Below are 142,438 nucleotides of genomic sequence, written 5' to 3'. Positions count from 1 at the left end.
CAAGACCTCTCTCTGAATCTCTCTGGAATCTGATTGGGGTATGGGGGCCCTCTGGTGTTTCACAGGCAGTGCAAGGTGCCTTGGATGTGTCTCAGGAACCTCGGGTTTGGAATGAGTGCAAAAGAGTGGGGTACGGAGGTGGAAGAGGTTGAATGGCTTGCTCTCCTCTTGCTGCTGTTAGGAGGCCGAGGGAACTCTGAGCTGGCTGAAGCTAGACCAGAGATCTGTAAACCTGTGGACTGGGGCAATGATGCGTCCTAAATAGCCTATGTCTGTGCAGGGAGGGGGCTCCTTCAGATGCTGCTTGGGGGATGTTTCTGCTTGAATGGGCCAGCTAAGGTAAAGCCAAGCTGATGCTTTGCTACCCCAAATCATTTCAGTTCCTTTCAGTGGGGTTTGAAACAGATACAGCTTTCCTTTGACATTATTATTTAAAAAAAAAAAAAAAAAAAACCATTAAAAAAATTATCATCGTCATGAAAAAACCACCACCTCCCTGAGCGTATATGTAACATCTTCTCTCTTCATTGAGTTGCTTTTCCAAGGGAGTCCAGATTGTGGGTGCAGGGAGTGCTGACCAGGCCTCTTGGCTCTGGGCACCCGCCTGACGCTGTTAGGGATGTTCACAGTGCCATTTGGGGGGGGGGGGGGGGGCACCAGACTGGCACGTCATGGCGCTCCAATCCTTGGGTTGCTTGGAGAAATTAACGGCTTCTGTCATTGCGCTGTCTAGTCTCCTGTAACCACGCTGTTTTTGCAGAGAGCGTGTTTTTTTGTTGTTCTTGCAGAGTGCTGGGAATAAATTGCTGGCTCTATGCTCAGAAAAGACACCAGCTATGACCAGCTACAATGCAGCCTGTATTCTCAGAAAATGTATTCAGGAGGGATGATGTCAGCTGCTTTACCACTGGCCGGTCTCTGGCCAGCCTCTTCCCTTGGCCCTTGAGCTTACATCTTAAAGAGATTTGCAGCTCTTCCAGCCCCCTTCGGTGTGGGAAGATGGGAATTTTGCTACTATAGCAATTTTTAGAACTCAAGTCTGCTTGCCCTGCCATGGGATGTTCTAACTTAGCCTAGCCCTTTCAAGTAGAGCTGTCCGGCAGGTGCAGCCCAGAAGCAGCATAGAGCTTGAGTCAGGGTTTGGGCATCGGACCTTGGTGCGGACCTCAGATCCTCCTTCTTCCTTCCCTGTGATTCAGGACAAGTGATTTGGCCTCGCTGAGCCTCAGTTTCCTCTTTAACCTTGGGGCTGTCCTGTGGCTTTCACTGATTTTCATTGAGCACTTAGCAGAGGGCCCTCATGTACTGATCCCTTAGTGAATGGTAGATTGTAGCAATAAATGAGTGGGGGAAACGGGGAAAAAACCCAGGCCTCAGGGCCTGCCAACCCAAGTTCAAATTCCAGCTCGGACCCTTGGGAGCTCTGTTGGGCTGGTTGTTTCATGGCTGAACTTTGGTATGAGGATTAAATGGGATGATGCAGGTAAAGCAGAAGACTCAGTGCTGAGTGAGTAGTAGGACCTCAGTGATGATTCATTCCCGTCTCCTTTTCTTTAATTACCTCTTAGCGTTCATTTTCTTTCACCTTTTTCCTCACCTACCTAGGTTGACTCAAGATTCATCATAGATGGGTTTCCCATCCTTGACTTGAGGATTTGGAACACCAACACCGATTGGGCTATTTGGATCCCTTTTCCTTGTTTATCGTGTGCCAGCAACAAACACGGGTGTGGACTGTGATGTGATTACAGAGCAGCAGACACTGAGCTTGAGAGTGGCTGACTTTGTAAAAAAAAAAAAAAAAAAATCAGCCTCTGTAGGCTCAGCGCTGACTTCGTCAGAGAAAAATCACAGCCGCATTTAGGAGGCTTCATGTCCCTTTGTTTACATTTTTCTCAGATGTACCAAAAAAATAGTCCCTGGGACCAGAGGCAGGATGGAAGTTTCTCTTGTAGATACAAAATAGGAAATACATACCGGTTTTTATTGGTAAGGACAGTGATGTCTTCTCTCGGCTTGCGATACGTACATTGATAGTGACCTCTTGTAAGTAGGATTGAGGGCAGGGCTGTGGCTTCCCAACTGCAGCTCCCGGGCGCCCGCCCCCCCCCCGATTATCCCCCCACTGCACCCATCCGAGGGCCTGGCACGAGATAGGTGCTGCATAAATGCTTGTTGAGCCCGCCCAGGAGCCTGGAGGTATGGGAGGAACACGGTGCCTCAAAAGGTCAGGCTTGGAATCTTGGGTCCAGTAGTTCTGGCTACTTAACAGCATGTCCTGTCATGGAGCTGACCTCCCTGGAATCTTGGGAGAGCTCAATGAGAAACTGAAGGCATGGCATCACGAATGCCTCTTTCATTTCTCCTGCTTTATCAAACACCTACTGTGTGCGAAGCTGTGTTCCAGGCACAGTGGTGAATGAAACAGATGTGGTCCTTGCCTTTGTGAAGCATGCTGGGTTACGGTGGGGGTACAAAGAGGGGAAGTTAGTAAATGAATAACGACACTTTCAGCTGGTGATTACCCCAGGATAATGGGGTAATGAGGGACTAGGGAAGTGGGAGTCACTGAGCTGGGGTTGTCAGCGAGGCCTCTGAGGGGTGACATTGGAGCTAAGGCCCAAAAAACGAATGTGAGCCAGCTACGGGGAGAATCAGAGGAAGAACATGCAGAAGGAACAACGCGGGCAAAGGCCCTGAGACAGAAGTGAGCTTTGTGTGTTTGAGGAACAACAGAAAGGTTTGTGTGGGTGGAACTTGGAAGGGGAGGACAGCTATGAGAGATGAGCAGGGGTAGACCGTGAGAAGCCTTTGGCCTTGGTCAGGAGGTAGAATTTTATCCTAATGGATTTTCATGTGCCTCCTGTGCTCCTTGGGTGTGTGTGTTCTTGAAGCACGGGGCTCCCTTGGGAGGGCAGTGGTTGGGAGAAAGTGGCCTCTCTGTCCCCAGTTCTCCTGCACATCTCACCCCTCACTTCCTGGTTAAGATCCTTGGAGCCTCCCCAAAACTGTGAAGAAGCCAGGTGAGTGGCTCATTGAGAGTGGATGATTTTATTGACCTCACGATCGTTGCCAGGTTTGTGGGCCCTTAGCACTTCCTGAGCTGAACTCAGGTCTGAAGGACTGCTGGGCCTGTCCCTCCTCACTGTAGCTTCCTTCTCAGTCCCATGTGGTCTCCACAGCCAGCAGGAGCCTCCTCCACTTAGCTAGCAGGTGTTTCTGAAGCACGTACCCTGCCCGCCTCTGGTTCTGTGCTTAGTTACCTTACTGAGTAATTCAGTCAGGGTCCTTGCACCCGTGGAGCTTGTGGTCAGGATGGGTGACTGTGAAAATGCACATCCCCCACCTGGCTGGAGCTACTTGCCCACGCTCACCTTACCTTCTTGAAAATGCTTGGCATTTTAGGGGTGCCTGGGTGGCTCAGTCGGTTAGGCGTCCAACTTTGGCTCAGGTCATGATCTCACTGTTCACGAGTTCGAGCCCTGTGTCGGGTCCTGTGTTGACAGCTCAGAACCTGGAGCCTGCTTCAGATTCTGTGTCTCCTTCTCTCTGCCCCTCCCCTGCTTTTGCTCTGTCTCTCTCTCAAGAAAAAAATAAAAGAAAACGCCTGGCATTTTGGCAGGGGTATAGCACCTTCAGATACCAGGAATAGCTGTTCGTGTTTTTCAAGGGCGTATTTTGAGCCAGCCCTCTGTGAAGACCTTTATATACTGATCATCATCCTTACACCGACTCTGAACTCTAGGTACTATGATCAACCCCCACTGTCAGATGAGAAAACAAGCCCAGAGAGGCTGAGCAATTTATCTGACTGGCCCAGAGAAGCAGATCGAGGATTCACACTTAGGCAGTCAGGCTTCTGGATCTGTTCATAGATCAGATCTGTGCTGTGCTGCCTCCTGTGGCCCCGGCAGTACCCTGGATGAATGCAGGTTTGCTCCCAGCATTGTGGCACCGACCATGCTGGTTACTCTGTGTGTGTTCTAACCAGTGGCCCCGCAGACAGCAAGTGTTCAGATTCGGGCGCCTGAGTGGCCCAGCAGTTGAGTCAGTTAACTTGATTTTGGCTCAGGTCATGAGCTTACGGTTCACGAATTCGAGCTTCGAGTCAGAACATGCTTGGGATTCTCTAACCACCGCCACCCCCCCCCCCCCGCGGGCGGCGTGCACATGTGCACTCATTTTCTCTCTCTTAAAATAAATAAATTTAAAAAAAAAGTACAAATTTGGTGTGCCCCAACTCAGAATGTTCTGTCCTGTCCATTGGAACTGTAAACCTCTCCTAAGTATAGGGGAATAAGCTATAGGTATTGGAGAACTGTAAACCTTTCCTAAGGTATCAGGCTGTCAGAGATCCTCCAGGGGGCACCAGCCAGTGTGGTCTTTCTTTAAAGTTGCAGATGTGATCCCGGCCCTCCCTGCCTTGCTTTGAGCTCTTCTGGGGCTTCACATGCCTCTTGGAATAAAATACACAGTTCTTCACACGCTCTGCTCTCTGAGCCTCGAGGCACAGGATCCTGCCCTGCTGGTGCCTGCGGCTTCATCTCTGGTCACTCCCTTCCCTCCCCCTGGCCGCTTCAGCCATCCTGGCCTTCTTTGTGTTCGCCAAGCTCCTTCCTGCCTCAGGAAAGCAGGGAGTGGTGGGTAAGGGCGTCGACCTCGGAGCCCAGCTGCCAGGGCTCTCGTCTCAGCCCTGCCTCTTGGTGGTTCTGTAACTTTGGGCACGTTCTTTACATTTCTCTGTCTTGGCTTTTGCACCTGTAAAACGGGGATCAGAGTAGTAGTGCCTGTGTCTCCTAGGGTGGTTTAAGAAGATGAAGGGCATTAGTGTGCATGAGTGCCTGGCAGCATTAGCTCAGGGCCTTCCTCCCTAGGGACGCCTCTGATGTTACATTCCCCTCCCACCTCTTGGCCTGGCAAACTCCTCATCCTTCAAGTCTAACCTTCATTGCCTGGGGTGGGGGTAGGGAGATATCTATTTATTTATTTAAATTCAAGTTAGTTAACATACAGTGTAGGAGTAGAACCCAGTTAGTGATTCCTCACTTACATATGACACCCAGTGCTCGTCCCAACAAGCGCCCTCCTTAATGCCCATCCCCCATTTAGCCCATCCCCCCCACCCACCTCCCCTCCAGCAACCGTCAGTTTGTTCTCTGTATTGAAGAGTCTCTTATGGTTTGCCTCCCTGTTTTTATTTTTCCTTCCCTTCCCCTATGTTCATCTGTTTTGGTTCTTAAATTCCACATATGAGTGAAATCATAGGATATTTGTCTTTCTCTGACTTATTTCACTTAGCATAATATGCTCTGGTTCCAGGGGGTGGGGGGGATTTTTTAAACTTTCTCCTCCTCCCTACAAAACCATGTTGGGTGCTCCTAATCACATTCTTCATTTATGAGTTCAGCAAAGTCAAGGACCTACCTGTCTTGTTTCTACCACAACTTTGCAACATAGTACGTGTTCAGTTAAATGTGTTGCATGGATGCGCAGAGAGGGGCCCGGGGCTGGTGGTGCCCAGTTGTAGCTCAGGCCAGTTCTGACTTTCGTTTTTGCCTCGGCAGCCACGAGCTGGTACGTGGACCCGTTCGAGGAATGATGTGCTTCTTGTTCTTCCCCTTCCAGAGCATGCCCCTAGTCCAGGTGGGCAACATGTCAGTGCTTTTAGCGATGTCACTGCCTCGAACCCAGAAGCCATGGAGGAGATAAGGTAGCCCCCCCGTCCCTGGATCGGATGGGGAAGCCCAGTTCAATGGATACAAAATACAAGGATGATTTATTTCGGAAGTACGTGCAGTTCCACGAGGGCAAAGTGGATGCCACCCCCAGCAAGCAGCGGCCTGGCAACGATGAGTACCTGCGGGTCGCAGCCTCGACCCTGCTCAGCCTGCACAAGGTGGATCCCTTTTATCGATTCCGGCTGATCCAGTTCTATGAGGTGGTGGAGAGCTCCCTGCGCTCGCTGAGCTCCTCCAGCCTGCGGGCTTTGGCCTGCGCCTTCAGTGTGCTGGAAACGGTCGGTGTCAACCTCTTCCTCTACCCGTGGAAGAAGGAATTCAGAAGCATCAAGGTAAGGTCTGGGGAAGGGCCGTGCATACCGGTCTCCCTTCTTGCCCCTCCCAGTCCGACCTGAGAGGGCTTGTGCCAGGTACATCCCTCCTCTGCCTGCAGACCCGTCCGGTATCTTGCCCACCGCCTTTGGTCCAACAACTAGAAGTACCCCCTTCTGTTCCCCACCTTGCGTGTCTGTCCAGTGTCCTCTCTTTACTGAGTCCCTGCCCCTGGCAACTCCCGTCTGAAGCTGTGAAGTTGGAAAGGCAGGCAGCACCCTGGTTACGCAGGACCTCCAAGCCCAGGGCAAAGGGCTTGAATTTGCCCTAAGTAGGCTGGGAGGCAAGGCAGGCCCGGATCGGGTTTACATTTGGAAAGCATTCTGTTCTATGGGAAGGAAGGAGACCAGTTAGGAGGCTGCTGCAGACGCCGGGGTCCCCTGAGAGGCGGTTCGGACTAAGTGGGAAGAGACAGGAGAGTGGAGGATGGATTTAAGAGAGCGAGAGAATTCTGAATCGTTCCGAAGGCAGCGATGGCTCAGGAGAGTTTCCACAAAGCCAGGCTTTTGTTCTTCAGAAGTCCGCAGAAATCCAGAAAGGAGTATTCTTCCTGCTCATTGGGCCTTCCGCCTCGGCTCTGATCCCCTCTCTTCACCACGTTTGCCCTGTTTCCTCAAATGGTGCAGAGCCGCGGAAGCTCGTATGGGGAGCTCGTGGCTTTGTGTCCTCCCGCTCAAGGCGGTGCCGTGCAGCTCCCCTTGCGCCGCGCGGGGGGCCCGCCTGGCTCTGGTCTGCTGGGGGGGGGGGGGGGGGGGGGGGGGGGGGGGTGACCTTCCCCCCCCCTCCCCCCCCCCCCCCCACACTTGGGTGTGCTCAGACCACGTGTGCCTCAGAGAGCAAATCCCGCCTTTTTCTGTCCCCTTCCTTCTCCTAGACCTACACGGGCCCCTTCGTTTATTATGTCAAGTCGTCGTTGCTGGAAGAGGACATCCGAGCCATTCTGCATTACATGGGCTACGTGCCCGAGTTAGGGACTGCGTACAAACTCAAAGAGCTTGTGGAGACCCTCCAGGTGAAGATGGTCTCCTTTGAGCTCTTTCTGGCCAAGGTGGAGTGTGAGCAGATGCTGGAAATCCACTCACAAGTCAAGGACAAGGGCTACTCCGAGCTAGACGTGGTGAGCGAGCGCAAGAGCAGCGCGGAGGACGTGCGGGGCTGCTCGGAGGCCCTGCGGCGCCGGGCTGAGGGCCGGGAGCACCTGACGGCCTCCATGGCCCGCGTGGCGCTGCAGAAGTCAGCCAGCGAGCGGGCGGCCAAGGACTACTACAAGCCACGGGTGACCAAGCCCTCGAGGTCGGTGGACGCCTATGACAGCTACTGGGAGAGCCGGAAGCCGCCCCTGAAGGCCTCGCTGAGCCTGCGGAAGGAGCCGGTGGCCGCAGACCTGGGCGATGGCCTCAAGGACGAGATCATCCGCCCGTCCCCCTCGCTCCTGGCCATGTCCAGCTCCGCCCACGGAAGCCCGGATGACCTGCCGCCCCCCTCGCCGAACAACGGTCTGGGCCCGCTGCGTGGCACGTACTTCTCCGCTCAGGATGACGTGGATCTGTACACGGACTCGGAGCCGAGGGCCGCGTCCCGGAGGCAGGACGCCCTGCGGCCGGACGTGTGGCTGCTCAGAAATGATGCCCACGCCCCCTACCACAAGCGCTCGCCCCCCGCCAAAGAGTCCGCCCTGTCCAAGTGCCAAAACTGCGGTCTGTCCTGCAGCTCCTCCCTCTGCCAGCGCTGCGACGGCCTGCTTGCCGGTCCCCCGGCCCCCAGGCCCGGCGCCTTCCCCAGCAAGGCCTCTGCCCACGACAGCCTGGCCCACGGGTCGTCTCTGCGGGACAAGTACGCGGGCCAGACTCAGGGCCTCGACCGGCTGCCGCACCTCCACCCAAAACCCAAGCCCTCGGCCACAGCCACCTCCCGCTGTGGCTTCTGTAACCGCCCGGGTGCCGCCAACACCTGCACCCAGTGTTCAAAAGTCTCCTGCGACACCTGTCTCGGCGCCTACCATTATGACCCCTGCTGCAAAAAGAGTGAGCTGCACAAGTTCATGCCCAACAACCAGCTGAACTACAAGTCCACCCAGCTCTCCCATCTCGTGTACAGATAGACTCGACCTTGCACCCCCCTGCTCCAAGGGCTACACCACGGACTTTCTGGGTTCCCCCAGGGAAGAAGTGTTCACGTATTGATCTCGGAAGCAGAGGCCTGCATTTGACCGTGTAGGTGTCAGGGGATCGTGGGGTCGCCCGCACCACGTGCGTTCACCTGGCGACCCAGATATTTCCTTTGATGGCTGCTTTGTCACCTGACAAGGGAGAGGGTGGCACTTCCGTTCAGATTCATTTTTGCTAATCTCTCCACTCCCTATTCCATTGTTTGTTTTTGAAGATTTCTGTCTCTGAGACTCTTGCCACACCCACCCCTCCCACTGCAAAGCCAACTTGGACTGGGAAGGGCCCTCCAGGTCCCCTCCAAACGCCCACCTGGAGCGCCGAGCTAGAGGCCTGTTGGCTTGTGAAATGAGCCCTCCTGCCACACCGGGCCTCTTCCAGTGGCTCATCCCTTGGCCACCCCCTTCCCGGACACAAGGATCCCCTCCTGGACTCCCCGCCCCTGACTTCCACCCGTCTGGGTTTCAAAGGTGGACTGAGTCCGGTATTCACCGAACGGCCTCCTGTTGCCACCACAGCTCAATTCAGCCCGTGGCGTTTGTGCACTTTGCTCCGACGCACTGAAGCGTGGACCGTCCACGGCAGGATGGACTTCTCCCCCTTTCTGTTGTTTGCACATGCCCCTCTTACTGTACTGTAAATAGATATTTTTGAGATTTATTTTTAAATAAATATTCAACTTGCCGTGTGTTTCACAGTGGTTAAAACATTGATCATGTAGCTATTTATACAAATGGCCTGGGTTCTTTAGTCTTCCAAGGGAGGGTCTCCTCCCCTTCCGTGTTGTATCCTACACACACCACAGCCCAAGGGTAGAGCAGAGAGTGTGGGGGCAGAGGAGGAACAGACGATGTCCCAGAATTGGTGGCGAGCCACTGTCTTCCCTCCAATAAATCTCTATTTACCTACCTCCAGCATACACTTAGGGGGCTAGTGCGGGCCGGGAGTTCTGTGCACCTGCGGACTGTGATACCCTAGTGACCCTTCAGGAACCTCACCCTGCGGACCTACAGCCTGGTCTTTGCCATTTGCCGCGTGTGAACCTGCACTCCGAACTTCTTGAGTCTCCTTTGAGAAGGAACGTCATTTGGGATCTCCCCGCCCCTCCATCTCAGCCTTCTTCACCTGTTTCCAGGACTCCTCTGCCACGTCAGTGATCTTTTTGCACTAAAAGTGGGCCCGAGTCAGCGTGTGCCCATCAGACGGACGTCTCCTGAGATGCTCAGCTGAGCCTAAGCGCTTCCAAACCTGAAGGCCCCTTAAACTCCTCCTGTGAATGACCCCTGGATGTTGCTTTTGGGGTGCAGAGCAGGAATGGGGCAAGAGTTTGAAACTAAAAACCGCTTCCTTGTGAACTAACATTTTAGCCATACGTGTTTGTGATGTACAGAATATAGGAATTTACGTGCAGTGGGTTTTCTGATAGAAAGGAGGTGTTCGGCTCTCGAACACATTTAGCTCTGGCTGAATCCTGAGGCCACTGTGAATTTGCTGATGTTCTTCCAATGCAGTGGAGTGATTTTAAGGTTTTCCAAATCTTCTGTGGCTCTTTTTTATATATCTAGTAGAGCACATGTAGATACTCAATGTGTATATACAGCTGAGTTTCAACACCTTTATTACTAAGACCAGCCCATTCTGGGGTCATCATCTTTGATGTTCTTCCTTCCCACGTTTCAGAAGTGTCGATGCCTGTTTTACTCCTGAGAGCTCTAGTTTTCTAGTTTTCTGTTCCCAAGATCGCTCCAGCACTACAGGAACTTTTAAGCAACTGTGAGGCCAGGTAGCTTCTACTGGTGGGCAGGAGCAGGAGTGTCCACCTCGTCCTGGGAGAGAAAGTCCGGCACACATGTCATCATGGAGATACCGTGTTTATAGACTGGAATAGGAGATCTCTGACCGTGTCCTTGGCGTGTACCTTACTGTATGAGGTTGCTGTGATTGAGATGGGTAAATACATGCTAATTTAAAAAGACAGATGTTTTGCGATTGATTTCTATCAAGAGTTGAAATGTTGAGAGATGACTCAAAAAAATAATAAAGTGTCTTCCATTATTAAACAAAGTGTTTGGAGTTTTATGTCCCTCCCTCCCTGCTGCTTTTGAAGCTTGGGCTGCTTGGATGGTTTGTTTGTTTTGCTCAAGCTGTATCCTCTGATGACAGGACTCTCATTTTCTCTCCCACAAAACTGGTAACTTGATGAGAGCCCCGCTTTCGAGTGCTTACTCTGTGAGCCAGGTGCTTTGCATGCTGACTCTTCACATGCGTGATTCCACAGAATAGTCTCCGTCATCCTGTAAACTAGGTAGTGTTACGATCCCCACCTGTAAGGTGGGGAAACTGAGGTGTGCCAAGTTCAGCCATGTTTCTTAGGAGTGGGACTACATACTCCAGGAGAAATGATTGTTGGTGGTGACTGACAGGCATTAAATAACATTGAAGGAGGGGCGCCTGGGTGGCGCAGTCGGTTGAGCGTCCGACTTCAGCCAGGTCACGATCTCGCGGTCCGTGAGTTCGAGCCCCGCGTCAGGCTCTGGGCTGATGGCTCGGAGCCTGGAGCCTGTTTCCAATTCTGTGTCTCCCTCTCTCTCTGCCCCTCCCCCATTCATGCTCTGTCTCTCTCTGTCCCAAAAATAAATAAATGTTAAAAAAAAAAAAATTAAATAAATAAATAAATAAATAAATAACATTGAAGGACATTATGAAAAAAAGTAATTACGTTTTTCTTTCAATCCGTTTAAATGCCTTAAGGAGAAAGTCCATTTAATGCTAGCTTGTCTTTACCAAAGAGGAAGCAGGTGTTAGGCTCGGAGCCTTAGGCAGAGTCTTAGCTAGGTGTTCCGTTACCTTCTGTCTGGAGCAGGCCGTACTGCTTTTCCATCTACAGCAATGACAAGAGATCACTTTAAAAATCAACTTAAGTGTTTTTCAAAAGGAGGGTTTGCAAGACACATGGCAAAGATCTTGAGGGTGGTAGAAGAGCAGCTGTGATTTGGGACATCCTGGCTTAAATTTTTTTTTTTAATGTTTGTTTATTTTTGAGGGGGGGAGGGGCAGAGAGAGAGGGAGACACAGAATCCGAAGCAGGTTCCAGGCTCTGAGCTGTCAGCACAGAGCCCGATGTGGGGCTCGAACCCACGAACCGTGAGATCATGACCTGAGACGAAGTTGGACACTTAGCTGACTGAGCCACCCAGGCACCCTGGGACATCCTGGCTTTTGGTAGCAGCAGGGTCTCTGCATGACGGTGACCACTGCCGGGTCGGCCCCTACAAGGCCCCTCAGCGGTCAGAGAATAGCAGGTTTCTCCATTTCGTGCGCCGGTGAACAAATAATCCAGGCCTCGGGCCAGACCGAGGCCCAAGAGCTGGGTTGGGTTTTAGCTGCAGCCCAGGAAATGGCACCGCCAGGAAGAGCGGCTTCCTAGAGATGCGCACCTAGCCTGGGAGAGCGGAGGAAGCCAGACACTTGCTGCTGCGCCCGGAGCAGAGTGGTGGCTTCAGAGCAGATTGCTTAATCTGTGTATGTAAACAACAAGCATGTTTAACATCATCGTGCCCGCCCGCTGCCCAGTAGCCCTGCTGCCCGCTTCGAGCACCGATCTGTGGCACCCCGCCCGCCCGATTACCAGTCTCAGAGAGAGAGAGAAGAGCTGTGGCAGACGCTTTGAGTTGAACCCCTGTCTCCTCCCACCCTTTCTCCCTTGGTAACAGAAGCCCCGATTTTTAGGCACATGGCCATCCAGGGTAAAGACTGCCTTCCCCAGCCGCTCCTGCAGCCAGGCGTGGTCATGTGGCCGTGTCTGGGCAGTGGGACGGAGAAGTGGTTCGTGTGGCTTCTCAGACATGTCTTTGAAGGATCTTTTCTTCTTCCCACCCAAGCCTCCTTCCTGGTTGGAATGGAGCGGCCCAGTGAGACTCTGAGGCGGAAGCCAAGTGATGAGAGAGGGGCGGTTGGGAGCGGCTGGGTCCCTGATGCTTAAGAAGCCGCCATCATAGCCAGCCTGCCCTGCCTACCTCCAGAGTTTTTATGTAAGAGAGGAATGAGCCATTATCTTGCTTAAACGCCACCCCCCTCCCCCGGCCCATATTCTCATTTAAGAAACCATCTTATTTACAAAAGAGGTACAAATGAACCCAGCTTCCATGATTTAACAGCTACCAACTTGTGGCCAACCTGGTTTCCTTTTTACCTGTCCATCCACTTCCCTCCTAAATTCCTTTGAAGGAAATTCCAGACATCTGCTTCAGTGGAATATTTCAGTATGTGTCTCTAAAAGACAAGGGACTTTTAAAACACCATACCATTATCACATCTAAATTTTTATAATTCTTTAATAGCGATAGGCAGTCAATGTTCTGATGTCCAGTTGTATAAATTCATATTAAAAAAATTGTTTTTTAACGTTTATTCATCTTTGAGAGACAGAGAGAGACGGAGCATGAGCGGGGAAGGGGCAGAGAGAGGGAGACCCAGAATCCGAAGCAGGCTCCAGGCTCCGAGCTGTCAGCACAGAGCCCGACGCGGGGCTCGAACTCACGAACTGTAAGATCATGACCTGAGCCGAAGTTGGACGCTTGACCGACTGAGCCACCCAGGTGCCCCTAAATTCATATTTTAAAAACAGTTTGTATCAGGGCTCAAATAAGGTCTCCACATTGCATTTCGTGGATAGACCTTTAAATCACCGTTACCCTCAAAGCTGTTCCTGTAGAGTATAGGGACCCTATCTTTCTCTTTTTTTTCCTTGAAATGTTTTTGTCAAGCTGGATTTTTAGTCCTTTAGAGTTCGCTAGAGTCTGCACTTTGCCGATTGCAGCTCCCACTGTTGTTTAACATGTTCCTCTGTTCTCTCCATCTCCAGAGTAGTTGGCTCTTTTTTTTTCTCTCTTCCTTACTGTTTATTTGCTGCACATTGCACAAAAGTAAAAAAATAAACATTTCTTATGGCTATGGAGCGGGGCTGCAGGTCCATAAATAAGGGATTGAAAGGAAATAACTTAAGGAAGGATGAGGCCTGGTGCATACAGAAGGTCTGGGTTCCGGACGGGCTGGGATCGGGTCCAGGTTTTCAGACGCACAGGTCTCCACCGGTGACACACTTCAGGTCCCGTGTGAGAAGGCGGAAGAGGTTGAACGTGACGGAGGCCTCGAGGCATCCCCGGGACTCCTCTGGGGCCCTCTGGAGCCGGTGCAGCCAGTGGTGCAGGCGGCCACGGGGTCTGGGTCCTGCCGTGGGCTGAGCCCGGACACAGGCCTGGAGCTCGGAGTGGATGTGGCGCAGCACACGAAGGGGCTGGTCCAGGACGACGCCCAGGGATGAGTCGGTCATGTTCCCCAGGACCTTCAGCGTCAAGTCTAGTTCAGCCTCCAAGGCCGCAGGGCGCTCCCAGGCCTGCAGTCGAATCAGGTCCCTGGTCCTGGGGAAGAGGCGAGAGCCACAGCTCCAGTTCTTCAGCGGGAGTGACTCTTCTAAGGCGTCCCTGGCCTTCTTGAAGGCTTCTAGCTCCCTCGGCGACAGAGATGGGAACTTGCCCACGTGGCAGCCCCTCCTGGTTGCGGGGGGCCTGGAAGTGGGGACAGGGCCCGCGCTGGTCAAGCCCAGCACCGCGGTCACCAGCACCACAACCCAAGCTGGAGCCATGGCCCGATCTCGACTGCTTCCCCGGCCGCATGGCTCCGCTTTTAGCCAGGCTCGCTGGGCAATCCCAGCTGATGTATGTAAAGTGAAAAGGCAAGTGGAAATTGGAATCTCCACTGGGCCTGAAAAGGCCTAAGCAGGCGGAGCTAGTCGCTGAAGCAGGTGAGCACGTGGGTGCGGGTGAGGCCGCCTGAGCCACAGAGAAAGGGCATCCGACGAGTCCCTTCCCTGGACTTGTGCCGAGAAGGAAAGAGAAACTGAAATTCCCTCGTAGGAGAACGCCTTGTTTCTGAGAAGTCCAGTGTCTGGACAACCGCATTTAGGACTCTCTGGGGCAGCCTTCAGCTGACTGTGGGGAGCCCCTTACCGAGGCCGAGGCAGGTGCCGGGGCGAGGAGTGTGGGCGAGGGTGCCTGAGCAGCAGAAGTGGCTTCCCTTTGAAGGCAGTCTTCGTTTGCTGTGGTCCCATTTGTGTACTTTTGCTTCTGTTACCCGTGCTTTTGGTGTCACATCCAGGAAATCATTGCCAGATTCACTGTCATGAAACTTTTCGCTGTGTTTTCTTCTAGGAGTTTTATAGTTTTAGATCTCACATTTAGGCCTTTAATCCGTTTTGAGTTAAGTTTTATATGTGGCGTAAGGTAAGGTCTAACTTCAGTCTTTTGCGTTTGGATCTCCAGTTTCCCCACCACCATTTGTTGAGACTGTCCTTGCCCTATTGTATGTTCTTGGTACCCTTGTTGAAGCTCATTTGATCATACATGCGAGGGTTTATTGGGCTCTATTCTGTTCCATTGGTCTTTAAGTCTATCTTTATGCCAGTACTACAGTTTTTTTTTTTTAATTTTTTTCAGTGTTTATTTATTTTTGAGAGACAGAGACAGAGTGTGAACGGGGGAGGGGCAGAGAGAGAAGGAGACACAGAATCCGAAGCAGGCTCCAGGCTCCGAGCTGGCAGCACAGAGCCCAACGCGGGGCTTGAATGCACTGCAAGATCATGACCTGAGCCGAAGTCAGACACTTAACCGAACTGAGCCCCCCAGGCGCCCCCCAGTACTACAGTATTTTGATTACTGTAGCTTTGTATATAATATGTTTTGAAATCAGGAAGACTGTTTCAACTATTCAGGGTACCCCCTTGAGATCCAGTATAATTTTTTTTTTTTTTTTGCCTTTTTAAACTGTGGGAAAAAAAGCAAAAGAAGAACAATATTTCATGACATGTGGAAATTACATGAAGTTAAAGTTTCAATGTCCATAAATAAAGCTTTGTTGGAACCTAGCCATGCTCATATCTGTGGCTGCTTTCAGGTTACAGCAGCAGAGTTGAACAGTTGTGTGGCCCTCAAAGCTGGAAATATTTGTTATCAGTCCCTTTATAGAAAATGTTCCCTGACCTATGGTCTGAAAGTCCAAGGCCAGTGGTCCCAGACCCAGCTGCTACTCTGGGAGAATCATGGATGATCTGGTTGGTGCGTGATGGCCCCACTCTCTACTTTCTTCTCCAGCTCACAATACAGATAAATAATATTTCATTTTCTTCCAACATCTTCATATCAGCTCTGTGGTCATACTGTGACAAGCCTGTGACAAGTTGTGAAAAGCAATTTCTCAGGGAAGAGGAGGAGTTCCCCTCCCCCCACCAGCTTTTTCTTTTTAAATTTTATTATTTTTTAAAATTTACATCCAAGTTAGTTAGCATATAGTGCAACAATGATTTCAGGAGTAGATTCCTTAGTGCCCCTCACCCATTTAGCCCATCCCCTCTCCCATAACCCCTCCAGTAACCCTCTGTTCTCCATATTTAAGAGTCTCATGTTTTGTTCCCCTCCGTTTTTATATTATTTTTGCTTCCCTTCCCTTATGTTCATCTGTTCTGTGTCTTAAAGTCCTCGTATGAGTGAAGTCATAGGATATTTGTCTTTCTCTGACTAATTTCACTTAGCATAATACCCTCTAGTTCCATCCATGTAGTTGCAAAAGATTTCATTTTTTTTTACTGCTGAGTAATACTCCATTTTGTGTGTGTGTGTGTGTGTGTGTGTGTGTGTGTGTGTGTATACACACACACCACATCTTCTTTATCCATCCATCCATCCATCGATGGCCATTTGGGCTCTTTCCATAATTTGGTTATTGCTGAAAGTGCTGCTATAAACATTGGGGTGCATGTTTCCTTTGAAAACAGCACACCTGTATCCCTTGGATAAATGCCTAGTAGTGCAATTGCTGGGTCATAGGGTAGTTCTATTTTTAGTTTTTTGAGAACCTCCACACTGTTTTCCAGAGTGGCTGCACCAGCTTGCATTCCCAAGATCCAGTATAAATTTTAGGACCATTTTTTTCTAGCTCTGCAAAAATGCCATTGGGATTTTCACAGGGATTGCATGGAACCAGTAGGTTGCTTTGGGTAGTATGGACACTGTTATAATATGAAGTCTTCCAACCCATGAACACAAAATATCTTTCCATTTATTTGTGTCTTCTTTAATTCCTTCCAGTAACGTTTTATAGTTTTCAGGGTACAAATCTTTCACTTCCTTGCTTGAGTTTATTCCTAATGATTGTATTCTTTTTGATGCTGTGAATGGGATTGTTTTTATAATTTCATTTTCAGATTTCTCATTGTGTATGTATAGAAGGCAACTGATTTTTTTTTTTTTTATGTGCTAGTTTTGTATCCTGCAACTTGGTTGAATTCATTTATTCAAACAGGTTTCGTGTGTGTGTGTGTGTGTGTGTGTGTGGGTGTGTGTGTGAAATCTTTAGGGTTTTCTACATAGAAGATCTTGTTATCTGAGAATAGATGCAATTTTATTTGTTTCTTTCCAATTGGGATGCCTTTTATTTCTTTTTCTTACCTAATTGCTCTGGCTGACTTCCAGCACTGTGTTGAACTCAAGTGGCAAGAGTAGGCATCCTTGTCTTGTTCCTGATATTAGAGGAAAAGCTTTCTGTCTTTTACCATTGGGTATGATGTTCACTGGGACACATAGGTTTTCTTTTTTTTTTTTAATTAAAACAATTTTTTAATGTTTATATTTGAGAGAGAGAGAGTGCGAGCAGGGGAGGGGCAGAGAGAAAGGGAGACACAGAACCTGAAGCAGGCTCCAGACTCTGAGCAGTCAGCACAGAGCCCGAAGCAGGGCTCGAACTCACAAACTGTGAGATCATGACCTGAGCTAAAGTCGGATGCTGAACCGACTAAACCACCCAGGCGACCCAGACACATAGGTTTTCATATGTAGCCTTTATTATGTTGAGGCAATTTCTTACTATTCCTACTTTGTTGAGTAGTTTTATCATGAAAGTGTTTTAAATTTTGTTAAATGCTTTTTCTCTGCATCGACTGAGGTGACTTTTTTTGTCTTCCATTCTATTAATGTGGCATATCTCATGGTAGTTGACTTTTGAGGCTTGCTCAGATTTGGTGTGAGTTTTGGGGATGTTGTATTCTTTCATCAGGAGGCACATGATGTTGAATTCTCTCCCTTTGGGAGAGTAACAGCCATTAGGACTGTTTAGTCCTCAGACCAGTCATTTCATTGGAAGTTGCAAAATGTAGATATTCCCATGCTAGTATCCCTTCTTTGTTTGGCAACTGGGATACTTCTATAAAAAGAAACTTCCTTGTGGTGGTGTGAATCTACATGTGTGATAAAATTGTATAGAACTAAATACACACACTCTCACACTAGTGCATGTAAAACTGGTACAGTGTGAACAAGATGTGTGGCTTGCTCCAATGTTAGTTTTCTCATTGTGATACTGTTCTGTAGTTGTGCAAGATGTCACCACTGAGGAAACTGGGTGCAGGGTACTTGGACCTTTTAGTATTATTGTTTCACAACTTCCTGCAAATTTATGATTATTTTTTTAAAAAGAAAATGAAACTTCTTTCAGCCAGTATTTGACTACCAGTAGTCTAGTTTAAGCGAGATCAACGCTTAATTATTTGCCTTTATTACCATTTTTTTTTTTAACATTTATTTATTCTTGAGACAGAGAGAGAGAGAGAGAGAGAGCATGAACAGGGGAGGGTCAGAGGAAGAGGGAGACACAGAATCTAAAACAGGCTCCAGGCTCTGAGCTGTCAGCACAGAGCCCGACGCAGGGCTCAAACCCACAGACCGTGAGATCGTGACCTGAGCCGAAGTCGGACGCTCAACCGACTGAGCCACCCAGGCGCCCCAATTATTACCATTTTTTTAGTAAGCTTAAGGCCCAGCGTGGAGCTTGAAGTGATGACCCTGAGATCAAAAGTCAAGTCATGGGCCAGCCAAGTGCCCCTCTTTGCCTTATTTTTACTTAATGAGCTGATGCCTTAGAATCCCCCAACAGTGACTGATTTTTTTAAAGTATGAACTCACTGATTTCAGTATGTTTTAAATATTTCAGTCCTATACATTATTGTTATTGGTGCTCAGATGCCTGTGTTTGGCCAGTAGGGACCTCTTCCAGTCCTTCCTGAATCCTTTTGACTTGACCCTGAAACCTTTGATTGCTTCCACTCTCTGGTAGGACAGGGTGCTCCAAGTTCATCTTGCACATTTCCTCCCCAGGTGCTGGAATCACGTTTCTCCAGAGAGGGGTCCTGTCACTGTGAAGTGACATTTGGAGACCACGGTCTGAGAGCTAGGGATGCTCACTGCCACTGGGATAGTCATTGCTTCTTGGTCTTTTTTATGAGCAGAGTTTACATTCTTTCCAGAACAAAATATGTCATAAGACCACACTTCTACTTTAAATTAAAATTCAGGACTATAGGATTTTTACTTAACCTCATCAGTCTGTTTTCCCCATGCTAAGAATCCTGGTTCTCAGGGACTCCAGGAAAGCCATCACGGATTTGAATTTCGCCACCTATGACGAGACCTAATGTTGACTGAGAGGAGGGAGTCATGGTGTGGGGTGGCCCCTTGGAGCGAGTCTCAGTTACACACCCCTCCCCTCTACTGAGTGGGGCATGACAGAGGCTCTGGTTTGCAACTTCACAGGTAGGGTTCACTCCTGGCTGCCCATGGTTCCATTAGTAAATGAGACATCAGAGATAGGTGAAGCCGGAGTGGGGGGAATGCGGTTCAAATGCAGTTCTGTACCTTCCCTGCCCCAGATGAGCCCCTGCTCCCAGTGTCAACCTTCCCAGCCTTTACACTTTCACCACACTTGCCCACATCCTTAAGCACCTCATGTCACATCGTTTCGCGTGGCTTTCTACGTGCTCGTCGTACTGTCCTCGCCAGCAGCTCGCTGTCCCCTCTTCCCACTGTTCTGAGATTTATCTGTGCTGATACGTTCATGCTAGTTTCACTTGTTCATCCATCCTTTTTCACCGCTGCACAGAATACCTTGCGTGACTGCCACAGCTTATCCTGGAGAGAAACATTTAGCTTGTTTCTAATTGTGTGCTATCGCAAATATTCTTACAGGTGTCTCCCGGGGCAAGAGTGTGTAAGAATTTCTCTAGGGCAGGCTTTTCTGTAAATGGCTGGGAAGTGAATATTTTCAGCTTTGGGAGCCAAGAGGCCAAAAAAAAAAAAAAAAAAAAAAAAAAAGTTAACGTCAGTACTTATGTAACGAGAGAGAAAAAATTTCCATAATTTTTTAAAAACTGAATTTTATGCCCATCGTGGGGCCTGAACTCATGGTCCTGAGATCCAGAGTCGCATGCTCTACCTACCGACTGAGCCAGCCAGGTGCCCCTCCATGAATTTTTTTAATATTGACTTATTCTTGAAAGAACGAGAGCCAGAGTGTGAGTGGGAGAGAGGCAGAGAGAGAGGGAGGCACAGAATCTGAAGCAGGCTCCAGGCTCCGAGCTGTCAGCATAGAGCCCGACGCGGGGCTCAAACCCACGAACCGCGAGATCATGACCTGAGCCGATGTCGGCCGCTTAACCGACTGAGCCACCCAGGCACCCCCATGAAAAAAAATTTTTTAATGCTTATTTATTTTTGAGCGAGAAAGAGAGACAGAGTGCAAGCGGGGAGAAGGGGCAGAGAGAGAGGGAGACACAGAATCCAAAGGAGGCTCCAGGCTCTGAGCTGTCAGCACGGAGCCTGACACGGGGCTCGAACCCACGAACAGCAAGGTCATGACCTGAGCCGAAGTTGGATGCTCAACCGACTGAGCCTCCCAGGCATCCCCCAGCCCATGAATTTTTAACTAAAAAATGCAAAGCTTTATTGTATGGGTATTGAAATTTGAATTTCCTATCATTTTCATATCATGGAATACTCTTGTGAATTTTTTTTCAACTACTTGAAGATGTTCAAAACCATTCTTTTTTTTTTTTTTAATTTTTTTTTTTCAACGTTTATTTATTTTTGGGACAGAGAGAGACAGAGCATGAACGGGGGAGGGGCAGAGAGAGAGGAAGACACAGAATCGGAAACAGGCTCCAGGCTCTGAGCCATCAGCCCAGAGCCCGATGCGGGGCTCGAACTCCCGGACCGCGAGATCGTGACCTGGCTGAAGTCGGACGCTTAACCGACTGCGCCACCCAGGCGCCCCTGTTCAAAACCATTCTTGACTCTCTGGTGAAGTGCCTGGGATCAGGACAGGCCATCCCGCCTGCTTTCACTACTACATGGTTTGTGTCTGCGCCTGTTGCCATAAGCAGCTTTGGAGGCCTTTTGGAAGGGTGGGGGGGGTAAAAACAAACGGAAGCTCCAGGCTTCCCACAGGTTAACACCACCACCTTCCACAGAGTCTCCTCCAGCTGTGTGTGTGGATCGAGACCCTGGAGGACGGACCCGCGTGTTCCTGGTTTCACCGCCCGGCAGAGGCCCGCGGGGGCTGATCTGCTGTCCCAGGCGCCAGGAGACCGGCAGCCCAGGGAGCCCTGGGGAGGATGGGTCCCTAGCCCCCGCGGGGAGGAGCAGCCGTGGGCCGGCGGGAGGCTAGGCCTCCGGGGTCCTCGCTAAGGGCCGGGGGCAGGAATCAGGCCAGGGTCTGCGACACGTCTGCTGCTGGCCCCCGAGTTTGGTAGGTGGTGACACAGCTGAGTCCCATGTATTTGCGAAGCCACCTGAACACGAACACAGAAACTGGCTCTGATTCAGCAGCATTCGTTTTTATTTCTAAATAAGTATCCAGTGACATTACTGTTTGCCATCCGCTTCTGAATTCTTTAAAGAGTCCAGTGAGGTGAAGCAGGGGCTCTGGCAGAGCAGCTACAGGCGCCCCCATCTCTGACCTTCCCCACCCCCCCATCCCCCATCTCGACAGGAGCAGCAAATCCTTTCTCAGGAACCAGGACCTGACAGATACCTCTTACGACTTACGTGGCATGGGGTAGGACGAAGGATAAGCCTGACCTTCACCAAGGTCTCAAAACAAATAAAAAAGCAGCACTGTAAACATTCCTTCGTTTTTACAGAGAAAGTTACTCAAAAGAATTCAAACTTCTGATTAACCTTGAGAACAACTCGAGCTTGGCACAGGCTGTGCTGGAGAAAACATTAAAGCCTCGGGTGAGCCACCAACCTCAAAGCCCCGAAGCGAGTGACAAGCCTTCCCGGGCCTGTAGCGGGAAGGCTCCTCAGAGCAGGGCCGGGGCTTCGAGAAGGGAGCGCCAAGAACGTGCTGACGTGGCTCTTCCACGTGGCTGCCAGGCTCCTGGGAGCACAGGCCCTCGAAGGTGACGGGTGACCTTCCCCTCCTGAGCAACCGTCTGCACGTTCCCCGTCCGGTCACGCGGCCCAGGCTCCTGCAGCTGCTCCTGAGGGCACGTGGTGCTCTCACCCCAAGTCGGGCCCGTCCGTCCGCGCAGAGCCACCTGGGGGACCGACTCGCCGGTGAGAGAGGCCAAGTACGTTTTCTCCCTCCGGGACCACGTGGGCTGGGGCGGGAAAGCGAAAAAATGGGGTGGGCAGTGGGATGGGACGGCCCAGGGGAAACATAAAGTCATCCTTCTTCTGTCACGTGGCCAACAGCAACAGAAGCTCTTGAATGTCTGACTCCATCTGCGTGAGAAATCGCAGGAACCCAAACGGAAGGCAGGGTGGCTACTTGGCTCTGTTTAAGGCTTTCCTCTCACAGGGATGTTTGCATTTCAGACGTATCGCCTAGGGCTTTGGAGACGGAGTTCCTGGTACAGCAGCTTCTTAATGATTCTGGCTGCTGTTTCGGGAACGGTTCAGATTTGGTTTCCTACACGTCAACCAGCAGGAGAAACAGGGGTACGTGTTCTGGAGGGAATAGGGGAGGATCAGGGTGCCTTTTTTCTCTCTCTCTCTCTCTCTTTTTTGCATTTAAAGTCCTAATTAATGGCAGATCATTGATGCTGATTCCTCCTTGCACTTGAATCAGGGACCAGTTCTAAGGCCTGCACCTTTGACATCCGTAACTCGGACAAGGAGAAGCTGGCCGCCACCCTGCCCCACGCTCAGTCTCCCCACCAAAGCAGAAGTGGGATCCCGGCTGTGGCCACCCCGCTGAGGACTCTGCCAAATGTGCAGGCCCCTGTGGGAATGTGGAACCGAGACCCCCCGAGGCCAGAGGCCAAGTCTGTAGCTCTGACATAGGTTCCGAGGGGAGGAGGAGCCCCACTCACGAATCTCTCCACATTCCATGGCACACAAAGGAATCTGCAGGCAAACCAGGACCCCCTCTAGGCTGACTTAGGGTCCTCTGGGATCACCGACATTATGGGCCAGGCCCTGCCCCTTGGCCTTATATCAGCCAAGGCCTGGCCAGCATTTCCACTGTGAAGAGAGGTAGCTGGCCTGGGTGTGGGAGGTTTGTGCTTCTGGTTCAGCTGCTGGGCTGAGTGAGCACCACACTGTGGAACTGTGCCACCTTCCCCCTGCCTGGCCCTGGTTTAGCCTAGCCCAAAACGTGATCTCTGGGGGACCTAGGGCAAGCCGCCTCCTTTCCCTGTAACACCCATACCACAAGCTTTGGGGTACGGTCGTTCCCAGGAGTCCTACAACGACAGGCCATGTGACTTATTTCAAGAGTTCAAAATCACTAGGCCTGCTGTGGAGGGGGGAGGCGCTTTTGGGGGGGGGGTGCTTGCTGCCACATGGCTCCCCAAGGCAAGCACGTCTTCTAGTTCACTGGCTAACTAGCTGACTGGCCAGCTTCCCCAGAGGCCCTCACTGACTTTACAGCCTTCACCTCACCCTAAAGTGTGACCTTGTCTACGTGCTGTGGCTTCCCTGTCCCACGGCTTAGACCCAGAACGAAGTAAATTTGTGGGAAATGGGAGTTATGCTGGATTTTTTTTTTAATCGACTAGGCATTTATTGCCCCCAATAGAATTATTAGGTATGCTAAAGGTAGCCAACAGCACATTTCTGATTCTCAGGCAAAGACACTTTTAAAAACCCACCAGGAAAACCCATCTCCATGAGCTCTGCGTGTGGCAAAGGCAAAGGGCACAGCCTGCCAAACCTCCCTGAGCCAGCGGGGGGCAGAAGACCCATCACAGGAGACCCAAGCTGGTGCTGGTAACTGCCAGGAAAGGTGCCCCCTGCCCACTGAGCCAGGCCCTGGGGACTTTCCACCCTGGGGACCCTTCTCTACTTCAGTGTCGTTTTCAGGTCTCAGCTAAAAGTGGGAGGCCAGATGGGACCTCGTGACAAGGGGCAGTCTGAATCGAGGAGATCCTGTTTTCACTGCTATTATCTATGAACTCACAGCCCCCTCCCCACTAAATTTTCTGGTAACCTATTGAGTTTGCAATGCCAGTTGCACTTCTGAGATCACACCATGAATTTCAAGGAAGAAAGATTACTTCTGGGTTTGGGAATGAGAGAACACTCTAGTAGGGGATCCCTGCCCACCTCCCTCCAGGGGTGGACAAGGTCCCCTCCCTCTTTGACCTCTTCTTTTACTTTTCCCCTAAAAGCAAGTAGGACACGATGGAGGCCAGAATTATGATGGCATTACTCCTCCAGTGAAGGTATGAGGTGGAGTAAAATGCTCCTGTTTGGCTTAAATTAAGGGGTTAGAGTAGGAGGTTACAAAAAGAGAAATGGCCGTGTTTTAACCCTATCAAGTACGGATTTACTCTTAATGCGCAAAAAGGAAACCATATGCTTCCAGCCTGACAGGCCTCACTCTTTCGGGAAAGGGGAAGGGGTCTGGGCAGGGGCCTGGCCTGGTGGGCTGGGCAGCAGAGACCTGGAGAGTTCAGTCCTTGCTAACGTCCAGAGCCCTGCCGCCTGAGGCAGAAGAGATGGAAACATACGTGCTGCCAGCCCAGGGTCCGTGCTGGCCCACGGTGTCCCCACAGAGAACCAAGGACCGCACATGATGAAGTAAACCATGCCAGAGGGTGCCGAGTCCCAAGGCAGGGACCCCTGAGCCACATAGGGGATCTGCCACTGGCCCACAGATGGGTGAAGGCTAGCAGGTGTGAGGCGCGGATGTGTAAGTCGGTGACCACTTCATCTGGACATGATGGGCAGCTCCCCCTGCTAGACGGCCCAGGGGCCGGGACCACGGGGACAGGGCAGGGTGTGTGCACGTGGGCGAGTCCTGGGTGAGGGTAGCAGGGAGGAGCACAGGGGGCTGCTGCTCTGGCCCCTGCTCCAGCTCTTGGGCGAGCTGGGACCCAAGATGGAAAAGAACTGGGAGAGGGAAGGAAGGTGGTAGCAGGTAAACGGTGGGCAGACTGCGTGGAGCCCAGGAAATGGGGCCTATGGACAATAAGGTCCACCGAGTGAGGGAGGTAACTGCTAGGCTCTCACTACTTCGTCAAAGTGCATGAATTTAAACTCAATTAGAAGACAGCAGATGCCGGCCTGCATAAGCCCTGTAACGCTAGCCTCTCCCTCCAGAGGGCGCTCTGACCCCACAGACTAGGCTTCCTCACCCCAAAACCCAAGCTTCCAATGGGGCTTTCGAGAAGGGCCCATGTGCCCCTGCTCCATACCGGCGTGAACATTCACCGTATTCCCAGAGAAGGGCAGCTACCGCCTGCCACACAGGGAGACAGCCCGCGAGGGGCCAATCGTAGGTAACGAAGTTTGTCACTCGGTTTTTCTTTCTCAAGGAGTGCAAGCAACATCACAGAGGGGAGTGTGACATTTTCCAGATTTCGGAGCCCAGCACTTAGGTCAGAATTGCTGCTGCTGAGGCCGGAGGCACCTCGATGACCAAGGGGAAACGGCTGGCTCCTCGCCCCGGTAGAACAGACACCCATCCCGGCCTCAGCAGGTGCTCCTGGGACGAAGGCCGTGGCTGGGAACGGCGGAAGCTGCGAGCCGGCGCTCCCCGGCCGCCCCGGTCACGGCCGGGCTCCGCAGCGCCATTTCTCTCCTCACGCGCCGCAGCTTGGCAGAGGACTACTCGCCCTGGGTGCAGAAGAGAAGGAGAATTTACCTGGACACGTGGTCCCTCTGATCTGCGAGCTGAGAAGCAACATGGCGAGTAGAGGTCCGGCTCAGTTGAGGCCTGGGGGGATGACTGTTTCCGAAGCAGACAGCTGGCTCCAAGGGCCGGGGACGCCTGGTTTAAGAGGACCGTGGCCTTTGCTTCACCCCGCCTCCATCTGCCCTGAGGAGGCCGCCCGATGCAAGCAGCACCGGGGGCCTTCGCGGAGTGTCTGTCCCGGGAGCCGTGGGGGGGGCCCGACCGGGCGCCCTGCTCCATCACAGCAGCTCCTGCTCGTCGTCTTCAGAGCCAGAGGGGCCCTGGCGCACCTCCTCGTACCACTTGTTGGTGAGGGTTTTCATCTGGATACGTCCGTGGTGGAGGTCCTGGGGCAGAAGACACAGCCAAGCCCTCATCAGTGGGTCTGGGTCAGGTCAGGGTTAGGGCTGAGGAAGGTGGTGGGGGGGGAGGGGCTGCTTTATACCTCAGGGAGGCAGGGTACGTGGCCACGGGCAATTTCAAAGTCTTAACCGACTAACTGAAGCTGGGATTTTTCTCTGTAGGGGTAAGATTAACAGGGGGTGTCACCCAGAAGCCGGAGTAGGCGGCAGGATGGCGTGATGTTAAAAAACATGGCTTCTGGAATCAGACACACTTGGGCTCTGCTTCCACCTCTGCCATGTATTAGCTGTGTGACCCCGGGTGGTTAGGTCACCTCTCTAGGCCTCAGTCTCCCCAGTGTCTAGTCAAAGAGCAGCTGCAGCCATGACACAAGATGTCGGGAGGATGAAACGCAGCTACAATGATTAACATCTGGCACAACACCCGGCTCGGCAAGAGCTCCCTCGCTGACTGACGGCGATCATGACCGCCGGCGAGGGAAAATGGCTCAGAAACAAGGTGGGGCCGGATGGCAGTTTCGGCAAAGCAGGCCCAGGCTGGTCCCCAGGAGACTGTGTCACTGTCACCCAGAGGACAGCTGTGCCCAGGGGGATGGAACAAGAGCCCTAAATCAATGCCTGAGGCCCCGCATGTTCGAAATTTTCAGCTCAGACACAGTAGCCGATCAATGTCCTGAGTCTATCACCCAGGAAAACCAAACTGTTGACGAGTCTATTATTAAACTAGCGCTAAAAATGGCAGTGAAGGAAAAACAGCAGATGCTGAGTTCCACAGCGCATCCAGCTGCCGGCCTGGGGAGGGGGCCGAGTAGGGGGGAGCTGGCCCGGCCGGCTCCCCGCTGCCCACCCGCTCCTGGCCACGGCAGGTCCTGAGGGAGGAAGGGGAGGGACCCTCAGCTGGGGGGCGCGGGCCAGTGTCCCACCTCCTGAGTTAGCCGCCGCGTGAAAAAGGGGTTCAGGTACTTGGCGTCCAGCCACACGAAGCCTTTGAGGTCCTGCCGCCTGATGTAGTGGGCTTCGTACTCCTCCTCTGTGAGCTCTGACAAGTGCTCCGACTCGATGGTGTTGCCCTGCGGGGGGAGGGGAGGGAGTCTGGGGGTCATCAGCGGGCGTCTTCCTGGGGGACCCCACACACCACCCGGCCCATCCAGCGGCCCTTCACTTCCGGCCACCAGCGTCCCCAGCCCTAACTGTGCTTTCGCATCAGTGCGGGGTGTCTGTGGCCAGCAAAGCGCCTCCTGGGAGCCCACGGGGAGGCGGGAAGGTTTGTGAAAACACGATGGATACCCAGGGATGAACCAGAATTATGAATAAACCAGAATGTATGTGTGGGCCGGGGTTTGGTCTGTAAGCTTTCCAGGGTGATTCTAATGTGCAGGCAGGACTGGGAACTGCCACCTAGGTTATTTCATTCCCAGAAAACGGAACAAGGGAGGCTCTTTTGTCATTTCTGCCCATAGCTGCACCAGCTGTGGTTCTGCCCTGGGCCGGCGTCTCCTGGTCAGCGTGGGGGGCGGGGAACGGTCCTGGTGGGAACTGGAGGGCAATGAGAACGAGTAGCGTGGCAGGGCCGGTCTGGAGGGGGAGGCGGTGTCAGGTCACTGGATCTAGGTCAGCACCGCTCCAGGCCCCAGGCCCAGGACAGGCCCACCCTCCGCAGGGATGACCAAAGGCCACCAGAGTATGAACGTGGCATCTGCTGCTCTGCTGGAGGAGTGGCTCTGAAGCCACAGCCACGTGGCCTGCGCTGGCGGGCCTGGGCGGTGGTGCGGGTGCAGGAGGGGGGAGGGGCGGGGAGGGCATGTGGATGCTGTGAGGCGGTCGGTGGTTCTCAAACTCCGGCCGCATCAGCATCACCGGGAGGGCTTGGGAATCCACAAAACGCTGGGCCCCCCAGGCTCCCCCTCGGAATTCTGGTTCTGCGTGCGTGCGTGCGTGCGTGTGTGCGTGCGTAGGTGCTCAGGTCCTCAAATCGTGTCTCGTTCCCCCCTTTCCCAGCTGCGGTGGAGACCAAGCCCCTGCCCCCGACCCGGCCCACGCGGCACTCACCATCTTCTCTGTCTTGCTGAGGTTGACGTCCTTCTTGTTCCTGCGGCGCGCCTTGGCGTCCTCGATGTCCATGAGGCGGATGAGGGGCATGGTGCTGCCGCCCAGCAGCAGGATGGTGAAGAGCACGATGATGATGGTGGTGGTGCCGATGAGCTGCCGCTTCTCCATGGGCTCCAGGTCCAGGTGCAGGCTCAGCGCGTAGGGGATGGCCCCCCGCAGGCCTGGGGGCAGGGAAGGGGGTCAGAGGAGACGCACAGGGAGGAGGGAGCTGCGTCACCGACCGGGCGCCCTGGCAATCCGGGGACGGCCCCGTTTCAGGCCGGCCGCACATTCTAACGCACCCCACTGCCGAGTGCGAGGTCCTCCCGTGAGGCTCAGGGGTGTGAGGAGAGCAGGCTGCAGAGAAGTGGGACCTGAGCTCATGCCACTCCCACTTCACAAGGTGGCCAAGCAGCTCACAGGAGGTGACCTGTCCGGGCCACGAAGCCCCAGATGTGCATGCGTGAGAATCCTCCAGCCTAGGGCTCACACTCCCCGTGTGTGTGCCAGGCCCTGTGCTAAGGGCTCTGCGCACACAATCTCGCTGGGCCTTCACAGGAGAGCCAGTAAAGCTGATCCTCCATTTCTTCACGATAGATAGATAGATAGATAGATATGGAACTGAGACTGAGAAAGACATGTCCTCCCGGGGCCACACAAAGAAGGCAACAGCAGCCCCTGGTTTCTGAAGATGCTGCCCTTGCACAGCTCCTGACAGGCTCGGGGCTGCTCTGCTGCTGGCCAGAGGCTGCTGGGAACTGCTTCGTGAACTCTTCCCTTCTTCCTTCCTGGTGTGGTCCCCCGCAAGGCTGCTAGCTGGGCTGAAGGGCTACACTGAGCTGGAAAACAGCACTTCCTGGGAAAATTCCTGGCTTGCCTGGTGCCAGAGAGGGGAGGTCCCAGGGAGGGGAGACCTCAGACAAGGACCCGTGAGCTGGTGAGCGCCAGAAGAAGGGGGAATGGGGGGGGGGCACACAGTGAAGGATCTGGTCCGGACACGGAGGCTGGAGCATCACAGCATGATGGGGGTGTGACCACAGGAGCAGTGTAGACCCAAGATGGGGACACAGCAGGGGGATGGCATTAAGAGAGACATGGAGAGTGGAAGCAACAGGCCACAGGGGCGAGCGGGAGGTGGGGTGGCCGAGGAAGGGAAGGGCACGGACGATGGTGGGGCGTCCTAGGAGTGGTCTAGGCACAGGGTCTGGAGTCTAGCTCCTGGATTTACCCCCTAATGCGCTGCTTTCCCCCAGGCCTCTCAGGTTAAAGCGAGAGACTCAACTCAACCTCTCAACCTGTCACACGGGACTAAAAACAGGGCCTGCCAGGTGGGTGGCCTGAGGATAAAATGTCTTGGAACAGGACAGGTGTAGACACAGCAAACACTGAGTTAGCCACACGTTTGTTGTAATACACATTATTGTTTTCCATGGAAAGGGGATGCTGGAAAAGAAGCAGGATGGGCAGAAAGGTAAGTTCAGTCCTAGACAATGAGATCGCAGGGTCTCCATAGCACTGAAGGAGGATTTAGACACAGGAGTCAGGATCTAAGAGCAAACAGCTCTGGGAGTATGGGAACTGCCGCAGGATGAGTGAGCTTGTGGGAACACAAGAGCAGCAGCAGGTCTGCGGCTGAGTCCTGAGGAAGCCAATACTGAGGGGTCTATAAAGGAGGAGAGGGCAACTGTGGAGACCCCAAAGGGAAAAGAGGGCAACCAGGAGCATGGCCCGGAGGCCCAGGGAAGAGGGTCTCCGGGCAGAAAGCAGGTCGGTGGGAAGAAGGAGCTCAAAGCCATGGAGCTGGGCTGGACCAGGGCTACCCAGTGCCCACCAGGTCTGGCTGCAGAAGGTCGCTGGTGACCTGGGCAAGGCCAAGTTCAGCCCCGTGAACAGGGGGTGACAGAGTGAAGAAAACAGGTGAGGACAGCCCGCTTAAAGAGGTCTGGCTGCGATGGGAGACGGGAAGCAGCTGGAGGGGGTGTGTGGGAGGGATCTGGGTTGAAGTTGCTGGGTTTTTGGAGGCAAAGAGAAGAATCTTCAAGAGTTTCAATGATGATGCTTCAGTAGAGACAGAGGTTGAGGATCCAGCAAAGAGAGGGTGAAAATCTGTGGGGAAGGGGCTCAGAAAAATCGCTGGGGTCAACAGCCCTCACTGTTTAAAGCAGCACGCCCCGTGCCACAGAGGTCTCTTAGCCTGCGCCCCTCTCCCACAAAGCTCACGTAACATGTAAAATATCTGATACAACATCTCTTAGATGTTCTTTGAAATCAACTAACTACTTTACAAAAACTTTTTTCTCACTGGCAAGAAAGATTGAGAAAAAAGTTTCTCTTGCTCTGCATACATACATACCTCGCACAGACACACATAAATATTTTAAACAAGGCCTTTTGAAAGAGGAGAGAAATCTGTGAGGAATTATAGAGAACGCTGTTGAGTAGAGAACAGCTTATAAGGCATGTTGCTATACCCCGACCCAAGTGGAATATTTAAATTATATTATTTAAATAAGAAAGTACAAAGAGCTGGACATATTGCTCAAAAACAAATTTAAAGATGCCTAAGGAGCCAGTTCATTAGGTACCAAATAGGAAATCATTCCCATCCTTTAAAAGGTGGAGGAATCTGCACAGAAACTAAAATGTTCCAATCGACTCTCAGAACTCAGTGACTAAATTAAAAAAATATCCAAACCCAGCCTGTACTGGCAAAAAAGTTTAAACAGACCTTTTGTATTTTGAGCCCTTCGTTACTTGCAGGCAGGTGAGAGCTGTGCCTCGCATCTCCCCCCGGGCGGCCCTGTCTGTCCAGAGGAGCAGGGACAGAGAGACAGGAAATACTGGCTCTGCCTCCTGTCGTCCCCCGACTCCAGTCAAGGCCTTTGCCCTCGAGCCTGAGCCTCCTCACGTGTGGGGGAGATGTGCACTCTACCCATTTACTCATGGCACCGAGGCTGTGAGGGGTCCTGTCTGCAAGGGACTCGCCCGGGGCCTGGGTTACAGTAGGTGCTTGTTTAGCGGGAGCTCGTATGGTTTCTGCCTTCTGAGGCCTGCTCATCGTCAAAGGGCTCTCTCTACACGACGTGTGCCTTTATACGACGTGTTTTGCTTCCACTGTTCATTCAGCGTTGGACTTACCACTAAACCACATGATGAACATCATCTTCGGTGTGATTTTATGATCGCGGAAGAAATTCAGGAGGTAGGAAAGAGGGAAAATGTTCACCGCTCTGGCAAACAGTACAAGTACCTGTGAATAACAACCAACTAAGTCTCAGAAACCTCTGGTCTTCCGAGTTCAAGCTTGTTGAAGCTAACACAGATCTTGTGACACACCCGTAATAAACACAGCCTTCCCCTTGGCCATGAGAGACATGAATGACAGTGCTAGGCAGAGAGCCAGCTGGGGCGTGCTGGGAAAGGAGAGCACTTTGTACGTCATGTTTCCGTCGCCAGAAAGAGACGACTGACAAGGCATCCAAGCCGGCTTCGGTTATGAGAGCAGAACCAAACTGAATGGCAAGAGGCCAGGCCAAACCGTCCAGAGATTAATTTAGGGGCAATCTCACTCCTCCCAAGGTGCTCCGCCACGGGACGGGCCTGCGCTAATCGTTCCCAATGGGCTAGCTCTGGAGGGACAGACAAGGTGCTCCTCACCCTCCCGTGGGTGCCCCACTCCTCAGGGAAATGAGGGATCACTGAGAAGGGCCCACGTGATGCTTCTCGTAAATGCTGCTCTCCAAGCAAAAGGAATGTGTAGGTATGTTCTAGAAGGAGGTCACGCACACCCTGTCTGGTCAGTTGCTTGCCATGGCTTTTGGCTCCTAACCATCTCCAAAGTCAGTCTTAACAAAATACAGCTTTCGATAAGGTTTAAATCTTGTCTGAGTGGATACCTAGCACTACTGTTAATTTGCTCTCTTTGTTTTCATGTTGGTTCTCACTAAACTAACTTAAAATAACATACATACGATACACATGTGTACATTCGGTAGACTCTAAGTTTATTCTTTTAACAAGCACAAACTGAGCCTGCTTTGGACTGTGTGCCTCGGATGGCCGAGTTAATAACAATGGCTCCCAATCACGTAACATTTCTATGTCAGACACTGTGCTAAGCATTTTCTATGCATTCTATCTTGTTCAGTTCAGATCCCTGCAATATGCTTATGAAGCAGGTATTACCGTCTCCATTTCAGGAGTAAGCGGAGACAGAGAAGTTAAGTAACAGGTCCAAGCTGACCCAGGCAGGACGTTGTGGAGCCATGTCCCAAACCTGGTCAGCCCCGACAGCCCGTGCCCTTGACCACTGAGTAAGCGGAAGGTGACCCGTCTGAATAGCACGGGGAAGCCTCCGGCAGCGGTGGGGGAGCCCCAGCTCCCCCTCCGGAGCACCTTCCCTTTTTCCCTTTGCTCGCAGCCCACGGCCGAGAGAGCCATCTCGGTTTCACCCAATGAAATCTGATCTTTCATTCCCGCACGTGGGTTTCGGGTTTGACCACATGTGGCCCCTTTTACCCAGGGACCACACTGAAGGCTGCTAGACTTTCTGTAAATGGCTCTTGCTGCTGTTCTCTTTGTCCTGAAACCTGAGTTCGGAGGACAGATAACAGTGACAAAAGCAAAGGGCTCTTGCTGCAAGGAGAAACACTTTTCCTCAGGGTTCTTTAGCTTCTCTGTGCCTCAGTTTCCCCCCATGCCAAACAGGTAGGCCTCACTGGTTTGCACACGGTAGGTGAAAGTGCTAAAAAAAGCCTGCCTCTCAACAGCTGGGTTTTGTTAAGTGGCATTGGTAATAAAAGCTAACCGAAGATGAATTATGACGATTCAGCAACAAGGTGTGTTCTCACATGTCTTAAATTAACAGTGGATCTAAAAGGACAACAAAGATGAAATTAGGGATTACAGTAGGAATCAGCAGGCGGGCCTATGGGAGGTGAGCTCACACCAAGGGAAGGCGGGCCTGGGAGCGCCAGGCTAAATGCCCACATGTTAGAAGCCATTCGTGTCACTTCCATCAGACGCCCGAGGGAGCTGGACCTTTGTTTTAAATGCTAAACATTTCTTCTCCCCCACTCCATTCTCCAAAAGATTTTATTCTACTGTGAGCTTTTCTTTTCCCTTTTTAAAGGTATATTTTAATTTGTCTCCTCCTGCCGCCTCGAATCCACTGATAAGTTTCCCAAACCTTCTGAATGGTAAGAATCACCTGGGACGACTGTTCTGGGTGAACCTCCGGGGAGGTAAGGGCCTGGTAATCTTTACTTCATACAAGTGTCCAAGGTCACGTTCCAAAATGGACACATTGGAAGAAAATTACAGTAATGAGTAAATATATGCGTTATAAATTATCCAGAAAAAGCAGAAAAGAAAATCATGCCCAATTCTATAACCACTGTGAACATTGAGCTCTATCTTTTAACATGGTTTTTGTTTCTATGCATGATGTTTTTACATGGTTATGATCAATTATGTGTTCCAATTCTGAGATCTGCTTTTACCACCAGAGAAAACAGATAAACTTTTACTTTTTAGACAAGACCATAAATTCAAGGCCGTTTGAAATTTAAAAAGAAGTAAAAATTCATTCCCAGGGATATTCATTCACTTAATTCCATCCCTTTTCCTGTTATTGTATGTTTGTGATTTTTTAACAAAAGAAACTTTAAACAGAAGAGTGTCTATGTAGCTGTTGACCTTGAACAGTTAACAGTTACATAAATGAATCCAGAACATGTGGTTATTGATCTACAAATAAGTAATTAAATAAAAAACAAGGAAAATACTTACTATGCACCAGATGACAAAGGAAATTTCAAACTTGTGAGGGAAACTAAAAATGGACAGGCCAAGAAATGCAAACACACATGTTTCTGAAACAAACCAAAGAATGGATTATTCAGCCCCAACTATTTTCTTCTAACACAGTACTAAATTGTTAAGCAAGCAAACATTTCACGGCGAGTGAGAGCCCACTGTAACACTCTGCTTATTCTCTGGAAAATCCTGCAGCCGAGATCCTGGTGGAACGTGTGCCTGGCGTCTTCCGTTCTTCCCTCTCACACACACAACCCGTGCTTGTTCAGAATCTCCCCAGGCAGTGGGTCCACTGTCAAACGCATGCAAATCAATACTCTCCCACCCGGGAAGATGATGAACACACGAACCTGTCTATTTGTCGAACACTGTGATTAGCAAGGATCACGACTACAGCAGAGCGGCAAAAATTCAGAGCAAATGGCCGCAGACACCACATAACTAATGTGGAAAGGGCCCTCTGCTGACTTCCTTGCTGGGGCGGACTAAGCTAAATGCTCGACTTCATGTAGTTAATGCCGCCACAGGGTTGGGAAGATGGCTTACGCCCGCAGGGTCTGCAGCAAGGGGGGTATTTCCAACTCTTGGCTTCACCCCACGAGTCAGAAAGAGCCTGACACCTACTGTCTGTGCAAGCAGGCACTTGTGTATCCCAAGAAAAAGCATCGTATGAATTTCCAGCACTAGTCTCCCTGCTCAACTTGTGATGTCCCCCAGAATAGTCTAATAATCAGGGAGACAAAGACTGCACTTTAAAATAGCTGAACATCCTACAACAGAGGCTGTTTTAAAACATTTCAGCCATGTTTTTCCTCCAAACGTGTCTCTTTTTAAAGCAAGTGCACAAGCTGCTCCCACCCTTCTCCCTGAATTTTCTTCTTATCTAATAAACATTTTTGTGATCTTTCCAAATAAGCTCATTTAGAACTTACTCAGATCTATGTTACGCTTTTCCCTGGCAGCACACATTCCATTATGTCGGTATGTCATGGCTCATTTCACAAAGCCTCCACCAATAGATACTTAAGCTGTTTCTGTTTCTGCTGTTACCAGTTATGACAAATGTCCAGGCTAAATTCCTGATGGGAGCATTGCTGGGTCAAAGAGCATACGGCTCTGAAACCCAGCCTGATGCTGTAATGATTCTCCACAGAAGATGGCATCAGTGCCCACACATGTCAGTGGGGCCTGTGTTCCATATGCCCACGGTGGAAGTGGGTATTAGCAAACTAAAGATATGCCAGTCCGGTGGGTACAAAATAGATGGGTGTTTTGCTTTATATTACTTGAATTGTGAGAGTCAGGCTCAGCGTCCCTGGCTAGGACTTTGTGAGTCGGACGTTGTGGAAAAAAGACCCCCCCGGACCAGGAAGAGACAGACCTGGATTCCAGAATCAATTCTTAACCGCGGGCAGGTCATCTGACCTCTGGGCATGTGAACCCCCTGGGCTGCAGAAGGAAGCCTCTGCACGGCCTGGCCCTGCCTCCCAGCACATGACGGTGTGGCGCCTGTGCTCGGAAATGAGACGAACCCCGCCGCAGTGCCAGGCAGATGCTGGCGATGATGCCAGGGCCCTGCCACCCGGGAAGCCGGAGGGGAGGGACCGTGTGAGCGTGTGTCCTTTGCTGCCGGCTCTTAACTAGGGAGGAGGCAGGGAGGTACAGAGTATGGGGGAGCAAGAGCTCACATTGAAACTGTTTGACAGAAACAGTCCTCATAGCAGGCCCCGCCCGACAGTGAGAGCATCAGTGTACGAGCTCCTGGATCGTGTCCTTCAAGCCGCTCTAGCGGAAAAGGGGCCTGTGGACAGGTTGGGGAAATGCTCTAACTATACTCCCCACCCCCCTCCTCAGTAACTCAAGATGCTCCTGCAGCTCACAAGCTGAAACTGTATTTTCCCCAGGATTTTCCAGACTCTTGTCGGACTGGGAAGTCTTTTCCCACCTAACCCTCACCAATGCCAGTGCCAAGGAACACATTTTTGGGACTGTCACTTTAAAACATTACAAACATATGCGTCTCATTATTTTTAGTCTTAAAATTGTAGGCCATCAAATGTTCCAGAAAGTTCTCAGGACTTAGGTTTACATTATGGAATCTGAAAGCCAGGGTAACAAACAAAAGATAAGGGAGTGCAGTATGTGGCTCTGAGGAATTCTGTCGTCTCTCCTGAGAGGGAGAATCTGAGGCCTCCCGCAGGGTGTGGCAGAGCAGTGAGCTGTGGGCAGGCCTGCGCAGAACCACACAGAGCAGAACTCACCGCACAGGAAGGCCACGGTCCGCAGGGTTTGCTGCATGAGGATCTGGGTGACCGGGGACAGGTTATGGTGCGTGTAGTGGGACATCACGATGCCCGAGAACAGGATGGCCATGATGCCTAGCGAGGGAGCAAGAGGCAAAGCAGACATGAGGAGAGCAGAAAAGCACCTGCTACGTGATACGCAAATAATATCACACTTTTCTACAAGTCACTGGACCCTCTGGGATTACGTGTTTTCAGAAAAAAAAAAAAAAAAAAGGCAAAAAATAGAATAGCTGGGGCCTCCCAGAGGTTGTAGAGAAATGCTAAAGGCCCCCCTCCCTGGCAGCTTCCTTCCCGAGGCTGGGTGACCTCAGGCCAAGCTTCTTCCCCTCTCCAAGCCCCAGTCTTCTCATCTGGACAGTGGGATTAACACCACCCACTCATGGAGCTGTCAGAGGGGAATGGGGACAAGCCACGTACAGTGCCCATCACAGGACCAGGGCTGAACAGGCGTGAGCTGTCTGCATCACCCATGGAGAGAAGGGGTGCAGGTGAACCACTCTTGGGGAAGAAAGGGAGCATGAGAATGGATGTGGAGAATGGGTGGATTTTTATTTAATTTTTAATTTTCCCATAATCACCAGGAGTTACTCCTAAAATATAAACAGAGAAGAATGACAATAAAAGGCTATGTGTCTTTTTTTTTTTTAATTTTTTTTTCTTTTTTTTTTTTTTTTTTAATTTTTTTTAACGTTTATTTATTTTTTTGGGACAGAGAGAGACAGAGCATGAACGGGGGAGGGGCAGAGAGAGAGGGAGACACAGAATCAGAAATAGGCTCCAGGCTCTGAGCCATCAGCCCAGAGCCCGACGCGGGGCTCGAACTCACGGACCGCGAGATCGTGACCTGGCTGAAGTCGGACGCTTAACCGACTGCGCCACCCAGGCGCCCCAATGTGTCTTTTCTTAAAAAAAAAAAAACATTTTTTTTGAACATTTATTCATTTTTGACAGAGACAGAGTGTGAGTGGGAGAGGGGCAGAGAGCGAGAGAGAGACACAGAATCCGAAGCAGGCTCCAGGCTCCAAGCTGTCAGTCCAGAGCCCGACACGGGCTCGAACACATGAACCGTGCGATCATGATCTGAGCTGAAGTTGGACGCTCAGCCAACTGAGCCACCCAGGCGCCCCTCTGTCCTTTGTCTAAAGCTCCACAAGAGAGTCCACCCCTTCTACTGGTCACTCAGGACTGATCTCTGCATCTGCCCACTGCCCCTAACTACTCCCAAAGCTCTGTGCTTGGGTTACCTCTCAGTGCTGCCCTCTGCCTCAGCAGCAGAAAGGGGGTCTCGTCTTCATGTAAGGAAGCTGAGACTTTTACAAAGGCATTAAATAAGGTGCCCAAATATATGAATTACAAGTCAAAATTTATACGCAAAATTTTAACTCACTCCTGCCACTCTGCAGACAGACAGGGATTACTGGCTGACTCTCCATTTGGAAAAGGGTGATCACAGAACTGCATCGGAGACATTTCAAGGGCTCAGCCTGTGGTCTAAACAATACCCTCCAAATACAGGCAGGCCCCCTCTGCGTGCGGCACACCAGGCATTGCTGGCCTGAGGGAGAGCCGAGGCAGAGCCAGGTTATCTCCCAGTCCTCTTGGGAAACAGCAAATTCCTTTGCTCTTTCATTCTTTCCTACAGAGGAGGCTGGGCAGGAAAATTCCAGCAATGTTTCCCATAAGGCACACCTGGCAAGATGGGACAGGGAAAGGAGAGGACGGGCACCGAGAGGACTCTGCAGGTCAAGAGTCGCTCTGAGCCACTGCTCCGCTAGATAAAACACACACAAGAAAGCCTCCGGCTCTTTTCCCAGTCCGCTCCTGCAGGTGACCTTCCAGACTGCTGACCCTTTCTGACGCTGCAACAAAATACAGGGAAGGCAAAGCAACGAGAAAAAGGGGAGAGACCAGAGGCTGGGTGTGGGACTCCACTGAACAGCTGAGAGACTGCCCACGCCTGTTCAGCCCTGGTTCTGTGACGGGCACTGGACGCGGCTTGTCCTCACTAGCCCCTGATGGATCCATGAGTGGGTGCTGTCAGTCCCAATGTCCAGATGAGAAAACTGAGGCTCAATCACGAACAGAGGCACAGACACACTTCAGTTTTTACGGACCTGAGCCTTAGCATCACAGTCCAGTGGCAAAAAGTTTCTAGCTTCTGGGCTTCCAAGGGGTTTTGTTTCGCCAGTCTGCTTCGAGAAGGGTTATCAACTCACTGGCAAAGCTGAGACCTTGCAGTGCTCACCTTGAAGTAAAGGTCAGCCCCAGAGGAGCCTGAGTCCCGTATGGGTTGTGACACGAGTGGCCTTCCACCGGCATTGTTGTCCCACCCACAGAGGTCATCACCACCCGGTGGAGTCCCAACATTAAATGACAACTCCAAGAAAGCCAAAGGCTCTGGGAAGTCAGACGTGACAGCAGAATGTGGGAGCTGCCTTGGGACTGAATGCTAGCTCCCGCTGCCAGAGCCCCAGGGACCTTTCCTGCCCACCCTCGGGCCCGCCCTGCTTCAGCGCTCTGCAGCAAGGGGACAAGCATAGCCCAGAAGGGGTCTGGCTGGCTTGCTCAGTCTGGTGCCCTAGGCCAGGGTTTGGAAACAGAATCTCTAGAGGCCAGACAATAAAAATAAAAATAAAAAAAGGGTGACCAGCACGTGGGCGAAGAAGACACAAGCCCACCTACAAGGTTCTGATGGCAGCCCTGTGGGTGGGGGGCCTAAGCGCTGACGAGTCTCCCTTCTGGCTTTTTGAGAAATGCCAGAAATCTGTTTCTTATGGGAAATCTCCCAGCTTCTAATGACGACAACCAACTCAAATATTAACAACTTTTCCGTATAGATAAACAAACCCCACCTGGAGGCTGAATTTGGACCATATGAAAATGAGCCCTCTGTCCAACGCAAGAGTGAACAGCCAGCCACCGCCGTTACCCCAGGCTAGTCTGAGGTGGGGACATCTCTCGAGTTCTGGGGAAAGGGAAGAGTCAGCGTCAGCAGAGGGTGCAAAAGCCCAAGGGGCAGCTCAAGTGTCTGCCCTGAGTGCTCCCTAAGCGCAGGTAGCTTTTCCGCCACCCAGACCACCTTCACCCCCTGCAGGTGCCCTCCACACATGCTGTAAAAACACCACAGGGAAAATGGCGCAAATGGGCTCACTTACAGAGACAAAGGGCCTGGGTATTTTAAAAAATGCCCTTGGGGCGCCTGGGTGGCTAGGTCAGTTGAGCATTGACTTTGGCTCAGGTCATAATCTCGCGGTCTGTGAGTTCGAGCCCTGCATCGGGCTCTGCGCTGACAGCTCAGATTCTGTGTCTCCCTCTCTCTTTGCCCCTGCCCTGCTCACGCTGTCTCTCTCTCTCAAAAATAAACATTAAAAAAAAAAAATGCCCTGGAAGAATTTCTGACACGTGTACTTCTTCTAGAAGGCAAAATCATTTAGGGATGTAAATAACAGTGCAGTAAAAAGGTCAGCTTCTTGGAAGGAAGGAAAGGGGGAGGGAGGGAGAGGGGAAATCTATTTCTAGTCTCAGTTAAACTCACTATTTTAAACATAATGAAGCATGGCGATGAATAGAGATTCAAGTCCAAAGGCAGAAGGTGAAACGTGTCATGTGGTACGACTTCCAGTGTACCGTGCCTTACTGTAGGTAAAATATGATGAACTTCCTGAAGTCTGGATCAGACCATAGTCAGTTTTCTTTGCTAATTACCTCAAAATAAACATAGTTTGCTTTAAAACATCCAGACTCCGAGGTACAGAGTAAAACAAGAGAATCTCCATTCACATCACCTCGCCTAGAGAGGTAACTACTGTTAACAGTTCCCTATACAGATTGCCAGTTCTTTTCCTATGCCATTATAAAGCTTATCTATCTTTAAAAAGCAATAAATAGGATTGCATTAGGTACACGGCATGTTATCACCAGCAGAGGGATCTTTAAAAGGCCTCCCGACACTGACCTGCCTTTGCACATATAACAGAATCCCAACTCCTTCTCGGGCCTAAGAACCCCGTGGGCTGGGGTCCTTACCCCTGTGCCTCAGCCTGCTGTACTTCCTGCTCTTCCTGGAGGGCGTCAAGTTCCCTCATGTTGATCTGGGACACTTAGCACTGCTCAGCATTCCTGCCCCAGACCCTTCCTTGGCTGACTCCCTTCTCACCATGCAGGTCTTAGCTTGGGTGCCACCTGTTTGAGGAGACCTTCCTGATCCCCTAAGGCATGATGTGTCTGCCCCCCCACGCCACTATTACATGGCTCTGATTTCTCTCCTTCCTGTCACTTCTCACTACCTGAAGTTACCGTATGGGTTTACGAAAGAACGGTCTTTCTTCTGCTCTTGTCTTGCTGACTACTGCATCCCCAGTACCAAGGACAGTTCTCGGCACAGGATAGGCATTTAATAAATATTTGTAGAAAGGATGAATACACGGTGTTCCAATTTTCTTTCTTAAAATTTAACAATACATCTTGGAGTTCTTTCTGTGGCAGCACAAATAGGTCAAATTCATTTATTCAGCGGCTGCACAGGATTCCATTTTGAGAACAGACCCAAACTTCCTTAATTTCCTGTGACTGGTGAACATTTGGTTGCTTCCAACACACAAATGTTCTCTCTCACAGGTAGTGCTGCAAAGGAATTCCCTGGATATGAGGGCTGCACAACACATTCCACCTTTGGCCCACATCTTCCCAACCTTTTGCAGAACGTGTTACGTCCTGGTCAATTTTGCAAGCTCATCCTTCAACCCCAAAAGTTCCATCCTCTGTGACCCATCATGACAGAGTGTCACTCTGCCCCAATCCCCCTCCCTCAGCCCACAGTTGGTTAAACTGACAAAGGTGGGGGTCTATTCATCCTTCAGTCCTTAGAGGGTAAAGTGGCCCTCAAAACTGGCCTAAATGAATAGAATAACTAACACTGATAGAATTAAAACAAAGATTCTGAGAATAGCTAACACTAACTCATAATTAGGGGGACTGTTTAATTGGCTGTTGAAACCAGGATATTTTTGAGAGTGATTAATTTACATGTTAGGGCCACCAGGATGTGCGGTCACCCTACTAATAACACACACTGATGCCCTCGGTCAGGATTTTTCCTTGCATCGCTCCCTTTAATCCTCACCACAAGCCTCGGGGTGGCCCCATTTCATGAAGAGGAAGTGGATGCTCAGAGCGGTTACATGGGCCGTGTGAGGTTACACAGCTAACGAGAGGCGGGGCTGGGATTCATACCCAGGTCTGCCCGGTGTCCTTAACCGCTGTGTTCCAAACACGTGATTTAGGTGTGTGATTTGGAGGCAGCATCCTGCTCCGTGTTCTTGGCAACTGCTCGCTCAAGCCTTTGTGACAGGGAAAGCACAGCGTGGAAAGGAAGGAGGGACAGCAAACGTCACCTTTCCTGATGTACTCCTTTTCCGACGGACTAGAAGGTCCTCACAACACGTCGGGGCCATCCTAGCCTTCTCTGAAAACCCTGTGTGACAGATATCCCGAAGACTAATGTGGGCACGGCCAGGCCAACTGTCGAGAGGTGGCCGTGTGTGCTCTTGGCTTGCACGTGCTGTCTTCGGCCCTACTGGCGTGTGCAGCCAAGGTCCTCAAAGAAACAAAACCCTAGTCACAGAACTCATACTGCCTCTCTGGAAACAAGAAACACACTCCTCTGTTTTAATCACAAATTCCAAACAGAGGCATGAAATTTATCTTTGCCAGCACGTACTCAATGTTCATCTCAAAGGGGCGGGGAGCAATTTAGAAAAACAGAGTAAAAATAGCCAGGCTACAGCCAATGACTCACAGGTAATGTTTATGTAAGTGGCAAAATTCAGGAAAGAGAAGAGAAGGAACTTGATGGCAGATACTGAGACAAAATTATCCAAGAGAACTGGCCTGGGCACAAGTCAAATTAAAAACAAACAAACAAAAAAAACCCCATGAGGTTTACAAAGAGTTCTCCATTGAAAATGGCCAGAGTCCTCTCTGCGTCCTCCTTGGCAAGATCTGCTCACAGAGTTCCCACGTGTCATTCCAGAGAGTGATCTGTGGGGAGAATTCTGCTCAACAGTCATTAAAAACCACTGGGGCCTTCCACTTTGCCCATGAAGAAATAACTGCTGTGAAAACTGCCGTCCTGCCATAAACAACTAGAAGACCTGATAAAAGATAGGAAACGAAACTGTCTTCTGGCATTGGGCACCGCAGGGTAGGACTGTCAGAAGGGAAACATTACTGACAGGGAAACAAACAAAGTGGCCATTCCTGCTCCAGGCCCCAGCCCACTTTACTGCCCTGACATAGTTTCCAGGCTGAGGCTCGGGGAGGGGAACTCCAAGTTGAGCCCAGCACAGTCAGTGTAGCTGAGAAGAGGGGGACCCAAAGCAGCCAGGATACCCGAGAGGAGGGGCTGCACAGAAAGAGAGCTCCAGAGAACTGCAAGAGTGGCCCCCTGAATCCTGGACTGTTAAAAGCAATAGGCCAACAAACCTGAAGGAGACATAAGGCTGGCAAGTTTGCGTTCCTGCAGGCCAGAGTGGGGTGGCCTTGAAATACATGAGACAGGAGGCAGAGTCCTCAGAAGGGCACTGCATTACTTCCTAGTGCTAGTCTGGACCTGCTGACAAAGTTTAAAAGTAAACTTCAAAAGGATTATATGGATTCCAAGAAACTTAGAGACACGGCAGAAGAAAATCCAGAACTCTATGAAGAATACGAGAAAATCTAGTAGTCAACGACATAATAAAGTTTACAATGACCGGCATTCAATACAAAATTAATAGGCAAGCAAAGAGCAGGAAAATATGACTTAGAGGCAGAAGAAAAGTTAACTGACAGAAAGAGTCCTAGAATGGACAGAGAGGATGGAACTGGCAAACAAGGACATTACAGCAGCTCTTATAAATGTACTCCACGGGGCGCCTGGTGGCTCAGTCAGTTAAGCGTCCAACTTCGGCTCAGGTCATGATCTCGCGGTTCATGAGTTCGAGCCTCACGTTGGGCTCTGTGCTAATAGCTTGGAGCCTGAAACCTTCTTCAGACTCTGTGTCTCCCTCTCTCTCTGCCCCTCCTCCACTCACACTCTGTCTCTCTCTCTCTCTCAAAAATAAACATTAAAAATTTTTTAAATAAATAAATGTATTCCATATACTCAAGAATGTAGAGACAATCGTGAACGTGAGGAGAGAAATCAATGATATAAAAATGACCCAAAGGGAACTTCTGTAAGATGAATAACACAATATTTGAAATGAAAGATACACTGGACGGGACCGACAGGATAATGGGCAGGCAGAAGATCCAAACCGCAGAGACACAGAAACAGAAACTGGCCGAAGCAAAGTAAAGCTTAGAAAGAAAAAAAGAAAAAGATTGAAAAAAATTAGAAAAGCAAAGTGTATTCTGGGATGATAGCATGTTGTCTATCATAATTTAAGTAACTGGGCTCCCAACAGGGGAAGAGGTGGGAGAACAGAAGGAAGTCATTTAAAGAAATGGGTAAAAATTTACCAAATTTGGTGAAGAGCTATAACCTCATAAACTATAAACCCATGAAGCTCCATGAACCCCAAGCAGAATAGAAAGAGAATTACTCCAAAACACATCAGAATCAAGTTGCCGCACACATATCTGAATGGCTAAAGTTTTAAACATTAGAGTGAGTGTTGATGAGGACGTGAAACAACTGGAACTCTCTCTTAACATTCTGGTGGGGATGCCAAATGGTCCCATCGTTCTGGAAAACACTTGGCAGTCTCTAATAACATAAAATATATACTTACTATATGACCCAGCGACCCCACCCTTAGGTAGTTATCCAAGATATTTGAAAATAGGCACAAATATTCATAGCTATAAAATCTGAAAAAACCCAAATGTCCTTCAAATGGCGAATGGATAAAATGTGGTGCTGTAAGAATGTATATATAAACTACTGATACATGCCAAAGCATGGATGTCTCTCAGCATTATGATGACTGAAAGAAAGGAGACACAAAAGTCTACGTACTACATGATTTCATTTGTACGGCATTCTAGAAAAGGCAACACTGTAATGATAGAATATAGCACATCAGTGGGCACCAGGGTCTAGGGCCAGGCTAGAGGATTCACTGCCCTTGGCAGGCTGACCCCATCCTTTGAGTGAAGGCCCCTCAGAGGCCTTGTTCTGGGAAAGCAGCAGCACTGGAAGTGATATTCTGGTCTCCACTACAGGATGGTGGGTGAAGAGAAAGTGTGACCATGACACTGAGCCCCTGAATCCAGCCAGGTCTAAATTCAGAGGTGTCCTTACAGGGCCGGTAAATCCCCTTTATTGCTTAAGCTCTTCTGAGTTGTGACTGTCTCTTGGGATTGAAAGTGACCCCACTGACATAACCTCTTTCACCAGGCAGGACCGCCGTCAACCCCAGCATTTCATGTTTCTGTCACTTACCCGAGAGCGAGATTCCTTCAGCGAGCCCATAAGGAAGATAAGCAAAGATGATCATCATGCCAAACTCCAAGGAAGGCGTTTTCCTCAAGTCAATATGCTTTAGCACGTAAATAACAGTTGTCAAGGAAAAAGAACCAAGGGACAGTTGACGGGAGATGTAGAAAAGTCACAAAACCGCTGCCTTCCAAATACATACGGTAAACAACGAACACAAAAGAGTTTGGGACATTCCAAGGTAACACATGAAAACCTGTCATTATGGATTTTTTTTTTCTTCTTTGCAGGGAGACAGTTGTTTTACGAAAGGGAAGCTGACAAAACACTAAGAGCTGTAAATTCCTAAGACAAATGGTGGGGGAAAAATTAAAACCAACCTAAGTCAACGTGTTTAAAAAATGCTGACTCGGAAGGCTGGCAGTATGCTGGGGCTGTGGGGGCAGAGCTGGGGCCGCAGCCAGACTGAGGACAGCCCACAATGGCAGGTCCCTTCCTTTCACCCCTCCTCCAACGTCAGAGGAGACCGCTAACGGGGTGCCCAGAACTCCAGGGTAAAAGGCCCCGCAGAAGGACCCTCCTTCCTATTCCTGGAGACTTCTAAACCTACGCCCTTGTGGAAGGAGAATCTTCTCTGTATTCAAATACAGCCCACGTGCCTATGCTGGGCTCACAGCACCCATCTACTTGGCTCCATCACAGCCGATGATTCCCCGCCCCCCTGGCCCCCGAGAGGAATATGGAGGAAAACGCTGAACTAGAAAAAGTTCTCCTTTCCATCCCGTTTATTGGTACAATATGAGACGCTGTCAGCCAACAATAGAGCCTTTAGACTTCTGGACAAAGGAGGTGAAGGCAAAATTCAACAGGACGGCAGACAAGCATGGCTGTCCAGGCAGGGGTGGCTCTCCCGGCCATCTGTGGAACAAACTGCTCGTGGACGAGGGCCAGGCGGCCAACTCCCTGAGACACAGGCTTAGGCTCCCACAGAAATGGTCTGGTGCCTGTTCCTATTTTAAACAGGACAAATTTTCTACAGCAATGAAGGTGTCATTGGCCTTAACGAGCCTTTTCCTCCTCCGGCTGGAAAAGCTTATGGGCTGTTAAACAATGCAATCAGTGCGAATAACTTGGATGGAGCTCATTTTAAAAGTCTCTTTTCTGGTCTTCCAGATAAACACTTTCAGTGGGGTAAAGACTTAGTCAAGCTGGTATTTTCAGAGGAAATTAATTTCCAGTTCTCTGAATGTGAAAAGTGAGGCAGTAGAAACTGAAAATCTTCTGAACTGAGAAGCTCCCCTGAAATCAGATCCAACTGAGATCTGACGCTTTGAACAGTGACGTCCTAAATCTTAACATGTTAAATCTAAAAATCCTTGAGTTTCAATTAAAGTGATCCTCAAACCCAAACTAAATAAAGATCCTTCTTCAAACTCAACCTTAAGACTAAAACTGACCCCCGGCCTCCATAAGGAAGGGGAGAAAATGGCTGAATGTAGATGAATGTAATTAAGAAAATCTTCTCGGACACGTGTGCTCATCATATTAAAAGGATATTAGTGCAGAGATTAAGCCAGTGAGGGTGCCGAGTGCTGCTGAGCCAAAGAACATTTTGAGGAAGTAGCCAAGGGCTTGTAAAAATGTTTGCCACCCACTGACATCTGACATATTTTTCCTTGTTAAACCTTCAGCTGTGCTAGGAAATAAAAGAAAAACAGGAAGAAGTTAAAATGTTATAGACAAAGTTATTAGAAGTTAACTAAAACTCAAAACTTGATTCTTGCTTAGGCGCTTATTCGCTCATTCCATCATTGGGTTGGGTCACTTATTTGTTCGCCTACTTTGTTGCAGGCATGGTGTTAGTTTCAGGGGGTTCAGAGATGAGAGAGCAGAGTCCCTGCCCTGGAAGGGCTCCTTCAGTCTGGTGAGGAAGACAAACAAGACGGGAACAAATGACCACTCGGGGAAGGGCACAGGGTGCAGAAACACAGGGTGGGCATCTAACTCAGCCTGGTGGTGGTCAAGGAAGGTTCCTCATGATACGTGAGCCAGGTTTAGAGTTAGAAAAGTGCCCGGGGCCGGGGGAACAGCATGTGCAGAGGCAAGGAGCCCAAGAATGCACAGCACATTCCGGAAGCTTCAATTTCATAGATTAGCAGGGACAGAACACAGAAACGGGACAGGGGCGGGGGTGCCAGTGCAGAGAACAGTGGCAAGAGAAAAGGCAAGACCAGCAGCCATGGCGGACGTGTGAAAGGCTTTTGATGAACTAAGCTAAGGAGATGGTAGTTTATCCCAAAGGCACTAGGGAGCCATGGGCAGTGTTTCCAGTCTGGTGGTGGTGGGGGGGATCCTGGGGGGAGGGATCCTGCTGGGGGGGGATCATTGAAGCCATGGCAGGAAATCAGATGAGAATGGGGCGACCTGGGAGGGCGCCTGGGTGGCTCAGTGGGTTAACTGTCCGACTCCTGGTTTCAGCTCAGGTCATGATCTCACGGTTCATGAGTTCGAGCCCCGCATCAGGCTCTGCGCTAACCGCTTGGGATTCTCTCTCCCTCTCTCTCTGTCCCTCTCTTGCTCAGGCTCTTTCTCTCTCTCTCTCAAAATAAATAAATAAACTTAAACTTAAATTACAAAAAAAAAAAAAAAAAAAAAAGTGTCACTGGGTACAGGCTGAGAGAGTGGATTTAGGAGGCATTAGGGAGAATTAAAAGAACTTTCCTTTTAGGCTAATAGAACAAAGTAAAATGTCAGAAGCCATTCAATTCAATGAACGGTTTTCTCCCCAAAGGGAAAACCATTATACCATTACAACGAAGTTATTCTGTCATTAAAGACCCTCCTCCTAACGGATTCTACCCTTAGACTACTCTCAAGCCCATCCACTTCTCTCCTTCCGTCCCTTACCATCCTCTGTTCCGGGCCTTGTGCTCCATCACTCTGTCCAAACATCCTTGTCTTCCTAAGGGACCGACCCATTCTCCACTCACTGGCCTGGATGATCCCTTTAAAATACACAATCTGATCGGGTTACTGGCCGGTTCAAACCCAGCAACAGTTTCCTGCTGCTTTTCAGGAGGAAGGCCAGTCTGTCTATGCATGAGGTGACTCCTCTGCCCTCATGACCCCATCTCCTCATTCAGAAAGGACCCCACTGTCATGGGCACCTCTCTGTAGGTCATCTTTCACTGTTCCCTGCCCCCAGCTAACTCCCCAGTTTGTTCCTCAGAACCGAGGGCCAATGTCACTCCCTCAGGGCCAGCCGCCCTGACCCCTTCACATATTACAGGCTCTCCTGGTCCCTTACTTCTTCACAGCAAGTGCCAAAGTCATGAGTCATTCATGAAGCCCATGCCTGCATCCATCTCGTTCACTGCCACATATCCAGGGCCTAAGGCAGAGCCTAGTATACAAAGACACTCAGTAAATTTCTGCTGAATCCGTAAACAAAACAAAGAATTGTCAATAGAAATACTCAGTTTCATGAATCAGTGTTTCATGAATTGCTATCATTTTAAAGTGGGATAATCTCTGATAAAAGGGTAGCTTGGTCAAATAACCTCAGGAAGTTTTCAGTAGTGATTCGCAGCACAGTGTAACATAACAAAGGTTCTGAAAACTCCTGCAAAAAAGCAATCTAACTTTTCTCGCACAAGTTTCCAAAGGGACCTGAATGCACAACTCCCCCACCCCTTTCTTTCCCAGCAGACCACAGGTCAACGCCCCACCTTGGGGAGTGCTGAGAGCCAGCAGGGGTTCTCACCGGGCAAGTGCTCACCCACAGTTCCCAAACGGATCTGCAGGCCACCTGCACACAGTGCCCGGCCCCGACCCCCATATCGTGGCCACGGCTGGTACGCTGGTTGGAGCCTTGCTTTCCGTTCATGCGGAGGCCCCACGGAAGTGACTCACTGGTGAGGTCACACCAAGGGTTGACAGGAGACCCAGGACAGAGGCCAACAATTTCTCAACATAAATGAAATTAGAATTTGGACTCTTTCTGACCTGGCAAATTTCTACATTTTTGTTTTTCAGGTCCTTTTCTCACACTTTGAAGAATACGAGACAAGGCTGCTTCAGGATCCATTCTGTGAGCTTACGCTGCGGCCGGAGAGCGCAAGAAGGTTTCCTCCACAGCAATTATTGTAAGAATAAATCGTCATACTAACAAATCAAAGCTAAAAATAATTTAATTAAAATTAACGAAGGGGCGCCTGGGTGGCTCAGTCGGTTAAGTGTCCGTTTTTGGCTCAGGTCATGGTCTCGTGGCTCGTGGGTTCAAGCCCGGTGTTGGGTTCTGTGCTGACAGCTCAGAGCCTGCAGCCTGCTTCGCATTCTGTGTCTCCCTCTCTCTCTGCGCCTCCCCTGCTCGCACTCTGGTCTTTCTCTCAAAAATAAATAAATATTAAAAAGAAAAAATTTAAAAAACCCCCGAAGAAGCAGAAGATAGCTTTCTGGAACTTTTGAAAGTGAAAACCTCAAAAAAAGGGGTAATTCATTCAGATATTCAGCTGCAAAGACACACGTGTCAGGTCACTTTGAAAGCAATCATCTGTGAAGCCCACTCTGAAACAAGACGTGATTCCACCCTATAACCAAGGAAAGCTGAAGCGGTCCTCTCCTGTACTGCTCCCCGACCCTCCCCTCTCTCTCCTCTTCAACCTGAATATGCCGACCGGCTCACGGACAACTTGGCTGAGAAGCCTCACTCGAACCCCTCAGCATGGCTGTCTGTCTCTCGTACTCAAGGCACTGGGCTCACTTTTCCGTGAGCAGCTTTCCCCCACCTTGGATTGAGCTCCGTCTAGTCCAGCGGGTCTCTGAGTGACGTCTGGCACATGGAGGGCCCTCGCCAGACGCTGGGGGTGGACGGCCGGCCTTGAGCGTGTTCCACCCCGGGCCGGATACCAGCAGTGGTGAGGGGGGGCGGGGGCTGGAAGCTACACACGCTTGTGGCGCACGGAGCCAGTTTTGGGAACTGCCATCACAGGCGATCTTGGCCTTCAAAAAAGCACTTTTCCAGGAAGAAACTTTGGCTAGTTACAGCGACTCCATCATCTCTCATTTTCAAAAGAAAGTATCTTCTCATCTTTACCCTTCTGTCAAAGTCTTTAACAGAAAACCTTTAACCTTTTCTTTCCTCTTGGAAAAGCTCAGAAGAGATCCTCCTTCTGACAGATTTTTAAAAGCAAAATAAATTAGACATAAAGCAGCTGAGTTGAGCTCCCAATGTGTAAAAATAACTCATGATGTCACCTCCAATTTGGACAAAATACTTTATCACGAATGTTCAGTACGTGTAGTCAAGACACGGAACCAAAGTTAAAACCCAAAAGCTAAAAGGCTTTCAGAGTAGATCCTAAACAAGAAAAAAATATTGCCATCAGATTTTTTAAAGGTCTTATCTACAGCATGATGTCTGAGAATTTCCTAATAAAGCCATAGAAATTTTTGCCAAGAGAAATGTGAAAAAGCCAATAATGGGGGAACTTGCTAAACAGATCTCTCTCTCTCTCTGCCCCCTTGCTCACTCGAGCCTTCTCTCTCTAAGACAAAACAAAACAAACTCCCAAAAGCCTAAGTTCTTGGGACCTACCCCAAAACAAATGAATCAGAAGCTGTGAGGGTGGGGCCTGGGAGGGCTCTGGCTAATAAGCACCCCCAGGGGTGCCGACAAGAAGGTGGACTTGAAACCACTGCTGCCAGGTAGGTCCTAGAAGGCAGGCCCTCCTCGAATCAGCCGGGACCTTGACAGTCCTGCCGGGGGTGACAGGGCTTCTCAGGACAGAAGACAGAGAAGCGAGTGAACCCATCACCCAGACGACAAGGACTGCATGGAAATACCTGTCCCTTTGCTACAAGGACCTTCAGTGCCGTCCTTGAAGAAAGGACACTCACTTGGTCAGGACAATGGAGACGGCGTCGTTGAGAATACTCTCTCCAAACACCAGCATGTTGAGCACTGGGTCCACATGAAGCGCATTGAAAATAGCAATAGTGGCCACTGGATCCACAGCAGAAATCAGGGAGCCAAATGCAAAGCTGCAAAGAAGAGAAAAAGAAGGGGTGATTCTGCAATGCTTGTCACATAGTCCACATATAAAACATCCAAGCCAAGACTGCATGTGTCTAACGTACTAATACACACTGGGGCTGAAGTAACTCCAGAAGGTGGTGTATTTTCCCCACTTGTAACATCTGCTGGCTGACACTGTGGGTGGGGCGGTGAAAGGCCCGCTCCACAAGCCTTTGTTAGAAACGGCCTGGTTTTCCACCGAAGTACCAAGACTTTATCTGACCGGTGACAGATAGATGGACATTACAGACATCCCAGCCTAGCTCTTTGTCAGAGCAGCTGGAAGCATGATGGCTCAGGGGGGGCCTCACCCACAGGCCCCACGAACTCCTGGGTGTGACCTCTGCTTCTCCCCTTGCCACCAGGCCACTAGAGTGCCCCCTGTGACCGACCACAGCCTCTACTCAGACTTGCGGCATCTAAGAAAGTGCCGAAGTCGGAGGCAACTCTGCCGTGCCTCGAGGGGATGGGTGGCTGGGCTGGGGGACACCAACACCAGGGCTGCCTCCCTCCGGGCCAGGGGCTTCCCCAACAGTGCCCAGGAAGGTGTAACTACCACCGACAAAGAGGTATTAGTTGCCTGGCATGTTGCAGGCACTGAGGCCGTAATGACAGCAAACCTTCGTGCGGCGCTTGCCGCGTCCCAGGCACTGTTCCGAGCCCTTGACGTCTAGGAACTCAGCGCTCCACACGGCAACCACGTGAGGTGGTACCATTACCACCACGGTTACATAGCGCAGGTGGAGGGACAATGAGGGTAAGCAACTTGCCCGAGGTCAGACAGCTGAGAAGTGGCAAGACCCAGGATCCAAACACGGGCCGCCTGGCCCCAAGTCCGTGCTCCTCACCGAGACGCTGGTTACAGCAACATCCAGAGACTAAGGCCAGTTTGGAAAAATGGCAAGCGTTACACAGGAGATCAGAGTGATCTGGTGGGTGGCAGGGGGTGGGCCACTCACAGCGGATGGTCAGAAAAGGCTTCTCTGAAGAGATGACACTTACTTAAACAAGGGCCTACATGACAGGAAGCAGATGGCCAAGTCAGGATCTGGGGACAGAGACAGCAGCAAGCTCCCTCTGAGGTGGGGGCAAACTTGGCGGCCCGAGAAGCCGGTGAGTGTGGCAGCGGCCCCGTGAGAGGCAGCGGCAGATGTCAGAGGCTGGCAAGTGAGGCAGGGCCCCGTGGGCCTCCCCAGGAGTCTGGATGACTTATCCTCTCTGCCTGTTTCTTTCTACCCTTTGGGAGTCCTTGCAGGCCTTGCGATCCCCTCAATGCCACATGCCGTGCCTGGCTCTTCCTTTCTAGATCAGCAGACAGATTAGGTCTGCCCCCTTCCACCACGTAAGACAAAACAGGGGCTCTCAAGGGGACAGACCCGGAGAGAGATGTAAGCCAGAGACCATCCGCCTCTGTTTCATGCCCTCACCAAGCTCGCAGCCTGGAAGGGAAGGGGGAGCTACTCGCCCAGCGTGGTGGTGGGCCTACCCACGCTCAGCCGCTCTGCACAGTCACGTGAGCCCAGGCTCGGGGTAAGCAGAGCCGGGGGGACGAGCTGCCTGGCTGCCTTGCCAGCCGCAGCCTGCTTTGTAAGTCGGTCATCTGGCATGCTGGTTTCCCGGGCAGCTCCCTGTGTTGAATTAATGCGGACTCGTGCGGGACAGCCTGCTCACCTCAAGGACAGCTGGGTCCCAAGCTGAGGGGCGGACCCCGAAAGACAGTCCCAGTCCAGAGCTCAGTTCGAGACTTGCCCTGTTCTCACCGAGGCTGACACATGTCACCTGCCTCTTGCCCTCACTCAGAGTGCCAAGCAGGTGGGTACTATGTTTTAGTCATGGGTATATTCTCAGGATCTGTACTGAGCACGACCCAGAGGAATTTGTGGAAGGCAGGCGGGAGGGAGGGAAGAGGAAGGCCAGGGAGAGAAGGACAGGCAACACCACCGAACGGCTGCCAACCCGAGGGGCCCTGTTCTGTGGGCAGCCCGGCCTTGAGGCCCTCCTGTTGCAGCCCGGACACAGAGCTGGTCTCTTCCTTTGTCTTTGATTCCCTCTCCTCACCCCGGGGTAAATCGCCATGGGCCTCAGGAAAAACAACTTCTGAAAAGGATACTCTGAAGGAGAGAGGGAGGTGACAGAGGAGGAACCTGGGAGCCTTTGGTGGCTCCTGTGTCGGGTGCCGACTTTGTGCGGCTCGGTTGGTCCCTTTCGTCCATTTCTGAGGACAGTGCGGCCAAGCAGCTATGGTTCTCTGTGCTCAGCATCCACACCCCCGGTTTTGGTAACAAGCACCCCAACTTCCATTTGGGGAGCCACACCTCTCCAACCCTCCACCTGTATAGTTGCGTGGGGCTCTAGGAGTGGGCAGGGGACCCGAGTTTGGTCAGAGAGGGCCATCACCGGGCATTTTACCAGGCCACTGGGAATCAGGTTGGCCCCTTGGGCGGCGATGCTAAAGCGAGGGGGGGGGGGGTGAGCCCAGAGCCACCAGTGCTGCCACGCGGGGCAAGTGTGTCCAAGGATGAAGCCCGTCAGGAGGAACGGACGGAGACACAGTGAGAGAGTCCTGGAGGCTGTCAGGCCAGAAGCCATCACTCCAGGACCCTTCAGTTCTATAAGTCAACAACCTTTTTTGTTTTTTGGTTTTTTGCTAAAACTAGTTGCGTTGGGTGTCAGTTTTGCTAAAAGAGGCCTGGTTGATGTTCTTTGTCACGGTCCCTGTGGGAACCTGAACTGAAGCCAGAGCAGGAGCTAAAAGACCAACTGATGAATGGACAGAGGGATGGACGGATGGAAAGATCTGTGCTAAAGCAAATTCAGTGACACAGTCATCGTAGAACCCAGCTGGTGGTCTTTTGGGCGTGAACTGCACATGCTTTACCTTTTCTGTGTCTTTGGAATTTTCATATACACAGTTGGGGGGCAATGCTTTGCAGAAATCATCTGACACACTCAGCTTGGGCTGGGGATCTGTACTGGGGCAGAGTTTTCCTGGAGTACTGAAGTATGAACAGCCTGATTCATTGAGAGGTCGGACTCTAAGGAGTCATTTCGCTGTGGCGTGACTTGCTGCCTCACCCTCTTTTGTGGCTCGTCCTCTAAAAGGTCAGTAGCTACAAGTTTAACTGAGAAGTGTGTTTTCTTGATTTATTCTATCATCTCAAAAGAGACAGCAACACCAACCAAGCGAAAAGGAAACAGACTGAGGTGAAGGGACTCAGATGTATCTACAAGTGACATCTCTCTCCAGCAGAAACGTCTCTACAATACAATCCTCTGTGTAACAAAGTTATTTTTATGTTTTCTATCGTGCAGAGGTCTGTGGGTCTTATGTTTGACCTAAGTGGTGTTTTGAAAAACTGATTATAAGTTGTCAGCTTTTGGGGCACCTGGGTGGCTCAGTCAGTTGGGTGTCTGACCCTTGGCTTTGGCTTGGGTCAGGATCTCGCAGGTTTGTGAGTTAGTTCGAGCCCCGTGTTGGGCTCGGCACACTGACAGCACGTGGCCTGCTTGGAATTCTCTCTCTCTCCCTCTCTCTTTCTCTCTGCCCCTCTCATGCACACGTGTGTTCTCTCTCTTTCTCTCTCAAAATAAATAAATAAACTTAAAAAAAAGTAAGTTGTTAACATTTAAAAGCTAGGAAATTCCTGGGGTGCCCGGGTGGCTCAGTCGGTTAAGCGTCCGACTTCAGCTCAGGTAATGATCTCACGGTCTGTGAGTTCGAGCCCCGCGTCGGGCCCTGTGCTGACAGCTCGGAGCCTGGAGCCTGCTTCGGATTCTGTGTCTCCCTCTCTCTCTCTGCCCCTCCCCTACTTGTGCTCTGTCTCTCTCTGTCTCAGAAATAAATATTAAAAAAATTAAAAAAAAAAAAGTAGGAAATTCCCTAATTAAAATCTAGAAACCTGGCCTCTTTTGAAAAAAAAAAAAAAAAAAAAAAAAAAAGTTAATATCCAGTAATTCTGTGCCTGCATTCCCACATGGCGATGACCAGGTAGAGCTGAGAAGTGGCTGTCCCTTTCAGACAGGGTGCACACTTCAGATCCCCACCACGGCCACCCCCAGACACCTGGAAGTTCCCTCTGGTAAGTGCTTGGCCAGGCCCTGTGGCTGCAGGTTTGCAACTGCTGGCTAATTTTCCCCAGAGCACTCCCAGTCTGCGGGAAGGTCACTTTCTAACAGGAAAGGAAGTGCCTGCACATCGAGAGAGAATCCCTACCTGGCTTATTCTGCTTGTCTAAGGGACAATTCTTTTACTCCTCTCTCCCTGAACCTCCCAACAAACATCGGTTTAATTCTGTTTCACAAGAATTTATCAAGCATTTCTGTATCTCTAACCAGTTGACCCAGAACACGTTGAAGGACTGAATGCTGTGACATCTTCCTTTGTATGACTAGGTACAGGGCAGTTCTCTTCACTTGCAAAATACTTACAAAATGCGGGGCCTCAGTGCTGCTTTATTTCTAGCTCCTTATAGAATAAGAATGTGATTTTTGCTACTTGTTTATATAACAAGACTATCTTACAACAAAAGCTCCAAAATTTATGTCCCTGGGGGAAGAGGAGATTGCACTGGCTGTTCTCAGAGGCACACTTCCCGCGAAAATGGCTTCGAGATTCTAGTCCCCAAGTTGCTGAAGACTGATGGCTCTGACCGGCCTGACAGGAGAGAGCTGGGGCGGACACCTGAGCCCGGGCTTCCTAGCCCCCAGCCAGGCCACAAAGGCAAGCACTCATGGTGCAGAAACACAGACCAAGGCTGTACATTCGACAGACTTCCCAGCGAGGGGACGAAACCAGGCCTCACTCTGCTTGTGCACTTTCTTAGCACTGGATCTGGTACCATCCAGGAGACAGAGGCCTCGGTTGCTTCTTGCTAAGTTGATGAAGGAAATTCCTGAGCTGGGCTCTTGGCAACTCTGAGTGCTCACTGGAGTAGCTTCAGACTGAGGAAGATATGCACAGTGGAGACCTTGGCCCTGCCTGCTCCCCGCACCCTACCCCATGCCTGGCTTGGTGGGAACCCCAGAGTAAAGATACACACCTCACTCCCCCCTCCATCCCGAATCTATCAAGTGGCCACTGAAAAGACTCAGAAATTAGGTGAAGATGATTCTGGATAATGCAAGATGCAGTGAGTGGTGTTGGGGACAGGGTGCAGTTAACTGACCAGAGATATTCCCTCCAAGGCTTAAAATAAATCAATTATTCCAATCAGCAATGCTCTGACTAGAGATATTCAAAATTCCACAATATGGTTGTGATTAATTTCTGAGCCACAAGTTAATTCAGCAGAAATCATCCTCAAAACAAAAAGAGAGACAGAATAGAGAAATACCGCACCCAGGAATCAAGGTGGAGAAAACTATCCCCAGTTTGAAAAGTAGTCACACGGGGGTGACAGTATGAAAGATTTACCTGTCTGTCATGTTGAGTTTAGAGATTACATCAGCCTGTAAAATAAAACACACAAACACATAGACACACACAAAAAAAAAACCCCTGGAGAACAGCCAAGAAGATTAAAATGTCCATTAGTGCTTTATTAGAAACTAATAAGGACATTAATCTTCAGTCCCCAAACCACTTGAAACATAAAGAAAACTCCTAAGTTTCAGTTTAAGCATGCATTCAATCATTATACAACAAAAGTACAGAAAAGAATGCTACATTTTCAAGCCAAATTAAGTATAGTTTTCTGAAGTTTATTCCCATTTGCTACTAGAAGCTGAGCAATGAAGGTTGCATGACAGACAGATCTATTCTGGTGCCACTGTGGCAGCAGTTCAGGGGACAATCAGATGCAGTGGGCTTTGGCCGACAGCCACCAACAGAAGCAAACACATCTGACACACACGAGAGGCCTGCTGGTCACCCAGATGCCCGACTCTGACCCTCAGTCCACAGAACGGGGGCAGGCAAACTTTGTGCAAGTAACCATAAAAGAAAAGAACTATGACGTGCATACACATGCAGAGTACAAAAGTATACATATTACCTTTCTGGGTAGGTTTGGTTTAAATTAATTCAAATTAATTTGAACTCAAAGTACAGAACATCCAATTGATGACACTGGGAATTGGTTTAGCAATAGTGGAAAATCCGGAGTATACAATTCTATAGGTGGACAGCTTAGAATTGAGTGAACATATTCAGAATCGAGTTTGATTTTTAAAATGCAAATGTTTACTGAGACACAGTATTTAACTTTGATTCCATTTACCTGAGAACACAACTGATACTGTTATAATCTAAAGACCTTGATGGTATATATTCTGCTTTAATTTTAGTATTAGGTCTTAAATTATTGGTTTGCAGGTAAGATCAAATACTTTTGGGTATGATGGAGAAGATCCACTCAATTCCAGACACCAAAGCTCTTCGAGGACACTTAGAAACAATTTCAGCATGCTTTTACTGTGCCTCATATGAGTTTGGATTTCCTTCCAGGACAGTGTTTACCTTGAACATGAAACACAGGCCCCACGAGGTGTCTGTCCCTACCCCATCCCCCTGCACTATCTCTAAGAACGTAAGATTTTCAGGATTTTTCAAAGATGTTTTTCTTACCTGACCCAGAAAATAAATTCCTCCACCTACTACAAAAGCGGAAATTGCCGTACCGAAGACAGCAAACAGGGTGATGGAACCAATATTTTGAAAGAAGTTACCCTGTTTGAAAAAGCAGCAATGAGAGGACTGATTAGGGAAGCCGGTCCAGTCAGTGAAGGCACTCACCCCCCACCCAGCCCTCTGATTCTCTGCAAAGGACACCGCCGCCTACCTGGTTTGGCTGGAGACCTGGCAGTCCTCCCTCACCCCCACGCCTAACGGGGAGCCAGGTGTCATGGTGTGACCTTCCCCGAGTCATTCACATCGATGGGGCCCTCGTGCAAGCCGCCATCACCTCACCCTGGACTGCTGCTAGGAACTGCCCGAACCAGTGGGGCCCCTCCCCCTCTAGCTCTTCAAGGGCTTCCAGAATGAGCTTTGGAAAAGCCAAGCCTGATTATGATGCCTCCACCCTGACCTCCCACTTCCACTCAAAACCCAACCAAAGCCTGGATGGTTCTACCCCCTGTGAAGGCCTCACACCTCCCCTTTGTTCTCTGGGTTCTGGTCACACTGGTAGCTTATGGTTCTTAGAACATATTATGCTTCCTGGGCTTGGACCACTCTTCCTTTCTCCTTGCTTGGTGAACCCGAATCATCTGAAGATCTGAGGACAGCTTGACTCTTCCTGAAGGAGGCCTGCTCTGATCTTTTAGCCAGGGCAAATCCTATCCTATGCTCTCAGTGCACAATGACCCTCTCCTGGTACATGGCCAAAATCTTTTTTTTTTTATTATTATTTTTTTTAATGCTTATTTATTTTTGAGAGAGGGAGAGAGAGAGAGCGAGCAGGGGAGGGACAAAGAGAGAGGAAGACACAGAATCCAGGCTCTGAGTCATCAGCACAGGGCCCGATGGGGGGCTCCAACTCATGAACCATGAGATCATGATCTGAGCCGAAGTCAGACGCCTTAACCAACTGAGCCACCCAGGTGCCCCATGCCCAAAATCTTATATTCATTTATGTAACTATTTGACTGAGGTCTGTCTGTCCCACTAAGCTATAAGCTCAGTGGAGGCGGCAGTGACCTGGTCTGCTGTTATGTAACATAGTTACTGGCATAATGCCCGTCAGATAGAAGATAATTAATAGGTACTGAAGGAATTAACTGTGTTTCACATCTGATCAAAGTCCAAAATTTATACAACTATAATTTTTTAATTAATTAAGAAAAGGTGCCTAATTCTTTTTAAAGATTTTAAAGTAATCTCTATACCCAATGTGGGCTTGAACAGACAACTGTGAGACCAAGAGTTGTGCACTCCACCAACTGAGGCAGCCAGGCGCCTCAGAAAAGGTGAATTATTACAAAGTATGTCAAGATAATACGTTATATGATCAAAAACTCCTGTTTGCTGTCCAGGGCTTGCTATCTATCCATCTGTCTATCTATGTAAAGTTTACTTATTTAAGTAATTTCTACATGCAACGTGAGACTTGAACTCAAGACCCCAAGATCAGGAGTCGTACGCCCCTCTGACTGAGCCAGCCAGGTGCCCCTTAAATAACTTTATTTTACTCTATTAGTAACCTCATCAAATACGACGGATAAAAAATATTTCCATCTATACTTCACAGCATTTAAGAGAATATATTTGCGTCCTGGTAGCATGGTAAATCTTTCAAATTTCCGTAAAATTAAAAAAAATTAAGCTATTTATTAGAATCCTGTGGACTCCACTTAGGAACAATACCGAGGAACCTCGATACCTGATTGTGGGCATAGACGAGGAATCCCATTTTGTACTTAACTGTCAAGCCACAGACAACAGGAACTGCTATTTTAAAGCTCACTTCCAAAGTTATGTCCTCACCTCAACACCAACGGCCCCACCAAGCCTATCTCCTTCAGGAAGCTTTTTTGCTTCTTTTGTTGCAATTTTGATTTGGCTGCCCATAATCTAACATTCAATTATTTTGCCTGGTTTATCAATCTTTAGCACACAAAAAACTTTAAAATATTCAGGGCAAACACAATGATTTGTTTTTTCTAAACCAAAGGCTTTCATCTAGGAGTTTTCTCTGCAAAGAGCTAATTAATTTTTGTTGTTAAAAAATAGGTTAAAATAGATTAAATTAAGTCTTGATCTGTTTATAGGAATCTAATGCTAATATAATTTATGTAGCTGGTTAATATTAATCTGGATATTGAAAATTTACCCAAATTCAAGTTACCACACTAAAAGAACTTCCCTTTGTTACACCGAGCAAATTTATCTGTTTCTCTTTGACATAACTAATGTCCTATTCTTTATATGATATTAATAATTTTAAAGAACCAATAGCTGCCTATCTAATGCATATTAACTGATGGGAATCTTACTGAAATTTTTATTCCAAGTTCAAATTTACATCAACAAATACAGCAATACTAAAAACATTCAAAGTTGACTTCCTATCTTCTTTGGGGAGGACAGAAGTGAACAGAAGTCTCTGAATTCACATTTCTAACTCACATTAGTCCATTTCACATAAACTGTCACATTTCCTGCTGGAAAGCCATCTTCAAACAAATGTCTTTCTAAGAAACTATTATTTTCCTCAAATTTTGAACAAGTTTATCTCCCTCCCTCCAAAAAATTAGAAAATAAAAATTTTATATGCTCTAATATAATATCACAGTGTCATGTTTTTAAGCAAAAATCAACTCAACTTCCTCAGCATTGTTTTTTAAATTAAAAAAAAATTTTATTTAAAAAAATGTTTATTTATTCTGAGAGAGAGAGAGAGAGAGAGAGAGAGAGAGAGAGAGAGAGAGAGAGAATCCCAAGCAGGCTCCGGCTGTCAGCACGGAGCCCGACGCAATCTCATGGCTGACGCCATGACCTGAGTGGAAATCAAGAGTAGGATACTTAACTGACTGAGCCACCCGGGCACTCCCACTTCACATTGTTTTGAAATATTTTCTTTTATCTGCGTATAGTTCTTTTAAGATTTGTTTATAAAATGAAAGTGTGAAAGACACTGACTTTTAATTTCTTCTTGCCTGTTCCTTTTTAAAAAAAAAAATTTTTTTAACGTTTATTTATTTTTGAGACCGAGAAAGAGCATGAACAGGGGAGGGTCAGAGAGAGAGGGAGACACAGAATCTGAAACAGGCACCAGGCTCTGAGCTGTCAGCACAGAGCCTGATGTGGGGCTCGAACTCACAGACCGTGAGATCATGACCTGAGCCGAAGTCGGACGCTCAACTGACTGAGCCCCCCAGGCGCCCCTGGACTGAACAGTTTAAAATATTTATGTTTTAGTATCCAGGTGGAAAACTAAAGATTTAATTAGTATGTTTTAACAAAACTCTCATGACTAAATTTAACTCATTTACTAAGTTATCAGTAATGACAGTGGTCATATTAATAATAGATGATGTTAACAAGGAACACCATCGATTATTTAATGTGGTGGGTCATGCTCTGCATACATTCTTTCATTTTGTGCAAACCTTCAAACAACCCAGGAGGTAGGGTTTGGGGGATTTTTTTTGTTTTTAATTTTGACTCTACCCAAAAGACACCTGTAGGAGGCAGTGCATGATTAGACCTCTGTCTCTCTGGCTCTAAAGTCCAGGCTCTTTTCCTCTGTCCAAGGGTAGGCCAAACTTTCCAACCTTCACAATTTTTAATCACATTCAGAAAATAACTGATGTATTACTAACATTTTAAGTTGAGTCACTTTTTTATTTTAAAACTGAAGTACATTTATTTATTTATTTATTTATTTACTACATTTGAGAGAGAGACAGAGAGACAGAGAGCGAGTAGGGGAGGGACAGAGAGACAGAGACAGAATCTGAAGCAGGCTCCAAGCTCCAAGCCGTCAGCACAGACCCCAACGCGGGGCTTGAACTCACGAACCACGAGATCATGACCAGAGCTGAAGTCGGAAGCCCAACCGACTAAGCCACCCAGGCGCCCCTAAAACTTAAGTACATTTAAAGAGGGGCACCTGGGTGGCTCAGTTAGTTGAGCATCTGACTCTTGGTTTGGCTCAGGTCATGATCTCACAGTGCACAGGATCAAGCCCCACACTGGGCTCTGTGCTGACAGCATGGAGCCTGCTTGGGATTCCCCCCACCCCATCTCTCTCTGCCTCCCCCCTGCTCTCGCACAGGTGTGGGGCGTGCACGCGTGCGCTCTCCCTCTCTGTCTCAAAAATAAATAAATAAACTTAAAACGTCAAGAAAAAGACACCCCTCCCCCACCCCCCACATACACACAAACTGGCTTAAAAGTGAGAAGCTCCCGCCCAGGCAGAATGAGTCCCACTGGAAGCTGGAGGGCAGAGACCAGAAATGCTGGGGCAAGGCGGGGAAGTGGGCAAGGGCCGGTGAGGCCGCTCTCTAGGCTGAGGAGCCAAGAATGAGCACAGTAACCGTGGGACTAGACTAGGTGATGGGTCAGAAGGAGCTGGAGGGCTGGGGAGGGATGAGGCTCCAGTCTGGTAAGGAGAAGCTGGGCCAGGGAGATGGCGGAAAGAAAAGGAGTCCGGGGATAAGGGGATATCAGAGGGGGAGCTAGGGCAGGACACTGAGAGGGGAGACACTGAAGGATGGAGAGGCCGAAGGAGGGACAAAAGCCGCACATGGGAAGCTGAGAATCAAAAGGCTTGGGACACACTGTCCTCTTAACATGCGTCAGTCTGTGTCCAAAAAGAAGAGTCAATATATTGCCCGTGTACACTTAAAAATCACTTTGGCCATCACTTCCTAGGAAAAGTAACCCTCTGTGGAAAATACTAGTTTAATAAGCCACACCGCCTGAAACCATTAAAGCGACCCACTAACTGCTACGCGCGCCCCTCTCCCTCAGGCAGCGCACCCCCGGGGTGCTCACACAGAGCCACCGCTGCTAGGTCAACACCCAAGCTCTTAAGGAGCTGGTCTCACCGACTTGGGCAGCCACCTAGACCAAAAGCACCAGTGCATGCCTGGGCCTTACCTTGTGTAATGAATATCCTGACTCAAATATAATAGGAGGAAGCAGGAGAAGGAAAAACATATTTGGACGAAACATTTCTTCTTCCTGTAAATGTAAAATGGGTATTCTCAGAAGCATGGAATTTATATATTAAGAAATAAAATCCATCAGTGAAGAGCCAAAGTAATTGTCCTCGTAGGCCCTGTGGAAATATTTAATGTTTAAAAAAGAACCTGATGATAGAACCAAGCAGCAGAAGAAACCAAAGACACCACAAAACCTGCACTAATAAATGTAGGACAAGTGATTTTAAAGGTGACCAGCAAAATAAATAAGAATGAAGTGCTTCCAAACACACCCTGTATGCTTTTTATTCTTTACTTAGGAAAGGAAGTTAGTATTAATACAGAAGACATTTCAATGAAAACAGAACGCTTACAAACACAAGTCCACAAACTGAAACCCTCCAGAAAAAAAGTTAACAGTAAGCCTTAGAACAATCCACTTGGAGGAAGACTAAACCCTATACACGTTTAAAATTGCCCTGGCCTTTTCTCTGCCTGTCACAGACAACTGTGCCACTTTCCTAAACCTGGCTGTGATGAAATAATGGCCATCTGATGCCCTTGTGACTGGGGACATGGCTATAAAGTCAGCCCCTTGCTATGCTTCCAGATTCAAATATTAAGTGTCACTATGAAAGGTGTTTCTAGAATATGGCCATCTTGGGAGGAATGACATCATAATTTCATGTTCTATATTAACATCTCTAATTGTTGGTGTATCAGGGGGAAAACCCATATTGGTCTTCAAATCCGAAATGACTACATGTAATACAGAGTCTCCTTAACACTGCAAAATTAGGCCCTTTCTCCTAGGAAAATTTCATGCTACAGTCTTGACAGTCTGATTTCTTGTCAAAATCCCTATTCAGAAGAATGGTTAAGTGTATTCTTACAAATGTACAGCTGTGGCCATAAAGCCTAAAACAACATTCAAAGGCTCAAACTAGAAGCAAATGATGGCTGCTGAAAATGCCTTATTAAGTCTTAAAATAGCTGCCTGTGCAACAAGCTCATGCCTCAGACTGGGACCATGTGAAAAGAAATGGGCCGACCTGTGTTTTGTGGGGCAACCTATTCTCAGGATCTGTGCAGGGGACCACTGTATAGAACCCACCTGCAGTGGGTTGCACAGGGTCCTCCAGCCTTAATTCATGTCTACCTGGAACCCCAGAATGTGACTTTCTTTGCAAAGAGGGTCCTTGCAGATGTAATTAAGGGAAGAATCCAGATGAGATCACACTGGATGGGTGGGCCCTAAACCCAATGAGAGTGTCCTTATAAGAGACAGGAAAGGACACACAGACACAAAGGACAGGTGAAGACAGAGGAGAAAGGGGTTATGTTGCCATAGCCAAGGAATACTTGGGACCACCAGAAGCTACAAAGCCAATGAAGGATTCTCTCCTACCACCTGGATTTGCTCCCAGAGGGAACACGGCCCTGCCAACATCCTGATTTCAGATTTCTGGCCTCTACAACCCAGAATAACTCTCTGGGGTCTTCAGCCAACCAGTTTTGGTCATTTGTTATCGTAGCCACAGGAAATGCATGTACCGGCGTGCAGTGAATAGTGTTACAGAAAGATCGCAGGTTCTTTTTGGCAACTCGTCCCCGCAAATGGTATAAGGTGATTTTAGGTGATACTTGGGCAGTGTATGCCATATACCACTGATCCCCCCAGACTGAGAAAGTCCGCTCTTTTTGATTCATTTTCTGGTCTCAATTAAGTCAAAGACACCACAGTTTGGTGTCATAGGCAGTAAAGCCTCTCTCCAATGTGCTGATCTCCCTTTCTGACAGAACGGGCTTGATCTCAGGGGCTTCAGCAGGCATCTCTACTCCTTTGTTTTTATCATATTTATTTATAAAAATATTGGTTTCCACAGCATTATAATGTTTCCTTTAAGATAAACATATGTAGCACACCAGTATTCACAACATTATTCACAGGAGCCAAAAGGGAGAAACAACCCAACGGTCCATCAACAGATGAATGGATTGACAAAGAGCCGTCTATATTATTCAGCCACAAAAAGGAAGGAAATTCTGACACAAACTACAGTATGAATGAATCTTCAAAACATCACACTAAGTAAAATAAACCAGACACAAAAGGACAAATGTATGATTCCACTTATATAAAGTACCTAGAATCGGTCAATTCATAAAGCCAGAAAGTAGAATAGGGGGCTACGAAAACAACAGAAAATACGAAAAAAAACCAGAAACCAGAACAGACTGTGGGGCGGGGGGACTGGGGAGCTGTTTACTGGGTCGACTTTCTGTCTGGGATGATGAAACAGTTCTGGAAATAGATAATGCGATGAGTATACAACACTGTGAATGGTATTTAACCCCAGTGAAATGTACACTTAAAAATAACTAAAACGCTATTTTACGTTATGTATATATATATAGTTTTAAATGCTTATTTATTATTTTGAGAGGGAGGGAGAGAGAGAGACAGAGAGACAGAGACAGAGAGAGACAGGGAGGGGCAGAGAGAGAGAAAGACTCCCAAGCAGGCTCCAGCTGTCAGCGCAGAGCCTAGGGGGCTTGGGGCTCAATCCCACTAACCAAACTGTGAGAGATCAAGAGTCAGTAGGTTAACCACTTAACATACTGAGCCACTTGGGCACCCCTATGTTATGTATATTTTACCACAACAAAAGCCTTAAAAAAAAAAACTACTACAAGAAAATGTAGGGGCGCCTGGGTGGCGCAGTCGGTTAAGCGTCCGACTTCAGCCAGGTCATGATCTCGCGGTCCGTGACTTCGAGCCCCGCGTCGGGCTCTGGGCTGATGGCTCGGAGCCTGGAGCCTGTTTCCGATTCTGTGTCTCCCTCTCTCTCTGCCCCTCGCCCGTTCATGCTCTGTCTCTCTCTGTCCCAAAAATAAATAAATGTTGAAAAAAAAATTAAAAAAAAGAAAAGAAAATGTGTACACATAAAAAAAGCAAGTTGCTTTCAAGAAATAAATATGTAAGTACACGATAACACAGGCGGAAGGCAGGCCCAGCAGGACAGTCTGGCAAAAGAACTCCACGGAATGAACACCAAGCTCCTTGTTTTTCTTATCTTGCTCCCGGCAGCACCTGGTTTCCAAACAGGTGTCCTGCTTCCTGCTTTGGCTTTCCACAAACACCTGTTCCTCCAGGAAGCCTGCCCCATCTATCAGAGGGCCTGACAGACCCCTTCTCTGAGGTCAAGCCCAGGCTGCCTGGAAGGCCCTTTAGGCACTCCATTACCTTCACTACCCAACTCTGGTTCACTTGCCTGTACTATTAAATATATTACTATTATTTAACTTGAAAAGTAACATCTATTGAACAATAAATTCAACAAAACCGAAGCATATAAAACTCAAAAGTGGAAGACGATCTCCCCCCACCACCTCTGTTCCCACCACTCCGAACAGGGGCCACCATCTCCCAGGCCTCCCTGGCCACACAGCACTTCCGGAAGGGGCAGCTGCTGGATCTCTGCAGGGTGGAATGTGGGCCTGGTGCTAAGAGAGTTTCTGGAGGTGGGTTGGGGGATGGGGCTGGATGGGTGATGGGCATTAAGGAGGCCACTTGCTGGGAGGAGCACTGGGTGTTCTATGTAAGTGATGAATCTCTGGGTTCTACTCCTGAAACCAGTACTACACTGTATGTTAACTAACTTGAATTTAAATAAATGTATTAAACATAAAATAAATTTAAATAACAGATATAAGTTCCAAAAAAAAAAAAAAAAAGTTTCTGCTTCTTCAAGAGAAGCTCGAGATTCAGGTTTCTATGTGAAATTCCCAGTAAGTTATATAGATAGAAAATATTTTAAAATAAAACTAATGCTTTTTAATTGTTTAAAAGTCAATTCCAATTTTGAGCAACTGATTTTAAATCAAACACAATCAAAACACATCAGGCTGTATCTAGGAGTAGGGTTAAGGGTTACAGTCTGTGTCCCCTGCCCTAGAATGAGCCACTTGTGAGGGTGACTCAATTTAAACAGTTGTAGGAGGGCAGAGATGTGATTCACAGTGGGCTCTAGTGAGGCCTGCCCAGTCCCTTCCCCAGCTCAGGGCAGTTCTGTAATAGCAGGAGCTCAACATAGATTTTGAGATTCCATTTAATACATACAATATTTCCTAAGTATTATTTATAACAGTTTCAAATTGTGTGTTAGGTCAGAGTGTGCGACTTGTTTTGCACATTTTACACTCTACAGTTTCACAGGTAAATGAATCCTAGCACCTAGAAGCAGAATCAAAATAGGAAGAGTTTGAATGTGATGAAGTGGAGCCACATAACTCTTTAATCTTTTCAAATGAACCTTATTCCTCTCCTCAAAATCAATTCCGTCACATACTTTTTAATCTCAGTACTTAATATGGATGTACACACATTTAAGTTCGGGTTTCACTTAGTCCTTGTACCACAAGATGATGCTCACGCTCTACCCACTGTGTGAACACGAGGGTATGAACACCCACACCCTGAGGACAGCACAGTATGGCGGAGAACAGAGAACACACAGGGCCAGCGGGGCTGGACAGAAGGCTCAACTACTTTCTAGCTCTGTGATGTTGGACGTGTCTCAACCTCTCTGTGGTCGCTTTCTTTATCTGTAATACCAGAGTGATGACAGAATGTGGTCATCTACATCATGTGGTTGTCATGAGGACAACATGAGCTACAGTGTATAAAGCATACTGTAAACTCTGGTGCTGGACAAATACATTTTATCTTCCACTGTCAGCGGTAACCACTGATAAATGTTTTATGCTAATTAGAGACTTTCCCCCAGAGAGCAGGTTAGTCTAAGGTTATAAAAATGCAAATAAATAACAAAATCTGACACTGAGTGCTCCTTATGTTAACTTGAAACTGTGAGATTTATACTTTTTCAGAAAAGTCCGATGTAATAATATCAACCCTAATCCAACAGAACGTTAAAAAATTCATGGGACAATATAAACTTCCCTCATAGTGAAGCAATGATAAGCCACCGTAACTAACCATCAGTGTTACTAAAATTAAAGATAATCAATAAAAATCGTAAGTTGGGTAAACCTACCTTCCAATTTGCCAATTTTTTAAACTCTATAATTTTTATAACTGCTCCCATGAGAATACCTGGAAGAGAAAATGTAAAGTTGAACATAATTTAAGATATGAGAAAGATTACTCAGGTTTATTATCATCCTAGAGAATCTGATTATTATGTCTTTAAATAGCTTTTATGGATTTCTGCAACTTTTATGTCTGAAAACATAAGAATGGAAATCAGTGTGACGTTCTCAGTCACAAGTTTCTCTCATTTGCATCTCAGGTAAACATACCGTAATGAAGTCAAGGACAATCTAGGGGCGGGGGTGCAGCTGGGGAAACGGAAAGCTTGACAAAACCAGACCCAAGGACAGTCTTTCCGCCTGTCGGTTTGCTACATCCCCCCCCATTTTCAATGTGAAACGACCGAAAGCTTACATGCTAAGTTTGCCTTATGCTGCTTTTCCTACCATTTTCAAAAAAGAATCCCAGATCACTTTCTTAGACTCAGATGGCAGCTCTATGTAGAGCATTTCGTTAGAGATAAAACCCCGATGCTAAAAATAACCTAAAGTAAAAATTCTGTGAAATTCCTGGAACACAACAGACCATCTAAGTTCAGGCGTGTTTCCTTAAGGCTGACAGGCTCATTACTCTCTCATAAAGAACCTACCAAAAATAATTCTCAAAGAAGCATCACGGGTACAATTTAAGATTGCTCTGTTACTCACTAGATAAATGATTTTTAACCCTGTCGACTCCCTAGAATCACCATGGGAGCTTTTTATAAAAAAGACACCTGAGCAGCACTCCAGACCTCCTAAATCACAATCTCTGGTAGAAGCAAGCCTGAAGACCACTGTCCACGCTTAAAGACAAAGACCTAGTTCCCCCTGCAGAGGAAGGAGCTTTTCCACGTCGACAACAGAAAGCTGAAGAAACACACTTTGTGAGGTGGGGCGAGAAGACAATACTAAACAGAGAAGTTTATCGGGAAAAGGAATTGCACTAACACTCATTGCTGTGGGGGAGGGGTTTCAGGTGAAGAGAGGAGATAAGCAACTTTAACTTTATCAGCCTCTCTACTATTTGAACTGGTACATATTATTAAGACAGTAACAAAATTACTTCAAAAGATAGACGAAGACAAAATAGATCTGAGCTGTAAAGGGAGCCAATGAACCTATTTTCAAAACACAAGTTGCCCAATTCAACTTTCCGGGTGGCATGAAAGCACTCATTCTAACCTCTCCAGGGTTCCCCAGCTGCTTTTTATTTCTTATCTTTCCAAATTTTGTATACATTTTAAGGACTTCTTTTTTTAACGTTTGTTTTTGAGAGAGAGACAGAGAGACAGAGAGGCAGAGAGATCCATGCTACAAGGTGGATGAATCTTGAAAACATGCTAAGTGATGGGGCACCTGGGTGGCTCAGTCGGTTGAGCATCCGACTTTGGCTCAGGTCATGATCTCACAGTCCGTGAGTTCAAGCCCCGCGTTGGGCTCTGTGTTGACAGCTCAGAGCCTGGAGCCTGCTTCAGATTCTGTGTCTTCCTCCTTCTGCCCCTCCCTTGCTCACACTCTGTGTCTCCCTCTCTCAAAAATAAACATTTGGGGTGTTTGGGTGGCTCAGTCGGTTGTGTCCAACTTCGGCTCAGGTCATGATCTCACGGTTCGTGGGTTCGAGCCCTGCATCGGGCTCTGTGCTGACAGCTCGGATTCTGTGTCTCCCTCCCTCTGCCCTTTCCTTCCTCGTGCTCTGTCTCTTTCTGTCTGTCAAAAATGAATAAAAGTTAAAAAAAAAAATAAAAAAAAAATGCTAAGTGAAAGAAGCCAGGCACAAAAGACATGTATTTTATGACGCATTTATATGAAATATGCAGGGTAGGCAAATTTATAGAGATAGAAATGATTGTCTTGGGCTGGGGAAGAGGGGCTTGGCGGTGATAGCTAAAGGGAATAGGGTTTCTTTTTGGGGTGATGAAAATGTCTACAATCGATTGTGGCGACGGTTGCACAACTCTGCAAATATACTAAAACCCATTGGAGAGTACATTTTAAATGGGTAACTCATATGTGAATTATATATCTCAATAAACCTGTTACATTAAAAGAGAGGCTACAGATTGTACAAGTCCACTGATACAAAATGTGTGGAATTAGGCAAATCTACAGAGACAGGAAGCAGGACGGAGGTTGCCAGGGTAGGAGGAAAGGAGGAAATGGGAAGTGACTGCTAGTAGGTAGGTAGAGGGTTTCTTTTTGCAGCGATGAAAACGTTCTGTAATTAGACAGCGGTGATGTCGCGCAGCCCTGTGAGCATACTGAAAACACTGAACTGTACACCCTAAAACTGTGAAGTTTACAGTATGTGAATTACATTTTAATTTTTTCAAGAGGGGCACCTGGGTGGCGCAGTCGGTTAAGCGTCCGACTTCAGCCAGATCACGATCTCGCGGTCCGGGAGTTCGAGCCCCGCGTCAGGCCGTCAGGCTCTGGGCTGATGGCTCGGAGCCTGGAGCCTGTTTCCGATTCTGTGTCTCCCTCTCTCTCTGCCCCTCCCCCGTTCATGCTCTGTCTCTCTCTGTCCCAAAAATAAATAAACGTTGAAAAAAAAAATTTAATTTTTTCAAGAGTCACAATTTTTTAAATCAGTCCCCAGATGATCGCGGTCTCCCATCGTGTGCTGCTCACAGCGGACTTGGCAATGAACCTGTCAGTTCACGCCTCTTTGTGGAAGCGTGTTGCCCTAGGGCAGATCCAGAGACGATGCATGGCATAGCACATTTTTATCTCCTGAGAATGTTGCCAAATTGTCCTCCCAAGTGCTGCACCAATTCACACTGGGCACCAGAGCGCTCTCACATTCTCACGAACCCTGGATAATCATCCGAATAACACTGTTGCCAATATGATGGGCGAGAAGTTGCATTGCACTGTTTCACTTTGCATTTGACAGTTAATCTACATTCAGTAATCACTCCTGATTACTGGGGAAGTTGAACCTCTTTTCCTGGTTTCCGATTTCATTTTCAAAGCTAGCGCTTTTCTGCTCTACTAAAACCTCAACTTTCTCTTGCCCTTGTAAATGTATACCAAACTTTAATACCATGGTTCATGCTTTTGTAATTACATATGGAGCAGCTGCATTTGAAAAATAATTATTCATAATTATTATTACATCTATTGATTATAATCATAATTCTATTGCGTAAGCTTGTTTCTATATTATTATTTATGAGGCATTGGAAAGCTTTGTAAAATATGATGTGATATTATCACTACTGTTACTATTACTACTTGAGCAATTCTCTTTAATTTTTTTTTTTTTTTAAATTTTTTTTTCAACGTTTATTTTTATTTTTGGGACAGAGAGAGACAGAGCATGAACGGGGGAGGGGCAGAGAGAGAGGGAGACACAGAATCGGAAACAGGCTCCAGGCTCCGAGCCATCAGCCCAGAGCCTGACGCGGGGCTCGAACTCACGGACCGTGAGATCGTGACCTGGCTGAAGTCGGACGCTTAACCGACTGCGCCACCCAGGCGCCCCTCTTTAATTTTTTTTAATGTTTATGTACTTTTGAGAGGGAGAGAGGGAGGGAGGGAGAGAGAGACACAGAGCATGAGCAGGGGAGGAGCAGAGACAAGGAGACACAGAATCTGAAGCAGGCTCCAGGCTCTGAGGTGTAGGCACAGAGCCTGACACGGGGCTCGAACTCACGAACCGTGAGATCATGACTGAGCTGAAGTCGGATGCTTAACTGACTGAGCTACCCAGGCACCCCTAGGATTTGTCGCTTTAAGTTATTTCTAATCCTCCAGAGAATGCTTCAGGTATGAAGGCTCGGAGTTGAAGTAGCCAGTCTAATGGCTCAGAGCTAGCAAGGGACTTGACATCCTACCAGTTCATGACGCCAAGACACAGGCAGACTACACCTGCCTTTACAACCCGTGAACCCTCACCTCCCTCCCAGGGTGCAATGCTGCTCTACCAGCATCACTGTGCAACGATCCTGATAATTAATGTTACAGGAAAGACATTTAAAATGTTTTAAGGAAGAAAATCAGGTTGCAAAACCTGATCCCAATTCCCTTAAAAAAGATGCACATATATATACATATACATATATATATTTGAACTGGTACATATATATATATACACACACACACATAATATACATGTATGTATATGTGTGTGTATGTGTGTGTATATATATACATATATTTATTTGCCCTGTGTGAAAAAGAAACATACACACCTCCTATGTGCCAGGCACTGTGCTGATGTATAAAATACACATTATTTTAGTTCATCCCCACAATTACCCTGCAAGGCAATAAACCATGATAACACAGATGATAATATTAATAGCAGCAGCTAATAGTTACTGATTACTCAGCAGGCAGGCATTATACTAAGTGATTTCTATGCATTACCATGTTTAATATCTGCAATTCTAGGACGTGAAGGCACTATCACCTGCAGTGTACAGATAAGGAAACTGAGGCTAACGCCCGGCATCACTTACCTAGTAAATAGCAGATACAGAATTGTTTAAAAGTGAATTATTTTATCTTTATTTGACTATATAGCAGACGCACACGGTACAAAATTTTTAAAGGTACCAAAGAGTATTCAGTGAAAACTTGAGTCTCCAGGCTTTTTTTTTTTTCTAGGTTTTTGCTATCACTGCCCTTCCCACCTGAGTAAATACATGATTTCCCACGTGTGCGGGGGCATCCAGAGGAAAAACCCCTGAAAGAGGGATGGGTGGATCAAGGCTACAGGCATTTTTAATTCTCACGCCGCGAGGCCTGCCCAGCTGTCTTCACACAGCCCATCTGTGTGAGCCGCTGAGAAGGCCGAGCTGAGTGCTCACACCTGTCCCCTTCTCCAGAAGAGTGTCGTCAGCTGCCGAGAGGCACCTTATCAGGAAGCTGTGCCCACCCTGCGCCAGTTCACAGCCAATGGCTAACAGGGCGTTAGGAGTCCAGGCCCTTCGCTTTAAAGAGGGACAACCAGTGTGGGTTCTTGCCCCAGAGCCCTCCTACTGAGGCTCAGGCTGGGCTTAAACTGAGATCCCTGCTGGTGTTTGGCTCCTTCTCCTCCCCTAGTCTCGTGTCCTCACAGATTTATTCATGAAGAGCATCCCTCGATAAATTACATGTCCCAACCTCCTGTCTCAAGACTCTGCTTTTAGGCTCCCAACTTAAGACAACTGGTTCCAGGAAGCACACTCGAAGGATGCTCCCCGAGGAGGGAGGTGGATCACTCAGCAGCCGGCTGGCAGTGAGGACCCCGGCACTGGTGGGAAAGCACTGGTAGTCCCTCAGCTGGGGTAGCAGTGCCACTGCTAAGACTCCCTCGTGGTGACTGGGTTGGGACACGGGGTGGGAGGCAGTGGCTCAGGCAGCATGTGTGGTGCTGGACAGGTTATGGGGGACATAATGAGAACAGTGGAACAGTGTGGTTTTGCGGAGGGCCGCCAAGGTTTTTTGTTTTATGTTCTTATTTATTTGTGAAGGAGAGAGACAGAGCAGGAGCGGGGAAGGAGCAGAGAGAGAGGGAGACGCAGAATTCGAAGCAGGCTCCAGGCTCTGAGCTGTCAGCACAGGGCCCGATGAAGGGCTCCCTCACGAGCTGTGGGATCATGACCTGAGCCGAAGTCGGACGCTCAACTGACTGAGCCACCCAGGTGCGCCCCCTGCCCCGCCCCCCCCCCCCAAGGTTTTGAAAAGAGAGAAGGACAGGCTCAGACAATCACCAACTGAGAGCAAAGTGGGAGTCGGAGGGCCTCCTTGGCAACATGTAAGCAGGCCCTCACCTGCTGCAGCTGGAGGGCTTCTAGAGAGAAGATCAGGCATGGGACTTAACTCCAAGAGTGGCAGATCTTGAGAAAGTTGAGCTCAAGAGGGTAAAGCTACGTACGTCCTCTCCTGCCAGGCCCTGCTAAGGAAGATGGGCGACTCTGAGACGTGGCGGAGGGTCATCTGGGGGAGATTTACATGAGCACCTTCAATCTCCAGATTCCTGTGGACCCTCTGGGCCAGCTGAAGTGCCCCCACCTCCCTGCTGGCATAAAGACCTCCTCAGGCTGTTTCAAGATTACACAGAAGTCCAAATAAGGCAGGCACCTTATGTTAGCTCTTGCTCTCTGTCATTAACATAGTCCCAAAGGACCTAGACCATATGGACACTGCCCAGGACAACACCGGGGTCCACTAGACTAGGTGGACAGCATGCTAATCTGACACAACAAGCAAGAAGTGGCAAGTGGATGTCTTGATAAGACACCTAGGCTTCAGATGACAGAAAGTTTCAGGGGACCGCTCATCTGGGAAGGTAGGGGTCAAGTGGTCTGAAACATGACAAGACACTGCCTTCAAGTAAAAGACAAGATTTGCACCTTCCACCTCCCACCACTAAGAAGAAGCGCGATGCTGGGTAGGCCTCCTCCAGGCTTAGAGGCTATATATTCCACACTTGAGAAGACTACTTTGACCCATTTACTGGTTTGTGGGAGGTTGAGCGTTCTGAGTGGGGACCACAAGAAAGGGCCCCGCTGCAGTTCAAGCAGCCTGCCACTTCTGCCATACCGTCTGGCAGACCCCCTGGCACCAGAAGTATCTGGGGTAGAAAGGGATGGTGTGTGACGTCTCGGGCAAGCCTCAATAGGAGGGCTCCTCAGCACAGGTCCCTAGGGTTCTGGAACAAGGTCATGCCATTTGCAGCAGAGAACTACACGGCATTTGAAAAACACGGGAGGAAAAAACCCAAATAGCTCCTGGCATGTTACTGGGCTCTGGTAGAGACAGAGTGTCTGAGCATGGGGCGTCAAGTGCTCATGTGCCCAGAACTGTGCTTCCTAAGTGGCGTTGCCATAACCACCCAGTTATAAGGCTGGGTGGGCCCAGCAGCAGTGTGTTGTAAGGTCCAGGTGTTACATTACAGATCAGGCTTGGCCAGGTCCGGCGGGCACAAGCACGCTGCATGAACAGGTGCCCCGGGCCTCTGCGTCCTCTACAGCTGTGACATCAACACCTCTCCCTCCGTTCCTACATACGGCCTCGCTGGGAGTTCCCCATGACCAGCTTGGTTCATGGGTGACTCAGTCAGCCTCTCACCTTGGCCGCTTCAGTGTTTATGCAACGGGCTCATGAACACAGCAGCTATGATGGCAGAGACGGGAGTTGTGCACAAGTCCAACAGTGTGGACTCCCTCCCACCATGGCTGTTCTAGCTACTGCTGTTGGTGAATGGGTGACTGGACAGCCCACGGACCAACACCCAGCACCTGATGTGGTTCCATCCCTTGTGAAGACCAGCTAGCGGAATGATGGCCACTCGATTGTATCAGACCCCTTCCACCCTGGTAGTTCATTCTGAGATGGACAAGTATGCCGGCGGGTATGTCTTTTGGATCGCACCACTGTCCCAGGGCTCACAAGTGTCTGGTCCACTAAAGCGGGACACTGCCCAACAGCGTGTCAAACCAAGAGACTCACTTTATGGCAAGGGAGGTGCAGCAGTGGGTGTGCGACCATGGACCCCACATGGTCCTACACTAATACGCCACCCCATCCAGAAGCCGCCAGCCAGCCAGAGTGGTAAGAGGGTCTCATAAAGAAGCTGAGGCACCAGCTCAGAGAGGACATCCTACGAAGACTGGAGCTCCCCCCCAGGATGCGACTGACTCCTTAAGCCAATGGCCATTATAGGGCAGTACGTCCCTAAGAGTAAGCGGGGCACAGCACCTGCTTACTGTAGGAGTGGCCCCATTCAACATCACTCTCAGAGACTCACTTGGGAGTAGGGATTCCCACTTGGAGACCTTCTGCTCCCATAGCCTGAAACTATAGGCTCAGGGGGTCGAAAGGTCCTGGCTCCCAGAAGGTGACCTTTCCACCAGGGTTCACACAGTAGGCGTTACAATGGCTGCTGCCTGGTCCCTTGGGGCTCTTTGAGTCAACAGACCAGCAGGCCTAGAAAAGGCTTACCGATACTGGCAGGGATGACTGACCCTGATCATCATGAGGAGACAGGTCTGCTACTATATAATGAGGCAAAAAGGGATACACTTTACTTACATAATCCTCTTTTAACCACAGATGATTTTTTGAAAATACTTTAATATATTTTTAGCACATTTTGTCAGCTGTAATTATAGAACCAAGTTATACTCTGGTAAGGTAAGTTTGAAAATCCAGTCCTTGACTCTGCTACCTACAGTAGTTACCCCAAAGAGACTCTAAAATGAGAATCCATCCCTCAGGGCAGTTTGTTTTCTGGGGGGAGAGGATGTCCAAATGTTTCGTTTTTAAAGCAGCTCACCCTTTCAGAGCAATGTTTTTCCTTTTTCAAGCACAGAGGAGAACATTTATGTGGTACAAGAGGAAATCAGAGAAATCAGCCCCAATGTAGCAACTTTCAGAATACAATTATTTATTATTTTAAAAATTTAGATGATCTATTTTGGTGTAACTGGAAGATTTGAGTATAAAATCTAACCTATGGATGATAAAAGGCTTAGCCAAGAGGAGATGACCATAAAACTAGGTAAGTCAAGGCAGGACTCCAGGAAAAAGGAGGAACTTATTCCACGTCGAGGGCACACATTTAGTTCATGGCAGTAGAACAGCAACAAAATGTGCCAAGAACATAGTCCCCTCTGACCCGTGTATCTAGAAACTGAGTCTGTGCTGGCACTCCTCCCTGCCTCGAGCACAGCCTCGAAAATCCTGAGAGTCTAAAGTGATCATTTTGTCAGTTTGACAACCAATTCTGGCCTCTGCCTCTAAGACAGCTACTCTAATACCAACAAATGAATGCCTGTTTCTTCTCTAATAAAAATCAAAGCACCTCAGATTCGAGGAGTTTCCTGGGAGACACTGTAAGCTATGTCAGCATTAGACTTTAACAGTCTAAAGAGTAACAAAAGCTGTTACAGTTACAGCTAGGATTCTCCCTTTGTCTTAAAATTAAAAAAAAATTTTAAGAACTTAAGTACAATTAGAATGTCATTACTACAGGGGCGCCTGGGTGGCTCCATTGGTTAAGCGTCTGACTTCGGCTCAGATCATGATCTCAGTTTGTGAGTTCGCCCTATGGAGCTCTGTGCTGACAGTTCGGGGCCTGCAGCCTGCTTGGGATTCTGTGTCTCCCTCTCTCTCTGCCCCTCCCCCACTCACACTCTGTCTCTCTCTCTCTGTCTCTTTCTCTCAAAAATAAATGAACATTAAAAAAAAATTTTAAAAATATCATTACTACATCTGCTTTTTCTGGAATTACCTTTAGTTAGTAACTCAGGAATTGAGTGATTTCTCATCACTTTCCACTCAAAACACCCACGGACACAAGGAGCATTATTCTTTTTTTTTTTTTAATGTTTGTTTTAGAGAGAAGGGGGCGCCTGGGTGGCCCACTGGGTTAAGCGTACGACTTCAGCTCAGGTCATGATCTCGCGGTCTGTGGGTTCGAGCCCTGCGTCAAGCTCTGTGCTGACAGCTCAGAACCTGGAGTCTGCTTCGCATTCTGTGTCTCCTCTCTCTCTGCCCCTCCTCCCCCACTCATGCTCTGTCTCTGTCTCAAAAATAAATGGATATTAAAAAAAATTTTTTTTTTCAACGTTTATTTATTTTTGGGACAGAGAGAGACAGAGCATGAACGGGGGAGGGGCAGAGAGAGAGGGAGACACAGAATCGGAAACAGGCTCCAGGCTCTGAGCCATCAGCCCAGAGCCTGACGCGGGGCTCGAACTCACGGACCGCGAGATCGTGACCTGGCTGAAGTTGGACGCTTAACCGACTGCGCCACCCAGGCGCCCCTAAAAAAATTTTTTTTAATGTAAATTAGAGTGCATGCACGAGGGGGAGAAGGGCAGACAGAGGGGGACAGAGGATCTGAAGCAGGCTCTGCACTGACAGCAGAGAGCCTGATGTGGGGCTCAAACTCACGAAGCGTGAGATCATGGCCTGAGCCAAAGGCAGACACTCAACTGAGCCGTCCAGATGCCCCACAAAGAGCACTATTCTCCTACTGAAAAAAAAAAAAAAAAAAAAATTGAAATCCTTTAGTCAGAACAAGAACGAGTCAATAATACTAAAGGCACATAGTTAAGAAAGTTATGACAAGGAAGCACTTTTGTGTATCCTACCAATGATTCAATCAAATCCAGTGTTTCTAATTATCAGTAGTATTCAGGCTAGGCCTTGGCATTTGAAAGGGCAAATTTCCAGCCCTTACTTAACCCCTTCTCTGAACCCTTTCCTCTCTCTGAAATAAAGTATGATTGTGGGAGGGAAAAATCTCCTGTTTCGCTATACGTGACACAGGATAGTGGGCAGTACAATTATTTCCTTTTTATTCCTTGTAAATTTCAGTCCTAAATATAGAGTGAATCAGCACTGACAGAAGTAAATATGTGAACTTTAATGAAAAGACTAGTAAAAAGGAAAGAACACAAAAAATGATACAAATTCAAACCAAGTAAAGTCATCGAATCTACATATGGTTTGGAAGGGAATGAAGCAGAATGAAAATAGCTGAAGTTGTCAATGAAAAGGATTGTTCTTTTTCTGTCTAGCTCTTTGTGCAAAAAAAAAAAAAAAAAATTTTTTTCTAAAGGCCTAAGCTACAAAATTCCCTAAGTACAGAAAGTATCCAAAAGCTCTGAAGAAGGGTCAAGAAAATATTTTTAGAATTTCATGTTGATACCTTTTTTTTAGAAAGAATGAGAAAAGTCTGGAGGCTCATTTGAAATTACAAGACAATAGAAGGGGGGAAATGTGCTTTTAAAGTGTAGATAGTCCTTTTCTATACCAATAGTTTCTTAGGTACTCTGAATGTTTAACTGTAACACGAAAGGCCAATCACGTCTCTCAATGACTGCAGTCTGAAAAGTGACTTTGGGCTAGAAGAGGTAGGCTGGGAGAGTTTATCCCTAAAGAATGAAAACTCTATTTTCTCTGGCAGCTTCATCTAGATTCTTCGTTGGCACAAAAGCTGGAAATTCTTGAAATGGTGGATAGCTCAATATTTTGTTACACTTTGCTCCAGTAAGAGAAAAAAAAGCTTTCCTTCAATTTACATAGCTTTATGAAATATAAAACTATTTTGATAGCTTTGTCAGCATTTCTAAATTCTAACCAAATGTCTTCTAACATAATAAAAAACACCTTCTGGACCCCAGCACTCTTCTTGGAATTACCCTTAGCATTCCAATCACCTGAGTTAACTAACAAAAGTTTTGAAAGCAAGATTTACTTACCATCAACCCTCCCACGACCTGGCCCTACAGGCTACAGTTATTTCTGCTACATCAGTGAAGAAATGAACCCTGTGGATGGAGAGCTTTGGCCAGTCCCCAACACCATTCCACCCTGTGTCCAGAATGGGGAAGCCAGGAGGTCAGAGTTCATCCTACAACCTCTGGTGGAAACGGGGGGGGGGGGAAGAGGAGGCCACTTTTTCCCACTGTGACTGCTCCTGTAAGGGTAGGAGGCCTGAAGCTGGAACGGCTTATCACACGGAGGGAGCCTGCCTGAGGCTGAAGCCGAAACAAAGGGAAGCACTGTTGAGAAGCGGAGAAAAATGGAGTCCAGGAGACTTGATCCACCTGAGTCTGAGGCCAGTGTCACTGGTAGGTTTTTTGGTTCCACAGGCCAATGGGTGTGCAACTCCACCCCTGCCAATTTTTCTTTGAATCAATTTGAACCAATTTTTCCCCTGAATGGAAAGAGCCCTATGTTCGTTAAGATGCTTTTAGCTGCAAGTAAAAGAACACCTGCTTAAAAATGGCTTCAACAACAGATGTTTCTTATTTCATACAACAGGCAGCTCCAGGGCTATCAATTCAACAAAACAATAATGCAGTCAAGAATCTGGGTTTCTCATCTGTCTCCTTGGCAACCCTTAGCATTCTGGCTTTTGTCTTTGAGCCACAGTGATGGCAAGATGTCTCCCAATGCTCCAGGCATCAGATCGTCACACAACTGAATCAAAGGTATGGGAAACTTTTCACCAGAGAGGATAAGGCACACTCCACCTCCACACTCTTCCCCGTGGTCTCACCGGCCAGGATGGGGTTTCACACTGCCTTGCTGCCTTCACCTCATTCAACCAATCAATGAATGGCAAAGGAGAGTGGAATTATCACGATGGCAAAGACCAGTCTTGACTTGGAGGGGCACAACTTCCTTGAGTGCACTGTGGCAAGATACCTGATCAAAATTAGGGTTCTATTTTCAAGGAAGAAGGGGGCAGTGGCCCTTGGGTAGGCAACCGACAGCGTCTGCTATAACTCCTAGTACAAGCACTGGTGTTCACTGACCTACAGTGACCCAAACAGTCAAAGAGTGAAGAACATCGTTTCCATGGCACAATAACTAAACACACATCAGCTATAGTTCTTATTCTAAGAAACTATGAAAGGTGACTGCAAAACTGTACATTCCTTGGAGTGGTGTTTTAAGTCTTTACTGAATGTCCCAGAAGAGGTGTTAGCTGTGTAGGTTATTTTCAGTGTCCTGATAGCAGAAAAGGGATGATCATACCATTCTTAGACACTGAAGGCTTTCTATCTCGTTAGCTAAGGCTGTTAGAATCTGCCGGGATGTGCAGCTCAAGAGCCTGCTAAACAGAGAATAGGAACTCTAAGTAAAACTGTTTTCCAACTCTTGACTGAAGATCAGTACTATCCACTGGTGTTTCTTCCTTAAGATATGGCATCACTGGGGGTTGCAAGGCTCACATGAGGTGGCAATGCAAAAGCTCATAGGCGAGAACTAGGCACCACTTAGAGGGGTAATGTGAAGCCCAGGGAAAACACAGGAGGGGCTGAACCAGCTTAGTAGGAATGCAGATGATGACAGGGGACGGGGAATCAAAGTCTGAACATTCATTTCCAAAGCTAAGCTAAACCATCAATGTATTATAAAAATATTACTCAACCAAACCTGTAAGGCAAAGAAAATTAACTTACAGAGAGCATCGGTGGTGATAAGGGAAAATTAAATCTCATTGGTAGGCAAGTGAAAACTAGTAAAAGCAACACAATATCACAAACTGATAAATGCCTTAGCGGGTCTCCGTGAAACCTTATTTACCATGCCTTAAGCACCCCCAAACACATTTTTGTCTTGATTTTAATACTTCCTGAGAAGTAAGGTCCCTGTTTCTTCCTTCATTAACCATTTCAATTAACTTTCATGTGAGCTCACATCTATTATTACACTGATTCATTCCCTCTAAATAGGAGCTGATTACCTTTTTTTTCCCTTTTTTAATCTTACTGAAGTACAGTTGACATACAGAGGCTAGTTATCTTAACAATTTATTGCCACAGGAAACAAGAAAGACATGCAAGTGAGGTAGAATGGAATACTCCTGAACACCTTAGATCTCATTCTGACATTAGAGTGAGCCATTTCTCCTTCTTAGACCATGAAGTGAGAGTTCCTTCTGGCTGTAAAATTCAGTGACCCTATGAATTAAGTGTCCACTACTGTGCCCCGAGGGTAGTTCTAGAAGCAGAACGGGGGGGGGGGGGGGCTTCTATGTGACCTTTAGGAGGTCATCACTCCTGAGTCACGGTGTCCTCATCTGTAAAATGGGATCATAACACCCTCGTGGCAGGTTGCAGTGAGGATTAAATGAAATCGGGCATGTACCACATCTCATGCTGTTTCTGGCACTAGGAAGGCACTCAAAAAATCGTATTATTACTGCTTTTATGATAGGATCACTGACAAGCACTTACCTAAAGAAACAACAGCAACACTCTCTGGCAAGAAATGTAATCTGTATCGGATCAGTAAATGCACCAATATGATGCAGATAGCTGTGGGAAAAAATAAGACACTGTTAAAACAGCACAATTTCAAATAATAAACACCAAGTTCAAAGCAATGGTTACTTCTGGGGGGGGGGGTGCTGCTGCTAAGGAAAATGGACAGCAGACAATGACATGGGAAACTTCAGTTCTTTTTCCAATCTCTTATTTCTTAACCTGGAAGGAGATTCACAGTGTTTTATAACATTGTCTCCAGAGTTTTTATATGCCTGAACTAGTTTATTTTCCAGTGGTTGCTGAAAGAGCAACGGACATCTAATCTTTTCCCCTAACCGCATAAACCTTATACAATCATGTATTCAAATCTCTAATTCTGAGAAATGGTCTTCAACTTTTTGGAAGTAATCACCTGGAAAATCTGAAATGGGAGGAGGAAGTCAGTGAAATCAATCCCTTTAATCAAATATAACTGCAACAGAATATGTTGCCACAAAGTGTTTTGCCACCATGGGATTGGTTCTCTTTTCACAGAGAATGAAGTGAGAGTATAGTCCACAGAGAACGAAGTCAAAACTGTGGTCTGGTGGGAGAGCATCAGAGACCTAAAGGTGGGGTGCCTGCTCCTCAGCTAGGTACTGGGGCTCCCACTAGTTGAGGGCTCCCCATGGCCAGGCACTGCACTGAGTACTTCTCAAACACAGTCTCATTTAGCCCCCAACACCCCTCTTAATTAGCTATTATGACCATAATCTCCTTTGATTATAGGCACAAAAACAGGCTTCAAGAGGTCATGTCACTGTAGGTGCTGCAGGGTTGAGCCCGATTCCAACCCTGTGCCTTTATGTTTTTGTTTTTGTTTTTAAGTTTTATTTATTTATTTTGAGAGAGAGAGAGCGTGCAAGTGCAGAGGCCCATGCAGGCCTCAAACTCAAGAAACTGTGAGATCATGACCTGAATCGAAATCAAGAGTTGGAGACTTAACTGACTGAGCCCCCCGGGCCCCCCAACCCTGTGCCTTTAGCCATAGGCATCCACCACCTCCCTTCCGCCTGTCTTCATTCCTCAGTCACCAAAACAGGAGTCATGTTTAATTTTGCTCACAGTGGGGCGGTCACGAAAAGAAACAAAAGAATGTAAAACTGAAAGAGAGAAGTATCTCTGGACCCTCCCCCCCATACGAGTATATTTTCACATAAATAATTCCTAAATGTAATTTCACGGCCCAAATGCAAGTGTGCGTATCTCCTTCTTTTATTATGCACCTAGGTGGGATAGCATCTCATCAATCACAGGACTATCTTAACAGTACTAAGTATAACTGTTGCCTTTTTGTAAAAGGAAATGTTTAAACAATCCGCATAGTGGTTAAATGGCCACCCTCAGAGCCTGCACTGACAGACTAGATATTGTTAGGCCCACCAAAAAGCACCAGGTGGCCAGAAAAAGGAAACAGTTGTAAATATAGAAATTTTGTCCTTCTTGCATTCTGTGCTTTCAACTATCAATCTGTGGTGTTACTTTATTATAAATATTTAACCTAGTTAGAAAAATCCTACATTAAATACCAAGAGCAAGAAAAATGTTCTAATGCGTAAGCACAACATGTGACTAGTGAGCAGGCCTACTGTCTAAAAAGGCAGGTACATAAGTGGGCTGAATATAGATCTAGGGAGTTCACTCAGTTTCTGATCTTTCTTTGCACCAAGCTAGATGAAAAAATTAATTGAAAAAGTTTATTCTCGGGGTGCCTGGGTGGCTCAGTCGGTTAAGCCTCCTGACTTTGGCTCAGGTCATGATCTCATGGTTCGTGAGTTTGAGTCCTGTGTTGGGCTCTCTGCCATCAGCACGGAGCCTGCTTCAGATCCTCTGTCCACCCTCCTCTGGCCCTGCCCTACGCACTCTTGCTCTCTCTCAAAAATAAATAAACATAAACCTAAACAAAAAAACTTCAAAGTTTAGGGGCACCTGAGTGGCTCAGTCGGTTAAGCGTCCAACTTCAGCTCAGGTCATGATCTCGCAGTTTGTGAGTTTGAGCCCCGTGTCAGGCTCTGTGCTGACAGCTCAGAGCCTGGAGCCTGCTTTAGGTTCTGTTTCTCTTTCTATGCCCCCCCCCCCCCTTGCTCACGCTCTGTCTCTCTGTCTGTCTCTCACAAAAATAATCATTAAAAATTAAAAAAAAAAAACTTCAAAGTTTAAAAATAAATAGTTTATTCTTGTAAATCAAGCAACAATTTGCCCCTTTAAGACAAAGGGGAAAACCATCTATCAACAGAGAGTGCTACGTAGGAGGTCCAGCAATGCCAGGGAATGGTCTTCAACCATTTAAAAGAATGAGATCTGAAAAGATGGCCCAAAGAATGGATGAAAATATTTGTAAATCATTAATCTGATACAGGTCTAGCAACCAGAATACATATGAACTCTTACAACTCAATAACAAAAAGACAAACAATGAAATTTGAAAATGGACAAAGAACCAGAATAGACATCCCTCCAAACAAACAAACAAATGGCCAATTAGCACATGAAAAGATGCTCAACCTCATTTGTCCTTGGAGAAATGCAAATCAAGACCACAAGATGCAACTTCACACCGACCAATGAGTAAGAGATGGTGATAATTAAAAAATAAAACAAAACACAATGGAAAATAACAAGTGTTGGCAAGGACGCCGAGACACCGGAACTCTAGGCCATTGCTGGTGGGCACGAAATATGGTACGGCCTCTGTGCAAAGTATGAGTTCCTGAGAAAGTTACACATAGAGCAACCATTTAACCCAGCAGCTCCACTCCTGTATGTATGTATGTATCAAAGAGAAATAAAAACAGGGGCGCCTGGGTGGCGCAGTCGGTTAAGCGTCCGACTTCAGCCAGGTCACGATCTCGTGGTCCGTGAGTTCGAGCCCCGCGTCAGGCTGTGGGCTGATGGCTCAGAGCCTGGAGCCTGTTTCCGATTCTGTGTCTCCCTCTCTCTCTGCCCCTCCCCCGTTCATGCTCTGTCTCTCTCTGTCCCAAAAATAAATAAACGTTGAAAAAAAAAATTAAAAAAAAAAATGTTTAAAGAGAAATAAAAACATACATCTACGCAAAAACCTATACACAAATGTCGACAGCAGCCCTATTCACAATAGCCAAAACACAGAAACAATCCAAATGTCTGTCAATTGGCAAATAAACATAATGTGGAATATCTATAAAGGAAATTATTACTCAGCCATAAAAATGAATGTACTTCTAAGATACGCTACGACACGGATGAACCTCGAAGACATGATGCTAAGTGAAAGAAGCCAGACATAAAAGACCACATATTGCATGATTCTAGTTGTGTCTGAAATATTCTGAGTAGGCAAATTCCTAGGGATAGAATGCAAAATAGTGTTTAGTAAAGACCGGGGGTAGGGGAAGATGGGGAGTGATGGCTTTCGATGGATACTGAGTTTCCTTTTGGGGTGATGAAAATGTTCTGAAACTAGATAATGCTGATCGTTGCATCGGCATTGTGAGAGTCCTCGATGATACCAAATCGTACACTTTAGATAAAATGGTATATATTTTATGTTTACTTTAACACACATTCTTCAAAAAAAAGCAGATATAAAAAAATAGAACATAAAAGGATTTCCAAGGCATCTGTGAGATGAAAAAGCAAGTTACTGAATCCTGTTTGTATTAAAACAAACAAAATCCAAGCTCTATGTGCCTTTACAAATGAATGTGCATATGAATGTATATATGTATATACACACACAAGTACATGTTTTCAAGTAACCTTGGAAAAAACAGAGCAAGAGGCAAAGGTTTCTGTGAGGTATGGAGGGTAGGTATACCACAAGTTAATGTTTCTAAACATTCATGCCTGAAGTAATCATTATGGAAACTTCATCAAAACAGGCATATCAATTTTAGTAACTCCATTAAGTTTAATGGAGTTAAATAAAATGCATGTGCATAATGGAGTTATATAAAATGTATGTGCCAAATGATGCTAATTGTTAACTCTAGTAGGTCAATAAAAATGACTCACCATTGTTTCTGCAGAGTCCAAGATCAGCAAGGGTTAAATGTAAGTCAACTGATTTCAAGCTTCTAAAGTCAAAAGTAACTAGAGTTTTGGCATCCTTTCTCAAAAAAGGGGAACACACTGTAATCCTTTGACAAGCTTAAAGGACATAAAAGTTACAATTTCATTTGACTTGACTAAAACAGTAAACAAAAGTGGTTAAATGTGTTCCAGGTTAGGAGTTCCTGAAGTCTAGAATAAATCATGGACCCCAATTTCCCTCAATTCACTACAGTTCATGTACTCAGTGAGTTAGCAAGATACCTATTTAAAAAATTTTTTTCTTTTAATCTTCATTTATTTTTGAGAGAGAGAGGGAGACAGGAGTGCGAGCAGGGGAGGGGCAGAGAGAGAGAGGGAGACACAGAATCTGAAGCAGGCTCCAGGCTCTGAGCTGCCAGCACAGAGTCCGACACGGGGCTCAAACTCACGGACTGTGAGATCATGACCTGAGCTGAAGTTGGAGGCTTAACTCACTGAGCCACCCAGGCGCCCCAGCAAAATACCTATGAACTCCAATTTTTTATCAGATTTATATGTTTGGACATCTAATCAGGAATCAATATACAAGATACATATTTTGTTGATAATATACAAGAGAAAAAATGTCTTCAAATTTATTTAAAAAGAAAGCATTCCACTCTGCTAATGCATGCTGACCCATACATAAAAAATGGAGACACCAATTCCTAGACTGCCAACAGTCTGATTAGGTGAAAACAAAACGCACCTGACACTAGTGTGACTGTGAAGTCCAGGTTTACCATCTGTTTGAAAAGATATCCAAGTAAAATACACAACACTAGTAAATAGTTTAGACCTTTCTGGCCCCAAAGATGTGTTACCACTGTGCTGGGTTTGGCCGGGATTAAAAGCACTATAACCCCCTGTTTTGTGGTCTCAGGCACAAACCAACCTTAAATGCTCCACACCCTGAAAATTACTTTGAAAGTCTGACTTATTCTTTTTATCTTTCCATGAAAAAAGGAGACTACAAACCAAAGTTTTCTTCCTGCTCTGCCTTTTATGTTCTCTGCCATTATGAAGCTGACAACAATGTAAAGAGACTAAGAATACTCGTCCTTCAAGATTATGGATTCAAGTACTAAAGATTTCTTGACCAAGAACTGTTTTTCTTTACATTCAACTACCATCACAGAGCAAAAAGGAGAAGCAAGAGTCCTTGATTGTTGAAGTCATCCGCTAGAAACAGAAACAAAATTCAACTACATTCACAAGGTAAAAAATTATCTGGGCCTATCAGGTCCATACGGGACAATGAATGCCTGTGGTTTGTGTACTTTTTCTGTATTCTATTTAAAAGGTTTTTTAGGACACCTGGGTGGCTCAGTCGGTCGACTTCGATCTCGTGTCCGTGGGTTCAAGCCCTGAGCCGGACTCTGTGCTGACAGCTCAGAGCCTGGAGCCCGCTTCGGATTGTGTGTCTCCCTCTGTCTCTGCCCCTCCCCTGCTCGTACTCTGTCTCTCTCTTTCTCTCAAAAATAAATAAACATAAAAAGTTTATTTTTTAAAGTTTTTTTGGAACCTATGAGAGATAAGGCTGAAACCTCAGGCTGAAAACCTGAGATTTTATTTATTTTTTTAAAGATTTTCCTTTTAAGTAATCTCTACACCCAACGTGGGGCTCGAACTCATGACCCTGAGATCAAGAGTTGAATGCTCTTCTGACTGAGCCAGCCAGGCGCCTCGAGTCCTGGGATTTCAAACAAAATTATTATATTAAAACTATCTGACCATTAACCAGAAAATATAAATATGCCAACTTCACTCTTCAAAATAGAGTGTGGATTTGGGTCAAATTCCAAGCTATTTCTTCCTTAGTCAGCTAGTCCAAAGTGGTTACGTAGTTTCATCTGTTTGGTTTTTTGTTTTTTGTTTTTGTCTAAAACAGTTCTCTACGGTCTCCGGGAGGCATCTAAACTATCACCTATTACCTAAACTTCTTGACTGATGTCTGGCAACCCAAATTTTAATCTCTAGTCTCCCCAAAACCAGGCAAGTCAATCACTTCGTCTCTCTGGACCTAAATTTTCTCACCCGTTACAGGAGGAGGTTGAACAAAATGAGTGAATCTGTTCAAAGAAAAATATTACGTAAGTAAATAACAGCACAGGTGGTACACAGATATGGCAAAAGTCACAACCACAGTTAATGGGAAAGTTAAAGGGGAAGGAAAAAAGTGTGCTAGGGCAAGGGTGTCTGATCTTTTACTCAGCGGCAAAACCTTTAATTAAATAAAATTTACATGGAAACCTGACAGCAAAGTGACAAAATGCTGTCTCTGGTCCCATTTGACTTACCCCGCCTCCATTATCACCACCATCCACACAAGTATACACACTCATGAGCACAGCCTGAAATCCACTATACTAGAAGATGCTCAAGGTTCTTTCTAGGTCAAAACTCCTTCCTTTCTTCCAAATGATATCTAAGACATTATAGAAAGAGCTCTTCAGAATTGCTAAGCTCGGCGATTTTACGAAGAAAAAGGAGTACCCTGTTATGTTATGAACTGATCATCGTCCCTCAGTGTCTGAAGCGCAAAAACCAAATGGAAGGAAGACTTGACGTCAAGTAAATGGTGGCTTAGATAGGGTGGACCTTATGGACAACGCACACAGACACTCAAGATGGCAGACGAGGGTGTCTCCACATTCACCTAGGACGAGGAGGCTGAAGAAAATGGTCATGCCGCTTGACTGTTCCTCCTGCTGAGCCTGCTCCCCCGTTTGCACGGGCAGAATGGGCTTGGCAGGGGTCGGGAGCACCAGTTTCGTAGTGACAACCAAGGTAGTGTGGAGAGTGACATTGAAACCTTCATGAGTTGTATTAGGGAACCTGTTGGACATAAAAAGCAGCAGTATTAGATAAAGGGAAATGGGCCCTGAGTACCAACACATGCGCACGCGCACACACGCAGAAGGGGAATCTGGCAAAGAGGATGATGGATTCACAAGTCTTAGAACCAAACTGATTCTCAGAAAGTTCCTGCCTGCCACAGCAGGAGAGTACCAGTGGCTTCAGGTGCTCTGAACCCAGCCGCTTATGGGACAGAAACAAGGGGGGGAATTAGGGCCAGCGTAGAAATAAAATGCTGCCTGCTCTTTGGCATTTAACAAGGGATTCAAACGGAGGCACACTGGACTGTCATCACATTCCAAGATCCGACATTATTTACATGGCGCCTTTATTTCTCCAGTTTACATTCTTTTCCTTGAATTATAGCTGCAAGTTGACGAAGCCACCTGAATTTACCCAACTGTTGATCTGGTTGGAACACCTCACCCCACTTGACAAAATCCTTCTCAGATTTCCAAAGGCTCAAATGTTACGTCCCCTGTAATACGGCACCTGCCCCGTTTCTCAGTGCTCGCCTTGCTCTGGGGTGGGATTGTTAAATAGGGCAATATTCATATAATAATCATTGCAACTGTGATTATAACAGCTAGTGTTTATTGAGGAATGCTTCATGCCAGAGACTAGGTAACATCACCACCTCTCATTTCATAGGCATACCATGCCTGAGATGGGGACTATTACTTTCCCTTTTTTACGCATGAATAACTGAAACTCAGAGAGGCTGCATAACGTGGCCAATATCTCAGCCAGCCGGCGGCAGAATCAAGCTTTGAGACCAAACTTGAAATCACTGGGGCCCTTCCACCTCTTTTGCCTTGCGCTGCTGAGGCCCAGTTCAGTGTCTGCAATAGAGCACACACTGGGTAAATAAGCTGCCAAGATGAAACGACCACCCGGCTGAAGAGACGTATCTGAAAAGATGTCAGGTGAGGGAGTCAGATTTCAACCATGGGGGTTCCTTCTTAATTTCTACCTACCCTTCCACATAGGTAGGGCATCTGTAACATGCAATAGATTGTGCCCGGCACGTGCGGAGACAGACTAAAGAGTGGTCCTTCCCCCAGAAGTACCTGGAGGACACTGGACGCCTCACACATCTCTATCTCATCTCAGCTAGCCCCTCACTCTTCCTATTCCAGCCATCCTGCCTTTCTTTCTGTCCCTAAAAGACACTAAGCCCTTTCTTGCTTCCAGCCATTTGCACTTGCTTGTTCCCTCTCCTATCCCTCCTTCTTGTCTTTAAAGTTTCAGCTGGCATGTCACGTCTTCCTGCAGGGACGCCCGCCCTAACACTTCCATTTCCTTTTAGAGCGCTGAAATCATCTTGCCTATTGATGGTCTATTCCCACTAAAATGTAAACTACCTGAGGGCGGCTCCTGGTCGGCCTCCTTCACTACTATGTGCCCAGGGCCTGGAATAGAGTAAATGGCCAACAGTTAATGAATGAATGAATGAATCTCGGTGGAGGAGACAGAAGAGAAAAATGACCGTTACAATGGAAGAGGCGACTGGCTAAGTAGGGGGGTAGGGGACTTGCTGGAGGAGGCGGCGGAGCTCTCCCCAATATTCAGAAGACCGAAAAATGGTTAAATGAAATCTGGGTTGCGGTTTCGGCCAGACGGCTTTCGAGGCCTGCCCTGAGCTGTCGATTCCCTGCACGAGGATCTGACCTCCAGGAGGCTTAAGGGCCGGGCTGGGCCCAGGCCCATCCCTCCCGCCCTCCTCGCTGGCGCCGGCATGGTTCGTCCTGGCCAACCGGCACAAGGAGCCCCGCCTTTCAGGGCCGGAGGGCGGCCTGAGGCGCTCGCTGTCACACCCGCCGGGGCCCAGCCCTGCCGCCTCCGCCGCCCGGGAAATGCCCACTCACTCCTCTTCCGCCATCTTCTCCCCCATCCTGCGGAGCCTCCAAGACCACCGAGTTCGGAGCCGGGGGCTAGCAGGGACTGCTTTTGCTTCCGGCTTCCGCTGGAGGCGCGGGCTGGCGGAGGAGCGGAGGGCGGGGCCTCGGCCGCGCGAGGGCGGCCCTTCTGTCCCTTCGTCTCTGTGGCCTGAAGGTGGGAGGACCCTGCCAGGGCACTTTTAGGACGCCTGACTGCCCTGCGTCTGGTGACCTTCTGGCCCCATGAAGTTTTGGCCTTTCTTCATCCCAGGGCGGGGACGTTTTGAGGGAAGCTCCTGTGAGGTCGTTGTGACTCACCCTGAGAGCAAGCACTCTCCATCCAGTGTGGAGGACTGCGTTCCGAAAGTTGAGAAGGAAACGTCTAACCGAGGCTGCGCAGAGGGACCCCAGGGGTACACTTCCCCGATCTGAGCCCCAGTTTTCCTCGCTGTAGAGAGAGGACTAGCCACTTGGGCCTCGCAGAATCGTGCAGTATTCTATCTGTAAACAATTACTGAGTTCTGACTATATGCCTATCATTCAAATAGGTGATGACGATCTGGTCCTGGGTCTTTCATTAATTTGTTCGTGGAGTCGACTGCATGTGCCTAGCGGTGGTCTGTAGGGTTGAGCATATCAGGAAGGAACGAGGCAGGGTTGTAGGGGTAAGAGGGACCCCGTCAGGAGGGGTAAGAGGGCCCTCCTCCTCCTGGTACCTTTGTGTAAGGTCTTTGGATAGGACACCACCTGTGCTGTTGCCACCTCCTTCCAGGTCCAAGACGTCATATCTCATGGCAGCTGTAGTAGCTGCCTGAACCGTAAACTTGTCTCTGGCTCTGCTGTTGTTCCTCACGGCCTTCTGCACCACGGGCTCCAGCGATCCTTGGAAAACATTTTTGAGTTATTTATTTAAACAATCTCTACACCCAACCCCAAGATCAAGAGTTGCCTGCTCCTGGGACTCAGCCAGCCAGACCCTCCCCCCTCCAGTGATCCTTTAAAACTTCAGTCATTTACAGTGGAATGTTACTTGGTGATCATGAAGAAAGAAATCTTGCCATTTGCAACAATGCGGATGGAACTAGGGTGTATTGTGCTCAGCAAAATAAGTCAGGGAAAGACAAATACGTGGTTTCACTCGTATGTGGAATTTAAGAAACAAAACAGATGAACACAGGGGAAGGGAAGGAAGAAAGATAAAAACAGAGAGGGAGGCACACTGTAAGAGACTCTTAAATACAGAGAACAAACTGGGGGTTGCTGAAGGGGAGGTGGGTGGAGGGATGGGCTGAATGGGTGGTGGACATTAAATAGGAGGGCACTTGCTGGGAGGAGCACTGGGTGTTATACGTGAGTGATGAATCACTGAGTCTACTCCTGAAACCAATACTACACGGTATGCTAACTAACTTGAATTTAAATTTTTTTTTCAACGTTTATTTATTTTTGGGACAGAGAGAGAGACAGAGCATGAACGGGGGAGGGGCAGAGAGAGAGGGAGACACAGAATCGGAAATAGGCTCCAGGCTCCAAGCCATCAGCCCAGAGCCTGACGCGGGGCTCGAACTCACGGACCGCGAGATCGCGACCTGGCTGAAATCGGACGCTTAACCGACTGCGCCACCCAGGCGCCCCAAACTAACTTGAATTTAAAGACAAGGGGTGCCTAGGTGGCTCAGTTGGTTGAGTGTCCAACTTCTGCTCAGGTCACGATCTCACGGTTTGCAGGTTCGAGCCCCACGTTGGGCTCTGTGCTGACAGCTCAACACCTGCTTTGGCTTCTGTGTCTCCCTCTCTCTCTTCCCCTCTCTCACTCACACTCTCACTCTCTCAAAAATAAATAAAACATAAAAAATTTTTTTAAATAAATTAAAAGAAAACAAAACACCTCTAGTCATTGCCCTGCTTAAATTGGAACCTCCACTGGCTTCCAATCTGAGTCCAAGGAAAAAAGAGTTAGAAAACTCACAAGACTCAACCCTGCCCCATTTACCCCTCAGAGGTGGATGGACTCACTCCCTCCTGCACATTTTCTTTTTTTTTTTTTTTAATTTTTTTTTTTTTAAGTTTATTTATTTTTGGGACAGAGAGAGACAGAGCATGAACGGGGGGAGGGGCAGAGAGAGAGGGAGACACAGAATCGGAAGCAGGCTCCAGGCTCTGAGCCATCAGCCCAGAGCCCGACGCGGGGCTCAAACTCACGAACCGTGAATCGTGACCTGAGCCGAAGTCGGACACTCAACCGACTGAGCCACCCAGGCACCCCCCTCCTGCACATTTTCCACTGTGGTCACAATGGCTTCTGTGTGAACTGGGAACACACCAGGTACTTACTGGTGTACTTGCTCAGCCCTTTGTCTAGAATACTCCACTTGTGGGTTGTCCCTTGGATGTCACCTTTTCCCAGTTTTAGGCTTTTTGTTTAATGCTTACCTTCCTTATCCTGACTTCGCTGACCACCCTGTTTAAAACCCAAACCCCCTCTCCTTCCCCGAGTTATTTTTCCCCAAAGCATTTTCCTCCACAAGGATGTAAACTTCCTGAGTGCAGAGGTTTTTGTCTGCTCTGTTGTTTCATCTCCAGAACAGCACCTAGCATACAGTAGGTGCTCAATAATAAAGGATCATCAAATAAATAAAGGAGTGAAGAAGTTAACTCTAGATGTGTTAGGAAACAGAAGGGTTTCAAGAAGAGGAGTGCTCTGACCTGACTTTTATCGGGACAACTTTGCCTGCCTGTGGGGAGTTGGGTGGATGACAGGCCTCTGGCCAGCTAGGAGGCTTTTGCACTAACCAGGGTGAGAGTTGATGGTGGTTTGGATTAAGGTGATGTGCTAGAGATGACAGGAAGGATTGGATTCTGGGTACATATTGAAGGCAGGGTTTGCTGAGGGACTGTGGTGTGTAAAAGAAAGCAAGGAGTCAAGGATGACTTCAAGGTTTTGGTCCTGAAGAACTAGGTAGAGAAGAGAGCTGTCTGGCTTACACCCAAAGTCCCTTGCCACTCCAAAACCTCTTAGGGCTGTTGACAAAGCTGAGAGAATATGCTTAGGACCAGCCAACGTTTATTGAGTTCTTCCTGTAGGTGTGGTGCTCAGCTATTGTTTCCTTAATTCTTTTCTTCTTCTTCTTCTTCTTCTTCTTCTTCTTCTTCTTCTTCTTCTTCTTCTTCTTCTTCTCCTTCTCCTTCTCCTTCTCCTTCTCCTTCTTCTCCTTCTTCTCTTCCTCCCCCTCCCCCTCCCCCTCTCCCCTCCTCCTCTCCTCCTTCTTCTTCTTCTTCTTCTTCTTCTTCTTCTTCTTCTTCAAGGCATTTCTATAACCTGAAGCACAGAGAAGTTAAGCCACTTACCTAAAGTCACACAGCTGGAACTGTTGAGGCTGGGATTCAGGCGCAGAGTCTGTGTTTTTGCCACCACAGACTTGTTATTGCCAACACTGCTCTTCCTTGTTGCCCTCTACTGCCTTAATTTTTCTGGTTCTAAGATGGGGCTAACAGTCTATTTCTCTCCTTTAGCACAGAGCCTGGCAGAGAGGAACTGGCCCATAAAAGATGGAGAGTGGGATTGTCTCTGAGCCACACTTAGGGCCTGAGAGCTTGAGGCTGTTATTCCTCTTCCAGCCTCAGAAAACCCCACCTGGCTGGAGCCGGGGCCCTGTGACTGGGGGTGGGGAGATCTTTTTGTATTGAGCTGCTAGCTGTGGGCTACTCAGGATGAAAGAGAATTCCTGAATTCTCTGAGGGCTGCCCCATTCTACCTGCTGTTCCACACACTGTCCTTGCCACATCTTGTTATCAGGGCCACTTCGGGATTTTGTGACCATCCTGGGCCTGCCACCAAGCAGGAGGCCATAAAACACCTGCTCTTAGGCCTGAGGTCAAATCCCAGGCCCTTCTCACCTATTCCTGGGAACTCATCCAAATTTCCCGGTCATTACCCCCAGGAAGGCAAATAAAGCCGTTCAACATGCAGTTCCTAGACTCCTGTGCTGTGCCAGGCTTAAAAGAGGCTGGAACAAGGCATGCAGTCCTGGCTCCCTATCCCAACTGAGGACCCACGGCTCCGTGACCCTGGGACACCACTGCACCCTCAGAACCTCAGGGTCCCATCATGGTTTTTGCCAGAGCCCTTCTTGGGAAGGCTCTTATAGAATTAGAGAGAAAGCTCTTGCCTTAGTTCTCTGTTCTTTCTGTCCTCCCTACCCCCCCAAGCTTCCTCTTTCTTGCCATTCTGGTCTCAGCTTAAAGATCACCTCCTCAGGGAGGACTTCCCTGACCACTCCGTCTAAAGCAGCGGCCAGCAAACTTTTTCTGTCAAGAGCCACACTGTAAATATTTTAGGTTTTGTGGGCATTCAAATCCCTGCTGCTATGAGTCAACTCTGCTGTTGCAGTGGGAAAGGAACCACAGATGATTTAAATATGTGCAGCTTTGTTCCAACAAAACTTTATGGATATCGAAATTTGAATTTCTTGTCATTTTCATAATACTTGTTTTCAACCATTTGAAAATGCGGAAACTATTCTTAGCTCATGAGCCACATGAAAGCAGGTGGCAGGCTGGATTTGCCCCTCCCAGGGTTGCTGACCCCTGATATAAAGTCCTAAACGTCAGTGTTTCTGAGGCACTTATCACTATCAGATATATATATATTTTTTGTCCTTCTTCCTTCCTTCTTTTTTTCTTCCTGAGTTGATCATCTTGTTTCCTCTCTTAGGATATAAGCTCCCTGGCAGGAGATTGTCTCTCTCTTCTGTCTTTCTTCCATTCCTTACCTCTTCTAACATTTCTTGAACCCTTACCCTGCAACACAAATTTATCGTCTTTGTGTTCTGTAGGTTAGAAGTGTTGTAGGGCTGGGGCGCCTGGGTGGCGCAGTCGGTTAAGCGTCCGACTTCAGCCAGGTCACGATCTCGCGGTCCGTGAGTTCGAGCCCCGCGTCGGGCTCTGGGCTGATGGCTCAGAGCCTGGAGCCTGTTTCCGATTCTATGTCTCCCTCTCTCTCTGCCCCTCCCCCATTCATGCTCTGTCTCTCTCTGTCCCAAAAATAAATAAACGTTGAAAAAAAAAAAAAAAAGAAGTGTTGTAGGGCTAAGTTCAACGGGTTGCTAGGGCTGCGTTCCTTCTGGAGGCTGTAGGGGAGAATCTGCTTTTTTGCCTTTTCCAGCTTCTAGAGGCTGCTGGCCCATGGCTTGTGGCCCCTTCCACCGTCTTGATTTTTTTTTTTTTTCTCTTGCACAGTTTCTGTTTCCCCTAGTTATTTTTCCCTATTTGTTTTAGTCTCAGTTTTTCAGTCCAACCACTGCTTTGGTCATCTTCTCTGGCTCTGACTCTCCTTCCTTCTTTCCATTGAGCCCCTCTGGATAATCCAGAATGATCTCCCCATCTCAAGGTCAACTGATTAGCAACCCTAATTCCCCCTTGTCATGTAATATAACATACTGCAGAATCCAGGGGTTAGCGCGTGAGCATCTTTGGGGGGGGGGACTTTATTCTGCTTACCAACACCATGGGGAAAACACAATCTGTGTTGACCTTCCCTTCACGTTTATTATTTAGTATTGTCTCACATAGATTTACATATGAGTTGGTATAATTCTTTAATGCCTGTGAACTTGAATATTTTAATCTGGCCCTGGCCACAGAGCAGGTCACAGGTCCTAGAATTACTAGGCAGCAATGAAACGGTTGGGCTTGTAGAATTCAGTGGTATCAGGTGCAACTTCTGAGAGGGTTTGTGAAAAAATAGAGTCCAGACCTATTACTGACCTACTGGGTCCCAGGTATGGGGCCTGGGACTCTGAATTTCTTTCTGGCTCTCTCCCCTAGCAGACTGTGCTGATGCCTGTTCATAACCTCTTAGAGGCTTCCTCTCAGCACAGCACAAGCCAGCTGTGCCAGGGAGTGAATGCTCCCAGAACAGCCCTCAACCAATGATTGGCACAAGTGGAGGATAAATGTCCCCCCTCTGTCACCCACTGGGTGAGACAAGTCTGAAATGTGCGGGGTTTTTTCTTTTTTTGTTTTCTAAGTTTATTTATGTATTTATTTTCTTAAGTGTATTTATTGGGACACCTGGGTGTCAGTTAAGTCAGCTAAGAATCTTACTCTTGGGGCACCTGGATGGCTCAGTCAGTTAAGTGTCCGACTTTGGCTCAGGTCATGATCTGACAGTCTGTGGGTTCGAGCCCCACGTCGGGCTCTGTGCTGACAGCTCGGAGCCTGGATCCTGCTTCGGATTCTGTGTCTCCCTCTCTCTCTTTCCCCTCCCCCACGGGCACTCTGTCTCCGTCTCTCTCAAAAATGAATAAACATTAAAAAATTAAAAAAAAAAAAGAATCTTGACTCTTGATTTTACCTCAGGACACAATCTCACTGTTCATGAGATCAAGCCTCCTCAGGCTCTGTGCTGACAGCATGGAGCCTGCTTGGGATTCTCTCTCTCTCTCAAAATAAAGAAATAAACTTAAAAAAAATAAAGTTTATTCATATATTTAAGTAATCTCTACACCCACTGTGGGGCTCGAACTCATGACCCCGAGATCAAGAGTTGCACACTCTTCTGACCGAGCCAGCCCAGGCACCCCTGAAATGTGTGTTCTAAGCAGAACTCCCCAGTGGGGTTAAGTGCAAGCTTCCCACAGGGGTGACCTGTTTGACAATACGCCTACATGTATATTTCTTTCTTTCTTTTTGGCTGATATAAACATCCACGATTATTACTTTGTTTTGAAAATCTGCTTTGAGGATATCATGAGTTTTGACCCATGACACTCTCATTATAGTTTCTTCTTCTTTTCTTTCTTTCTTTTTCTTTTTTAAAAAAAAATTTTTTTTAACGTTTATTTATTTTTGAGACAGAGAGAGACAGAGCATGAACGGGGGAGGGGCAGAGAGAGAGGGAGACACAGAATTGGAAACAGGTTCCAGGCTTTGAGCTGTCAGCACAGAGCCCGACACGGGGCTCGAACTCACGGACCACGAGATCATGACCTGAGCCCAAGTTGGCCGCTTAACCTACTGACCCACCCAGGGGCCCCCCTTTTTTTTTTTCTTTTTTTTTTTTTTTTAATGTAAGCTCTCTGCCCTCTTCGTGGGGCTTGAACTTATGACCCCAGGATCATGAGTCACATGCTCTACCGACTGAGCCAGCCAGGCGCCCCCATAGTTTCCCCTTTCTTTCTTTCTTCTTTCTTTCTTTCCTTTTCTTTCTCTCTCTCTCTTTCTTTCGTTCTATATTTTTTTAATGTTTATTTATTTTTGAGAGAGAGACAGAGAGCACGAGCGAGGGAGGGGCAGAGAGGGAGGGAGACAGAGGATCCAAAGGGGGCTTTGCGCTGACAGCAGAGAGCCCGATGAGGGGCTCAAACTCACAAACTATGAGATCATGACCTGAGCTGAAGTTGGATGCGTAATCGACTGAGCCACCCGGGCGCCCCAAATTTCATTATATTTTAGCAGGTGATATAAACTAACATTACTCTGTTTTTATGACTTCACAGAGATTTACTTCCTTGTCTAATTCATGAATAATTTTTTGTAAGGCACAGGGAGAAATAGAAAAGTTAATTTTTTTGTTATTAGAGTTTAAATATTGATGCCCATACAGCAACTCTTATTACTTATATTAAATTCTATATTCATTTTTGGTTTTTAGACCATTGAAAGCATAGGAAATGAAAGAATACCTTTGACAAACATAAGCATTAGCATTCTGCATAATAGGAAATGTCCCAAATAACTTTCTTCCTAATTATATTTTAATCAAAAATACATACCCTGAAAATACAGTTTATAAATGACACTGAACAAGTTAATACCATGTAGATTCCAGGACTCTGAAATCTAGCAATTTAAGAATTTTTATGCTCTCCCCACAGATTTTATACGTATACTATATAATACATTCTATAGGGGCACCTGGGTGGCTCAGTAGGTTAAGCATCCAACTTCAGCTCAGGTCATGATCTCGCAGTCCATGAGTTCGAACCCCACGTCAGGCTGTGTGCTGACAGTTCGGAGCCTGGAACCTGCTTCAATTCTGTGTCTCCCTCTCTCTCTGCCCCTCCCCAGCTCACACTCTGTCTCTCTCTCTCTCTCTCTCTCTCTCAAAAATAAATAAACATTTAAAAAAATTTAAATACATTATATAAAACAATATATAAACCATGTGATATATATCTTATATAATATAGATGATATTATAGATGAGATATATTATATAAAAATATATAACTATATTTTATTTTATAAAATTTTATCTTGTTTATATTATATAAAATAATATATTATATTGTGTAAATATAATATAAAATATATAATTATATGAAATATATTTTTTTATATTACATAAAATAATAATATATTATAATATATCTCATCTACAATCTCACCTATATTATATAAAATATATATTATATAACATATATGTCATTTTAATTCAGATGTAATTGACAGATAACACACCTATATTGACTTCTCTTTCTTGGGTGTCTGAATTCTCCACTCCCATATCTGGGCAAACGAAACTAGGACACTCCCCTCAACAATTGCTTATGGCGATCACACTAGGTAACTGCTGCTGAAGAAGATCCATTATAAAACATCCCCTTGTTTACCGTGTGTGTGCAGGCTCCATTCTTGGCATGGGGAATGGAGAGCTGAGTCAGACCTGGGCCTCTAGGGAAGGAGGAATGAGATTAGCCCTCTGAGACTTGGGAGAAGAGGGCCAACTAAACACGCTTCTACTCTGTTCCTCCTCTAGGCCCCACTAGGTTGGCAATGAAGGGATTCATTTTTTAAAAAGCATAAGCTCTTAAAGCCTGGAGAACAGAGAGAGGAGATGACAGAAAGAATATCTTGGGGAAGAGAAAGCAGATGGTTTAAAGGGCTCCACGGAACTGAGAAAATCCAATTCTTAGGCAGCAGAGGGGAAAGCCATGGTCAGCCTGATTTGCCACCAGCACCACCACCCGGAAAATTCCTCCAAAACAGTCAAGAATTGGTGGCACCAGGTAGCTTTGAAAGTAAAATTGAAAGGGGAGTGGGAGGTGGGCAGAGGAGAAGAGGGTGTGAAATAAAGGAAATTGGCTAAAAAGAAGCAGATTTTTGCATGCTCTCCGCCCCCCCCCCAACCCGGCATTCTAGGTATGTGGGCACCCTTGCTGGCAGAAGACTGAAGGTCTATTCTTTGCAGACAGTAAGACAGAGTGTGTCTGGACTTGTGGACCCCAGCATGCTTTAGGGCAGCGGCACTACAACGAAAGCAGGGGACACTAGTAACCACATAGTAACCTCAGCAACTTCGTGGGGCTGCTGTAACAAATCACCACCAACTGTAGGGTGTCACACAATAACGTATTCTGTCACAGTCCTGGAAGCCAGAAGTCAGACATCAAAGTGTCAGCATGGCTGTGCTCCTTCCAGAGGCTCTAGGAGAGAGTCCATTCCTCGTGGCTTCCAGTTTTTGGTGGCTGTTGGCACTCCTCGGCTTGTGGACATACCTCTTTCTGCCGCATCTTCGCATTGTCTTCTCCTCCACGTTTCTGACCCCCCTCTGCCTCTCTCTTATGAGGATGCCTGTGGTGGTGCTTAGGGCCCACCTGGATAATCCAGGATTATCTCCTCATCTCAAGAGCCTTAATTTAGCTGCAGAGATAGGTAACGTTCACAGGGTCCGGGGATTTGATGTGGAAACCTTTTTGCGGGCCGTTTTCTGGTCTGCATGCTGGGCTATGCTCCGCTCGTCTTTCTCTACATCTGCAGGGCCGGCCCCATTGCTCACATCCAGGGGGGCCTGGCAAATTGGATACGGTGGCCCCACCCACACGACAGAAGAACCAGGCCAGCCAGGCCATTCATTCTGTTCCAGGTAGGAGACTGGGAGAGTCTTCTCCAGAAAATCTGACTAGACTCAGAGGAATCACCTAAAGATGTTTTAACATCGGGGGTCCCCCGCAAAAGCTCCAAGGCAATAGCCCCCTTTCCAACATACACAATAATCAGCTTCTAGGTTCCTTGCACTTAAACATGAGCAGAAAATGAAGACATATCAGACATCAGAGCATGCCCTCTTACATAAAAAATTGAGACTAAAACAAATAAGGAAAAATAACCAGAGGAAACAGAAACAGTGCAAGAGAAAAAAAATCAAAAAAGCAAAAACAACTTTTCAGAGAGCTACCCTGAAGCAAGAACAAGACGCCATAGAAAAGAAATGTTTTGAGAACAAAGAGGGGCCCTTGGGAATGAAAAGCATGACAGTAGACATTTTAAAAATGTAATGAAAGGGTTGGAAGATAAATTTGAGGGTTTGTCCCAGGAAGTAGGACAAAAAGACAAAGACAGAAAATAGGAGAGAAAGGATAAGATGTTTAGGGGACCAGTCTAAAATAATCCCACATTTGGGGCGCCTGGGTGGCGCAGTCGGTTGAGCGTCCGACTTCAGCCAGGTCACGATCTCGCGGTCCGTGAGTTCGAGCCCCGCGTCGGGCTCTGGGCTGATGGCTCAGAGCCTGGAGCCTGTTTCCGATTCTGTGTCTCCCTCTCTCTCTGCCCCTCCCCCGTTCATGCTCTGTCTCTGTCTGTCCCATAAATAAATAAAAACGTTGAAAAAAAAATTAAAAAAAAAAATAATAAAATAAAATAATCCCACATCTGAAAAAATAGGCATTTTATCAAGAAAGAAGAGAGAGAGAGAGAAGGGGAGGAATCACGGATAAAGCAATTCACAAAAATTCTCCAGAACTAAAAGACATGAGTTTTCAGAGTAGAAGTTTACTGAGTGCCCAGTACGTTGGCTAAAAACAAATGCATGGCAAGGACACCATCATGAAATTTCAAAATACCAAGAACAAACTTCCAGGAGAGAGTGGGGGGAAATGGGTCACATTTAAAGCATTGAGAGCAGTGTAACTTTAGACTTCTCAACCAAAATGTAGAAGCAAGTGGATGATGGAGTAGTACCTTCAAAACTCGGAAGGAAAATGATTTCCATCCTAGAATTCCATACCCAGCCAAGCAATCATCAAGAGAACAAAAAGAATAAACACATTTTCAGATGTGGAAAGGTACAACGTTTCAATTTCCCAACACCCTTTCTCAGGGAGCTACAGAAGGCTATGCTACCAAAAGGTGGGGGGAGGGGGGGATCAGACAAGGAGGACACATGACCCCGGAAACAAAACCTGGTACAAGAGAGAAACAAATAGCATTCCCAGAAAATGAAGGGAGATCCAGAATGACAGCTAGGTACCAACAGGTACGAGTCCAGATTCCAACAGGTCTGAAAGCTCCGGAGAGATTTCTTCCACAAGGTCAATGGATACAATTTCTGATGCATTAGAAGGTGTTGAGGGGACACTTGGACCCTGGCAAAGAGTATGGAGTTGAACTGATAACAAATGTTGAGAAAATTAGGTTGGCTTGGGGCGGGAGTAGGGAACGAGACAATGATTAACTCAAGGGAAAATTAAAAAGCTGTGCAGGAAAGCAAAGGACATCTTAGTTTACCGTGGAGCTCAGCTGTGAATGGCATTTACATAGTCACAATTATGTAAATAGTGAATATATTGATCTCACTGAAGTTACCATATAACCGCGTTGAGAGGGCGGGGGTGGGGGGGCGGGTTGGGGGGGGGGGATGGGAAGGGCATGCATATGTGCTGTGGCCAAGTGTGGGGAGGGAAAGAGAGAAGGATCCTCACATCCTATAGTGGGAAAGCAGATTATACCGGAAACTGAAAAAAAAATTAGAAGTGGAAATAGAAACGTGTTATTTAGAGCTATGGAATTAGGTCCCCTAAAAGTGGTCAAAGTGGTTGTCTTCGGGGAGGGGGAAATGGAAGGGGGGAGCCAAGATTTCTGTTTTTAGAAAATGTGACTCTTTGGGGCGCCTAGGTGGCTCAGTCGGTTAAACATCTGACTCTTAATCTCAGCTCTGGTCATGATCTCACAGTTCACGAGTTGGAGCCCTGCATTGGGCTTTGTGCTGATGGCACGGAGCCTGTTTGGGATTCTCTCTCTCCCCCTCTTTCTCTGCCCCTACCCTGCTTAGCCTCTCAAAATAAATAAATAAACTTAAATATTTTTAAGAAAAGAAAATGTGACTCTTCAATTTATGTGACTATATACTTCTGATATAATCAAAATCTAAAACTGAATAATGAGAAAGGACAGGAATAACATATATTAAAATGTTGTTTTAATAATGGTTGTCTCTGAATTGTGGATCTATTCTTTTGCTTATTTGTTATTTTTTAATAGTTTTGTTCTGCAAATGATAATACAGTGTGAAAAAAAATACGAGAGAAGAAAAGATACTTTTAAAAGGGAGAAAGAAAAAAAGCCATGCCCAGGGGCAGCCTGGAAACTAGTGTTTCTATCTGTCACCAGGTTGCAAAGTAGGGGCAGTTGGAAGGATACAAGGGTGAAGGGGTGAGGGGTGAGGGAGGAAGAACGGACAGAGCTTGGTGACTCACAGAATAGCGAGGCGAGGCAGTGTCAAAGACAGAAGTATCAAATAACCGTGGCCTTGACTTCTTGTTTTTAAATAAATATGACAAGCTGGCATATTGCTAATTTATGAAAGCTGACTGGCAGTTACTGAGCGTTTCCAGTCTCGGGCACAGTGTCAAAGGTCTTTGCTTACATTTTCTGCCTCTACGCTTACTCACCTGCTATTTACTTCACACGGCAGTCCAAGAAGTCCTTTTGAAGCATTTATCAGATCAAGTTACTCTCCTGCTCAAACCATTCCTTGGCTCCTCGTTTTACTGAGAACAAAAGCTAAAGTCCTCTTTAGCTGGCCTGCAGGGCCTGGTTTGGTCTACTTCCCGCCCCTGCAGGAGTCTCTGATCCCCCCTTGTACCTTTTCACAGCACCCAATTCACTAGGCTCCAGCTCCGCTCACCTATCTGCCCCTTGAACATGCCAGACTTGTCCCCACCCCAGGACCTTTGCACATACTGATCCTTCATCTACCTTCTTCCGGATATTTTTATCACTGCCTCCTAGTCATAATTCAGGTCCCATCACCAATGTCACTTCTTCAGAAGAGCCTTCAGCAACCACCCTGCCCACTTCCCCAACCGGTTATTATCTCCCTTCCAACATTTTACTCCCGGCCTTGTGGCGCATGTCGAATGCTGTTTCTTTCTTTTTTGAAAACGTTTTAAAAATTATTATTGAGATAGAATTCACGTAATAGAAGCTTCACCATTTAAAAGTATACAATTCAATGGCATTTAGTATATTTATCACTTTGCGCAACCACAAATGTTATCTGATTTCCAAACATTTCCACCACCCCCACAGGAAACCTTGTGACTGATTCTCTCTCCTCCATCCCGTGGCAAGCACTAATCCACTTTCTGTCGCTATGGATTTGCCTGTCTGAACATTTCATAGAGATGGAATCACGCATGTGACATTTTGTGTCTGTCTTCTTTCACTTAGCATAATATTCTGTTTCTTTTAAAAAACTTACCTCCTTATTTATCCCCATTAAACTCTCAGGAGCTTCAATATCTAGACTAGCGCCCAGCACAAGTCATTAAACACGGGTTACACATCTCTTGGATTAGAAATACTGGTTGTGGCAACACCCACCCAGTTTTCTTACCTCATTTGATGAAGACCAAAAGGGAAATTCCTCTCTCTTTCCTAATAGTGAAAAATTAGAAAGTCCCAATTATCCATTAATAGAACAATAAATGGAAATACTGAAAACGGTGACTCATATCATCATCAGGGATGATGTCGGAAGAAGCCTGCCCTCTGCCTTGACAATGTAATGTAGCAGTTAAGGTCACAGGCCTTGAAGCTATAGACACCCGTGTCTAAACCCCAGCTTGGCCACCTACACTTAACCTCTCTGTGTTTCAGCTTCCTCATCTTATCACGTGCTGCGCATCGTTCTAAGCACTTCATCAATATTGGCTCGTTTAACCCAAATGGGGTTAATCCGAGTGCTCACCACAGAGACTTATTATCAGAATAACATGAGTGTATATACAGGGAGCAACTACCAAATGCATTGTAATACTCAGTAAACTTCAGTGATTACTGTTGGACAAAGCATAGCACAAATTCACTTTAGCGTTAAATATGTATCAGCATATTGAAAAAAATCTGTGATATAATTTATAAAATGCTCTGCAATTGTGACCGCTTTTCACTCTCCATGTTTTCCTGTACTGTCTGGAAGTTTTAAAAATAATAACAGTTCAATGCTACTTTTGTAACCAGGAAAAGTTTTTTGGAATGGAAAAAATGGAATTAATTCCATTAGGGAGTGGAGGGCTTAATAAACAACTCTGCCCTCCGGGGCCGAAGTGGTCACCGAATTCTTTGTTTGTTCTCACCTTTGTGTGTTTGAGGACCGTTTTGGCCTGGGAAATTCTGGCTAGAACACGAAGTCACCCGTGTTTGCTCACGTCCTCTCCCTGTGAATCAGGATGCGGCTGTTAAAGGCTGGCCAGTTTGTCCTCCCCAACCGCCGTGCTCTGTGTTGCAGGTGAGGAGGTACTGACCCGCCCAAGCCCTGCTTCATTTGGCCTTTTATTTCATTCAAGTCATCCAACTGGGTTTGGGAAAATGAACATGGCCGAACCAATCAATAGTTTGCCATGCATTTTTTTTTTTTTAACGTTTATTTATTTTTTTGGGACAGAGAGAGACAGAGCATGAACGGGGGAGGGGCAGAGAGAGAGGGAGACACAGAATCGGAAACAGGCTCCAGGCTCTGAGCCATCAGCCCAGAGCCCGACGCGGGGCTCGAACCCACAGACCGCGAGATCGTGACCTGGCTGAAGTCGGACGCTTAACCGACTGCGCCACCCAGGCGCCTCATGAATCAAAGATTGAGGCAGGTCCATATCTATTACCCTGGAAAGATATCTGTGGTCACACAGCTCAGTTAAACAACCAGCCACGGAATATTTATTTAATAAATAGGTATTGAGTAGCCAGCCACTCCGTTCAAGGCACTGGGGACATAGCAATGGCAAACAGAGAAAAATCCCTGCCCCCATACAGCTGACATTCTACCAGAAGGGAGAGACAGTGCACAACTAAACGAGATCAGTTAATCTGGGTAATGAAAACCGCTGTGATGCCAGACAGTGTGATGGAGGCGGGACTGTTTAGCCGGGGCGGTCACAGAAGGTCTCCCTGAGGAGAAGGCATCTGAACTGAAAACGTAGAGTGGGATTCCATTTTTGTAAAAATATTTCTCGTGTGTGTGTGTGTGTGTGTGTGTGTGTGTGTCTGTTTATTAGAGCATCGAGAAAAAGTCTGCAGGGACGCTCATCAGACTGTTTGCACTTTTAACTCCCGTTACTTCTGGAGTTCTACTCCATGCGTTGGCCTGAACAAAGTTCTCAAGACACCAAACTGATTTGGGCAGGCATGCTTCTGGCCTCAGAGGACTATCTCCTTCTCTGATTCTCCACCCTAGCGGGGCTAGGCTGCACTATGAACTCATGGCTGCAAGTAACAGAACCTCAAACTACTTGAAAGGAGAATTGGCTCACTTAAGGAAAAGCCCGGTGGCAAAACTGATTCAGGCATGGCTGGATCTAGGAGCTCAACAGCGTCAACAGGCCTCTGCCTATCTTATCTCCTATCTCTGCTTCCCCTTTTGTTGGTTTTACTCTCGGGCAGCCTCTTACCAAGAGGTGACCAGGATAGTCCCTAGCAGCTCCCAGCTTCTGCTCTGGCTCAGCAATCCTAGAGACAAAAGAGACCACCCTCTTCCCTGGCAAGACCAGCAAACTTCTGGATCCATTTTGGATCACGTGTATTCCCTGAACCCCCACCCCCACCACATTCCTGGGGGATGCAGGAATCCAGGTGAGGATAATGCATCCACTCCCCGAGTCAGAAGGAGGAGTCTCCCTCACTTGAACCACATCTACTGAGGGGGGAAAAGGCCACCCAGATTGCTACTGGGAAGACTGGGAAGGCAACACAACACAACACACACACCAAAAAAAACACAACACAGCAAAAATACGGCATTACCAGCACAGATTGAGCATTAACAATTTGCCACACGATAGTGACGTGGCACAGGAGCTCTTACCATTTCCACTTTTCCAGAATAGAACTGAAGGTCGGCAACTCTTATAAGGCCACGCTAAGAGGCGGAGAAACCGTTTAATTGAAATCTGCCTGTTGCCAGAGCCCCCAATGATGACGATGTTGATAATTACAGTATAAGAACTACTGTTTATTGAGCATCTAGTGTGCTCTAAGCTTTGCAAGCACGATCTCATTTCATTCCCCCTGCCACACTTTGAGGCAGGTTTGATGGACAGTGTGGTTGACCCCTTGACATCCATTCCCGCCTGGCCACAGGCCTGGGCCCAGTTTGAGCCAATCGTAGGAAGTGCATCCCTGTACCCGAGACTGGTTCAAAAATGGGCATGTAACCCCAATCTGGCCAATGAAAAGTGAGAGATGTTTGCCAGGAGCGTTCTCCCTTGCTCTTCCAACAGAGGGTCTGGAAGTAAAACGATTTTGCTACTGGACATGAAAGACTGGGACCCTGATGGCTCATAGTCACCCTGTGATCACAAGGAGAACCAACCTGGGATGAAAGCAGCACTGGTCCGCAGAACAGAGAGATGGAAAGAGCCTGGGTCCTGGATGATAGCACTAGGCTATCTAACCAACTGTCTTTCATTGGCCTAAGCTGAATATCCTTAAGGGGGCTGGCAGGGGGCGGGATAACCTACTCTTGCTAGGACACTGTGAATTTATCAGCTTCTTCTTTCTAGCAAAAGACATTCCAATGGGCTCAGTATGGATTTTTTAAATCTTTATTTCAGGGGCGTTGGGTGGCTCAGTCAGTTAAGCGTCTGACCCTTGATTTCAGCTCAGGTCGTGATCTCACAGTTTATGGGATCGAGCCCCATGTTGGGCTCTGCCTGACAGCCCAGAGCCTGCTTGGGATTCTCTCTCTCCCTCTCTCTCTGTGCCCCTCCCCTGTTTGTGCTCTCTCTCTAAAAATAAATAAATAAAACTTAAAAAAAGAGTGTTCCGTGCATTAAAAAAAAATTAATGATGAAATAAAATTGTCATTTCACAGATGGGGACACTGAGGCTCAGAGAGATCAAGTGAGTTGCCCAAGGTAACACAGCGAGCTGGGCTCTGAGCCAGGATTTGTCTGATTCTGAACTTATCACACAGTAATTTCCAACACGGTAGTAGCTTTCCTTCTGCTGGATGCTTTTTAAGCACCATGACACTGAATCCTCACACTAGCCTGGAAGTAAGTCCTTTAATTATCCCCATTTTGCTGGTCAGAAACCTCTAAAGGGGAGGTAGACTGTTTAGCAGATAAGCTTTGGGATCTGAGGCTTTGCTTTCAGGTTTATGATTCAGAGCCAAGGGCAGACAATGGTCAGGTGGTCGGGGGGTGGGAGTGGGGAGGAAGGAAATCCTGGAGGTTGCAAAATGCTGGGATCTTTTTTCAATCTCACTGGAGTGTTGAGCCAGAGGAATTGGCAAAAAGAGCCTCAGAAGCTCATTTGTCCTCTCTCAGGATTGGCTCTTAGTTAATTTTAAATTAGAAATCAGAACGAATTGGGAATACAGGCACACAATAAGATAACAAAATTCAAAAACCTTACCCATAGTCCAGCTGTATAATTATTGGCCATTATGCTCAATCTTTTCATGCCTCTGTTTCCTCGAAAAAGGGTAGTCAGGAAAGCCTCTCTGAGGAGGTGGTATTTGAACTGAGGCCTGAAGGATGAGATGGAGTTGCCATGGGAACGTGTGCAAAGGCCCTGAGGTGGGAGTGAAGTTGGCCAGCTAAAGGGACAGGATGATGGCCAACGGGGTTCATGAGAAACACGGAGATGAGCGAGTTCAGGGAGGTAAACTAGAGTCAGGTCACAGAGGAGAAAATGGATTGGGAGCCAGGGAGCTCTTCGCGTGTCCAGCACAAACATGATGGGCCAGTAATATAAGCAGAAGTGTTATTAATCACCATCAGACTTCTGGGAAGAAAGGTGGGTGAGAGACTGCCAGTCCAGTCTGGTATATTTTTACCAAGCACCTACCCTGTGCCAGGCAGGCTCTGCCTAGAGTCCTGGACTCCAGGAGCATTTGCTTTGAAGATCAGAAATTCAGGGGCAGCCAAGGCTAAAAAAAGAGGCATTTTTCCAAAGAGGACACCTAACTGGCCAACAAATGGATGGAAAGATCCTCAAGGTCTGTCCAAAGTAGGCAATGCTAGTTCAAATACTTTCTGATGTTTCACAGCCAGAGACAACACTTTGAAAAATCAGAAAATAAAGTGGTTAACAGTTCAGGTTCTGGAACCGGCCTCTCTGGGTTCGTATTGAGCTCTGTCATTCCTAGCTGAGTGATTTGGGGCTAGTCACTCCAACCCTCTGTGCCTCCATTTCTCCATCTATCTTACCTCAAAGTTTCGCGGGAGGGTTCCGTGAGTTCTTTCATGTTAAATGCCGAGAAAGTGCCTGGCACGTAATGAGTGCCATATATGCTGGTGGTATATTATTATTGGTGAGGAAGTGGGGAAATGGGAACTTTCCACACTCTCCAAAATGCAGGTACCCTGCGACCAGCCATCCTCCTTCCAGGTATCCACCCCAGAGGAGCTCCAGCCTATGTGAAAATGGGTGTGGTGGCTTCACCCGTAGTTGGCCCACAGTGGAACCGACTGGATGGACATCAGTGGGTAAATCAACAGCGACATACTCCCATAAAGGAATACCAGTGAGCAGTAAAAATGAATAATCTAGATCTAAATAGGTCTTTACACTGTCGAGTGAGAAATTTTCAGAACTAAAGCCTTAGTCTAGTACTATTTATGTAGTTGTTAAAGCCACAACACAATATTATATATCTATCTATATCCCTATCTCTATCTCTATCTCTATCGATATCGATATTGATAAATATAGCAATAGCAGGGGCCATCCTGAAAGGTTTAACGAGTGGCTTGACCCAGGCACCAACCAATCAGAATGAATGCTGACCGTGCGGACCCTGAGGGGCGGTCCCCGGTTCCCCTCACTCCCAGGGTGGATAAAGACGTGGCTTCTCCATCCCCACCAGGCCACCTCTCCTCTACTGTTCTGACCGTTCTGTTGCTTATCGGCTGTGTGACATCAGGCGAGTTGATTCATCTCCCAGGGCTTCTGCTGTTTCATGTGTACGACGAGAATACTAGTTGAAAAGGCTAACACGTACATAGTTTCCCATGTGCCACTTGGTGTAATCCTCGTGGTAACCCTTTGAGGCAAGTTCTGTTATTACCCCCACGGTGCATAGGTGAAAACTGAGGTGCAGAGAGAGGTCTGAGAAACTCACTCTTGTTCTGTAGAGCCTGGTCTTTAGGATCATTGCAAATAGACACTAAGTGGTACTTGTTAAGTGCTTAGAAAAAGGTCTATCACCGAATAAGTGTTCAATAGATATTAGTTGTTATTATGTCACTGCCCCGCTCATGTGTCTTTGGTAGGTCACCATTGTCCTCAGGAGACAGTTGAACTCAACACGGACTACAAGGTCAGGATCTGTTTTCTTCTCACCCTTCTATCTCCTTCCCCATTTACCCTTGTTCTCTGTCCTCCAGCCACCTGGCCTTCTCTCTATCCCTCCCCAAACCCTCACCTTCTCTGCCACTGGGCCTTTGCACGTGACATTTCCTCTTGCCTAAAACGCTGTACCCTCCTGCTCTTCTTTTACCTGGTTAGCCTCTAAGCACCTTCACAAGTCACATACAATGACACCTCTTTCAGGAGGCCCTGCTGGAATGGATTAAGTCCCCCTGGTCTATGCTCCCATAATTTTCAAAAATTTCCCTGAAGTAATGCTTTCCCCTTCTCGAATTACTTCATCAGTGTTGGTTTCTCCCCGTCAACCGTGAGCTCTTGGAAAGCAGAGAACTTTCCTGACTTCATCACTGTCGTGGACCTACGGCAGGCATTACAGACCTGCCTGCCTACTCTACCCCAATTCCTTTCTAAGGTTGCTTCCTACACAGTAAAGGCTAGAAAGTAACACAAAAACAAACAAACAAACAAACAAACAAACATAAAAATGAAAACTAAATAAACAAAACCAACAACAAAAAACCTTGCCCAGAAGTCCTTGCAATAGGAGTGACTTCTGTGGCCCAGGTTCCCCTGGTGAGCCTTAGAGGCAAAAACAAGCTGTGGGATGCCAAGTGGTGGCATTTTCAGGCAAGCACAGTGCCAGAAGTATCTGGTCTTTCTAGGGAATAGTGGGGGCGGGGGTGCTATCAGCCAATCCTCACCTCCCTAAGTCCTGAGCTGAGGTGGCAGGAGCAGTGGCAACATTTCTGTTGGACGAGTTCAGCAGTGAAGGTGTTTCTCCTGGATCGGGTGCTTCTGCCGGCACTGTTTGTGGTTGTTGAGCATCTAGGGTGCTACCTAAAACCTTTAACAAGTCCTTTTCTCCTAAAGCGGGTTCCAATTGACTCTACCGGCTTCCATTCAGAATGCCTTGCCCAAGCACTCAATAAATACTCATCGAATGAATGAATGAATGAATGGTGACCTCTTAGGAGTCTTCCTGTTCCTATTGCTTTTATGCCCAGAGGTAACGTCACAGGCCCTGGATGCACACTGTTCCTTCAAAGGTCAGGGACAGGAAGACTGCGTAGACTGTCTTATCACTGGCAGGACGGAACAGTGAGGTCTCACAGATTAAAGAGAGTCTGACGAGCAGGCTGGACTGTCTCCCCAGGGTGGGCGGGAGAGCTGGATGGAGCCTCAGAATGAATGCGCTCCGGGAAAGGCTGAAGTGTGGGAAGGAGGGAACAGGCAGGGTGGATCACCGAGCTGTCCCGGGGCCAGCCCAAGTGGGGTTTCTCTTCTTGGGGCCCTTCCTGCTTTGTACACCAGTGGGCCAGTGCACGTGCTGCTTGTCAGCTGAACAGCAGGTTGGAAAAATATAGTTACGACGCAAATATGTTCAAAGAATGCTTGAACCCTGTGTCCGCCAGAGCACTTTTGGCTGTGAGTGACAGAAAACCGATCTTGGGAAGCACTCTGGTTGGGTTCTCACAGAAGCCGATCCGAGTCAAGGATTTGTGTGTAATTTATTTAAGAGATGATCCCAAGGAGGATCCCTGGGGGGGGGGGGGACGCAGGAAATGAGAAAGGGAAGAGGAAGAAGGCAATGTGAAGGAAGTTACTGAGCAGGTAGTCACTCTGGGCGACGGAGGCTCAACCCCACTGTGGAACCCCAGGATTCGGAGTAGAAGAGTCCTCAGAATCTTCCACCTGAGGCTCCAGGGAGTAGGGGTATTTATCCACCAACTCCTGCCAGTCATTGGTTAAGGCTGCTCTCAGGGGAGGGTGAACCCTCCGACCTGTTTGTGCTAAATACATTCTAGACCTGTTTGTGCTAAATGCACGTGGGGACAAAGCCCTCAGACAGAGAGCACAGGGGTTGGGGACTGGCAACCATTAGGTCTTTGAGCCTCACAATGATGAATGCCAAGGGGGGATGTGGGCAGAGGACCAACATCGTCTGCCAGGGTGATGTAAACCAAAACAGAGCCATATGGGCTCCTGGAGAATAACATGTCCAAGGACACGCTGGCTAGATTCAGGTACAGCTAGCTAGATTCAGGGGTTCGTCAGTTATAGGAGCGGAGTCTCTCACTCACTTTGGAGCTGCAGGCCCTCGTCACACCCTTCTAGAACAGCAGAAAGAAAAACAAGGCAATGCCAGTGATTCCAGAACCCGAGGGCTGGCTCATTGGTCCACGTGGGATGCATGCCCATCCCCGAACCAATCCCTGTGGGCACAGGGATGCCGTGTTCATTGGCCAGCTTAGGGCACCTGGCCTCCCTGGAGCCGAGGATGGAGTTCATCCCATATGCCTCCCAGGGACAGGGAGTAGAGAAGGGGGTCCCAGGAAAATCAGGGTGCTGTTACCAGAGGACAGGGACTTGATTCTGAGTAGATAAAACCAAGAGGACAGATGTCGTCCAACACCCCCATCGCACCCTGTGCAGAGATGAGAACCACACTCCCTGCCCAAAGGTCACTCTTTCTGACAGCAGCAACCCTGCTTCTGTCTTAACCTATCTTTTCTCTAGAAGCCAGTGGCTTCTCAATAAACAGCATCTGTTTAACCATAACCCCTTTAGCGCCCTCCCAACCCAGCTGCTTCTCTCAATTCATGCCTTATGTGACTCTGATACCTATGTCCCTGCTTTTGTTAAATGCCTACACCCTCATTTCCTAGGCAGAGAAACTGAGAGGTTAAAAAAATGATGTAAGGGGCGCCTGGGTGGCGCAGTCAGTTAAGCGTCCGACTTCAGCCAGGTCAGGATCTCGCGGTCCGGGAGTTCCAGCCCCGCGTCGGGCTCTGGGCTGATGGCTCAGAGCCTGGAGCCTGTTTCTGATTCTGTGTCTCCCCCTCTCTCTGCCCCTCCCCCGTTCATGCTCTGTCTCTCTCTGTCCCAAAAATAAATAAACGTTGAAAAAAAAAATTTAGAAAAATGATGTAAGGCAGGGGGTGATGAACTTTTTCTGTGAAGAGTCAAATAGTAAATATTTCAGGCTTTGCAGACCACATAAAGCCTCTGTTGTGTATTCCTCTCCTTCTCCTCCTCCTTTCTTCAACCGTTTAAAAAAAAATTAACGTTTATTTATTTTTGAGACAATGCGAGAGACAGAGCATGAGCTCCAGACTCTGAGCTGTCAGCAAAGAGCCCAACACGGGGCTCGAACTCAAGAACTGCGAGATCATGACCTCAGCCGAAGTCGGATGCTCAACCAACTGAGCCACCCAGGCGCCCCTCTTCAACCCTTTAAATATATGACAACCATCCTTAGCTGCAAGGCCAACAGGCCACCGTTTGCCAATCCTAGGTGTAATGGAACGACATAGACTTGGTGGCCCAGAGGGTGGGCCCTGTCACTTTCCAGCCGGGTGATCTAGAGCATCTATTAACTCCCTCAACTATTTTTTAATGTTTACTTATTTTTTTTTTCAGCTCATGTCATTTTTTAAATTTTTTTTATTTATATATGAAATTTATTGTCAAATTGGTTTCCATACAACACCCAGTGCTCATCCCAAAAGGTGCCCTCCTCAATACCCATCACCCACCCTCTCCTCCCTCCCACCCCCCATCAACCCTCAGTTTGCTCTCAGTTCTCAACAGTCTCTTATGCTTTGGCTCTCTCCCACTCTAACCTCTTTTTTTTTTTTTTTCCTTCCCCTCCCCCATGGGTTCCTGTTAAGTTTCTCAGGATCCACATAAGAGTGAAACCATATGGTATCTGTCTTTCTCTGTATGGCTTATTTCACTTAGCATCACACTCTCCAGTTCCATCCACGTTGCTACAAAAGGCCATATTTCATTTTTTCTCATTGCCACGTAGTATTCCATAGTGTATATAAACCACAATTTCTTTATCCATTCATCAGTTGATGGACATTTAGGCTCTTTCCATAATTTGGCTATTGTTGAGAGTGCTGCTATGAACATTGGGGTACAAGTGCCCCTATGCATCAGTACTCCTGTGTCCCTTGGATAAATTCCTAGCAGTGCTATTGCTGGGTCATAGGGCAGGTCTATTTTTAATTTTCTGAGGAACCTCCACACTGCTTTCCAGAGCGGCTGCACCAATTTGCATTCCCACCAACAGTGCAAGAGGGTTCCCGTTTCTCCACATCCTCTCCAGCATCTATAGTCTCCTGATTTGTTCATTTTGGCCACTCTGACTGGCGTGAGGTGATACCTGAGTGTGGTTTTGATTTGTATTTCCCTGATAAGGAGCGACGCTGAACATCTTTTCACGTGCCTGTTGGCCATCCGGATGTCTTCTTTAGAGAAGTGTCTATTCATGTTTTCTGCCCATTTCTTCACTGGGTTATTTGCTTTTCGGGTGTGGAGTTTGGTGAGCTCTTTATAGATTTTGGATACTAGCCCTTTGTCCGATATGTCATTTGCAAATATCTTTTCCCATTCCGTTGGTTGCCTTTTAGTTTTGTTGGTTGTTTCCTTTGCTGTGCAGAAGCTTTTTATCTTCATAAGGTCCCAGTAATTCACTTTTGCTTTTAATTCCCTTGCCTTTGGGGATGTGTCGAGTAAGAGATTGCTACGGCTGAGGTCAGAGAGGTCTTTTCCTGCTTTCTCCTCTAGGGTTTTGATGGTTTCCTGTCTCACATTCAGGTCCTTTATCCATTTTGAGTTTATTTTTGTGAATGGTGTGAGAAAGTGGTCTAGTTTCAACCTTCTGCATGTTGCTGTCCAGTTCTCCCAGCACCATTTGTTAAAGAGACTGTCTTTTTTCCATTGGATGTTCTTTCTTGCTTTGTCAAAGATGAGTTGGCCATACGTTTGCGGGTCTAGTTCTGGGGTTTCTATTCTATTCCATTGGTCTATGTGTCTGTTTTTGTGCCAATTGTTTACTTATTTTGAAAGACAGAGACAAAGTGTGAGCAAGGGAAGGTCAGAGAGAGGGAGACACAGAATCTGAAGCAGGCTCCAGGCTCTGAGCTGTCAGCACAGAGCCCACGTGGGGCTCAGACCCACAAACCACGAGATCATGACCTGAGCCACCCAGGCGCCCCTTAATTTCTTTTTTTAATCTTTCTTGGAACTGTGTGGGTGTCAGTGCTCCAGGGCCAGGAAGGCACGGCTCCACGGGGCGGGACCCCGGGCTTCCTTCACCGTGCCGTTCTTTCATCCCTAAAGAGGCATCCTCATCTACAAGGTCCGGGATGGCTCCCCAATACTATGGCTGTCATCTCAGCCAGAGGGAAGGGGTACAGTGGAAGGAAGAGCATCGACCATTCTTTGGGAAAGGTAGGACCCGGAAGCTGGTCTTGCGGCTGTGTGGGAGAAGAGCTTCCCATTGGCTGTAATTTGATCACGTGGCCCCACCTCACTGCAAAGAAGGCTGGGATATGTGGTGAAGCCGTGGGAAGCCATGTGTCCAGCTAAAAACCCTTTGTTCTGTTGATAGTGGCGAGAAGGCAGGAACGTACTGAGGATCATTTGTAATCTTGACCCAAAGCATCTGACTCAGAGAAACCCTACAAAAGATAACTGTTATTGTTACTGTCCCTTCTTTGAAAAACTCAGTAGGTGTATTTGAAAGATGCTCATCCATGCTGGGCTCCGATACCACCCTGCATTGGACTTTGGAGTCAATATAGTCAAGTTTAAATCTTTATTGTTCTGCCTTTCTAGACTGTATGGCCTTGGAGAAGTTACTTACCTCTCTGAATCCTGGCTTCATCGTCATCTGTCAAGCAAGGATAAAGGTATATTACTCATTCAGGGGCTGGGAAAATCAAATTAAGCTCAAGAACAATGTTCAGCCCAGGTAGAGTGTTCAATAAACGGTCATCTTATCAATAAGAAACATGCATGGTGGGTAAGAAAATGACCTCAGAGATCAGACAGACCCGAGTTCAAATGTAGACTCTTCACTTCGTAGCTGAACAGATTGTTTAAGCTCTCTGTGCCTTAGTCCTCTCATCTGTGAAATGGAAACAATGATGATTGCAGCCACGTAATGGCTTTGAGGCTCCAAGGAATGGCTTGGTGCACTGAAACCAGCCAAGCAAAGTTATTAGGTTCCCACCCCCACTTTGAGCTTGTGGAGGAAGAGGTGAGGTCAAAAGTTTGTTGCTGCAAACATACTGTGGTGCAAAGAAGTAATATACAAAAGAATTATGTGCTGTATGATGCCATTATGGGAAGTTCAAAAGCAGGCAAAAATAATCATTGGTGTTGGAAATCAGGGTCATGGTTTCTGGTGAGGGTGGTGGCAGGGACTGGAAAGGGGCTTCTAAGGGACCAGGAATGTCCTGTTCCTTTGTCTAGGGGCTGTTACCCTAGTGTGTTGCCTTTGTGCAAATGTCACTTAGGTGTGCGTTTTTCTGTGTGTATGTTACATTTCAATAAAGAGTTTCCTCCAGAAAGTATCTGTGGTGTATCAGAAGCCGTTAGTGGGCAACCCTCCTTACCAGCCGCTGCAGTTTCTGTTTCATCCTGAGGTACAGGCGTCAGCTTCCCCGAATACCCAACTTGGCTCCCACCCCTGGAGCCTCTGGCCACAAAATTCCCCTTCCCCCTGTGATGTGGCCTGATTACCACATCCGGGTCCAGTCTGGTGCCAGCCAGCCTGACTGCCCGCATTATCAGCCCCTGCACTGTGGGACAGACTTGTTTAGACAGGGAAATTTCAATAAGTCACTGTGAACAGCAGTGAGATCACTGATCTCACGAGTGGGATTAGTGCTGTCCATTCTTTATTTCATTAATTCAAACCCTTTTTGGGTATCCAATAAGCATGTGGCTGTAGGCACGTTTGTGTTTGGTACAAAGGTGCTTCATTCATTTATTCATCCATGCAATAAATATCAACTGAACCAATAAATATCAACTTACCAGGCACTGTGCTAGGTACTGGGGGCGTCTCTGTGTTGAAGCAGAGGTGGTCCCTGCTCTCTCAGAGCTGATTTGTTAATGAAGGTTTAGATGGTGACCAGAGCTATGGAGAAAAATTAAGCAGAGATGGGGATATGGAAGGCAAGACATAGTCGGGTTGCGGTGGGATTGCAACTTTTGTTCAGGAACGCCTCCTTGAGGAGGTGATGTTTAAGCAAAGACTTGAAGGAGAGAGTATGGGCCATGTGAGGATGTGAAGAAAGAACTTTCTAGCAAGAGAAGAGAGCAGGGAGCTGAAGTCAGAGAAGTTGCAGGGTGCAGATCCCCCGGGTCTTTGTGGGCCAAGGGGAGGATTTCAGCTTTTCCTCTGAGTGAGATGGCAGCTATTAGAGGGATTTCAGCATGGAAGGGATGTGGTCTGATTCTATCTTAACTTCAGCTACTGGTTTGAGAATAAGTTTTTAAGAAAAAAGCAAGGAGACCAATAAGGAGGCTGCTGGAACAATCCCGATGAGAAATGAGAGTGGTTTGGCTCGAAATGGTGTCAGCAGAGAAGTGTTGATACTGGATGTGTTTTGAAGGTGGTACCAAAAAGACTGAGGTTGACGTGGATGTGGAGGTCTTGGCTGAAGACATACATCCAGGATGTCAGTGTTGAGGTGCTATTTCGAGCCAGGAAACAGCAGGAGAAGATGCCTGAGGACTGAGGTGTGGGGCACATCCAACATGATCAAGGTCAGAGACATGAGGAAAAGCAGCAAAGTAGCATGAGCAACCATCGCTAAAAGTATACTTACCCATCGTTGTTAAAATAAAAGCTAACCTCGGAAACGACTGTACCACGATGGGATAGACTCCAAGATAAATCTTTACAAGAAAACAAAACAAACAAAACTAAAGTGGAGGAATGTGTAGATTTATGTGAACAAAAATATACATAATATTTTAAAACCATCCCAGACTGATTCAGGCAAAAATGATCAATGAATGCTTCATCTGAGAGCTCAGAGAAATTTATGAGGAACAAAATATTTCATTGGTGTCCCCTAATCAGATTATGTATCAGTTTTAAGGAGAACTATGCCTTCAAAATCAACGTCAAAACCAACATCATCAAGGAGAGGAGAGGGGCATCATGTCGCTCCACATGTGACTCCCTGAGAAAAATACAAACCACTTAAACCACATTTCAGCCGGGGATGCATAACCTGAATCAAAATGGAACAGACTGTATTTTCCAAAGATGGTCACACCAATATTTATTGCACCCCAAATGCTTTGCTTATAAAGTGACATTGGCATACCTCCTCCAGAAGTGGAGTCCACGTTCCCTGCCCTTGAACCTATGCAGAACACAGTAGTTTCTTCGACTAATAGAAAACAGTCAAAGAGCCAGTGCATGACCTCCAAGACTAGGTCATAAAAGGCAATATGGCTTCCTCCATTCTGTCTCTCTTACTTGGATGCTCGTCTTTTCATCCCAGCCACCGTATTGTGAGGAAGCTCAGGACACACGGAGATGCCCTGTGTGGATGTCCAGACCAACAGCCTAGCTAAACCCCAGCTAGCAGCCAGCATCAACAGACAGGTGAATGAATAAGTCTCATATTATTACAGACTTCACCACCATGCTCTTTCTGAATACAGGATTCTGAATTCCTGTCCTGTAGGAATTTGGGATAATTTGTTACAAAGCAATGTTAAGCAGACTAATCCTCAATGAGGAACATTCTATGCAATACTGGGCTGGTAATCTTCAAAAATGTTAATGTCACAGAAGACAAAGAAAGGCTGAGGAATCATTCCAGATTAGAGAAAACTAAAGAGACATAATAACTAAGTGCAAAACATGGTCTTGAGCTGGATCCTGTCCTAGAGGGAAATAATAATGATGTTAAAGGACATTACTGCAATAGATGACAAAAATGGGAATATGGATCGTAGATTAAAGTGTTGTATCAAAGTAAGTTTCCTGAATTTGGTAACCGTGTTTACTTAGTTACAGAAAATAATATCCTGTTTTAGGAAGTATGTGCTGAAATTTTAAGGGGTAAATGGTGCATAATGTATGTAATCTATTCTCAAATGGTTCAGGAAAATAAATATTAATAATGAATACATATATTCACATGAAGAAAGAGAGGATGATAAAACAAACATGGCAAAATATTTTAAAAATTGGTGAATCGGGGGGAGGGTGCCTGGGTCGCTCAGTCAGTTAAGCAGCCGAGCTCAGGTCATGATCTCACAGTTTGTGAGTTTGAGCCCCACGTCGGGCTCTGGGCTGACAGCTCAGAGCCTGAAGCCTTCTTGGGATTCTGTGTCTCCCTCTCTCTCTGCCCCTCCCCTGCTTGTGCTCTGTTGCTCTCTCTCTCTTTCTCAAAAATACATAAACATTAAAAAAATTTTTTTTAATTAGTGAATCTGGGTAAAGTGTATACTGGAAGTCTTAAAATTATTCTTGTAACATTTCTGTAAATTTGAAACTATTTTTTGCAACCCATAATAGTGGTTGTGTCGGGGGAGGGGAAATGGGTGGGGAAAGGAACAAGGAAGAAGAGAACCCACTTTTCAACCTTTTGTACTTTTTAGAGATATCACCTAGCCAAATAAACCAGTAAAAAGTGAAACATAACACGGGGCGCCTGGGTGGCACAGTCGGTTAAGCGTCTGGCTTCAGCCAGGTCACGATCTCGCGATCTCGCGGGATCTCGCGATCTCGCGGTCCGGGAGTTCAAGCCCCGCGTCAGGCTCTGGGCTGATGGCTCGGAGCCTGGAGCCTGTTTCCGATTCTGTGTCTCCCTCTCTCTCTGCCCCTCCCCCGTTCATGCTCTGTCTCTCTCTGTCCCAAAAATAAATAAAAACGTTGAAAAAAAAATTAAAAAAAAAAGTGAAACATAACAGAAGTTCCTTTATTAGACACTTGTTTTAGGGAGTGTGTGAAGTCAATTACGTGCTTGAGATGATTCCCATTTCTTCCTTTTAATGAGGCCCATTGCTTGGAGGAGGAACCTGAGGCTCAGAGAAGGCAGGTGATTCACCAGAATCAGAAGTTATATAACCCAGGTCAGTCTCATTTCAAAGACCTTGAAGTCAGTCGGGCAGGACCTTTGCCTTTAAGGAGAGGAGATTTCGCAAAAACTTTTTCATTGTTTAAATGAAAGAATAAAGGAAGGAAATAAAAAAGCATATGGCTCTTAGCCCTGTGGGTGTGCATTGTCCATTGTGAAAATCCAGGGTGTAGCTATTTGACCAATTAGTCATTCAACAGACATTTATTGAAAATCATTATTGGGCCCAAAGGCAGGTTTACCACGATTTACCGGTACTGGGAGGTGTTAAGAGTTCTAGAATGTTCTGGGGTCACTGAAGGGCAGCTAGGGTACAGTCAGGAAGCATTTCTCTTAAAATTGCCTAAAGAGATCTCAGAAGAAAGGGTCCTGACTCTCCAAGTGTCCAATAACTCGAGATGAGCTATTTTTTCTTTGTCAATAAATACTTTCTTATTTCATATTTACAGCTTTGTATTCCTTTTCTAAAACTGCATGAACTTCAGAGCCCATCACCACCAAGAGTCAGAGAGGGAGCTTCCAGGGATGGGGTTGAGCAATTACAGAACAATGACAGATACTCTGCTGGGGGAGGTCAAGGCGCCGTGGACACTCTTGAGCCAGTCACCCGTGAAGTTTCAGGGTTGTCTCTTCCTCTGTCTTCACGGTTGCCTTCAAACTCCTACTCGATCGATATTTTTAGTATCTGCTTTCCTGCTGTCCCCCAAAGTGACATGGGTAACTGGAGATGGTTTAGCAGTGCGTGTGTGATAGTAACAGGTAATGTAATGACTGCTCATCGTGTGGGAGGCACCCCTGTAAGCACGTCCCTGAATTCATCTCATTTATACCTCAGAACGGGCCTGTGAGGGACACAGGACTGTTAGCTCCATTTTATAGGTAGTGAGGCATTGAAAGGTTTAGTACTTTGCCAAGGTCACAGAGCTCGCAAGTGGAGGAAGCAGGAGTCAAACCTGGGTTGTGGGTCCTTGATCCCGCAGTACTGTGAGCATCTGTGGCTTGCACCTGCCCAGAACCCCAACCATCTTTTGAGGACCCTCTTGCCCCCACTTCTGACCATGTGGTCTGAGTGGGGCTGACCATACTTTTGACTCTAGGATGGGTAGTGTCACCTAGCCCCAGGCCCTCGGAGCAACAGATTGTCCTGGTCATAGCGAGTAGTTCAAAGGTGATCCCTGCCAGGCCAATGAGAACCCTCCCCCAAACCTTTACTGAAGCTGTGCAGTACTTCCCAGGGTGGCGGGGATGTTTAAGAGTGAGGCAGCCTGGGGTGACCAAGGCCTTCTCTTTGAAAGGAAAGGCAACTGAGGCAGATCTGAGCGTGACAAGGCCCATGGACCTTTCTGGAGCTCCTGGATGTAGCCAAACCTGAAATGTCTGTGAGCTTTTCCGTTCTACCTCTTTCCCCCTTTGTTGGTCAAGTACATAGTAGCAGATACTCAAACAGGGGCCGTGGTCATAACCATAGCCCTTCCTGTCACACTTGTTTCTTTAACAGCTTTATTGAGGTATCATTCGCGTACAACCCAGTTCACCCATGGCAAGTGTACTCTTCAGTGGTTTTTTATATATTCAGAGCTGCACAGCCATCACCCCACAAAGAGCATTTTCATCACCCTAAAGAGAAACCTCGCACCATTATCAGTTGATGTGGGAAACAAAGGCATGAAGGAAATGGCAGATAAAATTAAATTTCCAGCCCATTGACAAATACTAGAGGCGGGCAGAGTAAACCGGAATGATTTGCCAGAGGGAAACACAACCTGAGCTTGACAATGGCTAGGCTTCCTGTAGCCTTGAGTCTTCTTCAGTACATGAAAATCTCTTTGGAAACTTCCCCTGGACTTTACCTCCCCCAACTCCCAAGCATATAACCAGTCTCTCTGCAGGGTCTGGGGCAGCTCTTTCTGCCCACGGATCCTGTCCCCGTGCTTTAATAAAATCACTTTTTGGGGGCGCCTGGGTGGCGCAGTCGGTTAAGCGTCCGACTTCAGCCAGGTCACGATCTCGCGGTCCGTGAGTTCGAGCCCTGCGTCGGGCTCTGGGCTGATGGCTCAGAGCCTGGAGCCTGGAGCCTGTTTCCGAGTCTGTGTCTCCCTCTCTCTGTGCCCCTCGCCCGTTCATGCTCTGTCTCTCTCTGTCCCAAAAATAAATAAATGTTGAAAAAAAAAATCACTTTTTGCACCAAAGACGTCTTCGAGAATTCTTTCTTGGCCGTTGGCTCTGGATCCCACGGACACTCACCATCACCCCAAAACATCATCATCAGTAACTCCCCATTTCCCTTCAACCCCCCAGCCCAGCCCAGCCCAGCCCCAGGCAATCACTAATTTACTTTCCATCTCTCGAGAATTGCCCATTCTAGACATTTCATATAAATGGAATCATAGAATACGTGCTTCTTTGGGTCTTTCCTTCACTTAGCATGTTTTTAGGATCCATCCATGTTATAACATGTATCTCCTATGAATAGACCACTTTATTTATTCATTCATTCATTTATTTATTTATATTACTTTTTTGGATTTTTAAAAATTTATTTTTTAATTTACATCCACGTTAGTTAACATCTAGTACAATAATGATTTCAGGAGTAGATTCCAGTGATTCATCCCCTATGTATAACACCCAGTGCTCATCCCAACAAGTGTCTTCCTTATGATACTTACCCATCTAGCCCATCCCCCCACCCAACACCCAGCCAGCGACCCTCAGTTTGTTCTCTGTATTTAGGAGTCTCTTATGTTTTGTCCCCCTCCCTGTTTTTACATTCTTTTTGCTTCCCTTCCCTTACGTTCATCTGTTTTGTGTCTTCAATTCCACATGAGTGAAGTCATATGATATTTGTCTTTCTCTGACTAATTTTGCTTAGCATAACACCCTCTAGTTCTATCCACGTAGTTGCAAATGGCAAGATTTAATTCTTTTTGATCACCAAGAAATACTCCATTATACACACACACACACACACACACACACACACATATATACACACCACATCTTCTTTATCCATTCATCCATCGATGGACATTTGGGCTCCACACTTTGGCTCTTTGGACATTTCCATACTGTGGTGACTGTTGATAGTGCTGCCATAAATGTTGGGGTGCATGTGCCCCTTCAAAACTCTTGGATAAATACCTAGTAGTGCAATTGCTGGGTCATAGGGTAGTTCTATTTTTAGTTTTTTGAGGAACCTCCTTCCTGTTTTCCAGAGGGGCTGTAGACCACATTTTTTGAAATTCATTCATCAGCTGTTGAACATTTAGGGTTGTTTCTACTTTTGGCTACGATAACACCGCTCTAAAGCTACACGCGCATGTTTTTGCGTGGACATACATTTTCCGTTCTTGGGTTTGCACCTGGGAGTGGGGTTGCTGGGTGCTATGGTCAATAATGCTATGTTTCACCTTTGCAGGAAACGCCAAACTGTTTTCCAGAGGCTGCACCATTTTTCATTCCTCACAGCAGCATATGTTGCTGTATGACTCTGGCAAGTTGTTTCAATTCTCTGGGCTTCGGTTTTCCCATTTCTAAATTGGGGATGCACCGCAGCGAGGATGAAAGAGAGCTCATGCATGTGAGATTTGGGGCAAGTCTCCTCAATCCTGCTCTCATCTGGGAAGTGGAGACAGCCAAAGCGTTTCCCTTATAATGTTCTTCTGAGGAGGAAAGAAGCCTGAGCTGTTAGGGACAGCTCAATGAAAGGTGGTTGCAGGGGCACCTGGGTGGTTCAGTCTGTTGTGCAATTGACTCTTGATTTCGGCTCAGGTCATGATCTCACGGTTCATGGGGTCAAGCTCTGTGTTAGGTTCCATGCTGACAGCCTGGAGCCTCCTTGGGGTTCTCTCTCTCCCTCTCTCTATGCTCCTCCCCTGCTTGTGCTCTCTCTCTCTCTCTCAAAATAAATAAATAAACTTAAAAAAAAAAAGGCGGTTGTAGACCTGCTTATAATGTGATTCTCCTCTTTCCAACTGAACAAAAAATTTGCGTGAACATCTGTGTGCTATGCATCCGGTTTGTGTCGTATGTATTAATCCTCCCTTGATTTTCAAGTTGGAGTTCCTTTGCCTTACGAAACTCTGGAAGAGTTGTTGTCTAATCTGTGACAATCAGCTGACATTCAGGAACCCACAGAGTGGATCAATGGGGCGATGTGGTCTCCTGATGGATGACACATTTTCAAGATATAGAAGCTGTGCCAAACTTGAAGCCGGGGAGTGTGAATATCCCATGACTGAGTCACGGTCCTGGGACTGGGATGGGGGTGGAGAGGTGGAGGGGAGGGGCCCGGCTAAAATTGCAATCCCCCCCCCCCCCAGGCATCCCGTCTTTCTCTCTGACCTCATCACTTCCTCTCCCTCTCCCTCTCCCTCCTCCCACACTAAATCACTCACGATTTCTGGAATAAGCAATGTTCTCCGCAACTTCGTACATGCTGTTCCCTCTACCAGATGCGCCCTTTCTGCTTCTTTTCTCCCTGTCAGCTTAGAAGTCAACTTCTCCTGGAAACTTTCAGTGGTGGGGATCTTTTACCTTGACCTCGCAATGTTGATTTCCTCGGGATCAGAAAACAGCATCTCAATTTCCCATCGGGGAACCACTCCCTCCCCTACACTTATCTATAGGGTTGTGGTATGAGCTCCCCCACCCCCAGCTCTTTGGGTGAGCCTGGCCAATCAGCATATTCCATCCCCCTGGCCCTGGTGATTGGCTCCTGGATGGGCATGTATGCCTGCAACAAAGAACACTTGAGTTGGCTTTGGAATTGCTGCTGGCCATCTTTGCCAACAAGTGCAGAAAGCCTGTCTGAAAGTAGATCCAAAACAGAGGAAACCAGAGCTGAAAGATGGAGAGAGAGAACGAGAGAGATGAAGGAAACAGAGATGTAGATTTTGACATCATTTGAGCCCCTAGATCTAGTCATGTGTGAAGGCAATTGTATGTCACGATTTCTCATAAACCAGTGAATTGCCCTCCCTTTCTTTATTTTTTTTTCCACTTTTTATTTTTTCACTAGTTAGTGGGTATTCTGTCACCTGACGAATACTCTCTGGACCCGAGCACACCCTGGGCTGGAGTGGGTACCCTTTTGGACTTTCACAAGACACCCTTTTTCTCCACTTTCTTTGCACTTATTAGATTGTACTATAACGATCGCTTTGTTTGGCTCTATCTCCCGCTAGACTCACAGAGCAGCTGTACCTTGTTTACTGCTGTATCTCTAGCACCTAGATGGGCCTGGCACATAATAGCATCTCAATAAATTCTATTTTCATTGTTTTTTAAAAAAATTACAAACGAATTCATGATAGCGTACATGCAAACACACACAAAACAATTCAAAACTTTTCTGTGGATCTGCATGGATATGCACAAAAGAAGTCTGGAAAGAGACTACCTGTGAGTCACGGTGTGTGTTACCTTGTCTCACGCTGGTTACAAGGAGAATGTGCTTATGTATCACTTGTTATTAAAAATTAACTAAAAACAAAGCTGAACAAAGGAGTGTGTGCTTTTTGTAATACCAAACGCATACAATTCAAAAGGGTATAAGGAGTTACCTTGCCCCTCTCAATAATATGTGTTGAATAAAGAATAAAGGCATAACTATGGCTGATGCGCAAATTATTGAATAAGAAAACAGTTCTTTTCTAGGCTTCGGTTCAAGGTGACCCTCCCCTTGCCCCCACCCCAGTGAGCCAGCTGGTTTCCCTGAAAGTCTGGGCCTTGAGCCAACGTTTTATTTCTTTCTGGGATGGGCCCCTGTCTGGAAGTCCTTTTGGAGCCTTGGAGAATGACTCACAGGGCTTCACGTGGACAAGGAGTTCCCTAGTGACCAAAGGGTCACCTTCTGTTCCTTAAGTAGGTGGATTCTGGGCAGAGTTTCTGGGGGGGTGGGCTGTCAGGGGAGGGGGGCTCCTGTGTGTCCCTGAGGCCAGTGGCTGGTTGCCGTTCCCCAGGAAACAGCCTCCAGCAGATACTCAGTCCTCATTTGGAACAGTGTAGAGAGTCTGCTGGCCCAGACTGGAGCTCGAGGTCCAGTCTTGCCAATTAACTCGCTGTGGGGCCTTTCCCATCTATAAAATGAGGGAGGTATAAAATGAGGGAGACACTGATGGGTACCTATCTAATAACCATCCTGCCCCTTCTTTCTTGCCTACAGAACCTCAATTTGGAGGTGGGGAACACTGAATGGCCATGTGTTTAAGAGGAAGGCTGGGCCTGTCTCCAGCTAGACTTTTCTGTGTCTGAGTGCACATATACATGTAAATCCTATAGAGCCTAAGTGAATCACGATAATGCCATAACATCTACTTGCCCGTGGTGGGTTTAGGCAGGTAATGACATTTTTCTCACTTTGTATGTGGCTTTGGGCTCGATCTCACTTAAAGTTTTGTGCCTCAGTTTCTTCTTTAAAATGAGAATGGTTCTTACATTCCAGTGTTTGCTGTGGGCCTTAAAAATAACCCAGCTAAGGGGTGCCTGGGTGGCTCAGTCGGTATTGGGTGTCCAACTTCGGCTCAGGTCAGGTCATGACCTCGCGGTTCACGAGTTCGAGCCCTGCCTCAGGCTCTGTGCTGACAGCTCAGAGCCTGGAGCCTGCTTCGGAGTCTGTGTCTCCCTCTCTCTCTGTCCCTCCCCCACTCTCTCTCTCTCTCTCTCAGAAATAAACATTAAAAAAAATAATAACCCAGCTAAAAGGCCCAACATACAGCAGAAGTTAGAGTAACAGTGCTTGGACACACCGTTGGCTTCATTCTCTGTTTGGGGACACCTTTGACTTTTTCATAGGCACTCAATGAGCGACAGTTATTAACTCAGTTTGCTAATCCAGCTAATCCCATTTGGAATATGTATGAGTGATTACATTAGAAGCAGGTTTTGTTTGATAAGCAAGGTAATGTCAACACATTGGGGGTGCATATGAGGAGAAAAACTGTAAGGACGAGGACAGGAGCCGTGACATATTGAGAACTGCTGTTTTCTGGGGGTTGCTGATGTCTGGCTTGTATAGCTGGGAAATACAGAACTGCCCGCTGCATCCCTAAAAGTTCAGAGGCATTGGGTCTGGGTGGGTCTGGGACTTCGGTTAACGAGGCTTTTATCAGTTGGAGAACTTGGTAATCACTGGTTTGGGACATTAACGCTAATCCTTGACTTTGCCCTTTACCGCTTAGGCAAGTCTTCCTGTCTATCCCTTCCTATCCATACCCTGGTTTCTTCATCCGTAAAGTGATGGTTTACCATCACTGAACCTTAGCGTTTGCAGGACAGATGGACAAGGGGTCTCAACTGGGGGTGAATTGGTACCCCAAACGACACGCAGTAATGTCTAGAAACATTGTTGGTTGTCATAATGGGGGGAGGGTGCTCCTGGCATCTGGTGGGTACAGGCCAAGGATGCTGCCGGACATCCTTCAGGGCACAGGATGGCCCCCTACAACAGAGACTTATCCAGCCCTAAGTGTCAATAGTGCCACGGTCAAAAAACTCAGGTTAAATGTATTAATGGGCCATGAAGTTGGAGGCCAGGGAGACCATTCTATTGCCTTAGCATAAACACAGTTGCCCACAACCTAGAGACCTTCTCCGGCTCAGGAAAATAGAGCTAAGTGGGTGTGTGGAGTAGCTCAGAGAACCAAAGAGGGCTCCATTGTTCTGTGTGTGCTGCGCGCGTGTTGGGGTGGGGAGGAGGCGGCTGGTGGCCCTGGTACCAGAATCTGTGTGTGACCCACTGGGAGAAGCCAAGTGGCGGGCAGTGGTCGCCAGAGCCTTCACTGCAAGCTGCGTTTGTGTGACGGGCTTGAGGTTGTTACGTAGATGGTATCTACAGCTCGATGAAAATGACCGTATTTTCTCAGTTGCTTGTGGCTATCCTTCATAGAATAGTCAGGAAACATCCGTGGTTTCTATCAGTGGTCCTCAACCGGCGGTGACTTTGTTTCCTAGGGGACATCTGGCAGTGTCAGGGACATTTGCGATCGTCACGATAGTGGGGGCATCTAGTAGGTGGAGGCCAAACGATGCTGCTCCACATCCCCCAGGGCACAGGACAGGATACCCCCCAATGTCATTTGTCCCCAAATGTCGATAGTGCAGATGTCGAGAAACTCCAGTTTCTCCAGGATCCTGTTGTTATTGGGGTAAAAGCCACCTCCAGGGGCACCTGAGTACTTCAGTCGGTTGGGCTTCTGACTCTTGATTTCGGCTCAGGTCAAAATCTCATTGTTTGTGAGTTCAAGCCCCGCATTGGGCTCTGTGCTGGCAGCACAGAACCTGCTTGGGATTCTGTCTCCTGTCTCCCTCTCTGCCCCTCCCCTGCTTGCTCTCTCCCTCTCTCTCTCCAAAATAACTAACTAAATAAACACTAAAAGCCACCTCCAGCTGTCTGGGGTGGTGGGGGACAGGCTTGGGGAATGGAAGGGATAACTTGTGTTTGGACAAGTTGAGCAGTCCCTGAGATCATTTGGGAGCTAGAGGGAAGAGGACCCTAGAGGTATTTTGCAGAGTGTTTCTTGAGACCACATTACACGCCATGCCCTCTGCCCCCTGCTGAGCACAGGGGCACGTGGGAGGATTTTATCTCAGCTCTGGAGAAATGTCTAGTTAGCTGAATGACAGACACTAAGGATTTTGAGGGGTACACAGGGAAACACCTGGGCCAGGAGTTTGAGTCCTGACTTGGTTTCTGTGAGAAACACCAGCACGTGCCTTCTCTACTCTGATGCTTCATTTTTAGCTCTGCAAGCCCTGGACTCCCAGGGCTGAGATGATCGAAAAACAAGATGGTAGGACGTGGGGATTTGGGGAGCTGGACAGAGGTTCTGGCATCACTGGGGTTCCCAGGAGGCAGGGCACAGCTGGGGGCCGAGGAGGTCCAACAACAACGAGGACAGAGCATAGGCAGAAGCCCTGGCCGTCTTTTAGCCAAAGAGGAGTTGATACAGGGAAAGAGAAGGTTGTTAGGAAGAGGAGACAGTACAGAGCATAAACTTCTCAAACTGGAGTTGGGGTCTCAGGCGACGTGGGATTGACCACAAATCCTGCAGCTGGGTTTTACCATTGACCAGAACCCTTCTTGTCCCCAACTGGGGTGGCCGGTCACTCTGCTCGAACTGCCCATTTCCAATCTCCTGACCTAGCCGCTGTTCTAACACTCCATGTTCGAGGACTTTCTTAGGTCACCAGGGACCAGTTTGCTCTTACATACTTAAAATTATGCAATTGGCAGTTAACGCCAGTGGGAGCAGCTCTCCAACAAGGATTGACAGGCGCTGGTAGCTAAACCTCTTAGCGCTTTCAGCCCTAAAATGGGATAACTCTGAGGCATACGTTCTATGCTGGCTCCCAGAGTTCCCCGATGGGATTAAGCTCCAATTGACTATAGTAGTAACTTGTGTGAAAACACATCCTCCATCGACTGCCTTCTTTTCCCTGTCTCATTCCCTCAAGCTCCAAATGGTGCCACCTGGGATCATCTCCCAAGTAATCTACTTGTACTCGAGATCTTTGTGTCAGGGTCTCCTCGTGCGGGAACCCAAGCTAACGCACGCGACTGTCTCCCCCACTTCCGGGTCTCTGTCTATGCGGTTAAAATGAGACTGACCTCGCGCCTGGGTGGCGCAGTCGGTTAAGCGTCCGACTTCAGCCAGGTCACGATCTCGCGGTCCGTGAGTTCGAGCCCCGCGTCAGGCTCTGGGCTGATGGCTCGGAGCCTGGAGCCTGTTTCCGATTCTGTGTCTCCCTCTCTCTCTGCCCCTCCCCCGTTCATGCTCTGTCTCTCTCTGTCCCAAAAATAAATAAAAACGTTGAAAAAAATAAAATGAGACTGACCCCATCCCCCAACTCCAGGGATGGGCACATGACTCGGAGCTGACCAATCACACCACCATACCTCTTTGGCTACAGTGATTGGTTCAGGGGTCGTCACGTGACCCCCAACCAGGCCAATGACAGCTTCTTCCTGCACTTCTACCGAGACGACTGGGAACAGGAACCTTTTTCTGCTGCGGTCCCCAAACTCTTGGGACGTTAGGTTGGGGGCCGGTGTTCTCTGAGGATGAAGCCGCCTCAGAGGATGCTGGAGCTGAGCTGAGGAAGCGAAATCAGATCCATGTGGCCTTATGTGCATCCCTGGTTCCAGCGCAGTGTGTAATTTGAAGTGCCGTTTATTAGCCTGGTCCATCCTGAGCTCCCCTGCTCCCCACAGGCAGGCCTATTTCCCATAGCTCCTCGGGTTTGCCCTCCCTATCTGGCCCCTCAAACGACAGGGTTTGCAGTCCCTGGGTTTGGCCGGGAAATCGTTCTTGCCTGAGTGTTCTGAGTTGCTTTAGCAACATTGTGGAGCAAGGGGAGTTACCAACGTTCAAGGTGGCGGAATAACCTGTTTGAGAAATCAACTACTTTTCATTTCCTCAACTCCAGAGTCATTGGGAAAGAATGAAAGGTATTTCCCCGACTCTGTGCCAAGAAGGTAGCTGGACTTTGTGATCGAAAGATCTGGGTTTCCTTTTCCCCCCAGTTAGGAAAACAGGCCGTCCTTCCCCAAGGTCCTAGAATCTCAGATTGTGGTGAGCAGGACCACCTACGAGGGGGGCCTTGGAGGACCTCGTTCCAAAGTGGAGTCTCCGGCCCCAGCCCTGGGGGGACTCAGTCATAACCTTTGAGGACCAGACCCGGGAATTTGTCTTTCAAACACGCTTCTCCAAAGGTTAAGAAACTTAGGACTCCTTTATTTAAGTGAAGAAAACCCTTTTGAAACTAGCTTGTGCAAAAGAGGCAGTTTATTGGCTGAAGTAACTGAAAAAGGACTGGCTGAAGTAACCGAAGAGTTCTGGCTTTAGGCCTAGCTGGATTCACGAACTCAGATGAGGTCGCCAGACAGTCTCTTGCCCCATCTCTTGCCTTTTCTCTTCAGTGCGTTGGCTCCGTTCTCAGACTCCACCTGACAAGATGGCGAGTGGGGCTCCAGGCGTGCATTCTGCTGGGTACAAGTCCGGTGGGAAAAGGAGGCTCATTTCCCGAAAACCCTACTGTAGATCCAGCATCCACTCGGACTGGACTAACTTAGGACATGGTCTGTCTCTGAACCGGTCACTGTCACCGAAGGAAGGTGACGTTCCGATTGTCCAGGTCTGGTCACGTGCCTGTTGGGGTGGGGATGGCCCCACCTGGACATAGGGAGAGGAAGTTCCCTGAAGAAGTACTGAGCGGTGTGTGCAAACATGGGGGAATGAATTCTGGACAGGCAAGGCCGGTTGTGGTCAGCGTGGAGTCCCTGGTGTAGGCCATGTATCTTGAGGGCTCTGGGCTTCTTGGCACCCTTGTGGCTCCAAGTTATTCTTTGGTTCAGATCACAAAAGGAGACTATTAGGCTCCTACTCAGGAAATAACCAAAACCATAAAGCAGGCTCTGTTGATTGCTTCTTTTCCCTTCTTCCTGGCCATCAGAACCGAATTTTGCGGGACCAAGGAGCAGCGTGCAAGGCCCAGAGGATGAATTCTGTTTGGTCTAAGCCAGCATGGGAATCCTGTCTCCCTTTGACCTAGTCTTGGGGTGAGCATGGGACCCAATCCTGGCCAGCGAGGCAGCAGGGGTAGTGTACTGAGGGCTTCTGGGTAGGATTCTCCTTTATGTTAAAAGAGACAAGTTTTCTACCCAACCCCTTTTCTTTCATACATATATTCCTCCATTCTTTGGACATGGTTGTACTAGGACGTGACTTTTGGAGCTAGAGCACTTACTTTGAGACTCTAAGGGAATGGCCGAGGGAATCCTCAAGAAACTGACCCGTTGCCCTAATACTGAGATGCCGAAGTTCCCAATCCCAAAGCATTTTACTTACTGACTTACTGTTACCTGAGATAATAAAGATCGACATTTAAGGCTCTCTTAACTGAGTGTCAGGTTACCTGCACCCCAAACGTGTCCTAACGGATCCACCTGCAGACTTTAGAAGTTTAAAGCACAGAAGGCAGAACCAAAAAGGCTGCCACTTCTCTGAGATTGTTCTGGTTCTACAGCCGGTCAGGCTTCTCCCACTTTGCTCTTTGACTCTTTCCTCGTGAAGCTCTTGCAGATGAATAAGCATTAATAATTCATCAGGATCCCACCACTCTGGGCTGAATTCTGCAAACTTCCTTGTTAGTCTGAAGGTTTCCTGAAGCCCTGTGCAGGCATTTACCATGTAGAGGGTAAGACGGGGCTAACCTAGGAGTTTGGCCTCTAACATTGTAATTTTTGTGTTGAATTTTTTTTTTATTTGATAATAATATCAAACCTACAGAAGAGTTGGATGAATAAAAATGGGACAAAGAACACCTAAGAGAAAGCATGAGCAGGAGAGGGGCAGAGAGAGAGGGAGAGAGAAAAATCCCGAGCAGGCTGTGTGACACGGGGTTCGATCCCACCAACTGTGAGACCATGAACTGAGCTGAAATCAAGAGTCAGACGCTTACCCGACTGAGCCACCCAGGCGCTCCTTTTAACGTTTTATTTTTAAGTAATCTCTACGCCCAACGTGGGGCTTGAACTCACGACTCCGAGATTAAGAGTCACGTGCTCCACCAACGGAGCCAGCCAGGCGCCCCTCAACCTTCATACTTTAAAATTATTGATAAAAAAATCTTTTTTTTTTTTTTTAACGTTTATTTATTTTTGAGACAGAGAGAGACAGAGCATGAACAGGGGAGGGGCAGAGAGAGAGGGAGACACAGAATCTGAAACGGGCTCCAGGCTCTGAGCCATCAGCCCAGAGCCTGACGCGGGGCTTGAACTCACGGACCGCGAGATCGTGACCTGGCTGAAGTCGGACACTTAACCGACTGTGCCACCCAGGTGCCCCTAAAAAATCTTTAATCTATCTTTTCTACCATTTGCATTCCAATAATATACAAATTTTACTAATTCCAATAATATACAATTATATACAATAATATACAATTTTGCTAATTGATCCAAAAATGTCCTAAAGTGTTTTTTCTCCTCCAGCACAAGAACCAGTCCGTTTAGGGTCAGATACTGCATTTAGTTGTCATGTCTCTTTAATTTCCTTTCATCTGGAGCATCAGTCTTTCTTTGTCTTGTGTGACTTTGAAATTTTTGAATAATACTCTCCCCACCCCCTTGTCTCGCTCTCTTTTTTGAAAAACAATATTTCTTGGGGCGCCTGGGTGGCTCTGTTGGTTGAGCGTCCGACTTCAGCTCAGGTTGTGATCTCTTGGTCCGTGAGTTCAAGCCCCACGTCAGGCTCTGTAGGGAGTTAATGGAGAGATCTATGGGAAGTAGTTACCTCTGTGAGTCTGCCTGGGCCTAAGACAGCTTTTGGCCAGCAGGACTAGCTAGAAGTGGAATAGTGGAAAGCAAAGACAAGTTCTCCAATCATGAGAACAGAACAGCTACAAAACTGGTCTGACAAGTGTTTCTTTTTTTAAGTTCATTTGTTTTCATAATCTCTACACCCGTTATGGGGCTCGAACTCACAACCCTGGCATCAAGAGTCGCATGCTCTTCCAACTTGAGCCAGCCAGGCACCCCTTAGTGAGTGTTTTAATAGAAGCAAACATAAGGTACAATGAGAGATGCAAGGGTTTACTGGATCCAGTCTAGAAACCAAGGAAGTCTTCCTGGAGTAGACAACGTTTGAGCTGAGACCTAAATAGTAAAGAGAGAGCCAGTTGAAATGGGGGAAGAGCGGAGGAATTAGCACATGCAAATGCCTAGAGGTGAAATCGGATATTGGAGGGCTAAAAGTAGATCAGTCTGACTGGAGCCTAAGTATGAGATAAAGAGGGTCAGGGCGATGCCAGGGTGTTTGCAGGTCTTTATAACAAGGAGTTTGAACTCTGTCCTGGGAGCAACAGGAAGTCATGGAAGGATTTGAAGCAGGGGGAGGGACGTGTCATACAGAGGTGTTAGCAAGTTGGAGATGGGAGGATTTTCTGATGTCGCCCTTCCAGGAAAAGTCCAGATACCTCTACGGCAACCCTGAGCCCTGCATCTTCGAGGGTTTGCTAACTTTGGTTTCCTTCCTTCTCCTTCCTTTCCTTCTATTTCCCCCAGGCAATCTGGGCAATAGAGCATGGGGAAAGTGACCGCACCCATTACGATATTTTCAACTGCCAGTGACAGCATGCCTGACTGACCATGGCTTAAGCGAAGAAGAAGTGGAATTATCCTTTATAACAAAAAGTCTGGAGGTCGGCAGCTCCAAAGTCGCTTTGATGTGTCAAGGACCCAGGCTTATCTTTCTGCTACGTCATCTCCAGTGGTTGGCTTTTGGCCTCAGACTCATGCCCATCCCAGCTACTGCTGCATCATAGAACGTTTGATCACAGGACACCGATCAAAGCAGGAAGGAAGGGATGAGGGGACAAAAGGCTTTCACCCCCTTGAAGCTCTATATTATTAATGAAGTGGATCCTCAGATTTCCCCTGACCTTTCATTGGCTGAGAGCTGGATCATATGCCCATTCTGGACCAATCATTGCTTAAGGAGAATGCGCACTTTTACTTAAGATGGGTCATGATTTATCTGCTGGGGCTGGAGAGCCAGCCACTCTCCAAAGATCAAGGGATTTCTACCCCTTAGCTGGGCCCCAAATCAAGGTTCTCTGGGCAGGGAAGATGTGGAAGCGGGGTGGGAATGCCTCTGGGGTAGCAAGGGGCAGTGTGTCAGACGGAGTGAGGTTTGTAGAAGGTAGGAGAGGTGTTCTGCTTGTGAAAAATAAATATGAGAGAAAGCAGAATTGATCAAGGGGGCCTCACTTCAATGCAGGTCCGCAAAGTCCTTGTCAACTCCTTGGGGGGCTCCGGAGCAAAGATTGTTGGTTAGAGGAGCCCCACGTTGGGCGAGATGGCCAGCCCTGGTGTCCTGCCATACTCAGTCATTGACCTGGGGCAACGCAGGAAGAGCATGGCCTTGGCTTGAAAGTTGAGACAGACCCTTAAGACGTTGCAGCTGGAGGCTGTCAGCTCGCTGCGTTCTTCACAGGCAACTAGCAAGTTCTTGAAGCTCTGCCCCTCCAGGACTGTCATAGGGTGCTCAGTGTCTGGTCTGGCTATGCCCAAAGAAGTCAAATTTGAGGTGACAAATCCATTTCTGCCCAGGGGCAGCATCAAGTTTGACAGAAGGAATCAGAAGAACCATTGAGAGATTAGGCTCAATTCAGAAATTGAGTTTCACCTTTAGAAAAACATTTTTTCTCACACATAGGATATTTTCATTATAGCAAAATGGGAAATTTCACATATGTGCAGAGAAGAAGATGAGAATCAATCATAATTCTTCCACCATCGATGAGGATGATATTAGTAAGGTAATAATAGCTACCATTGATGGAATGGTGATTATGTGCCAGGCACTGTGATAAACCATTCGTATTCATAATCTCATTTAATCCCAGCTCTGCTGCTTGAGTGAGTTCCTTAGCCCCTGTATGCCTCCGTCTTCTCCTCTGCCTAATGGGGAGATACAATAGTATCTATCTATCACTTGGGGTTCTGTGGATTCACTTTGTTAAATGTGAAGTGCTCGGAACATTGCCTGACTCAAATAAATGCTCAAGGGAGAGCCTGGCTGGCTCGGTTGGTGGAGCATGTGACTCTTGATCTCGGGGTTCTGAGATGGAGCCCCACGCTGGGTGTTGAGATTGTTTAAAAAGAAAATCTTTGGGGCGACTGGGTGGCGCAGTCGGTTAAGCGTCCGACTTCAGCCAGGTCACGATCTCGCGGTCCGTGAGTTCGAGCCCCGCATCAGGCTCTGGGCTGATGGCTCAGAGCCTGGAGCCTGTTTCCGATTCTGTGTCTCCCTCTCTCTCTGCTCCTCCCCCATTCATGCTCTGTCTCTCTCTGTCCCAAAAATAAATAAACGTTGAAAAAAAAAATAAAAAAAAAAAAAGAAAATCTTTAAAATAAATAAATGAATAAACAAATGCTCAATAAATATTAGTAATTATTTTTGTTCTAAGCCCCCATTCCTTTATCTACAATTGTGAAAACCAACAGTTTCCCACAAATTTGGCACCCCAAACTCATTTGGGAGCAAACCCTGACCTGATCTGAGGTTATTTATAATCTTGTCAAACCCTTTTCATGTGAATCCGTATTCATATGTTTCATATCAATATGTTTGATTATGGGATGGCTCTAAAATATGTGGAACATAGACAACATGGCTTTTCTAAAATCTAGAAATATCTAAATTTTGAAACACTGATTTCTGATAAGAGGTTGTGGACTTGTGCTCTCAATCCTCATGACAACTCTGTGAGATGGGTCCTTTTAGTATCCTCATTTTATTGATGAGGAAAAAAAATTTTTTTAAGTGGTTTTCTTTACAACAGAACTTTCCAGAGACTTCATCTATTATGCACTGTAAATCTCCACAAAAGGGGCTATAGAATGCAGCTGTTCTCTGGATTCATGGACTTTGAATGTCAAGGTCATTTTTTCATACAGGTCCTCCCCTTGCTAACATTGAAAATCAGGGAAGCCTCTTGGAGGAGATAAGGAACCCTGGGCAAACCGGGAACATGAAGGGGCCAAGTACACACAGGCAGACGGGGAAATCCTTGATGACTCCCTCCTGGTCATCTATTGACTTTGTGTGACCTTGAAAAAAAATTCCACCCCTTGACTTCTAAAACAGATGGCAAAACCATCTTCCAGGTTCCTTGGCTAGTCAGCAACATTTTCTCTACTGTCTTTATTTTATTTTTTTTTTTAAATTTTTTTTCAACGTTTATTTATTTTTGGGACAGGGAGAGACAGAGCATGAACGGGGGAGGGTCAGAGAGAGAGGGAGACAGAGAATCGGAAACAGGCTCCAGGCTCTGAGCCATCAGCCCAGAGCCTGACGCGGGGCTCGAACTCACGGACCGCAAGATCGTGACTTGGCTGAAGTCGGACGCTTAACCGACTGCACCACCCAGGCACCCCATTCTCTACTGTCTTTAAAAAGGAAGGAGCCTGATGCATTTGAAACAGTCATTCAAAAGAACTTCCCAGGGGTGTGGCCGGTGTTAGTTTCCTGGAAATCCTTGGGAACATCAGGCTGGGTTGGCTGAGCTGCTCAGTGGCAGGAAAGCAGGCAGGAAAAATTCTGAATGTCCCTTGAGCTTTGCGTGCTGGGTCCCAGATCACCTTCTGACCCTTAAGTAACTGAACTTGTCAACATTTCTTCTTTCACCATCCTAACAGCCTCTTGGAGACTATTTCAGCAAGGACCAGTCTTGTCAGATTAAATTTATTTATTTCATACACTAAAAGAAATGTAAAATTCAAGTGTTCCACTGATTTTGAAGTTTTATTTTCTAGTTCTTGAGATACGAAAAGCTGACCCAAAGTAAACAAAATTCAAGCAGAATAAAAATATCCGCGAAGAGTGAGTCTCCCTCTCATCCGCTTCCCACTGACTCCTGTCCCCATCCCAGGAGGCATCTAGGGATTCCAGTTTTGCACATCCCCTTCCAGGTGAACCTTAGATGTATATAAGCATATATCATTGTATCTATTGAGATGATTTGGCTCTAAGTACAAAACACTATCCAACCATGGCTCCTGGGTGGCTCAGTCGGTTAGGCGTCCGACTTCAGCTCAGGTCATGATCTCACGGTTGGTGGGTTCAAGCCCCCCGTGGGGCTCTGTGCTGACGGCTCAGAGCCTGGAGCCTGCTTCGGATTCTGTGTCTCCCTTTCTCTCTGCCCCTCCCCCACTTGTGCTCTGTCTCTGTCTCTCAAAAATAAATAACTGTAAAAAATTTTTTTTTAATTAAAAAACAAAAAAAAATCCCAAAAAACCAATATCTAACGTACAAATGTATGACTGTTCATAGAACACTTTCAGAGTTGGTTCATTTGGGAAAGTAATGATATCATCAAAGATCCAGATTCTTTCTGTCCCTCTGCTGCATCCTCCTTAGAGGTATGACATCTGTCCCTGCACCTTTGTGTCTCTATATTAGGTGAGTCGGTACGTGGGCTATAAGTGTCCCGAACGCCACTGCTATGCCAGGACGGCAGGCCATACCTCCACTGTGCTTAAAAGAGATGGACAGCTTCGTGATCACATCCACTAAACCCCACTGAGTGGACTCCCCAGTTCAGCTTATTTTTAGCTGATCCCTCCAAGTGCCCAAGGCTCTCCCATGTCACCTGACACTGAGGTAGGGAATGGGCGGGGGGAGGGGAGCTGGAGAGACAGTGGTCTTGAGGGCTGTAGTTCTAACACCTTCCCTTGGCAGGTGTTACAGAATCACAAGACGCTGTGACCACACCGAAAGGGCTGTCCAGTTGAGGGGTGCTGAACTCATGCTTCATCCACTTCTTGGCAGATCTACCTCTGGGTTTACAGGAAAGCCAGGCAGGACTGGTTGTTGGACGAGATGTAACAAGCGAGTGAAAGAGAGAAATCGAGAGTGATTCTAATGAGCCTTTGGGATTGAGCAACCAGGTGTTCAGTAAGGGAGGGTTAGGCGTAGAAAGAGAGGGAGACACAGAATCCAAAGCAGGCTCCAGGCTCCGAGCTGTCAGCACAGAGCCCGACGCAGGGCTTGAACTCACAAGCTGTGAGATCATGACCTGAGCCAAAGTTGGATGCTCAGCTGACTGAGCCCCCCAGGCGCCCCTATATATTATATATAGGTGTACATCTATCTATCATCTATCTATCCATGTATCTCTGGTTTAAAATTTACCTGGAAGGTGACATACGAACCTAGCAATGACGCATACATTCTGGGGTGGGGGACCGGGTGAAGTGGGATAGGGAAGGAAGAGAGACAGAGAGGCTTACTTTTTTTGGGTCCTTTTATCCTGCTTGTACAAGGAAATAAATGGAGGCTCTGATGTAACTCGCCTAAGGCCACACAGCATGTGGGTGGCAGGGGCTGTCATTTGAAACAGACGCTGGCTGGTCCGGCTGCAGAGTCCAAGCTCCTTCCATTCTAACAGACTCTCCCCTAACGGAAAGGGAAACGGGCCCCTCCAGGATAAATGCCGGTCTCCTCACTTCCTCTCCCTGGGCTGGCTCGTCTGCGTGTCTCCCTGTGGCATCTCCTGCAGCCGAATATCAATAACGGCCTGAAAGGATTCCTGTCCGTGGCCGAGAAAGGCTGCGTGCACTCTTCTCCCCTCTGTTATGGAAACCACAAATCCTGTGGCTACAGCTGCAAATAAAAATAGTCCTGGAGGGCCCCCAGACTGCACACCTGCTCCCACTGTATGAATGTCTCCTTCTTTACGAAAGATTAGAGCTGCTTGGGATTCCAGTCGAAGAGGCCTGGGTTCTAACCCCGGTTTTCCCACTGCTGATGGAGCTGTGTGTTCTTGGGCAAGTTACTCACCTTCTCTGTGCCCCAGTTTCCTCATCTTCAAAGTGATATTTTAAAAAATCTCCCAGGATTGAGATGCTTGGGTGGCTCATCAGTTAAGGGTCTGACTCGTGATTTGGGCTCAGGCCATGATCTCCTGGTTCGTAAGATCGAGCCCCACGTTGGGCACTGTGCTGACAGTGTGTGTAGCCTGCTTGGGATTCTTTCTCTCTTTCTCTCTCGCCCTCTCTTCTTCCTCTCAAAGTAAGATTAAAAACAATCTCACGGGACCGTAAGGGCTCAGAGAGTTAGCTGTCCTAAATTGCTTGTTTCTCTGTCTACCTTGTTTACATTAGTCTAACAGCATTCCTGCTGCCTCACACCCTCCCTCCCCCTACGGGGCCTTAGCACATGCTCTTCCCTGTGCTAGGATGCTGTTCCCTTTCCTCTATGGCTACTTAGTGGCTATCGGTCCTTCAGGGGCTCCAGCCTTTGTGAGGGCAGGATCACTTTTGCTCTCCACTGTGGCCCCAACAGCCAGCAACACACGTATGTCTGGCATAGAGTTGACTTCCGTTAAATATCCGTTCACGGAGTGAGTGAAGGACTAAATGGACAAAGGAGACAAGTGATCAGTTAGTGCTAAGTCATTCGACAAGTGTTCTGTAAATAAGCACGAGACCTACTCTATTGTATCCTCGTGAGGATTAAAAATGTGAAGCGTGTACAGTACCTACCCGAAGCCTGCAGTACCACTGACTAAGGATTACTCGTAGCACTATTTTATATTGTCATGATTTCGGTTTCCTGTAGAAGTTCTCGTGGCTTCCTGCTGGAATGAGGCTCTGGTAGGATGCTCCTCCGGGCCCTGCAGAGCCCCACCCAACAGCTGGGTCCTGTGCTCAGGCAAGCAGCCTCAGCCCTTCCCCAGAGGCAGGACTCGGTCTCGTCCCGAGGAAACAAATTCCTGGCTGCTGGCACAGCTTCTGCAACTTGGCTCCCATCTCTCTGTGGATTGTCTCCTTCAGGTACAGAGCATCATGGACACATTACGTGGGGTTGGGCCAGTCCATGGTGACCCCTCTCTTTGGAACAGGTGTGGACGCCCTAGGGAGTCGTGCTTACAACTGCACAACCCTGCCCTCCAGCCGGAGTTGACTGGATAAAGACGGGGACCTGATTAACTGAGCCAACTGGATCCTCTCTCCTGAGATTTTGGGGTTATGATCTAGTGATTTTCGTGAGCTGTTGCTTACGGGATGGGTGCACCCTCAGGTGCTGTGAGGCGGCCATATTTGGTCATGGGCTTGGGGAAGGAGAGAGAGAGAGAGGAGAAGCAGAGAGCAGAGATGAAGGAATCTGCGGGCAGAGTGGTAAAGGAGCACAGAATACAGATGCCACAATTCCAGGTGACTTTTCGGACGCCGGTTCCAGAAATGTCTGAAGCCACTGCACTTCCTGCCCTTGTGTTTGGCATAACAGCGGTTCTCACATAAAGACAGCTGGGTGGTAGAGCGGATACCTACTGTCTCTGCTTTTCAGGCATCCTGCCTCCTGAGCTCAGGGCCTGACCACTGGGCTAGGGCCCTCCCCGCGAGCTGTCTCTGTGCCTGAGACTCGCCCTGGGAATCCCCACGCCTGTGGCCCGTCAGCCTGGCTACAGCAGAGGCCGGTCCGGCGTGAGAGACTGCAGTGTCTCCTCAGATGGCCTCACAGGGCACTTTGCCAGGCCCTTTTTTCCTCTGGAGCCCGGCCTGGCTCACACAGGCCGCTCTGTGAGGCCGTGGGCAGGAGGCCTCTGTTGCCAGCAGAGTTCAGTTACCCCAGTGACATTCAATTGTTCCTAAGAGAAGAGGCCTGCTTTCGGCAGCTCCTAGACCTGGATTCCAGGAAGCTCTGCCTGACTCCTTTCCTGTTTGTTTCCAATCAGCCAGTCGGCCTGTATCATCGGATTGCATAAGTCTGCCGGCTGCTAGCACTGTCTCTCTCTTGCTGTTGTCTCCATACCGCTCGGAGCTCACACCAGCCTGGGAGGAAGACACAGGGCATATCAGCAGGAGTTTGCTGCTGCCCAAGCAGACCCAAACAGCAGCGTGGCCCCGCCAGGTTTCCAGTTTCCAGGGATGTGTGACTCACCCTAGAATGAGGATCCCAGGGTCTCATCCCAGAAAAGAGATCCCTAGGGTGACATTTCACCCTTGTGGGAAGGACCCGTGGCTGTGTGGGCACTGGCACAGCCTCTCTACCCTCTGCAGAGTAGTTTGCAGGGGCTAGGAAAACTGAGACTGGATGTGCAACTCTGGACGCAACTCCTTGAGCTCACATCCTGGCTCTGCCATTTACTGGCTGTGTGACTTTGGGAAAATTACTGAACCTCTCTGTGCCCAGTTTCTGCATCTGTACTGCAGAGACAATAACAAAACCTCCCTTATCAGACTGAAATAGGATTTGAATCATTTAATACAAGGAAAAGGTTCAGTACAATGCCTGGCATATAATACAGGCTGAGTAAGTACAAGTGGTTATTATTATAACAATAATTATTATTGTTAATTTTCAAAAGAGAAAGGTCATTTTTATGCCCAGGAAGATATGGATAGTAATATTCATTGCAGCGTGACTTTTAATAGTGACAGATTGAAAACCAGCTAAATATCTCTCAGTAGGAAATGGCTGAACCAATCATGGCTCATCCACACTATAGAATCCTGTGCAGCAGTTAAAAGAGAGTGCTTGGGGAAGGAGAGAGAGCTGTGTGGCCTGATACGAAAAACTTCTAAAATCTAGTGTGCAGCCAAAAAAACACAAAAAACAAAACCCAAGAAGCAGAAGGATACAAAAAGCCTGAAAACTTGCGCAAAACACAAAAATGCAAAGCCGTCTATCAGTAACGTACATATGCAAACGCACAGGAAAACCATCTTGAAGAGCAGCAGTCTGGTACAGCTGTCACTAGCCACGGGCAGCTATTTACATTTAAATATAAAGTCATTAAAATTAACTAAAATTTAAAATTCAGCTCCTCAGTGGTATCAGCCACCCTTCAAGGGCTCTGTAGCTTCATGTGGCCAGTGGCTGGCGGCTAGCATATTGGACGGTGCAGGTATAGAATATCTCCATCATTTTAGTACATTCTATCGGATGGTGTTGGTCTGGATGGGTTAAAAAAAAAAAAAAAAAAGCCAAACTGAGGGAAACTCTGCATGCAATAAATAACTTGGAATTAAAAAAAAAAAAAAAGTCAAATTGATAATAGCAATTACCCTGGCATGGAGACAGGAAGGATTGCAGAATATCGTTTATTCTTTGAGCAGGTGTTTATTGAGCACTTACTCTGTGCCAGGCACTATCCTTACACTGGGACCTCAGCTGTGGATACAATGGACCCAGCTCCCTGCCCTCTTGGGGGTTTTGTTCCAGCAGGTGGTAGGTCGTGGAAATGGGTGCTTTGGATAAAGATGCTAGCAGATGGCACAGGGTGATCATTAAAGACACTTTTTACACTTACCTGCATTTTTTAATTTTTATTTTATTTTTAAAAAAAATTTTTTTTTCCAATGTTTATTTATTTTTGGGACAGAGAAAGACAGAGCATGAACGGGGGAGGGGTAGAGAGAGAGGGAGACACAGAATCGGAAACAGGCTCCAGGCTCCGAGCCATCAGCCCAGAGCCTGACGCCGGGCTCGAACTCACGGACCGCGAGATCGTGACCTGGCTGAAGTCGGACGCCCAACTGACTGCGCCACCCAGGCGCCCCTTATTTTTATTTTTTAATGTTTGTTTAGTTTTGAGAGACAGAGAGATACACACAAGGATTGCAAATGGGGGAAGGGCAGAGAGAGAGGGAGACACAGAATCGGAAACAGGCTCCAGGCTCCGAGCTGACAGCACAGAGCCTGACGCGGGGCTCGAACTCATGGACCGCGAGATCTTGACCTGAGCAGAAGTCGGATGCTTGACCTCTGAGCCACCCAGGTGCCCCTCACCTGCATTTTTTTTTTTTTTTTTAATGAGGAGACTGCTTTACTTGTGTAATGAGAAATT

The 142,438-nt window shown here is 47.5% G+C and overlaps 3 protein-coding genes and 1 long non-coding RNA gene across 10 annotated transcripts in view; 2 read left to right on the top strand and 2 right to left on the bottom strand.

Annotated features, from left to right (window-relative positions):
• SPATA2 (spermatogenesis associated 2) overlaps positions 1–10,335 on the top strand; it is an 11,219-nt gene extending 884 nt beyond the window's left edge. The window contains exons 2-3 of one of the 2 annotated variants that reach the window (XM_040459688.1): positions 5,626–6,070; positions 6,985–10,335. In XM_040459688.1, the coding sequence (XP_040315622.1) occupies positions 5,735–6,070; positions 6,985–8,211 (1,563 nt within the window). In that variant the 5' untranslated portion in view covers positions 5,626–5,734 and the 3' untranslated portion in view covers positions 8,212–10,335. Of the gene's footprint in view, positions 1–5,564; positions 6,071–6,984 lie in introns of both variants that reach the window. The other variant, XM_040459689.1, reaches the window with a different exon arrangement.
• Positions 10,336–12,907: 2,572 nt separating this feature from the next.
• On the bottom strand, positions 12,908–14,747 carry LOC121019891 (interferon lambda-1-like). Its single transcript, XM_040459691.1, has one exon. The coding sequence runs from the start codon at positions 13,917–13,919 to the stop codon at positions 13,347–13,349; it is 573 nt and encodes a 190-aa protein (XP_040315625.1). The 5' UTR covers positions 13,920–14,747; the 3' UTR covers positions 12,908–13,346.
• A 10,141-nt stretch (positions 14,748–24,888) lies between these two features.
• SLC9A8 (solute carrier family 9 member A8) lies at positions 24,889–89,684 on the bottom strand. Of its 5 annotated transcripts, XM_040459683.1 has the most exons (17): positions 89,571–89,596; positions 89,067–89,114; positions 87,503–87,681; positions 80,725–80,805; positions 66,997–67,055; positions 61,893–61,976; positions 56,916–57,017; positions 55,764–55,798; positions 50,173–50,316; positions 45,832–45,970; positions 44,281–44,386; positions 35,808–35,924; positions 33,520–33,602; positions 30,868–30,979; positions 27,691–27,911; positions 26,565–26,711; positions 24,889–25,626 (listed from the first exon to the last, which is right to left on the bottom strand). In XM_040459683.1, exons 1-17 carry the CDS (start codon positions 89,594–89,596, stop codon positions 25,519–25,521), a joined length of 1,791 nt encoding a protein of 596 aa, XP_040315617.1. In that variant the 3' UTR covers positions 24,889–25,518. The 5 variants fall into 5 exon arrangements, with proteins under 5 accessions (XP_040315617.1, XP_040315618.1, XP_040315619.1 ...); XM_040459684.1 differs by lacking the exon at positions 89,067–89,114 and having other exon boundaries at positions 25,519–25,626; positions 89,571–89,684; XM_040459685.1 differs by lacking the exon at positions 61,893–61,976 and having other exon boundaries at positions 25,519–25,626; positions 89,571–89,680.
• A 39,240-nt stretch (positions 89,685–128,924) lies between these two features.
• Positions 128,925–133,600, top strand: LOC121020105 (uncharacterized). 2 transcript variants are annotated; one of them, XR_005785942.1, is made up of 3 exons: positions 128,925–129,530; positions 130,535–130,640; positions 133,146–133,600. It is a non-coding gene; the product is annotated as an uncharacterized LOC121020105 (long non-coding RNA). The 2 variants fall into 2 exon arrangements; XR_005785941.1 differs by lacking the exon at positions 133,146–133,600 and adding an exon at positions 130,800–131,427.
• Positions 133,601–142,438: the final 8,838 nt, after the last annotated feature.

Source organism: Herpailurus yagouaroundi, unplaced genomic scaffold (genome assembly GCF_014898765.1).
Source record: "Herpailurus yagouaroundi ecotype Mexico unplaced genomic scaffold, PumYag 246, whole genome shotgun sequence".
In the NCBI taxonomy this organism is placed as follows: Eukaryota; Metazoa; Chordata; class Mammalia; order Carnivora; family Felidae; genus Herpailurus; species Herpailurus yagouaroundi.
Note: the sequence above shows the minus strand (reverse complement) of the source record. Positions and strands in the feature narration are given on the sequence as shown.

Excerpts from the sequence above, each read along its gene's own strand:
- SLC9A8 (XM_040459683.1), bottom strand. The coding sequence starts at position 89,596 with ATGGGGGAGAAGATGGCGGAAGAGGA. Across the intron at positions 87,682-89,066 it reads CGACCAGGAGCCGCCCTCAG|GTTCCCTAATACAACTCATG; the intron begins GTAGTTTACATT and ends TATGTCCAACAG. Across the intron at positions 30,980-33,519 it reads CCTTTGTCATCTGGTGCATA|GTACTTGTACTGTTTGCCAG; the intron begins GTAAGTATTTTC and ends TGTTATTCACAG.
- LOC121019891 (XM_040459691.1), bottom strand. The coding sequence starts at position 13,919 with ATGGCTCCAGCTTGGGTTGTGGTGCTGGTGACCGCGGTGCTGGGCTTG.